This window comes from Centroberyx affinis, unplaced genomic scaffold, assembly GCF_046629955.1.
Source record: "Centroberyx affinis isolate AG114_WGS23_722 - 3 ecotype Tasmania unplaced genomic scaffold, CSIRO-AGI_Caff_v1 ptg002870l_1, whole genome shotgun sequence".
In the NCBI taxonomy this organism is placed as follows: domain Eukaryota; kingdom Metazoa; phylum Chordata; class Actinopteri; order Beryciformes; family Berycidae; genus Centroberyx; species Centroberyx affinis.
The window spans coordinates 228,539-371,267 of NW_027281003.1; the positions used below are offsets into that span (position 1 = coordinate 228,539).

The following is a 142,729-nucleotide window of genomic DNA, read 5'->3' on the forward strand; positions in this document are numbered from 1 at the left end:
AATCAATCACAGTATTTGAAATTTAATTTAGCATACTTCCCTGTGATAGGCAACTTGCCCAACACTATCTGAACTGTGTTAATGTAGTAAACCCCACCCATCTGGTATTCTATATAGGTTATTTGCAAATAATATTGGACTCAGGTCTGTTCTAAAAATATAAAATCTCAGACAAATAATAGTGTTTTTTATATATTTTCCTCAGGCCCCTTCATGATGCAGTGGCGAGTGATAACCTCCCAATAGTCTGGTTGCTGCTCAATCATGGTGCAGACCCGACTCTGGCCACATACTCCGGACACACACCAGTCAAGCTGGCCCACAGCCAAAGCATGAAGACCTTCCTCACAGGTAAAGTATCCGGCTTGTTTATATTGGCCACCTTGTCCATCAGTTGAACTAGTCATCAATAAATGGATAAATTACCAAATTGATATTTTACCCCAGGGTGAACTTCAGGTGTCACAGCATCAACAAATACATAAACAACATACCAAAATAAACAATGTAGCAAGAGGCTATAATAAAGTTAATAAAAACAATACATGAAAGTAAATACTAAAAATCTATATTTGCCCCCTTTGCATTCACCTATCCTACAATGTGTCAGCACATGAGTAAACACTGTGTCCCCATACATATCAACATTGCACAGTGAGCAATAAACAATACAAGTTCTGTGTCCTCCCCCAATATGCAACGTATACAAGAGAGATATTGCAAAAATATTTATCCACATTTGTTGACATCCATATCCCATAGTGTAGGTCTACTAATGATGATGCTTCGTACTGATCAGATGTCACTTCTTTCTTTCCTACCTTCTGAATTCTTTTGTTCCAGAATATTTCACAGACCTGGAAGGGCGCAACGAACAGGATCCCAGTTTACCCTGGGATTTCTACAGCAGCTCCCTGTTTGGTAAGATGCATTCATCTATCTATCTATCTATCTATCTGTCTAGACAGGAGCAACATTAGGTGCAAGCAGGGGAAGGTGGGGGAGGCGTGAAGTGTTTCTTGAAGAGATGAGTTTTCAATTTGTAATGGAATATATTGGGTGACTCTGCAGTCCTTCATGGGGTGGGAAGGTCATTCAACCACTGGCCAGGAGGGAGAAGAGTCGCGGCTTGTTGGCGCAGCAGTCGGGTGGCTGCAGGGAAGGGGGAACTGAGCACCCAGTCGTAGCAGAGCACAGGGCAAAGGCCGGAATGTGAGGCTGGGCCAGGGCTCGGCCACTGGGGTGGGGGGGGGTAGGTTAGCCCTTTACACCAGCACCGGGGGTTTAAATTTGATACAAGCAGCCACAGGGGGCCGGTTATCCAGTGGAGGAACAGCAGGATGGGGCTGGCATGGGAGAATTTAAGGAGGTTGAAGAGAGGGCAGACTGCAACACTCCGGATGAGCTGTAGAGACTGAAGAGAACACGTTGGGTAATTTATGACGACAGCAACAGACTGCCCAATATTGTCCCAATATGTAGATAATCTGTTACTTTATCTACAATATCTTTCCTTTTTTTTGTGAACCTTGCGTGTATTTCTGCAAAATGTGTAGCACAGTTGCAACAGAAATTTGATTTAATACTTACTTTTGATTATGAATTATAATTACTAGTGACAAATGGAGTGCACTGCAGCAAACTGTGTGATGATGACAGAAGATTTAAACGGCTTTCATTTTCTGATTCAGAGGATACTGAGTATCAGAGGAGGCTGATTTCCACTAAGTTTGTTGCCACTCTTAAAGGGTAATGCCAGTGTTTTGTTTTTTTAAGTTTGTGTCAATCGTCTGGGCTGCCCCTCTCCTTTACATTATTCCTGCTGGTGTCTGCACACAGTCAGCATAGCTGGAGATATCAAGGATCATTTTCCTGCCTTCAGAAGAAGCCATTTGCTTTCATTCATTTTTGTTCAGTATGAAAAACAACTTCCACAGACCTAGATAATCCATCATGGTAAACGTGAAGCTTTAATTTGGTCTTGGGTTTCTGTTTTATGGTTGTTCTGTTGTGCCCAGGTTGAGCTTTTTCATATCAATGGACGCATTGCGTTACACTCTGCTTACTGTCAATCACCCGACATCAACAGACATTATTGTCTTATCCATTACTTTTTATTTAGGGTGTCGTTGTTACTCGGGACAGCAGTTCATTTCAAGCTAGGTTTGACACTGTAAAGTTTGTATTTTAAAAAACAATGAAAAAAACCAAGTAAATGTTAAAACATTAATTACATACAACATGCATAGAAAAATGATTTGGGAGATGTAAACCTGATGTAGACACTGGTAAATGGGCCATAACACTAAATTTCTCTGGTATTGTCCTTCAACCGATCGGAGCATCCCTAGCACTGAATGTGAGTCATGTATTGTGGTTTCTGTGAACACACTGCCCACTAGAGGGCGTCCTAACCCTGTGCTGAGAAGCAGCTCATTGGCAGTTCAGATATACAGCGAGTCTCTCCGATCCTGTGCTCACCTCACTGAACCTCTCTTTGCAGAGACTGACCAGGAGCCGTGCTGGGACTTCTTGCTGTCTGAGCAGAATCAAGAGCAGGAGGAGAAGGGAAGGGGGAACACCGAGAGAGACTCCGACAAAGATTGCCTTCTGTTTGAGTTCTCCTCCGAGCCCCTCTTACCCTGCTATCATGTTCAGGTGTCATTAACCCAGGGGTGAGTTGGCAAAGATGAGACAGTGTTGGCAAGAATTATTAGAAAATGAACAATCGCACACAGTCTAAAGCCTCAGACACACCAGACACTGAAGGGATGGGCAGTGGACGCTGATGTTAATGGATAGTTAACACACCAGCCGCAGCATGTGGACATGTAGCGATAGGTTTGTCCATTTTCTCCACGCCCAGCCATTTGACGATTAACCTACTAATGCCTTTACTGTTGTTGTTGATTAGTAAATATGCACTGGTGTGAATTTTAAAAGCAACAGAGTCATTATGGGATGATGAACATCAAATCAGGCTTTGTTTGTATTGTTTTTGTTTGTATTTGTTTTAGGCATTGTTTCTACAAAGACAACATTTAAAAACAAGGCTTGGGATGCTGTTGTCTTGCCTGTTGGAGCATAATGTTTATCCTATTTTCATTCATTGGAATGAGGGGGCATTTCACTTCTGTGAGTTCTCTGAGTATTTTTTTTTACTCATGGAAGGTTAACGTAAAAAAACGCTCCCGGTGTGTTGCCCTGCAGCAAATCCCACACATTGCTACGTGCGTGTTCCGCATCTGGTGTGAAGCAGAGTTAAAGTCAGTGGTTCCCAAAGTGGGTGTGGGGACCACTAGGGTTCCTTGATGTCACTCCTTGGAAGTTAGCACAGGGAGAGAATGAATATGGATGACTGTTCTGATTGTAGGTTACAGTATAGACAGTTATATAAGCCAGATCGAACAATAAAAATGGGGTGTATTTCCTTCAGGAAACGGGGGTCCATAGTCTAATGTGCATCTGTTTGTGGATCCTTGACATGAAAACCTTTGGGAACCACTGGTCTACCTAATGTGTCTTTCTTTATGCATACTTCAGGTCAAAATTGGTAATCTACAGTAAAAAATAAGATTTTTTCTCACCCTAACCTATGGCTAATATCAGACATGTTCCTCTCTGGCAGCTTTTGCAACTGGTTCTTGCTGACGGACGTCCTGAAGCGTCTGAAGATGTCGGCGAGGATCTTCCGGGCGCGTTACCCGCACCTGGAGGTGGTGACCCTGTCCCGGGCCGAGCTCTGGAGGCAGGTGTCGATCAGCCAGGTGAGCTCAGCTTTGGCGGCGCCGCACAGAGGCAAGCATAAGGAGGTGGAAGACAAGGACGAGGATGAAGAGGGGCTTGTGGATCTGGTGCGCTGTGTGCCAGAGCTACAGAGACTACTGGGCTCCTCCATTCACATCCTCCAGGAAGAGGAAGAGGAGGAGGAGGAGGAGATGCTGCTGAACACAGGGAAGACACGTGGCCGATAGCCTCTGTCCCGCCACTCTTCTCTAACCTGTAGACATTCAAACTGTTGTCATTTTCAAATCCCCAGTGTGTCAACCTAGTCCTCCCTGCAAGCAGCAGCTCGAAGAAAACCTCTCCGTCCATTGTAACGAGGGTTATGGGTTTAAGCGTCTAAACTCCAGCTATGGTACTGACTTGACACTCCACCTCTGACCTTTTGACCTCAGCAGCAAGATGATTACGTGGTCACGGCAACACCACCTCAAGGACCGGCACATCGGAGTGGTCAGTGCTGGAAAGCAGCTTTCAGGTTCCTATCTATAGGTATATTTGATTACCTGAGAACTATTGAGAAAACTTTTTTAATGATTATGTATGTACATGGTAGTGTATATGTATATCTTGCCATCAGGGTTAACACATTTGGTTATATAAATGTATTCTTGTGGCAAGGGATGGATTATGTTTAAGACTTTTTGTTGAGTTTGTTCCTGAGGGAAAGCGATATTTTTCGATGGGAGATAATCCAAGGCTTTTATCTTGGTGAACTCTTGCGTAAAGCTAAGAGGCTTACGGCCAGCTAACAGAGTCAGGGAGGCCATTGGCCCAGATGGTTTCTATGTCAACCTGGGAGACCTGGAGACCTGCAGAGAAGAGACCATGGCACATAGATTCACCCACAAAACACACACACACACACCCCCGCCCAGCTCACAGCCTCAAGTCCAGTTTGTTCCTCTTGTTTTATTTTTCACCTCTCATACTCGGCAGATCATTACTGGATGGACATGTAGCTTACGATGTTGCTTTGCTTTTCATTTCGTGTGCACATTTCACAAAGTATACCTTGGGTGGCACTCGGCTGCCCCGCTCCCCCGCTCAGACTATGACATGTTGTTTTTTGGACCTTGAGAATGAGAACTTGTTTACAGAACTGCACAGATGGAACGTTTCTGCAGTAGTGTTCTCCACTCCCCAGGTTGCACTCCTCCTGAACTGATACAGAATCCTGTGGATCACTCTCAGAGGAAAAGTAGCACCATCTCTGGAGTCCAGAGCCTCTCAGAGAGCTAGATGCCCTCTCACTGCAGCCACGACTGTCCCTGTGTCCTTATGGTGTTCCCGGATCCCACCGTGCTTTGTGTTGCGAGTGTTTTATTTACACTGTTTGTTGTGCTTAATTTAATAGTCATTAATATATTTGACCTCTTATGTATCTGACAAAACTATCTATGAAAATTGCTTTGTATGGTTGGTGCTTCATTTTGAAATGTACTTATTAGGATCCCTTTATTCTGAGATTTTTCTCCTTCATTGCAAAACAGTATTTCAAAAAGCAAAAGTACAGTTTTATTGTACTGGTGCTAAGATAGATTTTGTGTTGACAATCAATGAAGTTTTGGTTTGAAGTCACAAACTAATGAAAGATATTTAAGACGAAGAGACTGAAATGTAAAGAAAGTATAGTTTAGTTAAAGAAAATGGGATACAGCAAGACTTTGAGCAGTGTGTGAGACCTGCAAAGAACCTTTTATTTGATTCTTTTATAAGAAATCAACAAGAATAAAGCATGATTGTGAATCATAGTTTTTACCTCTTCATTTTGTCTATTAGGTTATCATAATTTCACTGAATGAATACTTATATTAAATGTTCAAGTGAAAATTCACCCTAAGACTCATTTCACATCTTATCTCTTTGTCCTTGAACATTTAAATGAATGAATATTTGTGATATATAACTCATCCTGCAAAGACGGAATCCAAGGAACCATGATATTAATCTCTGGTGTTACTAAGAGACACTTTCACATTTTTACTCTTAAACCCAATTAAGTTTTATTTCATAGTAGTGATGACAGTTGTGAACCAGCAGGAGATGCAGTTATATGCTTGGAAAATCAAACCCTGAATGCAATCACAGCTTTAGAAACTCCAGGAATTGGTACTTGGTGACGTTACAGATTAGACAATTGGCTCTCTGTTTCTAACATTTGCAAAGATTATTCATGCGCTCAGCTCTCCGCTCAACAGATAATAGGAATTGACATGGAGAGTGTGTTTGTAGATGGGTGATCATTTAAATGAAAAGTACTTTCTCATTATAGTTAGTGTGATTGGGAGATTTGAAGAGTCATAACGTGAGACTTCATTCTGTCAATAAGATATGGTCTGGCTTTGATTATGTCCACTAGAGGGAACCAATGACAGAGACTCAGTAAACGGTGAAACTGAAAGGAGCGATCTGTTGCCTGCTTCTTTTTTTTTTCTTTTTTGTATCTGTTACCCATGTGCATAAATTCATGAGTTACTGGTGACTTCTCTGACACTGGCATTCCACTTCACATTGGATTACTGTTTTGTTACTTGAAAATAAAAAAATGGAGGCATATTACATACAGTAGATTACCCAGATTTGTTTTGTATGTATAAGATTATATTGGTTAAAGACAGTACCACAAAAGCACAAAAATACATAGCAAAAACCTAGATATAACTGCTTTTCTATAGCTTTTTCTGTTAAGCTACTGCTGTTCCACACATTTTGGAGCCTCACTGAGTGAAGTAACTGAGCCAAATTATTTGAGCACTGTACCAGGAGGTGGCATCATGTGAGAAACTTTATGACTTCTGTTGAGCTGCAAGCCAAGGCCCCTGGTAGTCTTGGGTTGGGCGAGTCTGCCCTCGGCGAGCAAATGCACGTACAGATATGCTATCCACATAAAAGTTGTCCTGTGAACTTAATTGAACTTTATGATATGCCCATACCTGGAAAGTAAAGTGCCTCTACTTCAGTGATATTTAGTTGCTATGAATTATCTATTAAGGTGGAGCCTAGAATGACATTGAATGTGGCAGTATATAACGCTTAGAATGGATAGAAATGCTGAAAAATCACATTTAGCGATGCACTTTTGACTTGCTTCATTTCCCTTATTTTTATCCTCTGGGTAAAGGCTGTGAGAAATTGATTCTGGCAAAGTTGCCTCTCAGTATTTTCCATCTAAAAGCCTGGATACAATTAAGGAATGCAAATCAAAGATCAGCCTACTATAAGGTGGGAAATATTTCCATTACTAAAGCTGGAGTTGCTTGAGTGCAGCTGAAATATCTAAGCTAAAGTAATAGAATTCAACATTTCCCTGAGAAGACATGGGCCTCTATGATTTAACCGTGTACATGTAGAACACTGAGGTGCTGCATTGTACTGGGACGTGACATACCCCACAGAGCCCCTCGCAGGGCCTCATGGTACAGATGGTCCCAACACTGTAACCTGTGCAGTCCCCATGAGGTTACTAGAGTTCAGTCTCTGCGCTGCAGCCAGGTTTATCTCTCAACAGATAGCATGTGGCTGCTCCCAGTTTCAAGCCTGTTTCATCTAGGTTTTTAATTGATGAATGTTTTATGTAACCTACTTACAATTGTACATGAAGTATGCATTTTAAAATACATTAAGTATGAGTTCAGTAGCTGCTTTCAAGATTTAAAGTCCACAGTGGTTTTATTCTCTGTCAGATATTGCCTGTTCTTAGTGATGATTATCCAGACAGTCGCAGCCATTGCAAGGAAGTAATCATATTTCTCTGAGGGTTTAGCAGTCTTGGGAAGCCTGACTGCTGCCCCTGTAAATCATAAGCTTCATTACATCATACATGAAGTTCAGCTGTCAGGTCCGCCCCCTCACCAAGCCCCTGCCGTGCCGCGCTGCTCATTGGCCTTCTGTTGTGGGGCAGCGGATTCTGATTGGTTCAAAATGAGGGCAAGTCTCTACAAGACCTACTGACAGACTGACATGAAAAGAGGAAGAGAGGGGAGCTGGGCGAAGTTGTGTATTGTTCGTATATGGAGGCCCTGTTGACTCAAAAGAACCAGAGGAAAAGTAAAGATTTGTACAACAGATTATGAATATTTATGTGACCTCATTATTAACTTCTACTTCAAATATTACAGAATGAATGGTACCGGACATTATATATCCATTTGCAAAGGCAAAGAAAATGTTGTAGAAAATGTTTCACCAAATCTTAGTTGTTATGTCCTTTTAATATAATCTAAGCAAGATATGTCAACATGCTATTGGAGAGGCTTTTCAGAATACTGTTATTGATGCTTTTGCTTTTGATTTCTGTTATATTATGATAAATTAGTTCTTCCAAATATCCCCCACATTCCCTCCGGTTCAACGAGGGCGTCTGTCTTGTCTTTGTACAAACCCTTGGGTTTGGCTTATGTAACAGTCCTCTTTGAAAAAAGCCACAAGGGGGAAGTCCTGTTCACTTAGCTTGCATCTGAAGCTCAGCCTAGATACTTCCTTTTCTCTCCTCTCCTATTGAAAACAACTCACCATATCACTCTGTCAAGTGTTGACCAGAATCTTAAACGCGCTCAAGTAGACGGTGCAATCCGTCTGAACTGTTCGTCGGACTTTGTGGACGCTTTTAGTGCTTGAGAGAGAATTTAATTTCATCCCATGAGAGTGTAGTTCCTTTTGTTTTGATCAGCAACATTTAGATGAATGTGTTCTCCCCGCAGTGAGGAATGTCTGCAGGAGTCTGTTGTATGTCTTTGTCAATGGCACTGTAGAAAATAGACAAATCATACATCCCATGGCACTGCTTTGAAATATACTGTGACTGTAAGCATGAGTGTACAGTGTCTGCGCTAGCTGCCAAAGGTTCCTTGGCCAGTATTAATATCCAGACCTCTAACGGCGTCTAATCTGTTGCTATCTCTGACTTGTTGGTTCATGCACCAGTTCTAAATATAAACCAGGGGGGGGAAAACACACTGTCATGTATTGCCCCGCTTTATGTTGCAATGAACTGACCTTGGCCAGACACTTCAGTTCACTCCAGTATCTAGTCAGCACTCAGTCCGTCTGCATGTGCCCAACAGACTCCTGTCATCCAGACCTATTTATGAAATCTGGTTAATATTGAGACACTTTGCCCTTTGTATTCCTAACTACATAAAGGTTGAGCAAATCCAAATACTGCCTGAAAGTCTAAAATAATGTGGGGTGCTTGTTTGTTGTCATGTTGGGTTCTTGCCAGGTTACAAAAGTACTTGATAACCCCAAGAGCCTCACTTTGAAAGATAAAGATTCTGCTACAAGAGGCAAATCAACGTTCTGTTTTCTGTAGATTGTATAGTTTTCCAGTGGCTCCACTGACAATACAAGCCTTGTGTAAGTCACTGTGGAATCGCTGACTTGCCCACTGAACACACACACACACACGAACAAATGCACAAACTCAGGCAGACAAGCACACATGCCCACACCCACACACACAGTCGTGCCATTGTCTCCTGCTTGCCTTGCAGATTAGATTCAATGAAATAGCCGGCCAGGGATGGACAGAGGCATTGACCTGCGGAGAGCTCACCTCTTTATCTGGCCGTGTTTCCCACAGAGAACAGAGGGTTTCGGCATCAAGGAGCGAGGCTGATTGTTATCACGTCCCTACCTGACAATTAGGGTAAACCGATTCCTAGAGGGACACAGTGGCATTTCAGTATCGGTGTACAGTTTACAGAGATAGCCTTTGGGAAATGGTAAGAGACATCCACTCTCAAAAGTCACACGATACAAACACAATAGTAACATCCAGGGCATCTTTAAAAAACAACGTCCTGGTTTTGTGTGAGTGAGCAAAATTTGCATGGATTGTCCTTGTGTTGTTTTTAACAGACTCTCCAGGATTAAGATGGGGGAACAACCGTGGGTGCACGGCTGCAGTGACAGGCGGAAGGTTGTACTGACCTATATAATCGGCACAGAATGGGATAGGGTTAGACGTTAGGCGGAGACAATGCAAGCAGCGGGTGTAAGCAGCGGACGAGGCCCGGGCCAGGCAGAGGGGATTGTACGCTCTGAGAGACAGTGTGTGTCAGGCAGTAAGCAGCTCCAGCTGGACTCCACGCCCACTTGCCTCTTGCATAACCTTATACATTCCACCTCTATATGCTCTGCATAGTTTTCAGCGGTGACTGCCAAGCTGTCCTGACTTGTCCTATGGGGCTGTGTGAGTAAAACAGTAGGGAGTTTTTACAAAGATCTGCCTTAAACTCTGAATGGATTCAGCAGATTCAACTATGTAAGAAGACAATGGTTTACCTAACCCAAGGAAGACCTTTGATGCTGTTTTTTTAAGCCAAAACAGCAGACAGTTGGATTCCTTTACCAATTACATAAACACTGATATACTGTAAATGCCCTTACAAGAGGATTTTATAGTCCAGCTCAGGTCAGTCCTGTTGAAAACTAGGGGGGGGGAAGGAGGGAGCAGGGGGGGGCTGGCTCTGCGTTGAAGGGGCTCAGTGGGAAAGCATCTGTCTAAAAAGAGAACATGGTGTTCCCGGCTTCACAGCTGCGTCCAAAGCTGCCAAGACAAAAGAGTTATGGCTAATCTACGGCTAAATGAGGAGATAGCCACTTTCACTCTGATGGAGCTAATGACAACACTGTAGCTGCCAGGTTGTCGTATTATGAAACTAGAAAATGAAAAAAAAAAACAAAAAAAAAAAACAGACGTTAGATAACATGTTACTATCTTCATTGATCACTATTCAAAGTTCACATAGAATTCAATGTAAACACTCACTTCAGAGTGTACATGATAATCTGTAATCTGGGAGAAAACTGGCTGTTGGTAAACAGTATCACTTTATTCATATTTGGGGAGATTTTTAGCAGTCATCCATCATTAAATAACACCATTATATTATTTGGAAAGCATTTCATATTGAAAACACAAAATTATAACTGTTTTCATTAACTTCATTTCAATCACTTGTTAATAAACAAAAACAATTGCTTCTACAGCAGGTCAACAGGAAACATTTGCTCAAGTCGTCTATAGAGTGCAGATGGGAATCTGACTATTGATATTTATTTATCTTGTTTAGCTCATGTCAATGAGATGGATACAAGCGAGATATCAAAAATGAATTCTCTAAGTTATATAGATGTTACAAAATAGAAACTTGTTCTAGCAAAAAGAAAAAAAGAAATTGTGAAGGTTGATTGGCCTGCAGTGATGAAGTGGCTGTGCGATAGTAGACAGCCAAAGTACAGCATTCACCAGCCCTTCCTGAAGTGTGTATATATTACCAGACAATACAGAAAAATAAATACCTTTAAATTGAGAAATTATATTCTACTATATTCTTGTAAATGTTTGCATGAATTTGCTGATAATATTACTTTATTGTCTTACATCGTGCATGTCTTGAGGACAGACTCCTTGAGCTATGGGGATAAAACTCCCAGAGATTACTTACTGAAAAAGACTCTGTTCTCTTCATGGGAATACCCAGCAGCAATTTCTCGGCTTTCTTTCTGCAGCCTTGCTGCTCTTCAATTCACAGAAATACTAATGACTTGATAGAGCATGCTGGTTCTTATTACGTCTGCAGCACAGAGCAGCATATTGTAAGTCTAAGTCATGCACAGTGATGGAGGCTTCACCCGCTCTCACACCAGATTTTACGTCATGGCAATTCCTAGCAGCGCTAACTCCATGCTGCATGTAAACATTATATAACAAAACACTAAACTTCCTCCAATTAAAAAACAATCTCAGTTTAGAATGACGTGTTTTCATGTTCTCTCACATCTATTCGAAAGGCCCCTTGATATGGTCACTTAAGTTTAGCAAAAAGTCCTTTTAGTACTATCCACATTCTCAAGCAATGACAGTCAGAGGCCTGCTTGCTTCTTTTGTCTGCTCCACAGCTTGCTAACTCAGAGGTTTATTCAAACGTGCCAGGACTTAAAAGCAAACAACATAGTCAATAGATCCTGGTGTTTACTCTGGGAGCAGTGCTGTTGCCATAGTAAAGTGCAGACTAAACAGGGTGGGCAACTGATAACGGAAAATAGGGTGTAGGTGTGCCAACCAGGAATATCAAATAGTAGATACAGTTGCACTGCTAAAAAGATATGGGCCTTTATTTAGAATCACATGCATCAGCTCTTATATATCGCCCTTCTGCACGTGTCCAGGCTGTTTTGACCTACCTCATAAAGATAATGATCTGTGCCCTGTCTGTGTGGCAGTCTGTCAGGTAAGAGTATTACAGCCGTGAAGCAACACCTCAGCAGACAGTGCTGTTGAGGACAGGGCAGCTGGCTGAGAGGGGATGGCAGACTCTACTGCTGTCTGGCAAAGTCTTGTCTGTGTGATCACGCAGTCTGGTGCTGGCTGACCCATGGGGCGAGGGGAGGGGAGGAGGGGAGGAGGGGGGTGGGGGGTGGGTGGGGGCACAGACCTGCCAACCACACAGACCCATGAGAGGCCATTCAACGCCAAATGTCTCCGATGTCCCAAGCTCTGTGCCCCAACTCCCTCTTGGTCACATTGCACTGCATCTGTAACCCCTTACAACACACTCACCACAGCTCCCTACCACAAACCCAATGGCATTATCACACACATCTAAACACATTGGAGGCTTGATTTTTATACTACAGTCGGAGTTGACGCAATCATGATCAATCAAATTAAAGTAGGTTTCCATAGTCCATAAATTGCCCATGAAATGCCATCTAGTGTTTTAGAGTGTAACCCAGCCAGTGGACTTTGATGCGTCACACACCCTCTAAACAACTGCTGAGCGCGGTGAAACTGAGCACATCCTTACAACTGGAGCCGTCTCAAACCTGAAATACAGGCGATTGGTTGCAGCCTTTCGCTCTCAGGTTTCCTCAAGACATTAACGTGACTTGGGAGACTCGTGAATGCTACAAAGAAGGGGCTCAGTAGTTGTCTAGTCATATCTGATTTACAGAGAATATCAATGTCATGGGTCAGGCCCTTTGATATTTGGTTGGTTAGAACGTGCAACGGAGCAATTTATTCCCAGGAAAATTCTAGGCAATTTCTAAAGCAAAAATGAAATGGATGAAAATGAAATCAACAGATCAACAGATTAAAACAGATCAGTCTAGAATCTTTAAATAATAATAAAAACCCATTTCAATTCATATAAACCGTGTGGCCAGCTGTCGCCAGTGTGCGGTTGACCCAGTTCACTTGAGTGGGCTGAAGGATTGACCAACACAGCCATTTTGATTTGCAGCCATTTCTATGGTCCATTGTGAGTGAAAAAAGAGGAGGACTGCAGCCTCGCACCACAAGAATCGGGCAATTCTTGATCCTTTTATGCAAACTCCCAGTCCCATCATGCTCTCTGTCTGGTCAGGGGATCACCGGTAGTCTGGTCCTTTCTCCCTGCACAACCATCACTGCCCTCCACTCTCTTTCTGGATGCCCTTCACCACACTACAATCTCTTAATCACTGCTGTGCCTTTGAGAGAGAGGGAAAAAAACCTTTGTTACCGGATTGGCTACTCTTGGTGGAGCTGTTGCTAAGGGGAGGGTTTCAGAGAGTGATGGATAGATGTGGTAGCTGGTGAGGGCAACCACTTTGAGCAAAATATATAGCAATTTAATGGTTTGTTCATTCATACAGAACCGCTAACATGTTCAATTTGACGTAAAATTGCAGGAAATGTTTGTGTCATTGAAATCTGTGATTGATACTCTACTACTCCAGAGGTTTTAGAGGTTGTGTCTCTCTGCCACCACAGAGCCATTTTTTTTTTATCAAGTTTGTCTCACCAAAATAAACTCTTATCTATCATGTCTGATGAGTCAGTGTTCCCTATGCCTTTTATAGCCTTCTTTAACCCATTATTTCTACCCTTTGAGATTAATAGCCTGCTGTTAAAATATCAACCGAATTATTATATTATGAAGGGAAATAACCACCAAAAAGGTTGTGAACTGCAGGTGTTTGTGCCAGTCTGTTATTTTATGATCATATGGCATACAACAGTGTCAACATGGTTATCATCATACAGCTACAACTTTCACAAGATGGGTTAACAACTCTGCTGCCCTATGAGAACTAATATAAACAAAATACACTGTTACCGCTCATTTGTCAGGACAGGTTAATATGACTGTCTTGAGTTTAAGTTATTTGTATTTCCCAAAATTCATTAGACACATAAGGCAAGTAATGGTCTAATGTTACCTAGTACAGAGATTAAAGAACCTTAAAATAATCTAAAAGTCTAATCCACAGGACAATCAGACTTTGGAAAACCTCTTCACTGTGGCATCAGTAATGTGAATTTCTGTAAAACTAAGCACAGTCCACCTCACCATTGGGGATGGGGGAAACACGACAGTATAATATATAATGCAAATGTTTTTATTTGAATATCAAAGGCTGCAAATGAAAAACCACAATGATGTTTGTCAAAAGGCCATTCATTTACAGCATGTACTGCAGCTGGTGAAAACCAAATAAGTGACAAATATTTGAATACTTAGAATATTGCAGATCAAGAGTAAGAAAATGACAGATGCCGTCATTTTGAGTTCTTTAAAGTCAATCATAATCATTGCTTTTAAACTCCAAAGTAAGGGAAAATTTCCCCAGGGTTTTTAGCTTTTACTTCCATAAAGGCAAACTGAATAAACTGCAGGATATCCAAATGCTGCAGAAGAGTAATTGCAATATTATTGTATTCCGACAACTCCTGCAGCATAAGCTCTCTAGTAACTTCCTCTCCTTATCAGCGCGAGCAGTCATTTGCACAAATGGAAATGAATGAGCTAAAACGATAGAGAGTCTCAAGTTAACAAATATCCTTCGAGTACAGCATGATCCTTTTGCATTTTCTCCCTCAGGTAAATCCTTACCAGTTAAGGCACTACTTAAACCCTTGAAATCCAACATTGCATAACAGTTGTTAGACTTGCCCTGCATTTCAAACAGTAAAAAGGATCATGTACTGAGCGAAGTAAACTGACTCTATGCAATGTGATTCATGTTGTGGCGTGTCAAAATGAATCACCCCACAGTCGAGCCCATGTTTTAACCTGAAAGAAAAAAAAAAAGAAAAAAAAAAAGGAAGAGGGCAATCCACTTCTGTAAACCCTTCTTGTGTAAGTGACAAAGTCAAAGTAAGCCAGTAACTTAGTTTTTCTAATTCTTTATTTATCAGTTGTACTGCATTTCTGCTCAATATAAAAATTTTTGCAATATGCAAGGACAAACAAATGAGTCGTTTCATTACAACACCTTGATTACCATTGAAGCATTCAGACAGTGGGGGGGGGCAGATGGGAGGCAACTGAACAGGGCATGAAGGTATATAAAAAAGTCAAGGCACGCCATGTTACAGAAACACCGAGTGGCAAGATGTCTAAAAAGCTCTTCTGATAAAGGCTCTTCAGCCCAGCGTCAAATAGCAGTTTATGCATTTTAAGGAGGGACAGAATAACCAGCATTCCAAATTCTCCTACAGTCAGAAACCTTGGCTTTCATTGACAACCACACCTGTTTTTTGGGACAAATTTGAAATGAAAGACTGGGGGGGAAGTTCCTGCATATCTACCAGAGCTGTGAATCATCTGGACTTGGGTGCAAATACAAACTCGGTAAGCCACCAATAAGCACAAACCATCAACCCTTTGAAATGACAGTGAACGAAAGCACCTTGTTACAGTCCGAATTCATTTTTCCTACAGGCTCAGGGACTCATGTGGGCGTCATTGGTTTTCAGTTATGTTTAGTGGAGCTGGGGGGGGGGGGGACACAGGGGATGAGAAGAAGGGGGGGGGGGGGTTGGAGTGTCACTACTCAGACAGGAGTGAGAGAAGTCACAAGGTGTTTGCCCTAGTCAGTTCACTGTCCATTCAGATCTTTTTTCGGAGAGATGCGGCCTTCTCACACATCCTGCTGTTGCAAGTCAAGCAGTCCAGGGGGTTTTAAAAAAAAATAAACTGGGTGTGACTTCTATCTCATGAAGTTCCCCCCACCAATTTCCCTCTTGTAGCGGTTGGTGAGGTGGTCGGCCTGCACCGTGAGTTTGGACAGGACGCCGAACAGTCCTCTGAGGTGGTAGTGGAACTGGTCCTCCAGGTCCGAGTTGTCGTCCAGAGGAAGCTCCCCGGTCACTGGCTGCTGCTCCTCCTGCTTGACGGCCATCTCCAGGAAGCTGGCGCCGCTGCTTATCTCCCTCTTCAGCAGGCCCCACTCCATGTCGTTCTTGATGGACTTGAGCAGGAGGTAGTGCTCGTACATGTCCCTCTGCTTGTTGGGGCAGGGCGGCTCGTTGTTGTTGGTCTCCACCTGGCTGGCGGCCTGCTCCTCCAGCGGCACGTCCCGCAGCAGGCTGGGCACCATGATGGTTTCGTCCATGTTGTTGGCCGCCGCGATAAAGCGGTGCATGACGTTGATGAGGGAGTGCTTGTTGCTGGCCGAGTCGCTGCTGATCTGCATCATGGTGAAGGCTTTTAGGTGAGTTTGGTTACTGTGTCAGGCAGGTGGAGTTAAGGCAGAGTGGCTTGGTGTTGAGTGGTGGTTGATCTGCAAGGAAACGAGATGAAAACGTGAGAATGCGTGTCAGGTGCTGCAGCTTGATCTGATGTTTCCACTGTCTGCAGGCCTGCCAACAGTGTAACATGAGGAAAACTAGGCCTTCCTGCCAAACACACCGGAACAAACAAGGTTTAACATTTAGCACTGGCAAAAAACTACTTTCTAGGTTACTGTGCAAACAACAGAGTGCATCAAGGTTGCAGGCCGCATCATAAGAAGAGGAGCTAACCTTCCGTAGTTCAGACTTTATCTAGAGGGCTTAACCTGACTACAAGCAGTCATATACGGAGGCAGAAAAACCACAATGCATTTCGAGTCCGGGACTAGATGAATAGGTGACCAACCGACACAAATTTGCCGCATTGTAACGTCCATCATGCTCAAATCATATTAATATGACCTTGACTGCCTACAATTAAAAAAACAATTTATATAACTAATAATTTATTTTAGAGACCGATAAATAAAACGTCGACTGACCTGAACCACGAGGTATCCTGAGGAAATGCTTTCTTGATGGTGGTGCGTTGGTTGTAGAAACCAAGTCAAGATCTTCTCAGCCTCTGCACACCACCCGCCGGGAAGAAAAGTGAAAATTTCCCCAGCTCGCTGACGGCGGAAGCTGCTTTTATAGGCGACACGCCGGGCTGGAAAAAACAGACACCCTCCCTGGTTTTAACCGCATCTCCGCGCCGATTGGGCAACACCGAGGAGAGAGGCGGACACTCACAGCATCTGACCCAAAACCGACCAATGACAAACCGCATCATCAGTGCCGTCAAATATATTGTTGTAGGCTCGTTGGCAATTAGCTGCACCCTACTTGCTTCCCCCTTTTTTTTTTCCAGGCCGCCTGTAGCCTGTAGGCAACACTAATGCAAGGCTGCATAGTTGTAAGGTTCCATCAAGCGTTTTTACCGTCATGCATCAGGTTTTAGGTGCAGGTTTGCGCATCTGACGTCATTTAGCTTCATGTCAAGACACAAACACATTTCTTAAGTATCAGTGCACCAATCCATCAGCAGCATCCTCTGTGAGTCACATTACACAGCCCCGTTTGAACTTGTTCAGTATTATCTCGCCAGCATCATATCCTCATACTCTGGTCTCTGTAACCAGCCTGCAGCCCTGAATCATTATGTTACACAACACTGCCGCCTGGTGTTTGGACTAAGCCATTTCCCCAAAGCCACATCAGGCCCTAAAAAGGTTTATGTAGTAGCCTACCTCAGCCTCTTCTGACCAGAAACATGCACTTGCCATCACACTGACACCATTTAATGTTTTGCACTTGTGGAAGTTAACCTGTAATGCCGTCTATCACAAGACACACAAGTCGCTTAATATGATACTGGTTGATTCAGATGATTGTCTTACCGCAGATGAAATATCTTATTTTATTGTGAGACTGTTCCATTGTGAAAACCTCTGACAACAGAAAAAACAAACTTGTCACAGTAACCTATAACACAGAGGTAACGGGCCGACCCTTGATATTTTGCTCCATAAATAAAAATGTCAACAGATGATAAAAACGGGGGCCTACTAAACAAATGAGGATGATTATATGTCATATTCCCCTATTTTCACTCAGTTTAAGAATTTGCTTTGACCAATGTCAATGAGCCCATTAGCCCAATGCAGTTCAACCAACATTTATACACATAAGAACTTTCTCTCCAAACGGTATTAACCAAATAACTGTAACTCTAATGTCTGATGTCGTTAGGATGTGCAGCCTGGAGCTGGTGAAAAGGGAGTTATAGTACGAGAAATTTTTTTGAAAAGATTGAAAATGAACCAATAAAATCACATTTCTAGATTTCAAGGCCCCCAAAACACCTATCTTGAGAATATATGGTCCATTTACTATGTAATGTGAGACGTTAGGCTCCTAGAAGTATCCAAGCACTGGAATTTTCTGTCTGTATTATTCCTAGCAGTCACAGTAAACTTATAAATACCATATTCAGGCCAGAAAAGTAAAAAAATATGGGGACAGGATCCGTTTATAGAACTCCAGAAACATGTATCTCCAAATTATACTGTAATAGTTTGTCTTTCCAATAATACCAAGTACATGCATAATGGAGGTTCATGCAAAAAGTTTGAGAGAAATACTTCAGAAATTGCTCATAAAGTTCTAAAACCAAAGTGCTGGTCCCTATTAGTAATATAAAAGTCTGGTGGGAATTATTTGTGTACATGTAGAGAGGCCATTGTCAAAACAATTTTGCAACCCACTGATTAAGAAATACACTTCGAGATCGGATCAGCGGTGTAATCAAAACTTGCAACATTCAGGATGGCTTGTCAGGCTGTTATGTGCAATTGCATCTAACAAATCATGTCTCATCTTGAACCCCGGGCAGAGGTTGCTGGGTGAACTCAGCCTGGACTCTGTTGCGGTTTACTGTGCCACCAACATGGTGGACAGAGACACACTGCACTGTGTCCAAGCCAAACTCCTATTACTTGTTGGTATGAGAGGGAAATACTATCCAATTCAAGACTATACACATGCTAATTGGCCTTGGAGAGTCCAATCAGTATACAAACTAGTGTATCCAAAACTTGAAATCAGAGAACTAAACATGAATGAGAAACTGACTTTATAGACTCATATTTGTCAGAATTTCTACATGCAAAAGCGCTTTATAAAAGTTAATAACCTCTGAATCAAAAAAATGCACTCTGATCTACAGACAACTACCTTATTAGTCACCTTTTCTATCTTTAGATATTCATCCTATATCATGCTGTACGTTGGTGTGACTTTGCAGAATAGGGACAGGACAAGCTCCCTCCCTTCTCTCTGCCTATAGGGAACAGTCAGTGTTAATTAATACCAACACACTTCCCTAAGGTATAGAAATGACATATTTGAAACTTGAATTTTTGTTATAGTGTCCTTCAACATTATGTGGTGTCAAGGTGAATGTTTTCCTGCATAATGGAAAACTAAAGGGCTTTCACATCTTTTACATAGGAAATGGATCGGTGTAAATAATTTCTATCTGTCATAATATGTCCTCCTGCCTAGAAGAGGGATTTTTCTGCAACTTTTTAGATGAAAGCAGAGGAAAACAACTGTAGGACAGGCAAATTCTTGTGCCACACACAAACATACACTGTAAAAAATACTGGATTTCAGCTTTATTTTTCAAGTATTTCACATGCATCCACAAATGAATAACAATTTAACACTGACAACTGTAATATGAGGACGATTAGTGTTGGAGCGCAAGCTTTCCAAGAAGCTGACCATAGCGTAAATCACATGTTCAATTTCAGGGTGGCTACTTCTTAGGCTCCATGTGTTTCACGTACACAGAAATTCACTTAGTGTTGTGGAGAATTTGAACATTTATTAGCTTATTCTTCTTCTATTCCAGCTACAGAATTTAGCAAAATTACAAAATAAGGCAGCCACAATATCTAAAGACACTTTTTTTGAGAACTGGAAATGTTAACAAACTGGTAGAGTTAACGGTCAACTGAAATGAAAAAATAACAACATCTATGTATGTAATAACATCTACGCTTCATGGAAATCCTTAATGAAATCCCAGGAGCAACAGAAATGAACTACAAAATATATAGGAGCCTTTTTTTATTTTATTTTTTTTGACAACCTACACTGCAAATACTGTCCCTTATGATTTCCTTAAACATATTCCCTTCTGCTTGGTTGCCATCAGTGAGATCAAATAAAAGAAGCAGCGAGTTTTTTTTTTCCCCTTTTCTAAAACGATATTAACTAACACACACACACACACACACACAATATTAAAATTATGAGAGATTCCATTAACTCAGTTTGCATCGGGAGCTGCCCATCAGTAACCTATGAAGAGACAGAAAACATGTTACACTGTTAGACTCTGGCATCTTATCGAGTAAAACAACAAATTTATATTTACATTTCGACATTAGATGAAATTAGTGATTCAGCTTCTGTTTATTGGTACCAGAAGTTCACAATCTGTTCTTTTGCCTCATATTGATCTTTTGATATAAAACACAAATTAGATTAGTCTCCTGCCAATAGCTATTATAGTTCGCTTTCCCAGTATGTAACGTCTTTGACAGCATCCCATAAAAAATGGTCCCACCTGTGGAAGGAGACTGCTAGACCATCTCATACTGGTTGTTGGTTATGTATCGAGACAAGCAGCAGGCCAGGAATATTCCAATGAGCTGAGCGGAAGGAAATAAAAAAAAAAAGAAAGAAAAATTTGACTTGTGAGAAAATATACACAATAGCAGGATACACCAAATGAATGTCTGTTCTTCCGGTAGTAAACCAGCAGCAGAACAACATTTTTTCGTGCCATTTGCTCTAAGACAAAAACATCCAAAAGGGCGATATGGGATCTACCTGGAAGAAGGCGATTCCGAAAGAGATTCCTGCGATGATTCCCAGGTTGGACTCCATCGTGCTGGTCACCAGTGAGAAGCAACCCTGCGTAAGCAGAAAGATAAAGATTTACAGAGTGCCTTTCAAGCTTTTTACAACAAACACAGTCGGATAATTTTGGAACAAAACAACAATCACCTTGCTTGTTGCCAGCACACACTTAACTTAACCTAAAGTCTTTGATTTAGCTGAATAATTTAAATTGACGAAGACCGATGAAGATCTTTATGAGATCGAAACGTTGCCTTGACAGTAAAATTATTGGGAGATATCAATACAGTGTGTGGATTTTTACCTCTTTGTCTTTTTCTCAATTTTTTGATCAAGCACTTGTAGTGAGTTTTTTGGATGTGCTCACTTTTTTCCTCCTTAATTCGACCCATTTAAATGACATAAATATCCAGCGATCTCACCGTTCTGTACACCTCATTCCCAGCCTTCTCGGGGTCTTTGAGAGTGTCTGGTGTGCAGTTAGCGTCGTCTTTACAGCAGCTGGGAGGGATGCCTTTCTCTTTAAAGTAGGCGGTCTCCATCCAGTCGGTGTAATTTGTCCTCCCGCAGCACTTCAGCTACATGTTAAAGCGCAGACAAAACAAATAAGACAATGCAGTAACAAATGTCATTATGCAACACAAAAGTGGGTCAGCATTTTTAATGACAGACAACAAAGGGCCGTGTTGAACATCTGGGACAGGCCACGCACTATCCGTATTCAACAAATGACTGAAACTCCAGGGCGCAAGTCTCTGGTTAGCGGTGTTACTGGTTTTTAAAAATGAGGCTTATATAACCAAAGAGATTCTTTTACTTTACACAGAAAGAGAGACAGATAATCTAAAGTCAGATGAGTGCAACACCATTAATACGACGGCAAGCCTCCCACTTACAGTGCTTTGAATGGTGTCAACTGCAGTGCTTGGTTTGTCGGTGCCATTGTAGTTCTCCACAGCATTTGAATAGGCATCTGATAATATGGCCTTGATCTGGGCAATGTGAAACAAAGAAGGTTAGATTCTGGCTGGCTGTTCTGTGTTTGTGTGTGTTTGTATGTGTGTGTGTGTGTGTTTTCTGCAGTAACTCACCTCATGCCTGAAGAGGAAGCCTGAGATTCCAGCCACAAGCTCAGCCAGGAACACCAAGGTCAGGAACATGGCATACTGCAAGGAACAAACGGTAAACAAAGCACTATCAAGACAAGGAGACGTTTGACTTGTACTGCGGAATACTGAACGCCGCACTGACCAGTTTGAGCATCCATGGGCTTCCGCGGCATGTAGCGAAGCAGCCGAACAGTCCGAAAATAACGATGGTGGCTCCGGTCCCAATGAGGACATATGGCGCGTTGGTGCTCTTGTCAGACGGCAGGGAGAAATAGGCCTCCAGGCTCACCTTCCCCCACACGCCGACCGCCAGCAGGATCACTCCTGTGAACTGGGAGACAGCGGGACGAGTCAGCTCCAGTATCAAGACACTGATCAAGAGGTTGTTAGGCTGCTTCTGAGACGCAAACCTGAGATTTAAGGCTCACAAACCCAACCCGCTTAATTACACACCGGCTAACCTCTTCCATCACGTTCAGAGAAAAAGCTGTCAGGAGGCCTCGCAAAAACAGCTGTGAAAATATGGAGCTTTGCAGCGTACGAACGAACCAGGGTTCATAAGAAGAGTTTCATTCCAAAATTACATCCAGCGTTTAAAAAAAAAAGTAAAATAAAATGACACCCACCATCTCATAATGACTGCTGACTTGAAAGTTAACCACATTAAGGGTTAGTTAGGAGTTGGGAGTCATCTTGAGACATTTGCTTATGAAATAGTAAATTTCTTGAGGGCAAAATCATTTACATTTTTCAAATATTGCCTGATGAATTTCAGGTAGCAAAAGGTTTCCAAAAATGTATATATATTTATAGTATTTGGGAATGAAACCCTTCATATGCATGCAGCTACTCAGAGGGAACACTGATCTACAGTTAATCTACAACATATTAAGGACACATCCTCTTTTCATTGAGTACACTGATGAGGTGAATCTAGGAAACAGCCATTATTGATTTCCCTTATTGACTCTATACCGATCACAAAGGAGATGTAGATCAAGAGAAGTAGCTTTGGGGCAACTGAGATGTGGATTGTGCAAAAGGGGCTGCAACTTAAAATCAGGAATATGTAACTAACATTTAGTATCTTCAGTGTATAAACAAGTTATTTAGATTATATGGCCACATAAACTCCACTTTGGCTTGAGGCAAACTAGTGTCAGTCAGGAAAAGGGACTCCAGTTGTCAGATATTTTATGCATGCGGATATTTTATGAGATTTACCCGTAAACATTTTATTAAAAACACACCTGGGGCCAGCAGCAGCCTGTGGTTTCCTCGGCTCAGCATCTTTCTCTTTAACGTTACCCACACAAGTCATTAGTCTGACGGGAGGCATCAGCTCATCCAACCAAGAGCAATAAATGGCCAGATAAAAGCATCGACGTGAACTTTGTGTTAGCAGCCTGATGTGGCTGTTTGCTCGGTGCAAAGATTAATGGCTGCGAGGGGAAAACACGTCAGCAACTGATTTCTTCAACATAAACTTAGATTTTCTCCCAAATATGTCGCACTTACATTGTAGAGAAAAAGCACGAATGGCGGGTGTTTAATCTAGACTTTCCTGCACAGTACAGCAGCTATTAACGTCACACAGCTGGTAACATTACACGGTAGGAGTCTTATCATTAGATACAGTGTTTACAGTCCAAATCAGTGGCACAAAGTAACACTGCTGCTTGTTTTTTTGCGCACACTGAAACGTTGTAACGATTTGCGCCGCCGAGTGGCTGCACAACACAAAACATCTGCTTCAGCCTCTCCTAGCGTCGGTGAAATTTCAACAAGTGGTTCTTTATTATTTATAACGCAAAACCCCAGTCTACTTTGCATTATGACCATTTTTTCCAGCACATTTTCTTCACATGTGAGCAGCAGCGACGAGCCCAGACCCTGATTTGAGAAAATGATGTCACGTAGCGCTGGCATCGCCGCTTAGCCCATTGTTGCCTTAGCTTGTTGTCCCCCATTATATGTCAGGCAACTTACCCAAAATATGAGACTGTACGAGATGAGGAAAGTCTTCAGACAGGTAATCACGGGCTTCGTCTGAAGCCGTCGAGACGGCGGAGACATGGTGGCTTTTTCACTTGTGGGTGAAAAAGAGAAAACTTCACTGCGCCCTGTTAGGGGAAAAAAACTTTGGGTGATAAATCCAAGGAGAGGGGGAAGTGTCGTCACTAACCCAGATTCACTTTCCTGAGGGGAGAAAAAAGCTTTCCCGACCAGCGTCAAGTCAGCCAGGATGAAAAAAAAAAAAAAAAAAAGGGATTCTCGGTTACAACTTTCAAAATAAAACTCTCTGAGACGAACATGCGTTGCAGTGTTTTTAAGTGAAAACACAGAACACATTTAAGGAGGAATCTGTGGTAAGTGAAAAACTATTGTTGCTGTCCGAAATGTCCTTTTCACAGCACATATGTATATGACTTTATATATCTATGCAAGATCCCACGGGCTTGCCAAAAATAACGGGCTACACAAAGACTCAAACACAAAACACATACCAGACAACTTAGAAGGATGACCAAGACCTTGACAAAGTCAAGTTTAACCAATAACTGTAATAAAGTTGTTCCTAAGAGATCCGATGGCAATGCAAGATAGATCTTTTTATTTCACTTAACAACATTTCCGCTTTTATTTTGAAGGCAGCCGCATTACTTCCGGTCTTATTCTGACTGACTTTACTCCTTCACTGATACTGGTGGATGGCACAGCAGCTCATTGTAGGCGAAGTTAGACCAGTTGGGACCAGTAGGACATAAAGTCATAAAATTGCGTGCATTGAAAAAATGTACATGAAGATTGGAAATGACTTATTCAATTAGTTCAAGTAATCTATTTTCCAGTCTAGCGAACTGCACGTAGCCTAATCACCCTTACAAAAAACCCAACAGCAGTATCATTAAAAATATAGGCCTAAAAGGACACTATAGGAATATTACATAAAAACTGTTGACCCTATAAGAATATTATAATGATACTGTGGGAGATAAAAACAAACAAACCACAAACCGCGATAAAGTCCCTATAATTCACGAATGAGAACCACAGACCCGCTATAAATCTCCATATGATTATTATATGAATATTATAGTAATACTATAGGAGATTAAAATATTATAAGGTCACCATAACTCACTACTGAGTACAGCAGACACACAATAAATCCATATTGGAATATTACAGATTATTATTATTATTTTTAAAAAGTTTTATTCTTGCCTTGCTTGTTTGTTTTTGCTGTTTAGTTTTTCTTTTTCTTTTTTTCCCCTTTGTATAGCACTTTGTAACAGTGTTTTGAAAAGTGCTACATAAATAAATGTATTATATTATCATTATTAGACCTGTTATTATTGTTGTTGTTTCCTATTCTTTCGGTACGGGAATCAAGCTTTTATCTTATTCTCATCATTTATATTTTCACTGTCGGGATAATCATTACTTTCTGTGTGTTTATTTGGAGGGGTGGAGTTTTATAAAATAGCTTAATGTTTCATGCAGTTGGGGAGGAATTGTGGGAGGAAACAGAAGACAAACTTGAGAAGTCCGACAGTGCCACCATGCGGCATTTTCCCTGTTTCTGCTGAACTAGAACTAGGAGGATCTGGTTTACAAAAAAAAAACCCGAAGACACTGGTGTGACTGGAGCGTCTGTTCTCCTCAGTGGGCCTAAAAAGTATGGATTAAAAAAGTCGTTTGATCATCATTTGTAAACTATCTCTGGATTAACTTCTTTTATTTTATTTCAAGTCTGCGATCTCAACCACAGCCTGCGCAAAAGCATTTTCTTCTATCCGCACAGCAGGCGGTAGTATCATCTTTGCGCTTCACGACAAAAGTTTCACCATGTCACTCAGCCGCATCGTCGCCGTGTTCATTTTCTACTTTACAGGTGAGTTGCTGAGCCTGAACAGTGAAGGTAAGAAAACCCCAGCAAGGCCTTTCTGCAGTTATGTTTCTGAGTTTGCGCCTTGAGTTTATGTTTCTAAGTTTCTGAGTTTAGGCGTACAGCAAAAAAGCAAAAAGATGTCAAAATGTCACTATACTTTTTAAATCTATAAATTTATAAGATTGGTTGAGACAGTCAGATGTCTGTCATTCACTCACTCATAACCCATGCCTGCAGCTGGGAAATACCTTCATCTCTTCAGTAATAACTCTTGTATTAGATGCAGATGTGCTGGTATGAGGAGAGTGAATGAATACAAATGGAGCCCATCCGTCCCGTAAGGAATGAGGAGCTCGATGAAACTCTTCCACAACACAAAACCTGGTAGAATCCAGGGAAGTTATTAAATAAAAATGTTTTAGTTGGAACAGTGCAGGTGAATTGGCTTCCTCTTCTCGGTGTGTGTTTTGTGTTTCCAGGTGCTTCTCTGCTGCTGTTAAGTGTGCAATTACAGCTCCAATCACTACGAGCTAATTACTGAGTCCCCACGGGCCAAGCCTTCATTTGGTCCCACAAGATAGCGAGTGACTGACGTGACCTCAGATCCACCCATGCACTCAGATGAATGATTAAAAGGACGTCAGTTATCATCTCGTCTTTGTTATTAGTCCCAGATTGCCTCCTGTCCAAGTCTAACGGGATTGATTGGCATCGGCAATGGCATTTTTTTTTTTTTAAATTAAACCCTTCTACACAATAACTCAAACAAGCAACTTTTGTCAGCCAGCCATCAGTAGGGGAGCTGTCAAGTACGTCAAATGTGACTCATCCGTCCTGTTTGGATGCTTTCCCTATGCATGACTCCCTCAGTACTATGAGCGTTGGTGAGGATTTGCGTCTGGTTTGACTGATGCGTGTGTCAGTGTCTGGGCATCCTGCACTCTTTCCAACAGGACTACCTCAGCAGTTTCACCCATGTATAATTAAAAATAGGCTGCCACTATGAGCTGTGAGACCGCTAATGCACTGCTTCTGGTGGTCAGATAGATGATAATTCATGTCAAGGTAATATCAAGAGAGGAAATGCTTATGTAGGCTGGTTGTCTGTCACATTAACATTTACTCTAGTCCTGTGGTGCAGACCTTCAAATACCAGGCACAAAAATCTGATGAGCTCAGCTTGTTTATTTCCTCCGTGACTAATTTTCTGTAAGGGGGACTTGGGAAATATTAGTCTGAGGAAGTGTTACCGAGTGGAACGTTGAACTCATTAAAAGCTGATGATAGGAGTAATAGAAACATCACTGGAACAGTCTGGAACAATTTCCAGAGCGGGAATAGCTGTTTAAATGTGATGAAACTGCCATTATTAGGGATTTCATTGAGTGCTGAACTTAATTTGGGTGTCATTGTGCCAAAATACTCAAAATACAGCAGGCGAGGTTGAGCTGAAACTATAGGGAAGCAGTTCTTTTAGTGCAGGAACTGACTTGAGGGGGGTGGGGTGGGCTGAGGTGGGGTGGGGGTGGGGGGTTTACGGACTGGAAACTCTCAAGTTTGGCACTCCGCTCTCTAAACATGGAGTCATTTTCAGGATCTTAAAAGGGAAAAAGGGATAATGTGCACAAACCACAAATGCTGAGAAAGGAGAACAGGAGTGAGGGAGATTTACTGTACGGAAAGTTGTATTCAGGAATAAAATTCAGAATAAAAGGCTATAGTACATGGGCAATACCGCTTTGAGCATGGAAGTGGATGAGTAATAGACGAGTAGATAATGAAAACATGCTGTTCATCATAATTGGTAGTGAAGCAGTTCATCTACATTACCTCAAATTCCTCATTTAAAAGTTTTAACAATGCCGTGAGAGGGCCAGAAGACAGGAGACAGACAAAGGCAGGAGGTAAACATAAAATCTACTTTAACTCCACATCTTTTATGAAGCGTGCTTTATCTGTACTCATGGCTGTATTAATTCCTGTTGATTTATTTGCAGCCCTTCTCAAGAAAACAAGATAATCTCTACGTGCTTTTGTAAAGACTTGTACACTTTCCAGCATGCTTCAGGATCAAAAGTGCAAAAGAGTTTATGCGGGCTTGTTGTTAGCTTCACTGATTGCAAATCCAGGTGTCTGTGGACTGGAATGTTATTGAGCCGCTGTTAAAGGAAACCTGAAAGGAGGTTATGGAAATGAGACTTTGTGGGGAGAATCATTTGCATGCCCACCTGCCTCTGTATGACCTATATTTTACTCTTGACGCAGAAGCTCAAAGTCATTTCGTAGTAAGTCATAATGTCTCGCTGACAGAGAGCCACACGTTTGATGTGTGACATTTTGGCCACATGAAATCCGTTATAGGTTTGTTGTTTGCTGTTTTTACACGTCTGATTGGCTTTTATTGTTGCAGCTGGCTCTGGGACCACAGAGCACAACGGCTACAACGAGCTGGTGTCAGAGGAAGACTACACTCCTCGACTAGACTACAGCAGTGCGTATGGGAGGAGACACACACACACACACACACACATAAAGTACACACACACAGTCACACACACACACACACACACACATATAAAGTACACACACACAGTCAGAACACTCCTCTGATCAAATGGATGTGTATTCTTTAGCCTGAATGTGCTAAACTGGCTCTCATTTGCTTGGAATTTCTTTATATATTATTGCAAAAAGTTTTATATTCTGTGCTTTGCTCTGATAGATTTCTGTTTATTTTTCCTTGAACGCAGACCCACAGTGGTGTCATTCTCCAGGCCTGACCAATGGGGAGGTGACCTGCGTCTCCCCTCGAGGAGGAGGCCACCGCAGCACCCTGGGCACCCGCTGCGAAATGAGCTGCGACCGCGGATACAAACTGCTGGGGAAGAGCTCCATCCAGTGCCTCGCCAGCCGCCGCTGGTCTGGGACAGCTTACTGCCGCCGTACGTGGAAGCTGAACACTCAGGACGAAATAACTTAAGAGTGTAACTCAACACCAAACCCAAATCTGTATAAAGCCTGACATTTAAAGGTGCAAAGTCTGCTATTGAAATCTGCTATTGGCTGATCTTTGGTGCCAGGTGATGTCACCTTCTGGAGAGTACAACAGATGGTGACATCACCTGACACCAATAGCAGATAGCAAGTTCAATAGCATACTTTGCACCTTTAAATGTCAGACTTTATACAGATTTGGGTTTGGTGTTGAGTTACTCTTTAAGATTCAGAAGATTCAGTGTAGGGTTTCCATATCACTAAATTGTCAATAACACTTCAGATTTACTGATTATGTGATTGTTTTAACCCTTTAGATTTAGATCAGATTCTTTATTGTAATTTTAACAAGTACAACAAAATTGTATTATTATTTATGATTTTATTTAACAGCAATCCATAAATGCAGCTAGTATAATAAATAATAAACATGTGTTGTTGTGTTGTTTCTACAGAGATGCGTTGCCGTGTTCTGCCCCTCATCATACACGGCAGGTACACCTGCACCCAGGGCTTTGTGGTGGACTCCAGGTGCGACTACAGCTGCGACCCTGGCTACCGCATCGAGGGGCAGCACGCACGCATCTGTCAGCATGGGGGGTCGTGGAGCGGGGCTGAACCCCTTTGTTCAGGTACTTGTCACGGTCTTAAGTGTGCAGATCCAAGTAAAGCTAGCTTGATGTTCAAATTCAAAAATCTGGTACTGGAATTGGATTTTCCTCAGTAGTAGTAGTTGTACTTTTACCTCCCTGCCATAAGATGGACTTAAATTCAATCCTTCTGCATTGCTGTCTGGTTTTCCGTTAGTCTTTCATAAGCCCTGCTCCCCATGTGTCCTGTCTCCCACCCACACAAATACAACAAGCATATTTCCTGCCCCTCTGTTCTCTGGACTGGATCCAACATCATGGTCTATTGTCTTCCAGTCTTCAAATTCCACTCTTTCTAAAAAGGAATTGCTGCAAATAAACCATGCCAAAAATGTGCAAACTATCAAACCATGTTATTTTCTGTTCTGTATGATCACCCCTGTTGTTGAAAAGTAGGTTAATTTCCCACTGATTTCAGATTATGATCCTCCCAAGATCAAGTGTCCTCTGTCCCGAGTCAAGGTTGCCGATCCTGGAAAGCTGACTGCCAGGGTGTCCTGGGACCCCCCTGTTGCCACGGATACTGCTGATAAAACACTCGAGTATGTCGCTCCTTTCAGTGTTTTCTTTCCCTGTTCACTTTAATGGGAATGAAACATTTGTCCCCTTTTTTTTGCAGTGTAATATTAGTTGGCCCGGGGCCAGGCACCGAGTTTAAAGAGGGACCAAACATCATCCGATACAAAGTGTACGATCAGGCCAGGAACAGAGCCGCCTGCAAGTTCATTGTCCGTGTGGAGGGTAAGGTGCCAAAATAGTCAATGGCAAAAAGAGAATGTGAATTAACCTGAGGTTTGAATTTATCAAATTAATTTAAATACACCAACAAGCATGATACCTGCCAGGATGACACTGTTATAAGATTTTATTTTAGTTTCCAATATAAACACAAACCATGACAACTCATACATTTATCACAAACAAAACAACCAAACATAAATTAAAAACAACAAAGACAAAGTCGATATCTACTCGCCTGCCAACAGAACATACAAGCAAGACACCAACATTTCTAAGCGTCCATCAGAACAAATCAACATACTTGCTCAGCCCTACATACCTCATATGTTCCCACCTATTCATATTAACACCCAAGCCATCCTGTACCTTTTCACGAAGGTGTTAGTTAGCATATTATCTATTCATTGTTATCACTTTTTATGATATCCACCTGATTATTACTCTTTATTTCTTCTATTAATTCTCATCCCTTGAACAATCCTCTGCACAAACCCCCCCACCTAAACGGTTATCAGTTATGACTATGAGTGCCCAGTAGTTACTGCCTTCATTATTCCATCCCATATGGCTTCAAATTGTGCTATTTTATCGTTTTCTAAGGCTAATATCCTTTCTATATTTAAATAATAAAGCATTTGATTCTTACAATATTGCAGTGTTGTTCTTATTTCCGTTGCGTTCTCCTCCTAGTGAGAAGATGTTCGGATCTGCCGCCCCCTCTGCACGGCTACCTCACCTGCTCCTCGGATGGGAACAACTATGGTGCAGTGTGTGAGTATCACTGTGACGGAGGATATGAGAGGAGGGGGACGTCTAGCCGCGTCTGCCAGTTCAACCGCAACTGGGGTGGAGGCCCTGCTGAGTGCGTTCGTGAGTATTGACAGTCTGTATGAAGATAATTATCTATGTCTATGAAGTTGCTGTATATAAATAGCAGCATATAATGGGGTATAAATGCAGGGTATGGCTGTGTGACCTTTTGTGTATGTGCAGCAATGGAGTTTAAATCAGATGTGAAGACAGCATCCGCCCTCCTGGATCAATTCTATGAAAAGAGGAGGCTGCTGATCGTGTCCGCACCTGACATCACTGACCCGGACTACAAGCTGCAGAACGTTATGGTACAGGTGAGGAAAAGACACATGAAAACCACAAAAAATTGGCTGTTTCCAGAGGGAATGTTATAAATACTGAGTGCTGTAAAATTCTTTGGAGTCTTATAGCCCCCATGCATCTTTGTGTTCCCACTAGAAATCAGACTGTGGCTTAGACCTACGACATGTGACTGTGATTGAGCTGCTGAGTTCCCCGCCTCGGGAGACGGGCCGCATCAAGGAAAGTCAACTAGGCTCTGAAGTCATCGAGGGTTTGAGGTAACAGGCGGGGGGTTTCCTTCCTGTTGTTTGGCAATCAAAATTATCCAAGAGTTCATTGTAAGAAAAACAGTGGCGACGTGACTTGCATTTCTGGGCTTGTTATGGTGTATTTTTCTTATCCCCCTGGATAATGGACCAAATATAGACAATGCAATGTCACAACATTTCCAGTGCAATTACAATGGAGTTTGATAACAGAAAATGTTTCAGCTATCTAAAATATCAACGGTAAATGTCAGGTTTTGGCGTCAGTCCCTCAGAATCAAAGAGCAAGGGCATCTTTCTTCTAGACTCACCATTTTGCACCGATGTTCAACAATCATACAGGGAGAAATCTATTGTAGAACAGGAAGCGATACCAATTTCTCCACCAACAATAGCCTCAATAGACCAGAATGCAATGCAACCACAAGACATGATGTTGCATTTTGCGGAGCAAAAGTCAGCATGACTCACTTTTTCCTCAACTGGAAAAACTTTTGCTCCACTATCGGCCTCTCTACTTACAACAATGCAACAAGTTGGCATTCTGGGAAATGTAGAAAAAAAAAAAATCACTAATCACTAATTAAATTTGAGGAGAAAGTGGGTACAACAAAATAGTAAATTACAACACTTACATTACGAAATAATCCCTGGAATGCATCGAACATCAGATTGATTATATAACAGCATGAGAGTATCAGAGGATGGATTTTTTACTTTAAGGATCTAATTTCTGTTTTGTGTTTTTTGTGTAGGCAAGCATTCAGAATCTCCAGATCCTACTTCAGCATGGTGCTGCTGGACGAGTACGGAGTGGACCGGGAGAGGTTCATCACCCCCGTGGCCTCGGACGAGCTCTTCTCCTACATCGATAACTTCCTGCTGGACGAGGAGGAGCGAGAGAGGCTGGAGCTCCACAGAGACTTCTGTGACTAATCCAATCAGGCGCTCTGGTTGCCACAGGGATAAACTGATCAACGATACCAACAGAACACAAACGACCAGCAAGCGAGTCGAGAGGACGTTATAAAGGGAAACAAGGACAAGAGTAATGCAGTTCCTTCTGTTCAAATGTGATCACTACACACTATGAGACAACACTGAAGTGATAGCACTGTTTCCTCTATGCTAATTCAGCAGTGGAGAGGCATGACGGCCAGAAAACAGCGATCTCAGCTACAGAAATGTGGAGGGTCAAAATCAGAATTTAACCCATGAGGTGAATTAATATTTTCATCATAAAATATTCAAACAAAGCTGATAATTATACACAATACAATACACAGTTAAGACCAATGGAGGATGTTTTGGGGTTTAGTAGTTTCATTTTTATTAGGTGAATGGAATATTTAACCTTCATGTAAACTTGGCTCTGATCGCACTCTTAGGCATCAGGAGTTAAAATCTACCTATAGATCTACAGACAGACAAATTAAATAATTTCAAATAGGGCTTTTTATATAACTGTTATATAAACATTCATTTTACATAAAGATGTCGGGTAGTAATATGAACTACGACGGATCACGTGATGGTATGGATTGAAGGAAGCACAATTTGTCAGATGCAACACCAGAAATTCTGTTTAACACCACAGTTTATAATGAATGGTTTGCAGAGTATGGCAGTTATAATGCAACTATACACAACTTTAGAGAAAAGAGTGATACGATATAACACCATTTCTTTTGTTAAGTGCTGCGTGCGATTCTGAATTGCACAAAATATGTACAGCCTGAATTTTAAAAACATAAAATGACAGCATGTCAATACTCTTAAAATAAAGCAAGAGCGTAGTGTTGTGATGCTTTGGTACACTTTGGAAAGAAACACCGGCCTGCAGTCAGAGTAAGCTGTGACAATAATGAACCCCACCAAAGAGACTTGTGCTTTGAAAAGAGGCTCAAAAGGGAAAGCCATGCCATTAACAGACTTTAAATATTTGTGTCATATAGGGAGGCAGGTATTAACAGACATTTAGTGTTCAACAGGCCACAAAAACTGTGTCTCTACTTACAGCCAAATCATCTGTGAGCCTGTTCATGCCGACAAGCTTCTGGTGTGATAAACTTGCCAGAGGAATTAAGTCAACAATCTCACATTTGTCTCACAGCTTCTCCCCATTTCAGCGTCCATGGCTTTTCTCCCAAGTTTCAGGCTCTGAGCGGCGTCCTCATTTGTCCTTAGTCTTCCCCATGGAGGAGCGCAGGGGGAGAGTGCCCTCTGCCCACGAGTCGGGGTACTGCATCACCTTCTGCCACAGACTCACCTCCTCTCCCACAGAGTCCATCATCACCTCCTCCTTTCCGATTTTTACAGTGCCTGGAAAGGTAAAGATCAGATTAGTTCAGTTCCATTTCCCGCCAGTTTGATAACCATCTAGGGTGATTCACAAAACTACATAGCTGAGTCCTGAAAGAGCAGATAAAATCTTTGTGTCACCAGGTTTCATTGAATTCTGTCAGTCTTTTACCTGTCCCGGAGCTGAGGCGGACCCCTCCCAGGAACTCGTTGCTGGACATGGCCTCTCTGTCCCAGACCGTCAGCTCCAGACACATCCCCTGCAGCTGCTCCAGGCTCAGCTCCTTGTATACAAATGTGTGGTCGTAGTGCGGGTTGAGACTCTTCTTCACGACTGGAGTCTTTCTCTTTGTGGACTTGGCCTTAGTTGGTAACAAGTACCTGCGGAGCCACAAACAATTCGCTTAGAAGAAAAATAATTTGCTTATTATGGCAATGCAATGAGTGAGGTGTTAAGAGTGGACACTAACCCTTTTACAAACGAATCTGTCGTGCCTCCTGATTTCATTGCCATCAAATTCTTCGCCTCTTTAATTAGGACGTGCAATTCTCCCCCTTCCTCAGTCTTTCCCTTCTTGCCTAGGGGGAAGAGAGGCACACTCGACATTCAGAAACATGAAGCGAAGTGTATCAAAAACACAGGTAGAGCTGATTGCGCTTTTCTTACAGCAGTCTTACCTTTGATTTTGTCAGTTGTTGGCTTTGTAGGTGTGACATACTTCAAGGACACCACCAGGTCTCCTTTGTACTGAGCAAAAGCAGAGGCAACAGGAGAGGCTGCCTGTTTATGAGGGAAATGTATTACTACTAGATCACAAAAAAAAAAGAAAACTCAACAAACAAGGCAACAATAAACATTCCTTCCCCACAAATGATGCAGTCTCCTTATGGCCAATCATAACAAATATACCACCTTGTTTTGACCTGTAATGGTGGCGCCACCATTGGGCCAATCAGTGTAATATTGAAAATGCTGGGGTGTTTTTCAAGTTTCGTCAAAACCCAATCAGCAGTGTCAGATATCGAACGTGATGGACTAACAAGTGAATGAACGACAACCCCTGCCATTCATCATGGGGGACACAAAAAACATATTTCTCTGCTGTACCTTCCCCATGAGTGAGACTCGTTCCTCCTGAGGGGAGTCCAGGTCCCGGCAGTCCAGGGGAATCTCCACCTCTCCCAGGAAGGCGTTGCGGCTGATCCGTCCATGGTGCCAGACTGATAACAGCAGGGACCGGGTGATCAGCTGGGAGCGGCTGACTGAGTACTGGTGGAAGAGGAGGAGGAGGATGCGTCTTAATACTGATACACTAATGGAGAGGTCTTATTGAATTTTAATGCTGAGGTGCTGTGGGAGTTTTTAATTAATCATGGAACTTCTATGAAAGTAGAAGATGAACTGTGCTTTTATTGGAAGTTTTATTCCTTAATCTAAAAATCTCAAATATAATTTGCCTCTTTCCTAAGCTAAATTGCTTCAGACTTTAAAGAGCAAATCGAAAACTACAGAGCCATTATGTTACAAATTGATTTATCAAGCTAATTTCCTATTCCTCAACCTTGTTTGGCCACTGTATTTAAACTGCCTCTGTACATTCAGAAGGAGGCCAGCCACAAAATCAATATTTGTCACTAGCTATTCTTATCTTCAATGTCAATATCAATCTTAAAAGTCTCTGTAGGTGGGGTCATTATCTGCAACAGGCATGGCGCAAGGTCGGTAATCAGGGAGTGTCATTAAATCAACAGCCTAAGGCCAACAGAGTTTCTGTCTAATTCTTGAAGGGCCATTAATAAAGCATCACCTTTAAAGTCTCTTTGTAGGTGGGGCTCACTGTGTTCCTCTTGATGCTGGTCTTCCTTTTGCTCTGGCGAGATTTGTCTGGGAGAAGGTAACATTTGACATAACTGAAAAACAAAACAGAAAAAAACCAAAACATGTCAAGCTGAATGGCTTCCCATCTGGCGCAGCAAACCATCCAGACACTTCCACAGTCCATCCATTTCTCAACTAAATGCCGTGAAAAATGTCTGTTGACATTCAATTTCCTGTGAAGCTCAAGTAATCACCTCCGGGACGTCGTTTGCAAGACTTCGTAAACACAGAGCCACCTCTTATCTAAGCTGATCAAAGTCGTGTTAACATCACTGAAGGGTGTGTGTGCGGTAAACAAAGAATTTATATCAGAGTCACATCTAACACTGCTGCTCATGTGCTTTCAGTAGAAGTGGTTGCACGATGAGGGGAGTGAACAATATAAATTCACATCTTGTGTTTTACAGCCAGTGTTAAAGAGGGAAAGAAAAGGAAAGTTCAACACTGACATTTTCCCACTACGCTGCAAACCATAATTCTTTTTTTTTGCTTTAATTTTTCTGACACTGGCAGATCTCTACAGTACAGCTAAGCTCAGAAAAAGGTAAAGTCCTTTTCTTCCTTACGGGTTGGAGCGCTGCCGAGAGGCGTCGCCGTAGGCCAGCCCGTGGCACTCCTTGACGAAGACATGGAGGCTCTGGGTGTGTTCCTCATAGCTGACAGTGAAGACGATGTCTCCGCTCACCTCCACGCTGTCATAGTCCCCGGCCTCACTGTAAATACTCATCAGACTGCCCAATGTGCTCTGGAGAAATACACACACATCAAACCTGGGTCAAAAATCATTTACAAATAATTCTCAGTGTTTGTTTCAGTCTGGTTGGATTGGGTTGGGCGTGTGTTTGCCACATAGGGAAATACACCGAGTGCCAGAAATTTTAGACAATCACAGGAAAATATTTCAATTGTCAATTACTAATTACTAATTGTCAATTTAGTTTACTTTTCTGTGATTGACACAAACCTGACACTATCTGGATTCTCCTGATGGGGCAAACCCCATTCATCTGGTCTTCAACCAACACGCAAATTAAAAAAAACACGTTTCAACAATAGCAAATATTGACATTTAGATAATATTTGGATAGACGTGACCTTAGGGGTAAACACTGCAGGTCAGAGTTTAGAAACATTATCATATAGACTTTGCTTACAGCTACAAAAGACATTAAGTACAAACCAAATAAATGACAGGAGAAGTTGCTGGCAGGTAAGATAAAGTGACTCAAGGACAAACAATAATATTAACAGGAGCTCAAGAAATGTCCCTCAGTATCTATACAGATGGAGAATGACAGCATGAAAGCCATATTATCCTCAGATTCTCATTCCCAGAGGCTTTGTTTTGCACTGGTAACTTTAGAAACATTAAACTTCACACTTCCTAACTTGAAGGAGGATATCCCGAGGTGATAGCTGCTTGTTAAAAGTTATGTACCATCAATTCCGCTTTGAGAAGCATAATAGAAACTGTTTTTAGAGCACTAACTAAAAGGCAAGAAGTGAAAAATATGATCAAAGAGACAGAAAAGTTAAGTTTACCTTTGAGCTGTGCAGACTGGAGGAACTTGAAGCCGCTGTCTTTTTATGGATGTTAACCAAGTTATCAATATCCTCGTCTTCCTCTTCATCTTCCTGTAGTACCATGGAAAACATTTAGAGGCCTGATCATACACACGTAAGTCTAGAAGTGGATCCATTCATACAATGGAGAGATACCATAATTGGGATATATGAAGTAGGAAGAGAGGTTAAAGGAAAAATCCATCTGTAAACACTGTCAAAACAGCTATGGGCAATGCACCTTGCATTTCTGCTCCCATTTTGTTCTTTGGTGGTGTATTTTTCTTATTCCTGCCGATAACTAGCCAAATGAAGACAACGCAACATCAGAACTAGATATTTCCAGCACAACTACAATGGAGTTTAGCAGAAAAATTTGCAGCTATCTAAAACATCAGCAATAAACAATTTGGTGTCAGTCCCTCAGCATTAAAGTGCAATGGACTTCTTTCTAGACTCAACATTTTGCACCGACGTTCAACAATCATGCAGGGAGAAATCCATTTACAAGAGGCAGAGGTACCAATTTCTCCACTGACAGCAGCCTCAATAGACCAGAATGCAACGCAGCCACAAGACATGTTGCGTTTTGTGTAAGAGGCGAGACTCTTACTGTTTCTTGACTGGAAAAACTCTCGGCCTCTTTCTCTTGCTACGCTATCATTATCTCTCTCTCTACCTACACATATTACTCAGAGCTGAATGCAACAAGTTCACGCTCCTTCTCTGGAGGGCTGTCCAGGGGCATTCTTGGAAATGTAGGAAATCACAAGCTTAAGTACAAGTAGACGAGGCAAGTTAAGGGAAAGTGGGTACGCCAAAAAAGTAAATTACAACACTTCATCACAAAATAACCCCAGGAGTGTGTTGAACATTGTAGATTAACAATGTAAAACAGTGTAAGAGTATCAGAGGGAGGATTTCTCCTGCTTACCTGCACATCAAGTCCTGGTACAGATTTGCTCCTGGTGCCCATAGAAGCCCCTGATGCATTACCTCCATTTTCACGGAGGTCCTGCACTGACGTATGCTCTGTTACAAACATGCACAAATGAAATTAGGCTAGATTACATTGCAGAAATCACTTCATCGCTTGGGAAAAAGAGACAACTGCAGTACAAGACGCTAACCTTGAGGCTTCGTAGAACGTCGAATGCTCTTCTTGAAAATCCCATCAGCATCATCCAGGGAATTTGCCTCCGACCTCAGGCCGGCCCGCTTCACTTCCGGGGCCTAGAGAGACAGTAAGTTAAAACAGAAAGGCAAACTTGTCTACTGGCAATGGGAAAGGAGTCAATCACCTGTTTTTTTTTCATATACGCGTTAATTTTGGTGTAAAAAGGGTATTACAGTCAGACAGTAGAAGGACTTCTGATGGTGGAAACAGGCCATCACTGACTAAGCTGAAATGAGCAGGCCAATAGAAAGCCTCTTACAGTTTTCGCTTCCGAGTTAGCCCGACTGGAAACACTGGATCCTGCTGGACTCGACGCGACTGTGGTCTTCTCTCTCCTAGATGATATGAACATTGGTTGAAGCTTGAACTTTTTTGACATTTTTTGACAATAATATATATATATATAACAAATCTTACCACTGGTGCTCATAGGAAGGAAGGGGAGTTTCAATAATTTGGCCAATATACTTATTTTTGTTGAGCGATAATATGGTCCATCTGGGCCCCTTACTGTCACGCCTTGGAAGATTTTACTGACTTTGCTTGATGACGCATTGTATGATATAATCTCCCCTTCCTATAATTTGGTTGACATGCCTATTCTGCTGAGGTATAAATGATCCATCAAGGCCCCTTACCGTTATGCCTTGGGAGTTTTAACTATCTTTAATGCTGGATGATTTACTGAATGATGTAATTAGTAATGTCATGCTGCTGTTTTTACTTTCTTAAGTGGCAGGCGAGTATGCAATTAACTCATTAGTCAGTTGTTTTGCCACACCTATAAATATGTGTTATGAAGGCTTCTTGCAGTCGTTCTTAAAAATGTTCTAGCCCAGTCAAAGGCTTTTTACTTTACATCCACATGATAGCCTTGGAATTCTTTTTCATCAAGAAATATTACACTTAATCGTGTTTGTGTCTGTCTGTGACCCTGTGTGTATGCAGTATATACAGGACAGTCCTAGTCATAACAGTGAGGCTTAACGTAGAGCAGATAAGACACGTTCAAAAACACGAGGGATCAGCTTTGCTTTTTTTTTTTTTTTTTTTACTGCAGATTGCCTGTGTTCATCGTGTGCTTCTTCAACGCCTGTGGTGGCTTTATGGATGCCAGTTACCTCAGCCTCGGACCAGATGCTGTTTTATGGTAGACGAGAGATGAGTGACAAGTGCTGGAGCTTAACTTGAACCACTGTTGGGGAAGAGGGCGGGACTAACGATGCACTTCCTGCCTCAAGGCGAAAGGTTGCACATTGTAGCTTTAAGTTTAGCAGAACCACTTCTGCAATTCATCCTTTTAGCATGAATTTACCTTGGTGGGTCGGGAGTCCCGCGGCCGGACTCTGTCTCAGTTTTACTACTACACAGGCTGGATTTCTCTGCGGACTCTGTGTCGCTGCGCTGTTGCAGGTCCTTTGACCCGACATCCTCCTTCGCTTCATACGACTCCCTCGAACCGATAGATCCTGAAGCCTCACTGGATGGACTGTCAACAGAGAACGTGTCAAAAATGCTGAGGCATTCTGAATGTGTGTTCAGCCCAAATCCTTATATCAATGCAAAGAAAGGAATGGTGATTACGCCTTACCCCGTCTTGGTAGTTGCCTGATCTTTCTGTCTGGGCCGAGGCACAGGAGCAGGAGCGGGAGCGGGAGAGTCGGAGTTCACCTCTGTACTTTTCAACAGCACTTCTCCCATCGTCTCACGCTTCTTCACTTTAACACAGAACAAAGGCTTAATCACACTGCTTTACTTGTTGAAACAAATGGAAACGGTATCATGTTATTTTAACTTTGTTTTCGTGTTTTTTTTTACATTTTCCTCTTTTCCTCATTTAATTGGGTCGACATTCCAGTGACTGCGGGCATTTCATTCTGCCCAGGCTGAGATATGTTTACATTCCCAATTGAACTGCGCTTGCCCACATCCTCTTCCTGTACTCACATGGCGGCCTCTTTTTCAGGGAGCTTCTCACCAGGTCGTGTCCAGGGTTAGTGGAGAAACGGTTCACCCTTTGATCGTAGAACCAGTCACCTGTGCATTTCTTTAGATCCCTGGAAACCAATATAAAAATCACTGTTTTTATTGTGAAAGGCCTAAACTGAACAAAACTGACATAGATTTAGTAGTAGCAGTAGATTAAGTATTACACAAAATGGAGCTGGTACTATGAGCTCATGACTCATATATTTAACTGATTAGACTCATTTAAAAAAAAACCCAAAGGTCTGGGTTTCCTGAGACAAATCTACTGATGCCACAGATAGATACCACAGTTAGTCTTTGTGAACAAAGGAAGGAGGAGGGGCTAAACGCAGAGTTAGACCGATATATTGGTCTTATTCAATATCTGACATCTTCCTGTCATGTCGTCCACCGCTAATATAGAGGTTCCTCCCTGACCACAGCTACATAAAACCAGTCTGTAAAACCAGCAATGAGATTTCTTCTTTGCACACTTTATATATTTATTTAATTGCTCAATAAATTAATTATTCATTTAAAAGGCAGTAATGTATCCCAAAGTTTCCTGGACCACTGAATAGGTTGCGGTGAATCACCCTGCCTTAAGGAGCTGCTAACTCAACCTAAAAGACTTTCATTAGTCTGGGTTTCAGTGGAGAGTTTTAGTGTCCCGTGATGGACTATATGCTGTTTCCTAGGCTTTTCTTTGCAGCCAAGAATAAAATACTTGAGAAGGCACTGAATCCTTGTAGTGTTTTTTTGGCTTGAAAATGGTCAAATTCAAAGATCAGCGACTTAATTCTAAACATTGGTATTGGCCTTCAAAATCACATCAGTCGAACCCTAGTGCCCACTTTAAGGGAGTGACAATATACAGAAAACAGAGTCTCTTACCCCTCTTTGGCGCACACGCTGCACAGCCAGGATCCGTTGGGCCGCACCGTTCGGCAGCTACGGCACACATGGTGTTTACATGCTTTACACTGGCTGGAGACGACCGACAGTCGACTCAGAGGCTCCTGGCATCGGCCGCAGCTGCGCTGGCTGTACCTTCCACTGCCGCGCTTCGCCCCCTTCCTCTTGATGTCCACCAACTCTGCCTTCAGCTTCCTAAAACAAGAAAGGGTTCAAAACACAAATGTTGTCCTTTGACAAACTCCATCGCTGGTCCAGTGTCTTAAAGGAAAAATCCACCATTGGATACTCTTACACTGTTATATACCAAACTTTGATGTTAAATACATTCCAGTAGTTATTTTGTGATGAAGTGTTGTAATTAACTTTTTTTGCTGTACCCACTTTCTCTCAATGTGCCTCATCTACTGCAACTTCAGTTTGTGATTTTCTACATTTCCCAGAATGACTTTCAACAGACCCCAGAGAACGAGTATGAACCTGTTGCATTTAGCTGTGGGTTTCACATGATTTCATGTGGGTTTCAAGATTTTAAGCGTGGGTTTTTCCTTTAATGAAAGGTCCGAAACGAAGTAATGTACATCCTTACACATAAATCCGTCTGCTCTGTGTCTATGGATCATTGGTCATCAGTGAGGCTAAAGTAACAAGGTATGTAGGGCGATGAAGATGAAGTGCTGTCTCCTCACCGTATGCGCTGCTCCTCTGCCTGCCTCAGCTCCTCGTCCCGACGCAGCACCTCCAGGATCAGCTCCTGCTCAGAGTCCGTCAGGAAGGCCAGGTTGATCATGTCAGCAGCCTGCGGCATCGTAGCTCTTTTTTTATGGGTCCTCAGCACAGGTTAACTAGCCCAACTCAGGGGCTGTCCCATTTAGGAAGGCTCTTGAAGACAAAATAGTGGACCAGAAATTGGTTGAGATGGGAAAGTAGTCGACTGTCTATACCTTGTAACTGCTGGAAAACAGTTTGACTAAATACTTATAACTCTTTGAGGAATACTTAAAAAAATGAATGAGCAGATTGACAAAAATGTAAAAATAAATATCACATAACACAATAAACATGGAAAAAAGCCTACAGAGGGAACAGCACCTCAGACCCCAACAGAGAGCCTGTCTCAACACTGAGCTCATACATGCTGCAAGAGGAGGAACTTGGTGACTGGATTCCCTGCAGTGAGGAAGACACACATGGGCAGGGACAGTTGTGCTGTCCTGATAAAGTGACTGGTAGACAGCAGAGTGACCTTTCTCCCTTCCTGTTAGCCTCCATGCAGCGAGGCCTCTGCTGCCAGCATGCCAGCGTCCCATCACTCTCCCTGCTGGAGACGCTTCATTAAGGAAATGACAAGGCAGCCACTGCCTGATATAAAATCATTAGATGACCTAAAAGTCACCACAGACAATCCATGGCAACTCTACATAATGATATAAACTCCCAACAGCTTTGGGTTACTTTCAGAATTTGAAAAAAGTAGCCTACTACTTGAAATCCATTTACATATTTGACATTTGCATATTTAAAAGTCCAAATATTTTTTTCACACCAGTCAAGTTACCATCAAAAGACTGGCCATGGGAACAAGTCAACAGACTGGTCTTTAGACTGGTGGTTCTCAACCTGGGGGTCAGGACCCCCCAAGGGGTCACAAGATAGCTTTTGGGAGTTGTGAGATGATTTATGGGATAGGAAAAAAACATTTCTCCAATACAAATGTATTATCATGTCTAGTTTCTCTTGTGAAATACTGAATAGTTTTCAGCCTCTAGGCCTCCTCGGAAAATTAATCAAAAACAAACAACCTGAAAAGGGAAAAGAATATGCAGCCTGTGACTGGGGGTTGTCAATATGTCATATGAGAGGATTTATAGCCTAACATGGGAAACATTTGGCCAAAACTATTTTTTCTAAATGATAAATGACTACAAGGAACCAGGAGGCTGGAGGATTAAAAATCCCACATACAGTCAAACAGGGTGAAAGGTTGTTTAGAGTGGGAAAGGCAGAAACAACATGAGCTCAGCATATCATGAAGGGTTCCCACCCTCTAAGGATACAGAGAGCGGGTGGAGTTCTCCGGTATAAGCCATTTGTTTAATCTTAACATCAAGCTTGTCATCTGCCACGTTCCCATTTGAACAGCCTCAAGTCCAAGCAAGTGTTTAAGAAGCTGGGAGAAATGTGCGTGCTAAATATCAGGGGAAGGAAGGTTAACATCCTATACTTTAAAGTAAAACTTTTTCCTCATTGTTTGAACACTTCAGGCCAATTGACTCATGGTTCAGCTGAATAATACCGGCAAGGCAACTTAACTAGAGATTAATCTTCAAGGAAATGGCGCATGCGTCTGTCACAGATACTGCAGGGAGATAGGATACTGCACTAACTGGAATAATCCTTAAAAAAAAACACAGGACACAGGGTTTGAGACAGGGACTCTGTCAGGTGGTCAATAGTTTTTCCAAGAGATTTGTAGCAGCGTTAGTGTCTGTGATACGAATTATATATATCAAGTTGCTATGAAAATGTGTATAAACGTTACTATTGCATACAAACTCCAATGTCCCGACTGACTGTCTTCTCCTAACTCATGACATTCATTTGAATTGAACAAACATGAAACTAGTGCAAGTCGGCAGATTTCAAATCATGCTTTAAGAACACGCCAATCGGCTATAATAAACTGTATCGAAACGCATACTTTCATAAAGTAAGTAGGCTAAGATGCAAAGATCAAAACGGGATTACAACAGCCTACTCACGGGAAATTAGATAATTCAAACGCAAACCCCCGATATTCACTTCATAAACCAATAATCTTAGACAAGAGCTGCGCTAATCCAAGTGTACGGGCTGCAGATTTGGGAAGCAGAGCCAATGTTTTGTGTAAGCATACAACCTGAACCAAGATAACAGATAAGTAAGCAGCAAAGCACGAAACAAGTGGGCTAATTAAGAGAAAATTACAAACACCTGCTGTTTAAAGTTGACTTCACCCCCTCCTCCGCTATTAGGCTACGGCTTGCGTCACTACGGGCGGCGGCGAGGTATTTCTCACAAAAACACAACAAAAAAAAAGGGTTTAAAGTCGTAGATTCACGGTAGATTCACACCGCGTTTAAAATAATAACAGTGTCGTGCCTGTAAATAGGCTAACTTACCTTCCTCGGAGGCAACACCCAGCTACAATCCAGCCTTCCCCTCTTTTTGCCTCCCGTCTCTAAAAACTGTTGACTTTCTGGTCCAAGTCCCGGAAGATAAGGAAAGTTTGCCGGAGCAGATCAGGAGCGCCTCTGAACATTTTCCATGACAGGTGCATTTCCTTTGCTCTACTTAACCGCAGTCGCACTGGATGTGGAAAATTTCATCCGCATTATTATTAAAACTCTGCAGCAGTTTGCGCTCTTCCATTACCCAAATTATACAGTTGTTGTTTTTTTTTTTTTTTTTTTACATTTCTGCAGAGGCGGCGTAGTAAAATGTGGAATCATTTACAGGGAGGGGAGTGGAGGGTTTTAACAGAGAATATTGTTAGTTTGGGAGATGTGCAATGCAATATATATAAATGAAGAAAACGAGCCATGTGCATGTTTTGCAAAAATAGTGTGCGAATTTTGAGAGTTTGGTAAAAATTAAAAATAAAAATATAGTGGATGCCAGAAAATAAATCTTGTCACTATAGAGGGAAGGGGTGTGTCTGTGTAGCCTACACTAGGATGGACGTAATCTCATATTATGATCTGTAATACGGTAAATATTACCTGCTACTATTGAACATTATGGCATTATGCAAAGTAATGGTAAAACACTCACACATCTGGAAGATAAACATGTAGTCACTTTAAAACTGCCTGCAAGAAAGGCAGCAAAAGAGTAATTTTGAAAGAAAAATATATTCTTCACAACCCTTAAGATGAATTTTGGGTAACATCTGATTGAGCAGTTCTTTGCAGGTAAAGCAATTTGACCTAAATGAAATAGCACATTTACCATTTACTTGAAATTTGCACCCTCAGAAAATAAGTCAGCTCTGATTTTGAGGGATTGAATATAGCACTTTGCATAAATCTAAAACAAAGTAATGCATTTTGAAATCACTTTAGTACAACAAAATATGTAAAGTTAAGGGGAGGGAATGAATACTCCTGAGCGACCATCTACACTAATCTATTATCAGAATACTCCTGCTCAAGCCTTTAGAGAATTTGTAACAATATATTTTGTGTTTGAACATTGAATGACTTGCACTTTTTGTCTGAAATGACACAGACTACAAGTACTCAAGATCCAGAAGTGGCTCTCAGCTTTATTTACAGGGTAATTTAATCCATATGAGATGAATGGTAAAGGTATTCATTTTTAGGATCTAGTATGGTCTTACTGCTTTTAAGTGTGATCCTAGAAGTCTCCTACTGTGGGATTGTTTTGTCTGCAACCTTCCTAAAAGGCCAGAGTAAATTCAGAAACAGCACAGTTGAGGTGATATATGGTTTACATGACGGAAAAGAGGAGTTCAAACTAGTTCCAAAGATCTCTATTCATGTGTTCAAAAGGCAGAGCTGCATGTTCACCTTAAATATCAGAAGTTTACCTTTCCAGCAATACCAAATACAGGAATATTGTCGGTCAATATGTCCTCATATTGCAGTTACAGTTAGTTTGGGCGTTGGTGCACATTAAAGCACACAGAGGTGAGAAACCGACCGCTTGGAGTCAGGAGCTGTGGTTCTCAGCTGATTTCACTGATTAGCACACCTTCAGCCAGAGAGGAGGAACGAATCAGTGAGCTCAGATGGTGTGTTTGGCTAGAATTAAATCCTTTTTGGCCTCTGTGGCACATGGTGGAGAACCACTGGTCTAGCAGGTAATTTCACTGATTAGTTCCTCCTCGCTGGTTGAGGTTATGCTAAACAGTGAAATCAGACGGTGTGTAGTGTGGTTAGAATGAAAACGTGCAAACTCTTGGCACTCCAAGGCATGTGGTTGACTATTCCTGCTCTGGAGTATGGCAATTGCTATACATTGAAGTGTACTATTAAGCTTTTTGTTATGTGGTTTGGATTGTGCGTATTGTGGATTTAAATAAGAACATAATAAAAAAAAAAAAATCTGTGTCTGTGTTAGTCTGTTCAGTTCAGAGCGGTCTGCACTCCAAGTCCAGCACAACATGGTGAACATGAGGTGCGTATGATTTAACACGCTCTATGTGCTGGATGTTCGTTATCCACGGTGCACCGGTGATGTCCTCTAACAGAGAGGCGATGCGGCCGGCCGTGTCATCGGCCCAGTCCTGCCAAACCTCTCTGTCAGTCTTCTTTCCAGAAGCCCTCTGGGCTGCTTCATTCGTAGCTGGAATGAGCGCCGTGTCCCGTAGCGGTGAGGTCACATTCTGGTGAATGTGTAAAATGCCTCCGTTTGTTTTCTTAAGCAGGCGACAGGCGACGGGCCAGCCGTCCTCTGAGCTCGGTATGAGGCCCAGGTTCACTCTGTCAGCGAGATCACACAGTGGGAGCTGGGAAAAAATCAACCAACCATTATATTGGCTAGAGTTTCTGTGTATAAAATGCTTAAGTATTGGTATAAATGGCAGGCTATTTGAGTTTGTATTTGAAAAAAAAGGGGGCAGGCAGTCTGTATGTATACTGTATATGTATATAAATGACAGAGTTTAATATTTCGTGTTTTTAATGTATATGTACATAGGTTGTTATGCATGAGTTGGGTTGCTCCTGTCTAAAAAAATCAACTAGTAGTTCTTTAAAGAGCAAATCAACACTAAATCACATCGGGTAGAAAACCGTTGCTGCACTGCTCTCTATGGGTGGAAAAGCCTGTTGGAGGTGTTTTGTATCAGCTGTCAAAGGCAAAACACCAGCTTTGACATCACTTTTCTGCCCCGTGTGATTTAGTATTGATTTGCTCTTTAACATTGTCTAATTCCTTAGTCTAAAACCCTAATAAAATACATCCCACATCCATGTTTTTATTTCTTCTGTTGCTATTTTATTACTTTCTCTTATTACTATTATCTGTAATACTTTTCTGTGAAGCACATTGAGCTGCTTCTGCATGAAAAGCACTTTGAATTGCCCCAGTGTATGAAATGTGCTATACAAATAAAGCTGCCTTGCCTTGCCTTGCTACATAAATACATTTTGACTTGACTTCTGTAGTTCCTGTAATAAAGCAAAAAGATTTTTAGAACTACAATGGGTTTACAAAATATTAGGATCGTCTGCTCGTTCCATGAAATAGACTGCGTGACTCCGGGTGAAAGCTAGGATTCCTTATTGATTTCATCTATTAAATTCACTGCAATTATAAAATTTTTCATTATTCAGGACACTGGTTGAGGATTTTTTAAGATTTGAGGCAGTAGAGACTTGGGTTGCAAAATGAGGTACAAGGAACATTAAGCTGCTGCTACTGTTTTGTACTCAGAGTAACTTAGAAAAGATCGATGCTTATTTTTCACTACAGCTGTGATTCCAGAGAAGTGCTTGTAATTACCTAGAAGGCACTTGGAGAACGTAAACCTCAGCTAACGCTGAACAATTCTCCAACTTGCTGTTACATCTAAAGACATAAGTCCTAACACTTAAATTTTATTTTAATTTTTTTAATTTTAGTCAAATTAATTTTTGACCCTGCAAACATACCCTTATAGTATTTATCTCTGTCAATTTCATAGTTATGGCTAAAAAATGACTATCATGGTGTAAATCCCAGATCCCAATCAGCCCCAAAATATCAATTGTTGCTTGGCCCAAAGCCTATCTGCCCATCAAAGTTCATGGAAATCCATTTAAAAGTTTTTGAGATATCCTGCTGACAGACAGAAAAACAAACTAATTAAAAGGGGAGAAAACACAATGTCCTTGGCGGAAGTATAATATAGTACCAATATTATAAATCAATGATAAATGCTCAGTCAACTGAAACCCTCCTGACTGAATAGTGAACTAATCAGTTAAAACGGAGGCAGAGCTAATACTGTCATTGTGTATCGACATAGAATAAGTTTGCTCCTTACTTGTCGATTGTCTCCCTGGTGAACAGTGCAGCGATCAGACACTCGGTTTCCCTCCAGGTTTTTCTTTAGCGCTTCGACGGCATCTGGGTTCCACTCACAAGCGTGAACATGGCTGGCTCCCGCATGCACCAAATATGGGAGAGTAAAGTATCCAATACCTGAGAATAAATACAGTTGTACATAACAAAAATGGCATCATATCAAAGTCAATACCACAATAAGGATTTTTCCCCGATATCGATATATATCACAGTATGGTTTACTTTTGCAAAATCACATGTTAAATAATCAAAGTGTGATGTCAAACAAAACTCATAATATTCCTTAAAATGTTTCATAAAGTTTTCAGAGAAAATGTGCTTGTTATCATCAATTTAGAGAAGGGAATTGTGTATCATAGTATCACAATGTCATCACATCATCGTGATATAATCCCACAGAAAGGCGATAGACTATAATATTGAATTGTTGCCCATCCCAATCATTCAAATTAAGTTTCATTACTACAGAACCGCAAATAATTGATGTGACGTTCAAGTAAAAAGGAATCATATCTTCTAATGTGTAAATATTGTTATAGCTTGAATGATTTAGCACCTGCGTACAAATCCACCACAGTCTCCCCTCTGCAGTCAAAAGCAGCTATCCGGAGTTTCTCTGTGATGTTTCCAGCTGAGAACATGGATTTGGTGACATCGAACTCATACCTGAAACAACGTTGGAGACTTTTGACACAGGCAACTTGATATGTGACACCTTCACAAGTTGTAGCAGTTTCCAATGCATGTACTCATGGCTTATCCAGTATAATTACTAGCTGCATATAACAGTTCCCCCCAGTGCTAAATCAACAGTACTGATTGATTAGGGCTGTGAGTTACCTGATCCCGTTGTCTGTATGCGTCACCCAGCTGTGTTCTCCCAGCAGCATCGTCACCACAGGAGATCTGAATCCGTCCCTGGAGATTCGACTCGTCTTTGCCAGGCGCTTTGCTCCCAAACCTTTGGCCACTGCACTCCAGAGCTCTTGACCTAGAAAAAAAAATCAATTAAATAAAGCATTATCCATGTTACTGTCCGTTTTATTGTTTTGTCCCAGGCTCAGCTGTCCTGGTGGGAGATCCCTCTTTGAATTTGCCTGCCAAAGGTTTTTTTTTCCTAATAAGGTTTTCTTGGTGCTTCGTTTTGTTTCCCTGTGTTTTACTTTGTTGCATCCTGTACTGCATCATTTTGTTTTGTGACTGATTGTTGATTAGTCAGATCTAGGCAGTGGTGGAAGTATTTAGATCTTTGACTTAAGTAAGAGTAGCAATACCACAGTGTAAAAATACTTTGTTAAGTAAAAGTCCTGCATTCAAAATCTTACTTAAGTCAAAGTACAAAAGTATTCGCATCAAAATATACTTATAGTAGCAAAAGTAAAAGTAGTCATTATGCAGAATGGCCCATTTCAGAATCATATATATCATGTTATTGGACTATAATTATTGATGCATTAATGTGTACATCACTTTAATATTGCAGCTGGTAAAGGTGGAGCTAATTTTAATTACTTTATATACCGCTGGGTAGCTTAACCTATAGAAATATATCATAATTTATTAGTTGATTTATCATTTGTATTAATAATTTAAATCTGCAAAGTAACTAGTAACTAAAGCTGTCAAATAAATGTAGTGGAGTAAAAAGTACAATATTTCTATCTGAAATGTAGTGGAGTAGAAGTATAAAGTAGCATGAAATGGAAATACTCAAGTAAAGTACAAGTACCTCTAAATTGTACTTAAGTACAGTACTTGAGTAAATGTACTTAGTTACTTTCCACCACTGGATCTAGGTAGGCTCATTCTCTGTAAAGTCCTTGGATGAATGTCTATATAAATAAACACAATTACTTTGCACACCTCTTGACCAAACAAAAGCACAATAGGATAAATTTTATGTCAATACCAATTTTCCTCCATACTGGCAGGGAGAAACAGTTGTCTCCCAGCAGGACTAAGTCTCCATGCCGCTGGCAGCTGTGAGGAATGTCCCCGCTCAGGTCCTCCGTCCATCTTTCTCCATGAGACTCCAACACCTCCTGTAGGATTTTCACTAGTTTACTCCCACTTGTCCTCCCCCTCTCCCTCTTTGACTGCTGAGGAGCCTGTTGTGACAGCAGGACAAAAACAGCAGCTGCATAAAAGACTGTCAAGGTGCAAATTATTGTCTGATGCTAATATTTAAGTGAAACAAAGCCCCCATTACCTGACTCCAGACAATTTCACAAATACTATTTGAAGCCACTCTGTCTTTGAGGGATTGTAGATCAAGCTGTGACAGACAGGATGGTAGGAGGGGCAGAAGTACAGTCCCATCACAGTCTTTATGTAAGCAGAAACTCAGGTCCAGAGCACCTCGGGACTGCAAATGTTTCCTTTGAAGAAAAAAATACATTTAAAGAGTAACGCTGCAACCAGTACAAAAAGCTACAGAAAACGTATTCAGCCGTTTTATCAATCAACCTGTTTGTTCCTACTGCCTACAAACTAGTGGTTCCCATGCTAACTGCTAGCTAACTTAGCATAGGCTGCTATTAACTGTCAAGCTGATTACCTGAACTGCTGTGCTTGACACTGCGACACACGAAGACATGGGGCCCCGTCCATTTACATCCAACAAACCTACACTAATAATATCTGACATAAAATAACTGGGAGAAAATTAACGCTAGTTCACAAGATGGGCAAGCGAAGTGGCTCAACAAAAACACCGGAGCATGTTTCTAGTCGGATTATTATCTAGGACGGACGATTTAAAACATAAAACTTTATTGTTAAAACAGAGTTTAACCCTCTCAAACCTTTCTGACTCCGGATAAGAACCCACGAAAAAGCTAGTTCGTGTTTGTCTTATAGACTCTGGTTAGCGATTGAAGAGTACACAACATACTTTTTTGCAAAATCTAAATAAATTGCAAGTGAGCATGAGGCCATGGCACTTTGGGCAAGTTGCCGCCTTGTGCCAATAGGTGGAGACAAACAGCCAGAAGCTCATGAAGGTCAATCTAGTTGGCAGTCTGGGTGTCTTTTAATAGAAAAAATATATTATCCTGGGTCTATTATAAAACCTCCTCGGTCCTGTTCAGTTGCACTCTTCAATAAAGAAGAAATGATTTTCAATCTTTTAAAATAAGTTGTGTCATATTTTACTATGTCATATTATCATTATCATGTGTTATATATGTCCCATTGGCCTATTACTGTAGCCAATATACAGTATAAGACTGCAATATCTTGTGATCTGCGGTTTTGTCCAGTTCCACAAATTCTTGTGCAAATAAGATAAGAGGACATAAAGTATTTGAAAAAAACAAGAGCGAGACAAAGAAATAGCTCAAGAAATAGCCTATATCTTTATGGATACTCTCATGAAAGAAAAGTATTCATTTTAATTATTTATTTATTTAAGTAAAAGTATTTCAGGATTGGCTGGAACTTAACGATTATATCAAAAGTAAAAGTGTTTTTCATATTTCAGAGATAGAGGGTATTTCTTCTCCAAAGCACTAACCTCTTTGGGGGATTTTCTTTGATTAACTTCCTTTCAAAGTTATCTGCTTTTAATGTTTTCATGCCAAATTGGTTTCATCAAATTGCAACCACAAGTATATGAAAGATTTAGGGGGTAAAAAGTAGAACGATTACTTTAAAATGCAATGAAATATACATATAAAGTTGAGCATGATTAGAATACTCAAATGAATGTATTTAAATATAGTCCTTGAGTAAAAATACTTAGTTACTGTTTACCACTGTAGGAACCATTCACACTGAATCTTCTGCCCTGTCAAGGTGTCAGATTTTGACGGTCTCATGGAGAACAGTTGTAAGTTATTAAAATTTCTCTTTCAAATAGCACAGATACATCATTGGATTTGTCATGCTACCCTTAAGCTCTCGGCTTCCTTTCACTTCAGAGCGCCTCGAGATGAAACTGCCCCTCCCTCCGCATTTAATCCACTCCTCATGTAATGAAAAGTGCCATCAGAATTATAATTCTGACTTTTAGCTGCCTGTAGTCATTAGTAGCCTACATTTGATATGCAGTTTGGCCAAGGCAACATCTGACAGGTCATGTATTACTAATGTCCTCCTCTGGTGCAGATGTAAATAGCAGGAATCCTGACTGATGAGATGTAGACTACAGTAGCTGCGACTCGAGCGGTTCACTGCCTCCGGTCCTGCAGCTTCCGCCGGGACGGAGGGTGAAGGATGTCTGGTCTCCTCTCTGGGTCATTTATGGCCGCAGCCTCCCCCGCTGCTCCTGATAAAGTGCCATTTCCCTGCATCTGTGTAGCAACAGTAAGGCCATTATGGCTGTGTGACTAAGTTGAGCCAATATTTAACCATCATAATATCACTTTTTATTGTAATACTTTCAAACAGAGTGTGACTGTTATTATTCCCTCACAAGAAGGTAAAACATAGCAAACGTCTGATCCCAGTTGGACTTTAACTGAGGAAGAATTAAGAGCTGTGATTCAGTTCGTATGGAGTTAAACAGTTAGAAAAATGGATCAGGGCTAAACCATGTCTTGAGATAAATAATAAAAGATGCTTCAATTTTGTGAATTCAATTTGAATCTAAGGGGAAGAGGATGAGAAGTGAGTAGCATGACCTCTGAAAGGAAATATATCTGTTGCCCTGAACCAGCTGCTAACAAAAGGGATTTACTATTGAAGAGGAATAGAGTTATAGTCAATACAAGATTAAATAATGGCATTAAAACCTTCTGTGGACTCAATATAGAAACATAATTCAAGCTAGAATCAAAATCCCCAGATTTCTGGTAGAGGGCTTTGCATTAATTTTAGGCCTAAGGCTCTAAGTTGTAACCCAAATTTTATGAACTGGGCTTGTTTTGAATGCAACATATGACAATTTCACATTCACTGATAATATGAAAACGTTTGTGATCACAGAGGTTTGAGAAAGTAAATATTTACTATATGGGTCCTTGCCTTGGTAGGGGTTGTTTGGCATCTTTTTCCATTAGCTGATCATTTGGTTTGCCATTTTATTCATCATAGGCTTCCATCTGTAAATTGATCTTAAACACCTTGAAAACCCACAAAGATTTCCACTATTTAATGAAACTGTTCCCTAAAGCCTCACACACTTGTTTTCCTCCACTGTGCCTTGGTGCAAACAGCTTGACCACATCTGATATTCAAAGAGCAAACGGTAACTCAGTAAAAGCAATCTGCAATCTGTATTAAATATTAAAATAAAATTAACTTTTATTTCTTCTCATGAAATAATTACTTCTAAATATTTATGAAGAGATGAGCTTATGAGATTTCTTTCTCTAATACCTAGAATAAAAAAGGATGAATGGTTGGATATATCTTTATATAATGCCCAAGGCCTGTAGAGAAGGGGGACTAATTCAAGTTTAAAGGAAAATTGAGCAGAAACAACATGAAAGATGCAAAGAGCAGAGTCAGAATTAATTCTAATATTATAAGGGAAATAAGGAACATTTTGGAATTCAATCTCCAAAAGCATTTCTGTTGATGTCGATGCAAAGAATGCCTCACTTGATTGAAAACAGTTAATTTACATTCATCATGGCCTCTCATCTTTTCAAATGTTATTAGTGAAAGGTAATTAACGTGAATCTCATCCTGCTCAGTGTCCACCTCTGATCACTGGAGCATTTAGGCTACAAATGGAGCAACAACACTTCAGGGATTATAACCTCAAGACCAGAAAAAAATGCATCAAGTGTCTAAACAATTACCTTCATTAATGAAAATCCCCTGGGTGATACTACAGGCTGGCTATTTTAGCATATAAATGTGGCTTGAATGGGACCTTGATGTCTCTCCTTTGTTCCTTTTTGTTTTACCTGTTCTGCCCCTTTAAGAATAGACATTTCAATCTAGGCGTGTTTCCTGCTGCCATTGACTAAACCAAGAGCTCGCATCCTGCGGGAAAAAAAGCACAGCAAATACACCTTATCATCCAGGCTGCGATTATTTTTATTTCCCCACACGCTTCGAAGGAATCCTGCTTTTTTTAATTTTTTTGAGTAAGGCTTATTTATCATTTCCAGTCGCATGGTAACAGTCGCATGTATGTGAACACTGAGCAGCGCGCCTGTGTGATCATTTATGATTTATCGAGATGATATGAATGTCAACCGGTCAAGGTCCGCTCTCCCAATGCAAGAACCAAGACTGGATTTTTTCGCTTCTTGTGGAAAAGATCTGCCGCAAGCTTTTGGATGAATTTCAGCTACTAAATTACAATATTCACTGGACAGCAAGGGATTCTGATTGGGTTCTTTTTTCCAGCAGTGTGGGAGTCCAGCCACTGGGTTGACATGGTGCAGTAAGAGGAGAAGCACTTAACTAGAAATATGGATTAAATGATTTTTGATGATGTGACTGCGACACTTAAAATGAAAAGAAAAATGTTTCAAAGTCGTCGCCCTGTAGAGAAATCACTAATATTGTTGAATCAGTCGTTTCTTTGTTGCCAATGGATTGTGTGACACTTTGATTCAACAGTATTTGAGGGTGTATGATCAGCTATCAGCTCCATCATCAGCAGTTTATTGTCTCAGTTACATCATTTGCAGTATATACCACCTATTAGGCTTACTGTAACTGCTGCAAATTAGACTACAGCCGTAAATATACAAGACTTACACCACATCATTTCCGTTTTGAAGCAATTTTCGCATTTACCAAAGAAGGACTATACTGACAAGTGGCACCATGTCGGCGGTAATGATAACACGAAAGGTGCGAAAATGGGAAAAGCTGCCGGGTAAAAACACTTTCTGCTGCGACGGACGGGTGATGATGGCCCGGCAGAAAGGCGTCTTCTATCTCACCCTCTTCCTCATCGTCGGGACCTGCGCCCTCTTCTTTGCATTCGAGTAAGTAATGGCCTTTAAAACCTCACTTCTTACTGCAGTGTTAATGAGCAGTGGACTAAACCTGTCAAAAAAACAAACAAACCTGGCCCTAAAAGTGTGGACAGGCCACTTTAGGGCCCATGTGCCTCCTCCCATAATGAGAAATCACTATAATGTTGCTGTAGTGACTTGCAGTTTGTCTGTGGCACTCATTACTGAGTTTATAGTGACCCTTATCCTACTTTATGGTATTTCTTTTAATCTCCTGTTACTATTTCTGTGGTAGTTCATATTTTCTGACCTACAGCTGCCTGATTCTGGTGTAATAATTTTGGATATTTATGTGCTTCTATAATTTATCATAAGATTCCTATAATTCTTTCTCCTAAGGGTTTTCTTGGATGATAACTCTAGACTAACATGCACTGTTATCTGACCTGTAACCTACTGTCCTGTACGGCCTCCATGTGCAATAAACAAGAATTTTCTGTTTTGATAAGCTCCCAAACACACCATGCTTCCCTGTTTCGCTGCTCAAAATCGAACTCCTGCGAGGGCAAAGGTTTACGATTGACCACATACTGTAGTGTTTAATATTTAATAACCGCTGCTGTCCAGTGAAAGAGCCTCTTGCTTAAGAGGCAGAGCTGCCTTTTGTTGTCTCAGCAGTTCTGTCTCAACCCACTAGCACAACCCAATGGACCCATTAGCTCAGCACACACACACACACACGACCATGTGGGCCCGATTCCTGCCTATCAGTGTGTACCTGGGTGTGAAGAGAAGCATGTTTTAAATGATAGAACATGACTTTGAATCATTTTAATACAGATCAGCCTTACTGCTTCTCTTCAAGGCCCCACCTTATCGCTCTCTCTCTCTCTCTCTTTCCTCCTCTCTCTCTCTCACACTTTTTTTTTATTCAACCCACAAATCAGGCACCACGAGTTAGCACAAGGTCTCACCCTGTAACACTGTAACTCCTCTTGACTGTGGTCGTGTATACAGTGACCAGGCCAAATGGATTCAAACAGCTGAGAGGAGAGAAGACTAGTAGCTGCTCTCTCTTAGTGCCAAGCCCTTCCCATCTCTATCCGCTCTGCACTGTAATGGCAGCCCGCTCTCCTGTGGGTCCGGACAGAAGGAGCTGTTGTCCGGCTCGGGGCAGAGAGAGAGACTGATACTGCTGGAGGAGGCCCTGCGGTGACTAATGGCCGGAGGGTCGTTAGCAGGCTACATTCATATTACGGTTGAGTGTAATTATCTCTCATGGGGGGGAATGGATATTAACATGGAGACTGAGCCGGACGGGGGGGGGGGGGGGTAATTCCAAACTCACCATTACAGGGCAATTTGAGACATATCTGATTTAAACCTCTGACATGCTGACAGAGTAATAGTCTTCTGTAGAAAGGCTCTGAGCTTTTGATGCATCTGCAAACTGGCATCATGCAACTATGTCTAACAGCAACATAGCACATAAGGTTTATGTGGTATAGTAATGCATGCAATTTGGTTTTATCCAAAGCACCGTACAGTGGCCTTCATTTATCAATATTTCTGTATGTGTAAAAGGTTGAAAATTGATAAAATACAGTGTTAATATCTATTTAATGCACAAAACATGCATGCCAACCTTTTCCAAAGACTCATAATCTAATTTTGTGAAGAAATGAGTTTGATAGTGTATATTTAAAACGGTCTTTGTGTTAATGCATGTGTATTTTGCTTGATAAATGAGGCCCAATGAGTGTATGCATATATACTGTATATGGGATATAAACCCTTATCCCATGCAGTGCATCCCCATTAAGATGCACAGGACCAAAACACAGGACCTGCGATGTTCTGCTGTACCATTCTGTTATTAGGAAAACCATGTTACACGCCAAATAATCCACCACACATTTTCCTTGTGGCTGTAGTTTTCTTGGATTGGACGCTCCGTTCCTTTCATGTGGGCTTGAGGGTGAGCTGTGAGCACCGTGGCGTCAATGTGAGAACAGAGAGGGCAGTGTCTTGGAGCAAGGGCTGGCTCATGTCCAACAACAGCCAAGTAGACATCTCATTTTTATCATTAGCCATCAGCAGCCCGTGCAGGGAGGCTTCTCTGTGCTAGAATTTGTGCTAAATTGCGGAAATGAGCAGCAAATACACAATCGGAAAGCCCAATTAGGAAGAGCCAAACAAATTACTCACTGAAGAGGTGGGCCCGGCCTGTCTTTTTCTTTCTCAGCTGAATGAATTCAAGGATTGTTTGTCCTTAGCTTGTTGGTTTTTTGCCTATCTAGTATCCACTGATCCAATTTTTTAATGGGATTTTACATATGCATTACACTGGGTATTATATGCTGTGAATGGGAGCTTACCTATGATAGCAAGAAGGCTTTGATAGTCTCTTGGCTGATATGCTACAGTGCATGTCCCCGAAGGCTTGCTCACACAGCCTGGGATGTTCACTGGGCCAGCTCCCGTTTGTGTGTATATGTGTGTGTGTGTGTGTGTGTGTGTGTGTGTGTGTCTGGTGTGTGCACGCATATGTGCATGTGGATAGCCACCTATGGAGCTTGGATGAAGGAGCGGGAGTCTGGCACACAAGGACAGTGTGTCATCTGTGCGTCTACCCCAGGATGCTGAGCTCTGGGGCCAGGAAGGCGTATGTGCATGTAATGAGAGTGATCCTTTCTGTGTGTCTGCGTAAGTGTGTGTGTGTGTGTGTGTGCTTTATGTACATGTATATTGTCACTGTTGGATGAAAACCTTGTATCTCCAAAACGTCACCTTTTCATAAGCTAAGAAAAGCAGCCTTGTTTTTAGCTTGACCACAACACATTTTGAGTTTATCCAGTGGGTATTGCTGAAACAATTAGTTTAATTGATTAGTCGATCGAACAGAAAATTAGTCGTTTATAATTTGTATAATCGATTTAATCGTTTTAGTCATTTATCAAGTAAAAATACCAAACATTTGCTGGTTACAGCTTCACAAATGCTAAGATTTGCTGCTTTTCTCCATTTCATATCATTCTAAAATGAATACTTTAGGGTTTTTTTGGCTGCTGGTCAGACTAAGTAAGCAATTTTAAGACATTACTTTGGGCTCTGGTAACTTGTGACATTTTGTAGACTAAGTGATTAATCAATTCATCAAAAAATGAATCAATAGATTAATCGATAGTGGGTTGGGGTTTGAAAGGGTTTATAAGTCCAAGGATGGTAAAATCTTCTCAACACATAGAGGAGCGTGTAATCCTTCAGTTCTAGTGAAAACATGAAAATCACCAAAATTGGGTTACATGGTTTTTCACATGACACCAGGAGGGCAGGAGGGTGCTCAGTGCGTCCGGCCGGTCACCCGTCTTCTTGTCAGCTTCCTCAAACTAGAGGCTGTAACGAGAGCAGAGGAGGAGGAGGAGGAGGAGGAGTGCAGTGCTGACCGAGCAGAGTGACTGCGGTTGGAGCAGATCTAGTAACAGACCCCTGAGCTTCCCTAGGCATCTATCCCCCACCCCGTCTCCCCGTCAGCCAATCAAAACCGTGGCTCCTGGCCCTGGCTAACCAGCCAATAACATGATTTACGCCCGGCTCGGAGAACATGCTCCCATTTACAATGACGATGATCTACAGGCTTTTGTCCTGTGAAAGCTTCCCTGCCAGGAGGAGCGTGCTGGTTTTCTGTGGAGGGTGAAATGATTTTGCCCGTATCATGCACCATACTGGGAAGGAAATTTAATACATTTCCTCAGTTCATCTAGTTTGTTTCTAATAGATGCTGCCACTCTCCTAGGAGATTTGTGTCAAGATGATGCCATCATCTTTTTTTTGGGGCCTAATCTCTTAGTCTGTACTCAATTTGCAGATAATTATGGTATTGTGGGGACTTGTTAGGCATGCATTGATTTTCTTTTTCCTCCCTCTGTAAGTATAGGTGCCTCTTTCCCCTTGCTGTCAGGTCACTAGTATTGTATTTCATGTGCCTGAAATGAAACCATTATCAGATTTATCATTATTCTCCATTCCACTTTCTATTTAGATTGTTATTGAAGGTTTTTGATCCTATGATGTAACATCGTTAATCCCACGTTTTTTTTTTTTTTTTTTTTTTTTTTTAACGACCCCTGCATCTCCTGGTTCATCTGTCAGTCGTTTGGTATTTAGCTGTTGCATAATAAAGGAGAGGGATTTAAAACTATCAGATTTTAGCCTTTAGTGTAACCTCTCCCAAATGCATCCACACATTGGATTAGGTTTTCTCAGAGATTAAAAGTGTATGTTTCTGGGCAGATCTTTGCAGTCCGGTGTTCATAGCAAGATGTCTGGGCATGAATCTGACTATATATATATCCTGCTGCAGAGGGATGAAAAAACCTTCTAATCAGAATATTTACCACGGTTGGTAATGGAGTGATTTTCTGTCTGTGTCTGGACGGGGGAGAGAGGGCAAACAGAGTTTGTGAGCTTTTGTTTTTTTCAGCAGTGCCCTAGAAACGGAGAGAGCCTACAGTTTACAGATGTTTGCATGACAGAGGGAAGTTACACAGGCCCTCTGTGGATCTGCCAGTAGAGCAAGTGCATTATTCATTTATATTGTGATTCATGCCGGTTTCCAACGGATTACACCTATGTTAAGTATTAATAAAGGCAGGGCATGAAATGTTTCGGCAAAGGTAAAACGTCAGGAGGCATGACGGCATGACGTTTAACTGTGACATGATCTTGGGTTCAGTGGTATTATTGCTTAGCAGTTGAGGTGATTTTAATACGGCAAGATCCCTACTTTAGAAGCTTCTCGTCTCTGAGCTTGTATCATCCTGTGTTGAGAGGGAAATCCCACGGATCAAAGACTATAGTAGACACTCCTAATGCATCTAATGTACCCTAACCCCCACCCACCCCCGCCCATATCACACACACATACACACACACTCCAGAGTATGTGCTGAACTTCACACCCTGCATCAGTTACCTATTATTGCCCTGCTGTGGTAGAGATACTGGAGCTACTGCAAGAGCGCTGGTGGCTTTGCATACAGCAGAAGTGTTTCTTACCTTATCTCTTCTCTGTATTCAAAGTCTTGTATTTCAGGACAGGGTTTGATGTGTTGGAAATGATATAAGTCCACTTCTAAATGATTTTGTGACGGTTGCTGTGGCAGCCCATTAAGTGTGAGCTAAAGATAGCTCATGAGGTAAACACTTAATTTGCAAGGTAAGGTCAGGGAACGAGAATGGCAAAGAATATGTTGGAAGATTACTGAGCACACTCCATATTTTCTAAAGCAGGTGGTGCTGAATTCAAGCTCTGATCAAGGCAACAGTAAACATGTCCCTCATGAAGGATGCAGTCCCACGCTGGGCCAATCAGTAACAGATCTGTCATCTTGTTCTGACCTGTAATTATAGTGGTAGGCCTAGGGCTAATCAGTGTAATTTCAAAAATGCTGGAAGGCAGTGGTGAGATACATAATTTCCAGAACTTTTACCAAAATCAAATCAGGGAGATTTGCACCAGATGGACAGAGGGATGGAGACCGATCCTTAGTTCTGGCACAAAAAGAGAAAGAGCGAGGGAGTCAAGTAAGGGAGAGAGGAAGTCTGTGAGTGTGTGTGGCGTGTGTGTGTGTGTTTGTCTTTTTGCAGTCTGACCGATAGCCTTGTTGATGAAAACAGATTTCACCAAATGGATAAAGGACCCGCTTAAGTTTAGGTTTTCTGTTGCATGTGCAGTGATAGATAAACACAGTGTCAGTACCACCCTGCTCTTACAAAGCATGGGAAATGGTAACATCCTGGAAGGGTGGGGGGTCTTGATGGGAAGCGATGATCGAGTGTGCCTTGAACGCTGACCAGTCATCATTACCGCAATTACACATCATCGACAGACTGCTGGCCCGGGCTGCGTCCTCCTGCCTGCTCACTTTGAATTCACCGGCTGTCCTCTGCTGTCTCCGCACTAACAAATGGAGCAAACACACTTCTCAGGCTCGGACCAGTGGAAATTTCTATTGATTTGATCTCTGCTCTCTTTTTCCATTAGTGTGAAAAAGGCACTACAGGAAAACTAATCGGACCAGTCTGGCAGGTGTAGTGTGCCATTGTCTTGCCAGTGCTCAGGTATGCTGACTTACCTGGCTCATCTACATAGTGGGGCTGAACAGGTGGACTTTGTTCTTTGCCGTGACTCGCACTTGTTTACTCTGCTACATCCCTTTCCTTTTGCATTTCCTCTCAACTGTGTGTGTTGTGAGAGAATGAAATGCCAAACAGACAAGACAAGGGAAAATCATGGATGGCACTGGAAATAACCAATCAAATCAAGCTAAACCAGCAGCGATTATTTCAGAATGAAAGTATTAACATGCATTAGTACTGCTTTCAAGCAGATTTTGTCACCCAAAGGGATTGATAGGTTATATCATTAGTTATATTAGTTTATGTAACAAGGCTGTTGCGTTAAGTGATACAGATAAATGGGTGTTGTCCATAATATGTTCTATATAGTATGTATCTTGTAACTTTTTTGAAAAATGCTTTACAAATACATTCTCACTATTGTTATAACAGATGTAGAATAAGTAATTTCTGCTCCAACAAAATGTATTATGATAACTGTTATGATACAGGTAATGGACAATATAATGTAGCCTGATTTTGCTTTTATATTGATAAACATCTATCTTTTGATAATGTTTTCACTCCACATAGCATTGCAGTGGTTCAAATCTCCATTTTCCATGTTATACAGCTTAGCCTATTCATCTGGTGATGTCAGCTGTGTGGGCAGACTTACGCATGACATGCAATACCCAGTTAGTCTTGTACAGGATATTGTGCATCCAGATCCTATATAGTGCATCCAGATCCTATAGTACAATATTAGTGTTGCATTATGAATATATGATCTCTGCCACATGGGAAGGAGATGAGGCTGTGCAGTTTATCTATTAATAACTGCATGCGGAAGCCTTTTGCTGCTGCTCGCCGCTCTGTCGCAGCACTTTGCACTGCAGCTCACATCTGTTCTCCCAGTGAAGACCGGGCCTTTTGGACTGTCCTGCTGGCTGCAGTATCACTGGCCTGGCAATTGGACTTATGCTAATGTTTCTCCACTCCTCCAGAAGGTGAGGGGAGTGTGGCATAATGTTGTTTATTCACCACCATGACTTCAGTGCGGTCCAGAGAAAGGGCAGCTCTTACAGGCTTCGGTTCATGACCTTATGCTGAGTACACCGCTTCAGAATATGTATGATCTTGTCCTGTCGCGCCCCGTCGGCACATGCTGCCCTGTGGGGTGAAAATTAGGAAAAGCTAATGGTCTCTCGTGAGTTATCTGAGAGGGCTCTGCTGTTTCTGTTGTGCTTGTTATCTCTGCAGTCTTACTTTGTGTAGACGTGAAGCAAAAAATGATCTTTGCTCCATGTAAAAATAGATTTATTTTAAATCAGAGAGTATTTGTTTTGGTATGAAATCAAGACGAAGCAAGACTTTAATTTCATGTTTCATGTAATTTTCCACCTGCAATTCTGTCATATACTGAGATAAGGCCAAGCAGAGTAACTGCATTTAATAATTGTGGCTAGAATGCTTATGTCAATGTTTATCACTAAATAAGGGAAAACCAATTTCCTCCTCTCACCGTATCTAAATAAACTCGACCCTTTTCCACTGGATCTTCATTCTCAACCACGATCCTTTTGTTCTTCTACAGATGTCCATACCTGACTGAACACCTGTCTCCTGCCATCCCAGTTTTTGCTGCTCTGCTCTTCCTCTTCGTCATGGCGATGCTGCTGAGGACCAGCTTCAGTGACCCGGGGGTGCTGCCGCGGGCGCTCCCCGAGGAAGCTACCTTCATCGAGATGGAGATTGGTGAGTTACAGGGACAGTTGACACAAGTTTTAAAACATTTATCCCTGTAGGTGTAATGGACTTGTTTTGATGATAGTCAGATGATAGTTGAAAAGAATAAAGCCAACTTACTAGCATCCCCATTCATACACCTTTTAGTGATGTGCTGATCCAGTGCAGTTCTTCGTCGGGTTCGAACTTGTGTGTGGGCTTTACCTCTTTTCTAATGTGACTTACAGCCCAGCACTTCACCTTGATGTGTGCATAACTATTAGGCAAAATCAGTACTGATAATGCCACCAGGCACCAGCCCCTTATCTTCATCCATTCAAACACTATGTCAACAGGACAAAGGATTATTACAGTTCGTGTGCCTGTTCCACCATCATGCAGATAGGCGTATTCATTCTTCTTTTCCTCATAAAATGCCATCCAGGGATGTGGACTGCAAATGAAGAGGGAGTCTATTCAAGTGAAAGCGTTTTGGAGGCGTGAATACTTCAGCAGGAGACGGCCTCGGCCCTGTTGGTTTATTCATTCATTTGTTATGCTTTATGTGGCTAAAGGTTGGGGCTGCTCATCCGAGGATGTAGAGGTCCGTCTCGCCCCTCTTTGCTCTGAAGTTTTTCTCTCCATCTGAAGTAGAAGCAGACAAATCCACACACACACATTTTTCCTAGCAAAAGATCTGGTTACCAAGACAAGCCATATGTTTTAATAATGACAACAAAACCTGGAGATTCCAAACAAAAAGAAGCATGTGTTGTTCTCCTCATATGTAAGGTTTTGTTTTTTATGACCACTTTCTGGGCTGTCCAGACTCTCTCCTCATATCTGGGGGGATAAGCCTGTCCGCAATATCTCTGCAACAGCCCCACTCCCTCCTCCCTCCTCCCTCCATCCTCATCCCTTCCTCCCTGTGTGGCTGTTCAGCATTCACAGATTCACAGTGTCCTTCAGCCATCACCCGTCCTCTCTCGTTTCAGACCAGAGGCGCGGGTGGAGACCGCTCTCTGCGTTTGACAGAGGAGGGCTGTAAAAGCAAGGCTGAGGCATTTGGTCCTCTGAGAACGGCCGGCCGGTCAGCAGCTCGCGCTTTCCTCCGTCGTGGCGTGGCAGTGACTCATACCGCTCGCCGGATGATAATGGGCTTGGTGTTTTAACTGTCTAGCTACGGCTGCGATGACCCTGGTGGAGGATGTATTGCTGCTGTATGTAGCCTACATGAGGAAATCTCAGTGGAAGCATCTATCCGATAGAGCAGTGCTTCTCAACCACACATTAGCAACACACACACACACACACACACACACACACATTAACACACAAATCGACTGAGCCTTATTTGTGTTACTGAGTACCGCATGGATTTCTCATTTGCCTTGACCTTGATCAGCATGTAGCCTAACTCACCCTTCAGCCTACTTTCAGTCTTACACCTTCCCTTTTTTGGCTTCCCTTTTCACACGCCACCTTGCAAGTTCAGGCAAATTTCCCCAAAATAGCAAAACATTCATCACTCAGATGCTAAAATGGGCGGCGACTGTGTGAAGAATATCCACTGCAACAGCTAAAACAAACAGTTGAACATCCCACACATATAGCTATTCAACAGTATGTTTTTAATATGCTAGGCTAGCTGTTTGCCTGTGCTGTTATGATGGAGCGTGGGCGTGCCAAAGGAAAACAGGCAGCGAGGCAGGCAGGTATGGACACTGAGACCCAGAGCTCGGTCTGAGGCAGAGGCAGGCGCGGTGATGAAGCCTCCCCGGCCTCGCTGCTCTGTCACTTCAGCCTGTTAGTGACTGGTCCCCGGGGGGAATGCTAATACAACGAGAGGCATCCTCTTGGAATATATAATGGCATTGGCAGACCGAGCCTCGCTGCCCGAGGGAGCGGCATCATCCCCCATGAGTGATGACTCATTAATTTATTCTCCGCTGTTTTTACCCTGAAAGCTACATTCTGTAGATTTATAATGCCCGGTACTTTGTCTTGTGCTAGATTTTGTGCAGTCAGATAAGATAATTTTCACCGCTTTCGGATATTGATCTGTGCATTTCTTATTGATGGTTATTGCGCAAGTTTTTAAGGGCGCTAGGTTCACTGCTGTATGAAGGCAGGAAAAACAGTTTTGCTTTATAACACAGCTAAGAATGTTGAATTGAGAGCCTTATACAAATATTAAATGTGTGATTTAGTTAATAAAGAAATATTGAACTGAAACTCTACTCACCTCAGAACACTTCCCACAACCCAGATAAATGCCTATTTTTTTTGGTTTTTGTTGGGGTTTTTTTTACCTCAAATGAGCATGCTTGCTCTTTTCCAGCAGCTCCCTGCTTCATGTTCACCCAGTTACCCACATTCACACCTGGGAGCTGCCCAGTACAACCACAGTCTTCTGCTGTTGGCCACTGAGCAGCTGCACTGAGCAGCTGGGGGTTAGGTGCCTTGCTCAAGGGCACGTTGATGGCAGTGGCTGAGGGTTGGGAAAACATTACTCATTCACATTTCCCAAACACAGTCTCCCAGCCTTCCAGTCACTAGCCTGCTTCTCTAACCTCTAGGTAATTGCCACCCAAAATTATCAGTGACTTTAAGCCAAGAGCAGTGAATGTAGGAAAATTTGACTTGGTCACTATGGTGCAGAAGCAGGACATTCTCATGTAACAGGTATTCCTGTAAAAATATGTTTGTTTCAGCGGTAGCAGGTGACTTTATGTCCTAACATAGCAAGACACATTGCATTATGGTCTTGCTGATAAATAATATTAACAGCTCAGCGATGCTAACAGACCGTCGTAAATACCAGGTTCAGCCAATACTGTCATTCAGTGACATTCTCAAGGTTCAGTTTTTCTGATTTATGACTTATTTCTTTCTCGCCTCTGTCGCCTCAATCTTACATTTCTCACTGCCTGCTAAAGGAAAGGTCTTACAGCTGGTGTGTGGCCACCAAATGGAGGCAGACAGCAGCCTGCAATGAGATGGTGATAGATCAGATCCGATGGAGAGATTATGCAGCTGCACAATGTGAAATGCAATTTCGGAGTAATGGATTTACATGAGCATTAACTAAACAATACTTCCACGCCTCCTGCTGCATGCAAAACCGGCTCTTCTGTGTGTCGCTTATGTGTGGACATAGTTTATTGTGTGGCCAAGACTGCCAACATCTCTTGATGTGTTGTTTTGTGTTTCCACAGAGGCTGCCAACGGGAACGTCCCCGCAGGGCAGCGACCGCCACCTCGAATCCGCAATGTCCAGATCAACAACCAGATTGTCAAGCTCAAATACTGCTACACCTGCAAGATCTTCCGACCGCCTCGTGCGTCTCACTGCAGTATCTGTGACAACTGTGTCGGTAAGAAATAACTTCTCTAATCCTCTCTCTCTGCCGGTTAATATATTTTACAGACAAAGGCTTTTACAAAGTGTGAAAACAACTCATTGAAACAGGTTTATTTCAGAAATAGAACGGTGAGTAATGTTTCTGTGAGTGGGAGACTGAAGAATAACTTGAGAGACGACAATGATTACTGAAGCCTTGACCTCATTCTCCTCTCTGCATTGATTTGTCACGGTGATGAAATTATTTTAAAAACTGACATTTATAAATAAATGTTGGGCTAAGCAGACAGAGTATAAAAGTTTTGAAAAAGACAAAAACAAACTGTCTAAGGGCTGGCAACTTCACAGACAGTAGTTTTTTGGGAATGTGCTTTGAGTTTTGAATGCTGTTTTAAGTGTGTGTGTGTGTGTGTGTGTGTGTGTGTGTATAGCCATGCCATCTTAACTCTGCAGAATAACATTTGGCTGCTGCTGATTCAGGAATGCTTTTGAAGGGAGCGTAGACTCATAGGTGATATGAGAGGAAACAGTGGAGGCTCAGTGGAGGGAGTGTACGCTCAGTCACTGTGAACACTGGGCCGTCTGTGTGGGGCGAGTCCACCTGCTGTAGGAACACACACACACACACACACACACACACACACACACACACACACACACACACACACACACACAGACTGAACATGACACAGCAGCATGCCTCAGTCCTTCTCTTACTGCAGTTTCCTCCTCAACTTAACATTGTTTATAGCAGTGAAAATCTGTCACAGAATATTTAGTATAATAAAAACTAACCCAACACATATCACATATTAGATTTTGCTGTTGTCCTGTGAAAACCCTGTAATTCCAATTTTGGTGATTTTCATGTTTTCACTTCAGTTGAGGGATTACATGTTCCTCAGAGGGTTGAGAAAATTCATCGACCTCTTGGGGTTATGAAAGCAAATGAAAATCCACAGGATAAAGACAAAAATGCATTGTGATCAAGCTAAAGCAAGGCTGTTTTTCCTAGCTTCTGAAAAGTTGACATTTTGGAGATACAGCCCCGATTTGTTTATGGCCGGTGATTGTAAGCATCAGAATTAGTCATATATATTTTAACCTCACATCAACCCCAAGTTGCTGCACGTGTGTGTGTTTGCGTCTCCATGTGTATGTTGTTGTGAAACTCCATCCCGGGTGTACAGCGTTGTCTGCAACAGGGAAAAGTGTAAAGCAAGATGTTTACCTCTGTTGTCCATCTGACCCTGGCCCGCTCTCACCTGGCTGTGCTCCAAATGAAAGAAGAGGAGTGGAGGAGCGAGGAGACAGTGATCACTATATTTAGACTAGAGGAATAGGGAAATTGGATCCAGTAGCATGTGCAAGGCCACCTGCGTCTTTGAGAAAATGACCGCAAACGACTGACATTGGTGTATTTTTATCTTTGATTTTTTTTTTTCCTCTCAAAAGGTGTAATGTGTGTTTTCTAGTAATATTGGTGTGACCAGAGCTTAAGGTACATATTACATATTATTATTTTTTTTACCCCCCTCCTCCTCTCTCATCCCCAGACCGTTTTGACCACCACTGTCCCTGGGTGGGCAACTGTGTGGGCAAGAGGAACTACCGGTACTTCTACCTGTTCACCCTGTCGCTCTCCCTGCTCACCATTTACATCTTCACCTTTGACATCGTCCACGTCGTCATGCGTAAGTATCCTGCACTGAGCCAGGTTAAAGTCCCCATGGAATGAACTCACTTCCTGGAAAACACAGCATCTTTCATGGTGACCTCATGCTGTATGTAGGCGTAAATATAAATTTTTAACCAACAAAACCATCAGATTTTTGAACAATCCCGCCCCTCCGAACTCCTCCCATCAAATGAAATTGCCTTTCTCTCTCTGACTCATATTCCATTAGTTTAGACTTTTGAATGATCCCTCACTGCATTATGTCCCGCCCCAACGTCCTGTTTCAACTGGAAATACATACAATCAAGGAAGTAAAGATGTCTTTTCATGGGGTCTTTAAGTAGAAATATATCATTTTTTTCCCCCCAGGACTGACTGAATAGGAGAGTAAGCTCATATTCAGTAATGGACTTGGTAACGCTTTATTTTCCGGGTCCGCAATTTCCTAATAATTTCCTAGAAAGGACCTGCTAATTTCTTAGCAAGTTTCCTGAAAAGAACCATGAAATTATGTACTAATTATAGGGAAAATAGAGAAAGAGTTCAATGGTAGTTGGTAAATCCCTCCAATTTCTTCTGTTGTTTCCAAGACAGAACCATGAAATTATGTAGAAATTATATAGAAATTAGAAATTAACTAAAATTAATTAAGAATCCAACAATTACGATCATATAATTATATGAATAATGAATTCTGATAAGTGACCTCTGCCTATTATTTTTCCAATAAATAGTTTATAGGTTTGCAGATCTTTTCAGGAAATTCTTTTAGAAATGTACAGTATTTTATCGACTCCAACAGACTGCTGACATTTTCTGTATAGCTACTACATAATTTCATGGTTCTTTCCAGGAAATTTCCTAAGAAATTAACAGTTCCTTTCTAGGAAATTATTAGGAAACTGTGGACCCGGAAAATGAAGCGTTACCATGGAGTTGTAGGAGTAAGAGAAAAAAAAAGGAATGTACACGTGCGTCATGTTGGAGAATGACACACTGATAGCTGAGAGAATGTGACAAAACAGGAAGGATGACCTGTGATGTAAGAAAACTACCACCTAAACATACGGGCACACACACACACACACACACACACACACACACACACACACCGAAACTGAGACCTGTTTCGGACTAGGCTTTCCCCCCGGAGCGTGACGTGACATGCAACAGCAACCGACTGCTTGACATGCTTTTCTCTTTCATCATCCTCCCGCTTCACTATTCCACCCTGCGCAGACAGATGATGAGGAGACGACTGGAGCCCGGGGAACGCTTCCACAGTCAGGATAATTAGCTCTGGGCATGTGATCTTAATGCAGCCGCCCCATCACTCTTTGAACGTCATGTGTAATATTGAAGAATCGGGCATTTTTAATAGCGCAGAATGAGTGAGGAGACTGAGAAGTACGGCCTGTCGTGTTAGATGGAGCCTGAGGTTGTTGGAGAATCTATATCTGTGTTTTTGTGTGTGTCTTTCTTTTTAACTTCTCCCTGTGTTGTTCTGTTCGCAGGCTCAGTGGATTCTGGCTTTTTGAGCACTTTGAAGCAAACACCTGGAACATATCCTTTTAATCTCTGACCGCTGCATACCTCAAAACCAGCTGCCGTGTGCGCTATATTTACCCGCTTTCTCAGGATAGAAATTCAAAGACATCAAAGAATCCCTTCGGCCATGACACCGCAGTTAAAGCAATATCACATTTTATGGTTTGAATTTAAGTAAAACGCCCAGCTGGCCATTTTATTCCTCCCTTTGCTCTGTAAATGCCAGTATGATGGTACTTAAGGAGTGTATTGACCTCCTGCTTTTGTCTCCATACTCTTATTTCCTTTGGTTGAAGGTCACTGGCTTTTGTTAGGTTGTATAATTGTCTGCCTTTTTTTTTTTTTTTTTTGCTGTCACCTGTTGTTCACTGTTTGATCAGCGTCCATGCAGGAAGCCAGATAACATCTGTTGTTTTCCTTAACTCAAGTTCACTGTGCTGGAGGTGTTGGTGTGTTTCTTTACCCTGTGGTCAGTGGTGGGACTGACTGGCTTCCACACCTACCTGATCTCCCTCAACCAGACCACGAATGAGGATGTAAGTATATTGTATGACTATTAAAACAGGTTATGTACCATTAAGGTTATTTGTCCATGAATCTGTTCAACCTGCAAAGATTAAAAATCAGGCTAAAGCAAAACCCAACCCCAGTAAGCTGTCCAAGGATAGAAAGATGAGAAAATTCTCACCATGTCATCGGGTCACACCGGTGGGACCATCATTACAAATGCATGTTGTGTGGCCAAGCTTTGTTCAAACCCACAGAACTTTATTTAAATTCTAGTCAAGATCCCAAGGTTCCCAAAGATACCAAATATGTCATGCTAAATGACATAGAAATGTGTATATATGATGTGCAACACATCTAGATTTTTTCCATTTGATGTAATGGGGCATCTATAAAAGTGGTGTTTTGGGTTTGAATATTTCACACAATATAAGCAGCTATGGCTTCAATCAAGCAGGTACAGAATATGTATGTGACATTGTTGTACATGCATATTCTACATTTTCTAACTTTGAAGCTACTTAAGGGGAAAATCAGAGTTCAAGGGGGTAAAGGGTTAGTTTAAGGTTAGAACTTGAGTTTAGGGTTAATCTTAGAATTAGAATTAGGGTCAGGATTAGGTTTAGTTTAGGGTTAAGGTTAGGCATGTAGTAAAGAGTGTTAAGGTTGAGGGTTAGGGAATGAATGTAGTCAATGAAAGTCCCCACAAGTATAGTATTACAAACATGTATGTGTGTGTGTGTGTGTGTCTGTGTGTGTGTGTGTGTGTGTCTACATGTGATCAGCCAGCATGGCCTTCATGTGGCTGGAAAGATAAACATAGATGCTCAGGTGCCGCTGGAAACACGCCAAATTTCCAAGAGCACAGAGCTGTTTCCGTGACAACCACACTGCCTCGGTCCAGACTGAGAGACAAGGGTTAATAAAACATTATCATAAACTGACATACAAATAAAAACAACTGTCTTGCCTACTTGTAAAACTTTAAATACGTCAAATACATCAAATGTTTCTAGTCTCCATCTTTTGTTTATGTGCAGGGTAGGGTAGGGTATTTTGCGATGGGAATTTTTGGCTATTTTTTACTGAAAGCTTTTTGAAAGATTCAGGTAAAGACATTTTTAAAGTGATTTCTGATTTATTATTTATAGACTATTGCACAATACCTGTTCTGAGCTTCCAAAAACACTAAAACTAGAACCAAAACTAATGAAACACTAGACTAAAAGTAAACACTTGTAAAAAACAATAAAAACTAAACTTAAAAGTACCAAAAGCACACATAACTAACTGAAATTGAAATAAAAATATAAAACTATATAACAATAAAACAAACAAATAAAAGCAATAATAACCCTGCTGCTCGCCAGACCTCCCTTGAAGCAAAGCTGACCACAGGGGGGTTTTGCTCTTTCATTTCGCCCATTTTTTTTTTTAGTTTATTTATCATTTTATCATTTATTTATCCAGTTCAGCCCCGTTGAGACCGAGGATCTCTTACAAGGCAGACGCGGCCAAGACAGCAGCAGCAGTCGCATTCTGCTCAAAGTTTGAGCTCTATGACAAATTGGTCGGTAAATATTTTGAATGCGAACAGCGGCAGTTGGTGCTCTGTCTGCTCACCAGCGGGGCGACGCTGCCTAATGATATAAAAAATATGCACAAATGGCAGCTGCTCAGCTGTAAAATGGGTAGCTGGAATCAGAACAAAATGGGACCAGCTGATTACTGACATCAAAGAAGTTTCACAGGCTCTATGGGAAAAGAGTATTGATTGCTTCAGTATTACCATTGAGTCATTATCTAGTTCATTGTTAGGCCAGTAATTCTATCAGACTCCACACACACATATACACACTAACACACACACAGAAACACACTGATGAAAAGTAGATGATGACTAGTGGTGATGCAGTTGGATGAACCCACAGAGGGAGTAATTTATATTGTGTCTGTGTACAGTACCGTAACAGTGTGTATACTTTATTTGAGGCTTTGTCAGCCCAGATCTGACTGCAGCGGCTCTGGCAGGGAGCGCAGAGCGACAGCAGTGGTGGGAGGTTCTAGATGGCTGAAAGCTAGAGAGTGCTCTCATACTTTATTGTGATGATTAATTTATAATTCCCTTTTTTCTTTCCTCATGGGCTGGCTGGCCTCATTTTTTTTTTTGTATCAGTAATGAGCGATGCAATATGCACCTATAATGTTGCTCCAGGAGCGGGAACAATGGCTGTCATCCTGGCCGTTTCAATATCTGTGATTGGCCTAATAATAGATGCATCGATACCTGCAGGGGCTTGGACAGCAGCCAGAAATACTGGTGTGGCAGCGAGGGAGAGAGAGAGAGGCAGAGGCAGAGGCAGAGGCAGAGGCAGAGAGAGAAATGAGAAAAAGATAGTCAGGGAGAAAGGGAGGAACAGCGGTGAAAGAGAGAAGGCACCTTGAGTGCTATGGCTGGCATGGTTTCTCATGGGATGGCACATGCTCTGTCAGCTGTGTCTGCAATACACACACACACACACTCACACACACACTCCCATGCATGCATGCCGAAGGAACTTGTCATTATATATACCATATGGGCAGGCTGTTACCTTTATCTGTAGTGTCTAATATTTTATACATGGGCCTGAATATACATTGTAGGAAGAATAATTTATCACCGGAGGAATCCTGTATATGATTTCTCAGATTTATTCAATGAATTATTTAGGTGGTTTTAATCTCTGGCTGCCGTGCTTTTTCGCACCCGTAGCTCCTGGTGTTCCTGTTTAAACCAGGAATCATTAAATCCCTGACAAGATCCCTTTTGTAGGTCAAGCCCAAGCCTGTGGGAACAACATCTAAAAATGGAACCGTGCTTTTGAATAAGGTATAAGCACAAGGAAATTCTTTTAGAAAGGCGGCCGATCAATTCGCTCTGTTTCGCGGAATTGTAAGCGGTCAGGGTGCGCAGGATCTTTTAAGGTTTAGACGCGGTTTGGAATTGGCTGATGGTTTGGTGAAACTATCAGGTTGTCTGCCCCAATAATGGACATTGTGTATATTTTTTTTCCCAGATCAAAGGCTCGTGGTCGGGGAAGAACAGAGTCCAGAACCCTTATAGCCACAAGAACATCATCAAGAACTGCTGCGAGGTGCTGTGTGGGCCGGCCTACCCGAGGTAAGACTGTTAGATTAAGTCTTGACTCATACAGTTGTGCCAGAGAACTGAAATATGCATGAAGAGGAGAAAAAACAAGAAGAGAAAACCATGTTAACAGGGTACACACCCATCGTCACATCTGCACACAGATTCCCATTTAAACCATTTATTTTTACATCATAAGTGAACCAAACCTAACATGTAATCTGTATTTTTGTTGTTTTCATGTTAGCTATGCTGACTTTGGCATTCAGACTGTGATAACTGCATGGTGTCATCAGTCAGTTAGCTGTGTATCTGTCCATGTAGCGTTTTTCCATTCTGGTGAATAAGGAACAGGACGTTGCTGGTGACTGATAGTCTTGTCTTACTCACCAGCGTCTTGGACAGAAGAGGACTGATGCAAGAGGATTCGCCTGCTCCTGCAACCCCTGGCGCACCCACTTCCGACAGCACCAACCCAGTGCCACAAACCACGGTGAGCCAAGGAACACACACACACTCTCACTGTCATACCCTCCCCCTGCACACACACACACACACACACACACTTCTGTGGCTCTGGCTCTAAAATGGTTCCAGCCTGCAAGACACCGAGTAGCGCACAGTGAGCAGGCATAAAACAGAGTCTAAACCAATTACAGAGCGCACTGGGGAGAGCAAAGCAGGTGTGTGAGGAAACAAAGTGCTGTGAGTGGAAAGCGTTTTTCCTATCGCACTGACATTGATAATACACCTTGTGACTCATGGATACGGAGCCATTTTGTGCCTCTCTTTACACAGTTGCCATTGTGTATCTGTCCTTCCAACTAATTTTATAGATTTTGCTTGGATCCATCCCCATGAATAGCTATATCATTAGATAACCTTGTGCTATGCCAACTTATTCATATTTAAACATGAATCTGGCATCTCTCTTCTCTGTGCAGCCAACAGATGATGTTGGCCTTAAAACATTTTATTGCCACATGCATACTGCAAGACCTCATATTGGTTCAGTTTTAGCTTATTTAACTAATTAGGGAAGATCCAGCCACTGTTAATTTAATTTGGAACACTGTTATTCTAACATGATTGAATTAGAGAATAGAAAGCTACCGCACTACAACAGGTGCTGGAGGCGACGGACTGACCATGAATTCAAAGAAAAAAGCTTCTGCACTGTCTCCAGTGAACGTTTCACATTTAACAATAAATGTGAAACTTCCATTGGAGACAGTGTGCAGAAGCTTTTTTCTTGGAAAGCATGATTGAATTAAAAATTAGTGTCTTTCCCCAATTTTAGCCAACTGAATAGGCCATATTGCGCCTTAGCCACAGCTACTGTTATTGTTTTTGTATCTATCTATTTGTTTTCATTTGTGTGATGGCTGCTGCGGTTCAGATAGTCATTAGTAGTTGCATTTGCCTCATTTCAACATGCAATTCTCTGCTTACAGAAAACCACAGCTCCACTCATCCCTAATGAGCACACACCTGACGATGCCAAGCCGAGCATCGACTCCTCAACAGAGAAGACCTCCTCCCCCGATGAGGAGGAATCGCCCGCTCCCAAGCTGCCGCCGCTGGCTTCGCCCGAGACCGACGTAGATACCTCCATCGTCAAGGACAAGGCCCACTAGCTGCGTGAAGGGGGCGGTCTTCCTCCTGGGCCCCTCCTCCAGTAGCCGCTCCTCCAGCCTCCTGCTCGGTCAGGAGGTGGAACATTAATAATCAATGTCTGATTACTGTGCGGGTGACTCAGTTATTCTTCGACTCCTGCCCTACATTCCACCTGAAAAGCGGAGTTACAGCTGCAGTCCCCGCCTCTTCCCTTTTCTCCCAACCAGAGGCTGCGGAGCTGTTTGATTGACAGTCGCTCCTGTGGGAAGGGGCGTGATCTAATGCAGCTTCCTCTGTCCCCTGAACATTGCATGGAAAGACACACAGGGGGAGAAACTGCTGGAAGAACTGCAAAAAAACACAGCATTCCCACAGGTCGCCCGTGGACCCGTTCTGATTGTCAGTGCTACTTTTACTTTATTTAATATAGCATAATGACATTTATTGTGAGAGGCCAGTTCAAATATACTCTTAGGATTGCAAGTGTCTGACAAAGACAATATTCCTTCTGGACATGTGTAAATGTTCGATCATGCATACGGTCAGTTTTCAGTTTATCCAGTGCACACATTACATGCCCTATGCAATTCATGGGAAGGCTGGCCAAGCAGCTTTTTTGACGAGTGTGGATACAAGGGTTACACCTACAGTAGTGAGCATAAGTCTGTCAGTACACAATGATGTCTTGGTAGGGGGGGAACATGCAAATCCTCAGCTGAGATAGAAAGGCAATATCTCAGAAGCTCCCTCCAGTCACGTCAAAATCTACCTTGTATTCTGATATTGCTGCATTCAGTACTGTTGTTATTTGATCTTTTTTTTTTTAATCGATTTGATCCAGATCAACGACTGTCCTTCCATTTTTATATCGTCGAAAATGCAGAGTGGCGTCGGTGCTCTGAAATAGTAGAAGTTGTTTCGGAGACTGTAAAGTTTGTACAGTACAGTCTTGTATCTAGGAGACACTTTGCCAGTGTCCCAGTGTGTATGAGGGAAAAGGCCTGATTGCTGTTGATAGTAGACACTATAGTAACAGTGCCTTATCATAAACAGTTGCACTATCATATGCAACTAAGGTCGACCAACAGAGAAGCCCTTCGACTCCGTTCAAACCAGAGATACATACAGTGTTTCATGAGAAATGTCACCGTTTATACACTACCAATTAGACTATGAGAAGCAAAAAAAATAAGCAAAGCCATTGTTGACTTGTACATAGTTTAAAGTAGGTATAGATGTGCTAAAAACCTCTCAGCTGATCGGTGAGGAGGACAGATGGCAGCCAGGTTTGTTGATTTTGAGAGAGAGAGTGTGTGTGTGTGTGTGGCCAGTGTTAATTATTCTGCCTGTGAGCTTGAACACCTCCTCCTGCAAAATCACGCCACAGCTCATCATCACCGGAGTCTGCTCTCTTCCTGCTGCCCTCTCCCCTCTCTTCTCTCACACAATAAAACCGCTGCTTTGAAACAAAATCTCTCTCATATTCAACACGCTCTGCGCTCTCTCTCTCCTCTCCTTGCACACTTGCTGTGAGAGTTATTCCTGTATTTCCAAAGCCAGGCGGCCGCTGCTGAAGGCTCATTATCACGCAGAGTAAGGCCGAGACAGAGACGTGTACGTTTATCCTCCTTTTTCACACATCTGCGTGTTTCGCGTCAAATGGATCACGGCATTTATCGAGGCTTGAGAATTTTAATTTGTTTGGGTCACACAGATTACTGAAGGGGATTCACGAAGACAACGAGAGACAGTCCAGATAATCCTAAGTGTTTTAAGTGATGCTAGTTGGTAGCAAGAGTTTGTATTAGTCATTGTGTTGTATGCAAGACAAGAGTTAATGTTTGTGAAATATACTTGTATAGAAATTCTAGTATATCAACAGTGTCATTATTGATTAGACCCTGAGATCTGCCCGAGACGATTTATTGAACACACAGCAGAGTCACAATTATTGTAACTCCTGAAGAATTCAATTCAACTCCAAAAATATTGGCTGCATTGCTACTATATAGTATAAATTAATCAAGCAGAAGTGCTGAAAATGTCAGTTGCCGGGAATGATGGCAGCTGTATTATTATTTCATTTTATCTTATTATAATTTGGGTGCAACACTGGAAACAATTTGTTGAGAATGAAGACTGATACTGGATGCTTTTAGACAATGAAAAATAATCCATATTATATCCATTATCCATATTTACTTTCACTATACTCGGATAGTTAAGAGGCTGGAGAGAAAACCGACATGTTTCCGTGGAAAGATACAGTAAAATGGCTGACAGTATTGTTTCTGTGAAGTGTAGAAGAGTAATTGCTAAATGTTTAATTTCCAGTGAGCAGTACTAACCCAAAATCAATCTTTAAAGCAGAATTTGGCGGTTTTTCATTCTGGAAAAGGTATTTGAAGACAGTTTTAGTCGACTTCATGGCTTTGCATTGCTGTCACCGAGAAGCAAGAATGTATGTGATCGATTGTCCATAAAAGATGGGATGTTTGTGTTGAATTCCAGTGTATGGTGGTGTTAAAGCGAATTTTACTGGGACTATTGGACCTTAGTTATCAGCACTGTGTGTTCACAGTTCTGACTGAGGTGACTGTAGCCTGCCAAGTTGAGCTCAAGAAAAACTCAACATTTGCTTAACATTTGTATTTATGATTTCTAATGTTAAAATGACATGACAGGGTCAGATCTGAATGCTCTGATCGATCTATTACATTGCATCATGTATACAGATACAGTACTATACCATTGATGGAACTTATTTATGTTCACTTTGTTTAGTAATAACACTGTGATTATATGTATTTCATTCAATTTACTTCACTTCTTTTTACATGATCGATGTGTCTGGTAAATAAACAATATTGTCTTATTATTATTTCATATCTCGTGCTTTAATTGGTTGAACTATCATCTTAATTGCATGTCCGTTCTGACATTTGTGACCTTATCAAGATGAGATGAAACTTACTGAATGATCTTTTATTCAAGTTCTATTTACAGCAAAGTCAACACCCTCACAACATCCTCATGCATGAAATGTAACATAAATCAAACTAATGTATTTCAAAACAGAAAGGAAAAAGTCAACTAAAACATAGCAGTTTGACAATTCTGCTGACAAACAAGGTATTTATATTTACAAATAGCCAAACCACCATTTTGTCAAAACGGGACATGAAAACATTTTACATTCATATTTCAAAGAGACAGTATAACATACATTTTGAAGATACACAGAGACATAATGAAGAGAAGGAAAACTTTTGACGCTTGAACATAATGATCACAAACAGTAAGACATCTTACATTGTCATACCTCAGCAGGAACTAATCACCAAGCAATATCTCATTTAATATTCCATCTTGTACATATGATATAACGACATAGAATTATTTCAAAACAAGGTACTCAGGTGTGAAAGATCAATAGAAATTGTGCTGCTTGAACAACCCAGGTTTTATTCCCAGCCATAACAGGCAAGTTACCACTCAGTCAGGATCACAGAGAATACAAGCCTACTGTTCTGCAAATGAGGAACCTGAGGCAACCGCAGTCGAAAAGAAACTCCATTTCACGTTCATGTTTGATCCTTACATTACGCTTCCATCGTCACTCTGCTCTCTTATAATGAAGAGCCGGAGCTCTTTGATTAACGGCATCACATATCCTGAGAAATCCTGAGGACCAGGAATGAATAAAGTTCCAGTGTTTCCCCCCCTCTCACTTCTCAAGAGCCTTCATCCACTGTCAGCTCTTGCAGCTGCTCCTGCACAGAGTCCAGCTGGTCTGTTTGGTTCTCCTCTTGCTCTCCTGAGTCCTGGTCTTGCTTCTCTGCCTCTTGGTTCTGCTCCTCTGGTTGCTCATGCTGGACCGCCTCCTCTGTCTTTGGTTCCTCACGTCCGTTCTCCAGGTTCTCTGAGCTCTCGAAACAGCCAGAATCCCTCGGCTCCTTGGTGTTTTCCCCAGATCTGCCCTCCTCATCTGGGTCTGACTCATCTTCAGCTGAATGGGGAAAAGAGAGACGCAGTTAAAAACAGAATAGCTTGACAATACATACGCAATTCATTAATCCATCCTAAACCCTAATAGGTCCTCTCATCCTGCTCAAATGTTTCAGAGAGAGAATTTAAGGTCAGGTTGTGTAAAGCTGTAAACAAACAGGCCACGACTAATCCTCTAATTCGCTCTGCTTAAATATGCTTATTAAAATCACATAAAGCACCGGTATTCTCCGTTCAGTGTCTTCAGTCTCGGGGTGATCTGAGTCATTTCTTGTGTAATTAACATAGGGAAGTGTGTTACTGCAGCTAACTGCAATGCTAATGGGCATCCATAAACTGTATTCAGAGTATAGCCATTGCTCCAGGAGAGGTGTTAGAACTGCACCTAATGATTTGTCTGGAGGGCAAACGAGCTCAGATATCAAAGCCTTTCTGAGGACAAAATAGGCTTTCCTACAGGCGACTGAGCATAACTGCAAACTGTGAGTGGAGTGTTGTACAAGTGAGCCATATAAAATGTACCTAATTAGCAAGCTGAGGCAGAAAAAATGTGATGTTACCATAAAGCATGCCCCAAAGACACATACACTGCTTGAACCTGACGCCCAAGTGTCACCAAGTGACTCTGAAATTAATACTTCAGTGGTAAGTTGTAACTAACAGACATTTATTGGGACATTTTCTTAAGCATTGAGATTTTAGATTAGAAGGCTATTATTCATTGCTTGCCTGGGGAACAGGATCATTATGATAGATTATGGGCAGTGCAGAGTTATATGATTATGTGAATGTGTGGTAGCTGGATGTGAACGTACAGTCCCTCATCAGTTCAGTGGCGTTCAGGATCTTGTTGCGCTGTTCTGGGTCGGTGATGTTCAGCTCGTTGAGGTGAGACTCCTTCAGCCCTCTGAAATCCTCCAGGCTCTGGAAACCATGCATGGACAGCAACGAGCTCAGCTCCTGAAACACAGAGGAAGATTACATTCACACAAATATTATTTAGATTGAGATGCATTTATAATATAACCCTTTTAAGATGTGGTCTTTAAAGGTGACTATGTGGACAATGGCAACCATCACAGCAGGTAGTATCAGGTGTTAGCTGACCTGCTGCAATGCAACACACAGTGACATCAGAAGGGAGTGTATCTTACGGTCAGGCCGATGCTCTCCAGCACTTCCTCCAGGGTTTTGGGTTTGTCTTTGGACCGGTGGCTCTTACTGTGGCAGCGTTTCCTCCGGACCGGGGGGCTCTCGTCAGGCAAAATGTTGACGTAGATGAACTTGAAGGAGCCCACCTTGTTGTTGAGCTTCCCTGTCCAGGTCCCCACTGGGGGCTTCTCAATGATGTAGATGATGTCACCTTTCTGTAAGAGAGGTGACGCATGAATACCTCAGCTTAGATGTTAGGATGATGTCACCAAAACCCTATGAGTCTTGAACCAGGCTGAATAAATAATTAAACGCATCCCGCCTAGCTAACTGTACACAGCAAAATCATCAGTGTTGATTTAGCTCCAAGTTAATTTAACACTTTTGATGTGTGTGTTTTGCCCTATCAGCTCTATGGAGCAACATCTCTCCAATTAACACTTGTCAACTCAAAATAAATTGTGACTGAAGAAATCACACTTATTACCATGAGGAAATATTCTGTGTAGAAGCATTGCTAAGGAAATGTGATTTTTTTCCTCCAGCAAACTACCGACTGACTAAACACTAAACATTTTCATCCTCATTAACAGAATTTTCATGGTCGATCATGGTATAGCGCTGTATAATTTGCGCTTCAGTGACTGAATCACTACAGAAATGATGTTATTTCTCAAACAAATAGTCAGTAATGGGCCATGTAGCTTAAGTTGTGCCTTCATGAATGATAATCAGAACGACCCTTTTTGTTTCACACTGTTACTAACAAGCTCCCCGGGGGACGGCTTGACAAGACAGCAGAAGAGGCCGAGGGCTGAAGCAGAGACGCAGAGGATTTCCCCCGGGACTCACTTGGAGTTTCAGCGACTCCACATCATATGGGCTGGGGGTGAAGTCAGTGTGGACCAGTGCGCGGCCACAGAAGGGTCCGCTGTATGAGAGGCCGTTCTCCTCCAGCCTCATGCTGTCTCTCTGGCAGTATCCACTGTCCAAGCTCTGTCTGTCACCACCTGAGACACACACACACACACACACACACACATTTGAAATGAAATGGAGCCACACACTCATTGAGTTGCATTCAGCACACTCAGATGCTTCACATTGCAGGACTGACCCATTTAATAATAACAACAATAATAATATTACTACTACTACTAGTACTAATAATAATAATTATAATACATTTTATTTGTATAGCATTTTTCAAGATACTCAAAGACGCTTTACATGAAATAGTATGAGCATAAATAAAAACAGTGTACAAATACATAGCAAGTAAGAAACTATACTAAAACTATATAAAAACAAACAAAAACAAGGGATAGGTAGGTCAATAAAGGCAGAAGTAGAAGCAGTAGTGTCAATAAAACAGAAGGGGAAAAGACAGAAATATGGTGGAGGAGGAAGAAAGAGAGTCAGATATTAAAAGCAACTTACTACTCATACTCATCAACTTATGTACTGTAAAATCAAGCTCATGATCATTTTTACTTTCAGAGGTTTTTGGACAGTCGGGGGGCGACTTACTGCCAGAGAGCTGGCGGGTGACGGGGCTGGGTGTGGTGTCCTCTGATCCTGTGGAGCACACAGACGTCCTCTGTCCCGCACTCAGGTCTGGGAGACAGTCACTGACAGGAGAAAGGGAGCTCTCCTCACCACTCTCCCCCTGGAAGCACAAAGGAAAATGATGCAGTTCAGCGTCGAAGTCCATTCACTTTCAGTTCACTCAATTAAAAATATTAATTGGAAGTGCAATTCACATAATGATACTGGTCTCTTTCTCCTGAGCCTGATTTATAATAATAATAATGTGATACTTTATTGATCCATGTAAGGAAATTCTCTTTTATCTTTTTGGACTCCCTACTTAACTACATTAATCCAAACTGCCCCTAAATGTCGCTGTACATGTAAGAACCTTTTTTATGGAATAGCATTTCCAGTTCTTCAATTTTAAATTAATTTAATCAAGAGTGAATTGTTCCAAACCCTGGTACAGGTAAGCACTTAAACATCAGACAGCTGAGACTCATCCTGCCTTTGTTTGGACAATACAATGCACAAGTCTGTCCACTAGGTGGAGGCAATTTCAATCTTTTGTGATAACTACACACCTTCCTATTTCAGGAGGTGTTTACAGTGCTGTAAGTTACTGTACTGTGCTGTAACTGTCTTCATAAAAGCTGGGGCATGTTTCTGTATTGGCAGTACTTTATAGTTCAACCATATATCATAGATAGCATTTTAGTGTATAAATGTATGAATTGTTATGAGTTGAACTGTAAAATATTACGATATTCATCCAGTAAAGTGTGTAAGGCTTTTTTTTAAAGGCTTTACCCCCTCCTCAGCCAGGGCCTTCTGCACCATCTTGGATGTTTTGCGGGTCATGGTACGTGAGATGACGTTGCGCCATTTCTTGCCAAGCTTGCTGCCACTTTTCACAGCTTCCTCTGCTGTTACACCCTCTGCCACCTGGGATCACAGTTATGGTCATCATGAAGAGTATTCTCTCATCAAGTTGTGTGAATTGTATTCAGTCACACACATGCAAACAGTCATGGATACACACACACACAAACAAATATACAAACAAATTTCAAAAAGGCTATTCGGCATAAATTAGAGAGACAATGCAGTGGTGAGGTTGTGAGACAGCTTCAGTAAATCATGATTATGCGTAAATTAGTGTGTTATTCATCAGCAGGTTTAGATAGAAAGCAGAGAGATGGGTACACACTACTTTTTTTGTCAGTTTTGTCATCTCTTGATCTGTGTTGTAAATACTTGTACAGCACCTTGTTGTTTTTGAGCGTTAACACAAGCCACAAAAGCTACAGGCCCTGTGGTAATTGAGTTTGCATACACACATGTTGCTTATGCCCACAAAGGCACACACACACACACACACACACACACACACACAGACACACTTGCACACTTTTGTGACCACACGCTCAGACTGAATACATAGTTTGTCAGTGTTACCAGATATAACTCATTCTATAACAATGACTTTGGACTCAGACGTGAAAGCTAATGATGCAATCAATTCTTTATGAGGCAGTTTATGAGGCAAATAGACTGCATGAGACTGTCAGCTATCGTGCATCTGTGACGGAGGCTCTCTGCTTGACTAGCTCGCACCGGAGGACATCCTGTCTGAGTGGCTCTGTCATCCGGCTTCAGCGTCGAGCTCAAACGCAACGCTCAGCATCATCCTCTTTCTTACTTCCCCTCTTCTTCTAAACCCCCTTCGCTTATTTGTCCTCCAATTTCCAGTCACGGCATGTACAATCTTGTTAGGAAGTTCAGTCTCTGTCAATTTCAATTTCAATATTTGCAAGCAACACCCAACAGTCTGTTTTTGGTGATTATTTCAGGAAGCAGTAACTGTGCACTTCTGTAATGGCCCGAAACTCATAAACTAATTTCTGCTTGCCCCTTGTGCCACTTTTGGCCACTTCTGGAAACAGTGTGATTTTGAGGCTGGGTGCAGAGGTCACACATTGGTCTGCACGGCCTCCACTGAGGAACAATGTGATAAAATCTCTGTAAAGGAACTCACATCTACAGGAACTCCAAACACAAAGAGAGATAAAATAGCTACTTCTACTTCTCAAAAAAAGGCACGTATGTCTAAGCATCTGTTTCTGTTTGTGTGTGTGTGTGTGTGTGTGTGTGTGTTCGTGTTTGAGAGGAACATCAAGTGACTAATGAATGAGTAAATACGTGAATAAGTGAGTGACAGTGCAACAATCCAACTTACTGCCTCATCCAAGGTGAACTCTTTATCTGCCACAACAGGAGAGGTGGGTTTGGGCTTCATGAAGTCCTTGAAGCTGCTGGACCTTTGCAGGCTGAGCTGTAAACACATTGCATTGTCAATTGCATTTTGTTTGAAATCATAAAGACAAGGCCCAGACAAGCATACACTTGCTATAGAGCGGAAATATGAGGGCACTAACAAAAGTAGAGGGTCAACAGTGCATCATAATAAATCATCTCCATACACAAGTCTTATCACAAGGCGACGAGTGTAAACATTTAAGCTGTTACTAGTAAAAACAGCCTCCAGAAATATGTCAGGCGGTTTTTTGATGCTTTTTAGTGGAACTTTTCATCTTAGATAATGCTGATCATAGATTGAATCTTCAGCTGGATTAGTCAGAAAGACTCACTGCCTGGGCTTTCCATCACACGGTTATCAAAAGATAAAGAGTCATGAATCTGGATCAGTGTAGGCCTGCAAGCTCCTGCTGCAGATGGTGGTTGTTTCTGAAAGTCCTGTGTATGTAGTTGTAGCAGCACAAAGGAAACGATGCACGGTGAAGCGCAAGACGATTCCCCTATCACGAATAGTTAGTGTTCAGAAGACAGAGTAAATGCTACCATGATGACAAGATTATATTTTAAGTGGCTTTCAGACGAGACGACACATGGGAACAGGGAAATGATAAAATATGAGTGATAAAAATGAGATGGCAAAATGACAGAAGTCACCATCTGCTGCTGTTTTTAGTCTGGATTTAAAAGAAGAAGAAGAAGAAGAAGGGAGATGAGGCTAATTGCAGAAACTTACTTTAAGACTGGTCTAAGCCTTTGACTGATCTAAAATGATCTATTTTAAGTTCTCAGTCTGATAAGTGTTACTTGCATACACTTAAATTAAGAATTACTTATTTTGAGCCAAAGCCAAAGTTTTGGTCTGTATTTATGCAACTGGCCTCTGGAGTCAAGACTGTCATACGTTGGCAAGGGAGCTATTTCATAGTTTGAACAAAACTATTAAGTAGAGTTTCTACTAACTTTAGTGGAAATTCTTAGGCATGATTTTCCATTTAACCACATGTCTCGGTATATCACCTTATCTCAACCAGTCCTTCTTGATTCTTGGTTGAAACCACAGGAAGCAGGCACAGCTTGAGCAACTGCTGCCAACCAATCATTGCAGACATCTAGTCAGCTTTGGTGTCTGACAGTCTGTGTCTGTGTCTCGGCTGAAGGATTAAACCACCAACACAGCCCAGGGAACAATTGCTATTATTATGAGGCAATCTTGCAGGAGAATGATTATTTTCCCTGTCACAATTCTCCTCCCTGAAAACCTATGAATCTTTCAAATAAATCAATTCTCTATTAATGCTTCACAATCGCAGACCATAGACTCATGTAATGGTACAATGATCTTCCTCAGCCCCGATTATTGCTGGTGACAATTATGTGTTGATGGGATGATGGTTGAGAACAAAGGTAATGAGATGTGTAATGATATGGCCTGAATTGGACCGCAGAAGAAGAGCTGTGGATGGAAAACAAGGGGCACTGGTGTCAGGCGTAGGAGGCTGTAGCGCTCATCCTGGCAGCCAGAGACGAAGGAGCCAGAAGCCACAAAACATATTCTGACTCAAACTACATCTGCAGCAGTGACTCACTCAACCATAGTAGAGGAACCTAACTTAGTGCATGTTTTAAATTGAAGCCTCTTTTTTGGGGAGGTAGTTGAAGCTGACACATATTTGTTTTATATGCTCCCATCAACTTCTTACACCTTGCAAAGCCTTAAGTTTCATTATAGGTTTTGTTGTTCAGCTTCACCGCAAAGGTTTGAGCGGCACATCCTGTGACAAAGAGCTGCACATACGTATGTGTGTTGTATAACAAGCATATTCACTTAAGTGTTCTAAGTGAGTGAGACAGTGTGTGTGAGACAAACTAAACAGCACTCAACACCAATCACAGTCCATAATGAACATCTTTATAAAGGCTCATCTTGTGCATGTTCACTTTACCCCCTTTAACCCCTTAAAACATTAACAACCCAAACACTTCTCACCTTCTTCTTCTGCACCTGCTCTTTCTCCGAGGCATTGGAAGGTCGTCGCCTCAACATCTTCTTCTTCTGTGGTCCTCGGATCTCTGTTGCCAAACGGTGATGAGACGGCTGCTGATGTAAATCAATAAGGGTTTCTGCCACTCCGGTGTCACAGCCGATGTACTCAGATAAAACAGAGGAAGACAGAACTCTCCTCCTTTGCAGCGAAGCGGAGCGCAGAGACTGAGAGGAAGTCACATGGCCACACAGGAACTAAAGAGGCAAACCCTGTTTTTGGAGCTCTGGTTTGGGTTTACACACCGTCTGCTCTTTCACAGGGTTTGTTATTTCTCAGTCTTGCGTGCCAAGCTCTGTGGCTCAATACTACACTGCCACTCACACGAGACAGTTCAGCAGAATGTTATTACCAACTGCTGTTTTCACAAACTCAATGTGAACAGTACAGATGAAAACCGACAATGTACATTTCAAATACTTAAGGCCAATACAGGCCAAAAAGTAATATAATTCTTTTTGTGATGCATACCCAACACTGGTCATTTTTTGGTATGGTGTGATAAAAAATCTGAACATGTGGTTTCTCATATTGTTCAGTCAGATAAAAACTGTGCTGCTATAGCCTAAGGAGAGAATCATCAAGTAAGAGCAGTTGTTTACAAAGCATATCATCCCCTACTGTGCTATCAAATCTGCATTGTATAGCATGAATAAACCCTGCAGCTACCGTATTAAAACATTTCTCTTTGCCTTCCACTCCTCCACAGCCATATGCTTTTGACTTCAGCAGAATGATGAACTGAATTTGCTGGCGGGCAACATTGCATCATGCCACGCTACAGCAGCTCTTGTTTTTGTCAACCAGCTTTGTGTGGTCATGGGTCATTCAGTTCGTCCGAACAAGAAGATGGTTTTTGATCTCTCAGATTGTTATTTAGTCATACTTCTCATATGAACACCTATTTCTTATTGGAACTGAGGTGCAGAAGTGAAAGGCATGTAATGATGACATATTTAGAAACTGAGCAACGGCTTTGTGGCAGCTGCAGTGGAGGCCTGCCCAAGCTATATACCAAAATCATAATCTGGCAGATGAATCAATGGTCAAACAGGCTAGCACATCCAACTGTGGATGTATATATAGGAAAAGTGGTTTCAGATACAGTAAAAATGAGATGCAGGGCGATTCAGAAACCCATGTTCACATTATAGTAACAACCAAAAATAGACAAATAAGCAGAAAACAACTTGAGTGACCCATAGAAATGTGCATATTTTTGCATATACATGTAGAGACAAGGCAAGCATTAGTAAGAAAAGCAAAGAGGGAAGTAGAAGGTAAGTTGAATTTAGCTTGTTATTTTGGTGTGGCAGAAAACCACATGATAAGAGGATGCCCTATTTTTGTTTCCTGTCGCTCTTTCTATCGAAGGGTGACAACAAGCAAATCTTTCTACAGATCTCAGAGGGACAAAATTATGAGGAAAAAAGTTTTGATTTCACTGGAGATTCGTTGAAGCCTATAGGGGGGCATTAATTACCGGAGATAACACACACACAGCTGTTAGGGACATGGATGGTACTCTACACATAAAGATGCAAATGTTTTACAGTAACTACCCAAACAATGTAATGTGGAAGAAGCTGTTTTGCTCACACAGAACAATGATCTCATATTTTCAACATCAAGAGTCATATTATTGTTCCTCTTTTTGAGGCCTCTTTACCTCAACGCCGACTACGCAAGCCGGATATGGGTGAATTTGCCATTTCTAAAAGGCTGTCTTGTCTTTATCTTTACTTTCCCCCGATATGACGCCATAAGTATTAAACACCATCTGACTATGTAAAAAACTTATTTTCAGCTGTATAGGCTTGTTAGACCAGAGCATGCAGATGCAGGGTGGGTCATGATGGGAACCATTCACACCTCCAAGCTGCTCTGACAGAATAGTTGCCAGGCAACCGGCCTTCTGCTAGCATGAGCTCTTCATATGTGGCACAACTGAACCACAAGATCTGTTCACACATGGCAAGCTGACTGCTGTTTGGTCTCAGCATGTAATGATGACCCCAATTATCTGCCATTGTCAGGCGTCATTTAGGTGATAAGAAATTACCAAGGCTGGGAAAGTGGAGGACTATTAATGTTCAATGTAGTTTTTGTGGGAATTAGGAATTGTTTTACATTACACAATTACATTACAATACATTCATGAATATCCGATACTATATTTACCCAAGTCATATGTAAACCATACTCTCTCTTTTCCGGTCAAGATATTCATGTTTATATTAATGTAATTGTCTCATGTTTGTGTGCCTCTGCTCTATGTGCTTCTTCCCATTTGTCACCAATAACTACAATCCCAATTAATATCAACATTTAATGTACACACTATGTTTTGTATATAACCCACTTTTATTTATGTCAGTTTTGTTATCACTTTTCACTAATAAAAACAAAAGAAAATGCAATAACTTTAAACTACTTAAAAAAAGGAATTGTATTGTTGTGGGGTTATGATTAATAAAAAGAAAGAGTCTGTAAATTGAGTCTATGGCTTTAAAAGAGCATTACTTTAATAAAATAGAAATTATATTGCATTGCCAACTGGCAAAAGCCCCTTTCAGCAGGTCATACAAATATCCAATTTAAAAACTAAAAAACTGAAACAAAAATCACAAAAAAAAATCATTTTGCAAATGTTCAACACAACAAAAGCAAACATTTCCTACCCAATTAAAAGATCAAACAAAAATATCCATTAAAACAAAAAAATAAATGGCTAAATGGTAAAAATCCAGTGCATCTCTCAACCTGGTTTAGCTGCATTGCATTGTTGTCAGTAGAGACTGCATAGGGTAACATTAGTGTGCAACTCTGCTGTGATAGAAACGGACTGAGAGAAATCGAGAGACGGGGGGGTGGGGGGTGGGGGCGTGTGGCTGTTCAGACGATGTTGTGGAGGAGAGCGGCGGCCAGAGCGGCGAGGGTCAGTGAGACGGAGCAGACGGACGCAGAGGATCCGTCCTGCAGGAAGGGCTCCGTGTTCCTGAGCATCCACTGCTTCTCCTCCTGCAGCCCCTGCCTGTCCAGCTCCACACCCATCACACTCCGGATGGTCGTATAGTATGAGTCCAGCCACTGCAGCTACAGGGAGAGAAGGGCACCAGTCAAAAGTTTGGACACACTACATTTTTCTTTATTTTTACTATTTCCCACATTTTAGAATAATAGTCAAGACATCAAAACTATGAAAAAACACAAATGAAATTATGCAGTGAAGTGTTAAACAAATCAAAACTATCTTATATTTTAGATTCTTTAAAGTAGCCATCCTTTGCCTTGATGGAAAGGCAAAGACTTTGGAAAGAAATTCATACATAGGCATCAACTTCACTATTTATATTTGTCTAAGAAACAAATTTCAAGCATTTAAGCATAAGCCTTTAGATCAAAATGGCTTTAATGAGAACAATGAGAAACATAGCGTGTTCAATCAGGTGTGTCCAAACTTTTGACTTGTAGTGGTAGTTCTGCTAGGATTCTCTTTAACTGAGCTGACAAAACATAGCAGCTACAGTCAATTTCACACGTGGTTTTGTTTTCTAAAAGAGCGTTTTGACCTCCGGAGTAGCAGAAAAAAACTTCAATCTGAAGAAAGTCGTGTAAAGGGGATTTTTTAAGAGGAAACCAACATTTGTGTGCCAGGAAGATGAAATAACCAGTTCGACGTCACGTTCTCTTAGACCTGCATGTATTTACAAATGAAAAAGGAAACTGAACGTCTCTTGGGGGGAGGCAACAGCTTATCTTACATATCTTACAGTCACGCTACCAGGCATTTACTCTCTTGGGGGCTTTTTAGTATCTCCATCAAATAAAGGTAATTCCAAGCCCATGAAAGTGAAACTGCTATTAACTTCTTTAATTATGCACCAAGATATTTCTTACCTGTTCAGCGCTAAGGAGAGAGGTGTCAATCAGCTTTCTGTCATATGGAACCAGTGACACCGTGTGAAAGGTCAGATAGTTTTCACCGTACTGAGGGGAAGAAAAACACATAGAGCCAGAAATCATTCACCATAACATGATGTTAAATGATTGATATCACGCTTCAAAAACAAGATCAGAAATTATCAATCATTTTCTGATTTGGTCAACCGGTCCATCGATTCATCCCGCTAATGGCTTATCTACCTTTGTCTGGGCAGGTGCGATCACAGCAACATCTTCAATCCGGATCCCAAATTCATTCTCCTTGTAATATCCTGGTTCTGAGAGAAAGATATCATCAGATTGTTATTTTTCACACTTTGCTAAAAACACGCTCACATCTGAAAGAGAAAGTACTAAATGTAATGTTCAATTCCCTTAAACAGGCTGAGCATAAAAAAGAGGATATGTGGGGTTTATCTGTTGGGATGTGAATTGTTCTAATGAAGCCTCACCTATAGAGGTGAACATGCCGGCTCTGAAAGGAATGTTGTTACTCTGAAAGCCAACCGGCCCTGGAAAAATCACAATATTACAATATTACAACAATACAAATTACAGAACATGGTTACATAAAGGTGAAATCTACCCTCAAACACATCTCATGTATATTTGATTTGATTTATGTGCATGAACAAGTATTTTTACACTCCAACAGTGCTATTATCCATTGCATGAATATTACAAACTGTGTCTTACGCCCACATTTATCCATATTTTCCAGCTAGGTAGCATGATGTGGCTTTGCAATTCCTGATAAAGAGTGTAAAGGATAACTATTGTATGTTCAATTAAAAAAAAAAAAAAAGATGGCATGGCTTGCTATGATTGTTCCTTTCAATTTCACTTCACCAATTCCTCCCATCTCCCTGAAGCTCATTCTCGTAAGCTGAGTCTGGGTTTTCTGCTCCTTTTTGTCAAGCAAGGTGAGTGCGAGGGGATCGCATTGAGAAATGAAATCTGTGCTCGCAAATCCAAATTGCTTGTCAGGTTATTCATTTTCTGGCTCTCAGCTATTAGTGCCACAGTGCAGTGAAGTTCAATTTGATGTAAAATCTCACACAGCCTCCCATGCATCATGTTTGGCTTCAGACTGTATTGCTTTTTGACATCACTGATTATTGAAGTCTGTGTTTGAATTGTTTTAGTAGGGTGGATTTTGACTTTGAATTGTGTTCATGTATGCAGATGAAGTGGTTGGTTTTTAAAAAGCAGAATAGAAAGTTAACTTTCGATATGAGATCATGCAATTCCTGAAACCTAGGAAAATTAAAAGTGGTCCTACATTCATGAACTCCGAAGTAGTTTCCTACACCATGACCCGTGCCGTGGCCGTAGTTCAAGCCCACCTGCCACAATGCTCTGCGACCCAGCATCTCTATGTTTACACCTGTTGATGAACAAAAGCCATATAGAGAGCTTTAACTCAAACATCCTGCTGCAGATGGTAAACATCCATCCCTGCTTCAATAAGAGCAGAAAATGATCATTCAGTCATGGTGAGTGGAGAAACAGGGCTCTCTAGTGGTGAAATGGAGAAGGTTTTAGGGTTAAATCAGAGTTTAAATCTGATTTTGAACTTTCATGGATGTATTTCATACCCACCTCGTGTCCCTATGGGAAATATGGTTTGAGATATCTCAATGTTTCCCATGAGCACTCGAGTGAAGGCCTCCTATGCAACGAGACATGTGGAAGAGGTATTTAAAGGAATATTTTGTATTGTGTGGCATTAAACTTGTTATGCAAAGAATACAATTTACAGCCAAAACAGCTGGATTTTCTGACTTGATGATGAATTCCAAGAACATGATATTTATTTTCCAAAAGTACAGAAAACAACTGCTATGCTAGATTATTGGCCATCATACTGTTTCAATGTTATAGAAAAAAAAAATCCCTTCAGATGGTAGCATTTTGAATAATATATCAAAAGTTGTACCCTTTCCATTGCTGTGGGGGTTCCCCAGTGAACTGTCCGAGTGATGTCAGTGGTGCCATCTCTAATAGTAGCGAGAGAGAGGTTTACTCATTTTAAATGCTCATGACTTAAGGCGAAACTACAGTTATTCTGTGACTAGAGTATATTTACTCACAGATACTGGCCACCAGAGTCCACCAGGTACATCTCTTTAACCGTCAGCTTCCGGTTGGTTTCATTTGTGGGGCTGCAACACAGAAATCATGACAAAACAGCAGCAGTACACCTCTGGGATGCTGGTAACTCACTAGGAGAAAACTGAATGACCTAGTTACACGTGATAAAAGCAAAAAAGGTGAAGTCAACAAGAAGTGGAAGGATTTTAATTCAGCTTACCTGTAATGGGCAAGAGCAGCATTGGGTCCACTTGCAGAGATCGTCTCAAAGCTCGGGCCTCTGCTGTAATTCTGTTTGCTACAATAACGTTTGTATTAGCTGGGAAACTCTACTATTTTATTTAAGTTTATTTGGCTCTCTATTTTTAGTAGTGAGTACAATGAGATCTGGCACTTACAGTCAAACAGCTATTCAGGATTTACCGTAATCCCCCCATAACTGATACATAAATCCAACTTATTTTTTACAGTAGTTGAGTCATTCTTTAAACGAGTATTGATTCTCTGACTTGTGTAATTTAATTGAGGCGCAGTAGCAGAACGTCTTCTTGAGCCAAATACGTCAGTACTCGTCCCTCGGGTGTGTCTGTGTGCGCGCTCACCTGCGACGCTCGTCGACGTAGCGCGCTGCCGACAGCTCCGTCTCCATCCCCACGGGCACGGCCGTCTCCAGCCACATCAGAAGCTGGATGACTGCCACCGCATCCCTCACCTGCACACAGCCAGAATGACGCACAGAGGTCTCAGGTAAACTCAGCATCAAACAAAACAACACAAAATATATCGGCAAGTATTGAAAATTCACATGTTACAAGGCTGTTTATAGAGCTGCAAGGATTAATCCATGAATCGATTAGTTGTCAACTATTAAATTAATCGCCAACTATTTTGATAATCGATTAATCGGTCCAAGTAATTTTTTAAGAAAAATAAGTTGAAATTCTCTGATTCCAGCTTCTTAAATGTGAATTTTTCCTGGTTTCTTTACTCCTCTATGACAGTAAACTGAATATCTTTGGGTTGTGGACAAAACAAGACATTTGAGGACGTCATCTTGGGCTTTGGGAAACACTGATCGACATTTTTCACCGTTTTCTGACATTTTATAGACCAAACAACTAATCGATTAATCGAGAAAATAATCGTCAGATTAATCGACAATGAAAATAATCGTTAGGTGCAGCCCTAGCTGTTTAGTTTAGTTTAGTTTATTAGGGTCCCCGTTAGCTGTCACCGAGGTAACAGTCTTCCTGGGATCTGTTGAATACAGAAAACACTGGGCAGGGTAATAAATGTATCAAGCTGTGTATTCATAGTTTTCCCATGATGTCACATGCATTTCCTGGGATTTCCTTCTTGGCTGTCCTTTGATTATAATCACCTGTTCATTTATAACAATCACCTGTTATTTTCCCACCAAGATGGCTGTGAGGTGATGGGACAGAATACTATGAATAGGACTCACTCAAGTGCTCTAGCTATTGTTTTGGTTAAATTTGATAGTGGTGGGACAGAAAACAAGTTTTTTTTTTTTGTCCAAAACAAGAAAAAAAAACCCCCCAAAATCCCAAAAAATTCCACAATTCTCTCTGCATAATCAAAAAGAATGTAAACATGATTATTATGGGGTAGTTTTACAACCATGTAAACAACCTAATCAGACTATTGCTTTAATCGCAGTATTGGCAATAGTCGCATTATTGTGCGCATGTAAAGTTAGCCAATGAAAACTTTGAAAATATGCCTCCACTCATAAAAGTCCCACCAGGATGGATGATCAATTAGTGAACCGCTGGGTGAGAAAGCTCTCAGACAGAGGAAGGCACTGGCAACTTTATAGCTTCATAAATGCGGCCACTGAAAGCATTTCCTTTAGAGTTGTTCCTAACTGTGTGGGTGTGTGTGTGCATGTGTATATTTGTGTGTGCGTGTGTGTGTGTGTGTGTGTGTGTGTGTGTGTGTGTGTGTGTGTGTGTGCGCGCGCGTGTGTGTGTGTGTGTGTGTGGATGACATACATGAGCTTCCCTCAGGATACGTTGCTCAGTCTCATCTTTCACCGCTTTAGTCGTCAACACAGGAGAGTAGGAGCTGGTGACAAGCTTATCCTGCATGAGGGGGAGAGAGAGAGAGAGAGAAGAGAGAGAGAGAGGCAATGAATAATAACAATAATAATAATAATGTAAAAAATAATTCTTCATTCTTTATCTATTCCTGGGGGGAAATTGTCTTTTTCCTTGCCCTCCGCAACAATAGAGAGGTCAGAGCACATTGTAATTCACAGAGGAGTTTCCCTGCAGCTGGTTGGGATTCAGTGTCTTGCTCAAGGACACTTCAGCAGGGCAGAAGTTTGCTGATGGTCTCTCTAATCACTGCACCCCCCCGGCACCCCTAATCTTGCCTTTTATGTGAACATGAATGTAATCTAATCATAGTTTTCCTTTTCCACTGCTTTTTATGTACAGAAAATGTCCTACTGCTGATTAAAATAACCCCTTTAATGGTAGAATACAGATTGAATATTAGATTTTGTCGATATATAAATATTTACATGTTAAAGACCAATGATTATAGTATGGTGGTCCCAGGTGAAAAGTGAAAAGTAAGTATATAATTTTTTTGATGCTGAATTTTCTTGCCTTGACCTTTTGACATAAGAACTGACAGCATGTGACAACTATAAAAGAGTTTTACATGTGTTTGGTGCTGTTAAAGCCTTTTTAGACTTGTAAACTTAACAGACCAGTATTTTGAATTCTAGAAAGCATAATTTTCATCTACAAATTAAGCTCTTCCAGATCATAATGTGAGTGAATATTGTATGAGTATATGAGTATAGCTTTGGTGAAATCTCTTTGTTCCACTGCTGTCATTACCTGTGGTGTGATCAGCTCATAAAGCGCGTAGTTGGTGTACTCTGTACCGATCCACACTTTTACCCCGGGCTTGGCCACATACTCCTGGAGGGAGGGTCGTACGCTGTCATAGCTTTTCAACTGGACACAGAGGGACTGGTTACAGGAGGCGTTCAGGTACACCTTAATATCCTCTGTCACTCTGTCAATGTGTAAAAAGAGCCTGGGAAAGGAAGGGGAAGAGATGTAGGTTAGATTAGATAAGATTAAATAAGATTAAATTGATATCAGTTAAAATACAACAAGTTGTTCATACAAATGCACCTAAGAAAAAGAAAAAACAGCCTGGAATGAAACCTTCAAGAATAAAAACACAGAAAAATCTGAATTATTTCCACTGTGGATCTTAAAGAATACTGAAAACAGTGAGCACTATTTAATTTAAGACTATCTAATTTAAAAGCATTAAACATGGGCTTGTGTTTAGGTTTTCAGGGGAGGTGAGAGAGACAGAAGCAGAGAAGTAAAGAAGACAGAGAGAAAGAAATCCCTTCGAATGTGACTGTAACATGACTGTCAACAACGTTCACATGAAATCTCTGTAAAAAATGGACTTGCCAGATCTCATCCATTGTCAGCAGTGTGTAGGAGTAGAAGAAGGGGTTGTATGGGATGTCGTTTCCACGCAGATTGAACAACCCTGAGAGAAAACACACAACCGGCTATCAGCAGCAGCTCACGCATCCATTTACATGATCTACGGGAACGGTCTGAGCCGAGACTCACTGCTGGTGTCTGATGCTTTAGTCTGCAATACGTGACTTTCTGTGGGCTCCTGTCATTGAAAAGAGATGCACTAATTCTGAAATCATAAGTCATAAGTCATAAGTCAGTGAGTGTATGTAGTTAGGATTGTGCTGTGTGACTCCAACAATACACCATGTGGGTTGTGTGGTTGTTTGCTTTTGAATAATTTGCTATTCATTTACAGAGTGGGAACTGATAATCCAATATACATTACTGATTGCCTGATTCAAGTTGCAATTGTAAAATGGTTTACTCAAACTCAGTTATGCAATCTGATTGCGTTTAATAAGTCTTGGGTTACTTTGCCTTCAAAACCCATAGACTATAAAGTTGAATGGACATGTAATTCCAGTTAAATAGTTTTAATAATGTTATTATCATCTTCTGAAACCACTATCAACTATTCTTTTTTTTTAAATTGGATTTTTTCAATATTTTATTAAATATTGAACAAATTCTGAATTAATCCTACAAGCAGTTACCTATTTTTCAAAAGCATGTGTAATCTCGTTCTTATATTTTTGTCATTAATCATGTTGGATTACAGTTACCATGTCTGTCAATCAGATTACTGTAATCCTATTATAACTCCCCAACCCTTCACATTAGACAGTAATTCTATAACCTGCAATTCTATCCTAAAACTCTTCTTACTTCTTGCGTTTTGAGGAGACAAAACTGAATGTCCTCCAAAGCACATATACAAGGAATTGTAATGAATAGATTTACATTTACCTATTAGGCATTTAACTGGTGCTTGTATCCAGCGCATCTTACAATGAATTCAACAGTAGAAGCTTAATTTCCTAAATCAGCAACATTACAAGCTACGTTAAAGTCATTTAGACATGCTTGTGATGAAGAGCTATATCGATAAATGAACGTGAACGTGAACCAATAGCTGATTTATTCAAATATGTTTTTACAGGTTCTTTGGCACCATGTATTAACTGCAAAGTTTGAGTTTCTTACAGGCAGTTTCATCCAGTGCTGATAGTAAAAGGGCAGTGGGCTGGTAAGGATTGTCCCTCATCTGACTCCGTATGTGCTCCACCTTCATCTGCCAGGTCCTTCCTGTGGACACACACACACACACACACACCATTAGCTTTATGATCCTCTCCATTTACCTACTCTCTGACAATGGTAAAAAGGCCTCTATAGCTAGGCTACAGACAACTTCCTTATCTGGTGCCTTTTCCATTTTATCCCTTGACTTGATTTGACAAGCAGCAATAAAAACATGAATCGGCTGTTTTTATGGCTGTGTTTGTGGTGTGCTTATTGCTTTCTGGCCAGTTTGCAGGTATTTATCAGCCTCACAGATAAAGGGCACCACACTGGCAGACCATCAGACTACTGTGTGTGAACAGACACACACTCATACACACACACACACACACAAGCAAACACACGTGTAAATCTGTCTGGCAGGCGGGTGAGGTTGTCAGGTGGGATGGAAGGTCTCTCCTTCCACACGCGGTCCACCAGATTATCAGGGATGGACTTGAGGGTGCAATTGCACGGTGCCAGGTTGGCGCTGTAGTCCTCCTGCGTTTCTAATGGAGGAAATTGCAGACGATTACACACACTGAACTGAATCAATCACAAGTAAACAGTCTGCATGGCGTCTGGAGGCCGCATCAATACTTTTCCATCTACTTGGGTGAGCACTTTATTGACGTTAAACCGGACTGACAGGATGGCGAATGGGGCCGGGCCGACTTACTGAGGGAGAAGAGGAAGGGATCAAAGCCGATCTTGCCGCCCCGTGGAACCTCAGACATTAGCCAGTCTGCCACGCTGCTGATGGACACTGGGGAACATCACACATGACAGACTGTATCAAGCCATTACTGAGTTTAAAGTATGTGACAGTACAGATTAAGAAGGCCTACCTGTGCTGCTACTATGAATATTATGGTGCATTGGAACAACATATAGAAATCATAATGTATCTGTCAAATCAGCAGGGATTGCTTTGTTACAAAATGTGGATTGTAAGACTGGGCTGATATACCGGTTTCACTATATACTGCAGTAAAAATCCCAGACAATGATGACAATTTCTATTAATTTGGCTATCATAATCCAGAAAACAACATGTACAAATTAATCCAAATGTGAAGGTATAAAGGTGCAATAAGTAAGATTTTTACTATCCCAGAGCACAGAATTTCCATAAATCATCTGCAGGGGTTTGATAGGGTTGTTGGTCAGTACCAGTGACTCAACAATTACTTTGCCAGGCTCTGAGATTTCTGGCTTTCAAAACTCACTTTTCGGCCCGTACTCTCTGCTTAGCAAGGACAACACCTCATCTTAACCCCCCCCTTCACATTTTCCACTGAATTGACGTAGGGCGGTGCTATGAGTAAGTGAACTGTCACAAGAAATTTGTTCTCAAGCCAAAAAAGCTAATGACAAAGCAGTATTATAATTACAGTGTTTTGCATTGTGATATATAGTCTCTCCACTAGACCTTTCTGATTGATCCTTGCTCCAATTAGCTTACTTGTCTCCATTGTGAAAATGTGACTTTATTATTTATGCCAATTACAGGTCACCATAAACTGTGCTAGAGATCTGGATGTCGATAAAATTCATAGATTACTTATTGCCCCTTTAAATAGAACAAACATGCACTGAAGTGACTTTACTTTGTTTTAGTGCAATGTTTATAAAGTAAATACCATGATAATAGGCTACCATTTATCAGGATGTTTTTGGGCAAGATCATCATACCATAAATATTTGATGCTGGCCCGTGTTTACCTCGTTGTCATAACTAGTAACATTATGAGCATCCCACCATCTCTTTCCAGATCCCAGTTGCAGTCCATCTGTCTCTCAGCTTGAACCCAGTAGCGGCTGTCTGTCCACAGCACGGCCTTGGTCGGAGTAACTACAGCAGTGCCTGGGGAGGGAGGACAACAGCTGCGTCATGGCGGGGCCAGTGTTGACACTGAATTACAAACGACTGTAAATGTCAGCGTTGACTTATTTCAGTGCGTGATGGGCCAGCTAATCGTGAAAAATGTGAAAAAAACACAGAGGAAGCGCAGGCAGCAGCCCAGCAATGCGCGGTGGATGTATAATATACGAGCTTGTCGTCCCGTACATTGTCATTCCACTGTTGTACCTTGTCCAGTAACGACAGCTGAATATCTGCTGGAATACAAAGCTGGCATGTCAGACTCTCAATAGAGGTTCACACAGTAATGATAAATGTGCTGTGTGTGGTTTTCTACAGTAGGCAGAAAATGTCTCCTTTCTTTATAGACTTTATTGTTCCTCCAGCACCTTTGGAAGTTTGGCCTGGTCTATGTATTCTCAATGGAAAAAAATGAGGCCTATGGAGAGTGATTGGTCCTGTTAATCCTTTCATCTACGCAACAGCTGAGTGTAGAAGTACAATAGCTATGATTATCTGTTCTGCTCTCCACTGTTGGTGTATGCCGTCTCATACAACACACCGCCGATTCACCAGTTACTCACCAGCGACTCGGCCAATGAGAATACTGATGAAAGACGGGACGCAATGACGCGGTGAATGAGAGCCGATGAAGCCAAATTAATGTGCAGCAGGTTGTAACCTACGATGAGGAGGAGGGATGAGGGCAGAGGAGCTGCATGCCCGCAGTACTCAGAGGTATAGGGAGTTGAGTCATGAGGAGGAGGAGGAAGACAAGGAGGAAGAGAAGGGAGAGGAGGAAGAGGAAGAAGAGGAGGAAGAGGAGGAAGAGGAGGCGGAACAAGCGAGAGGCAGATGTACCTGCTGAGCCTGTGAAGCCGGTCATGAAGGCCATCCTAGCATCGCGTGGTGCAATGTACTCACTCTGTCAGAGACACAGACTAGTTCAGCATCACACACACATGCACACGCACACTCAAATACTCCCATAAAGCTTGCTTGCCTTGGGGACCCTGGAAGAATAACCCAGGCATATGCACAAATACTCAAACAGACACACACATATACACACACCCATTCACACACACACACACACACACACACCCACACACACACACATACAAACATGCTTTAAACCCCACTGAATTAATTATGATGGACATGTAGGACAGCAGACATACCAGGTGAGCATCAGTGCCAGGAATGATGTAGGCAGAGATTTCTAGGCGACTCATTACCTCTCTGAGGTCCCGCAGACTGAGAGTTGTATTGACCGCTGTGCTGGGGAGGTACTGTGACACACACACACACACACACACACATTGGGAAGAGTCTTCAGATTTAATTAAAACCTGTAAAACTGCTGAATCATCCCTTTTGTGTATCTCCCATTGTAATCATTAACTGTAGCACATGTACAGTAATCATTAACTGTAGTAAAAAGTGTATTGAAACAACATGCAGCGTGTCTTGATAGACAAACATGGAATTTCTTGATAGGATTTTGTTGAAGTCATTTTTATGATAAAGCGCCACATAAAACAGTGGAGTACAAAGCTGACTTTTTCACTGTAACAAGTAAATAATTGTTGCATGTGAGGTATCATCCAGTGTCAAGGTCACAGTGATCCTACCGGTGGGACCGCTGAGCAGTTCCTCTCAGCTCTCCCTTCTGCAACAGCAGCAATACTGTTTCCTGAAATGTGGCATGAGGAAAGCATGAGGAAGAGACATTGGAAAATGACACATTGAAGTGGCAGAGCTGAGCTGTGTAAGCACATTCTCAGATCTGAGTAAAGTGCTGCTCTCATTTGGCAACTTATCTTGTGTTAATCTTTTTTGACATTGTGACTGGCAGAGCCAACTTTGGAATTTTCCCTTTAAAAAAAAAAAATCAATGCAGCTTAAAGCTTAGGATGTTTAAGGACAAATGTCAGTGGTCAATCAAACTGGAGGATGATGAACAACCTCTGTCTGCAGAGACTAGAGAGAGCAGCCATGCAAAAAAAACATCAAAGACACAATCAATCAAGATACTGTAATTCAATCATGTTCATGCTCATGGATGCTCCGTCCAACATAAAAACAGACACGGTTATTGAACAGAACTGTCAATCCCATAAGACTCAGTCACAGCCAAATTGTATGCAAAGAAATCCCAATGAATAAACCAAAAGGCATGGGAAGAGCAGATGGCAATTTCTTATGCCCCCTTTGCAAGCAACAGTATGAGTCTTGTTCATGAGGCAACATGCACACAGATTTGTATGGAGGGAGCATTTTAAATATATGCAGATTTATAAATATATATTAAATATATGCAGGGAGCATTTTAAATATATGCCGTTAGACTTCGGTCCTATCATAAATTCTCAGATATTATATTTTTTCTTTCTTTTTCTTTTCTTTCATTATTATAAACATGTGAAAATACTGATTTGCTGTAAGTCAATAAAAGTCCTTAAACAGAGAGCAGACACATGAGACTTACTAACAAAGACAGATCAACTATAGTGAGTGTAAAGAGGAACTTTTACCTGCCAGAGCTGTGAAGGACAGAGCCAACAGCCAGCCATAGGAGAGCATCTTGGCACCAGCAGCCTGTCGCGAGCGAATCCACAGACAGAATGGCAACAAAGCAGGTGCTCCAATGTTTATGCAGCGTATGTGAGAAAGAGTGTGTGGGTGTTCAGTGAGAAAATGTGTGTGGGTGTCTGGTAGAGTAAGTGTGTGACTGTGTCCGTCCTCTCTCTCTCTCTCTCTCTCTCTCTCTCTCTCTCTCTCTCTCTCTCACTCTCTCACTCTCTCACTATCTCCACTCACAGCGGCCCTCTGATAGGAATCATGTGCAGTGGCTTTGGGGGTGGATCTCCGGCTGAGAACAATTTCTTTGCTCCCTGCCATAAAATACAATGTGTCAAGCCACTTTGACCACCTAGCTGTTTTCCCCCCGGCATGTTGCCTGAGTTGCTCACCTGGCTTAGCAGCACAGCAACGCAACTGTGAAGAGGAGACGGGACTTCAACGGGTCTCCTGCTCAGCTGTTCAGTTCTTATGCAAATGTTCTCTTACTGTTCTCACTTTAATTATTATTATTATAATATGAGAGTTGCCAAGGCTCATTGTGTACAGCCAGTATATGCTGTAAAATATTGTTCCTCAGTATTTGTCTGTGGGCATGTGCTGTATTTTTTCATGTCTGTGTATTTGCCTGTATGCAAATGTATGCACACGTCTCCGTGCCTGAGTATATGCAGGAGTCTATGTGTGAAGATTCACACATTTTAGGCGAAACTCCTGGAAATCCCTCAGAGCTTTCCACAGAAAATGTTTGCTGCCTGTATTTTTACGTCCTTGTATGCAAGCCAAATATGATGCCGCTGGGTAAAGAGGAGGAGGACGAAGAGGACGAGGACGAGGAGGAGGAGAGGAGGAGGAGGAGAGGAGGAGGGAGAGTGTATGACCAGGAGACTTATTAGAGCAGAGATACGTCAGTGTGTGTTTAAACATATGAACAGACCGGATTCTGGGTAGTCATAAGATCCCCGGCCAATTACTGCATAGCAACCGCAAAACCTCCGTGGAGAACGAGAAGGATCTGTTACTGCTGGTTTATTGAAATGTGGTGAGGCAGAGAGATGCATAATGCAACATGTGATTTTATGAAGATTGCAATTGCCTGAGATAGGAAGAAATGTCTATTAGGTAACACCTTTATAAACACATTTCATCATGACTTCAAAACCCTTGGTTAACACAGCAGAGCCTCAGAATACAGTGCTGAAATAATAGACATAGACTGGGATACAACAGAAAAATTAGTGATTACAAAGTAGTTTCTTTTGCGTAATTTCATTTTAAATTAAGGTTATAGAAAGAGTGCAACAGCAACCATAGCTTAGCAAATTACAGAGGTGTCTGTGGGCCTTGAAGTCTATGAAGATGAAAAGAAATAACTGTAATAGTGGTCATATATCAAACCTCTATTAATTTTAAACCGACCCCCTTCATTTCACCTTGCATTGTAAGATTAGCTTGGCTCACCCGTTAATTAAAAATCCTTTAAGTTTTCCTTTTAGACGTAAACTCAAGGGTATTTCTGCATTTTATGAACATTCAGGGATAATCAGGTTAATTTTGTTATTTAGTAATGACCTTAAAATACCTGTTTTGTATTGCTTAAAAATGACTTGTACTATATGAAGATGTATAATCTCTGGTGTCTGTATTTGTTTAAAAGGGCAAGCTGTGGGTATCCTGTGTGTATAACAGGACTTCCTGAACATTGTCCATAGCTTCTGGAGGGGCTTGACATGAAGATTTACAGTAACAGAAAAGCATAAATCCATCTCACGGCGCTATCAGCACAGAAACACTGCTGTTACTGCTCACACATTGTATTACTAGAAAAAAGTGACCCAGACATTTAGTTGGACTTACATTGAACATTACATTATCAGCTTCAGTGATAGGCCATGGGATTGTACAAAAAAAATCATCTGATGAGTATTAGGCGAGTCGATATGTGACAGAAAGAGCAGATAAAAGACCAGATTTAGTAGCCAACATCCACATGATTTAGAAAAGCTATTGAAACCAAATGATATATAGCTCAACACAGGTCATATGTACTAGGAACATAGATACAAATTCATTTAAAAAACAATTAATCTCCTATATGAAGAAGATAAAGGGGAATAAGGCCTGGGGTGCAGCTTTGATGTACACAAGTTAACATGTGATCATGATCGACAGCTACATTCCTAAAATAAACTGTGCTGATGCTTCTATCCAGAACAACTCACAATCAGTCAGCACTTCAGCAGAATACACTTCACTAACCCTAGATTACCAGCATTAATAGTAACAAGTGAGGAAGTGAGAAGTGTTCTTAGAATTCAATGGAAAAAAAGGAAAAGAAAAGCTGAATAAATGAGGACTACACTCAGGACCAGCATGGTTTCGAGAGAACGCTTTAAGGTGCTGCTTCTTTTATTTATCATATTATCGAGTGACCACACTCTCTGAGCGATATGAAGAACAATGAGCCCAGTCAAGCCTGTCGTACTTTGACCTTGAACCAAAGTAGCCTGCATTACGTAAGGGACAGGCAGTTATGATACGCAGCTGTTAATGTTCGGCCACCAGCTGTTGTTGTGTATGGAATATGGGAAGTTCCATATGGGTCAATAAAACCCATCATAGGTCTTAAAACTGGTTTAGTTTGCATAATTCCTACATGGTAAAACACACAGAACAATGGAGCAGTAATAAAAAATATTATGTAACCTTGTAATCAGAACTTCCTCGGTTATAAACTGTTGATGTAGACAACTCTTTCAAAATGGTGAAGCATACGTTAGCAGTCAGTGACACCTTTTGACCAGGTGGGGGAGTATTTGCTCCATAGTCATTATTTCATGCAGCCTCTCTCTCTCTCTCTCTCTCTCTCAATTTCAATTGAATTCAATCCAATTTAATGTACTTTATTAGCATGACAGTTTACAAACAAACAATAATACTGTTGATTAATAATCAATTAATCAACAGTAATTGGTTACCAACAGTGATCTTCTCTTATTTGGTGCAAAACACCAAATAATTGAAGTTGGTGCAGTATTTTGTATCAGGATATCTTGTAATTTTCCTTAGTCTCTCTCTCTCTCTCTCTCTCTCTCTCTCTCTCTCTCTCTCTCTCTCCCTCTCTCTCTCTGGCTGTGTGTGTGTGTGTGTGTGTGTGTGTGTGTGTGTGTGTGTGTGAGTGAGCAACACGAGAAATAGTGTGCATGCAACATATTCCTGACACAGTTATTATATTTTCAACTTGCCGGAAGCATAAATTGCAAGCACATTACTTCCAAGTTCTCAGTATTAAAAATGTATTTTTAATTACACAGTAATAGTAAAGTAATAGTATTATGATGTAAGTGGTCTTCTCTGGCAGAGAGGCGTAATAAACATTGGTATTTGTTTATATATAAAGCCCTCGTTGGAAAGCTACCACCTTACATTTCAATGATGCTGGACTGGAACCTTGGACCCTATCAAACTCGCTCAAATGACTTGGAATGATCTTCAACACACACTAAAAATCAATACTCTACTAACCTATGGACAATTTAAAACCATGATCACAAACCTCCCTGTCTCAATGTGTAACTGTTTTAATTGATTTTCTTTATTCTCATCTATGTCTTGTCCTATTTATTTTAAACTTTTAACTTGTTTGTAACTCGACATCATTGTAAATGAGGGCAACCTCAATGGTTATTCGAGTTTAAATAAAGGTTTGAAATGAAAATGAAATGAAGTACAGTACTGTGGAAAAACACACTGTAGACCTTTAAGCAGGGCCAAAAAGTAGTGAACCGAAATGAATGAATCAATAAATAAAAACACAAGGAAGTCACTCTTATAACATATTACATCTTCAGCTCCTTGTTTCTTGTTCTGTCTTTGGGTCAGCTCACCTCACACACACACTGGTCACAGCCTTGCACTGTGTGATTCATTGATTGACAGTGGTGAACGTGGGCAGGGCGAAGTAAGAAACAGGAAGAGTGAACTACATGACCAGAAGGGGTCGCTAGTGACCAACTTATCCCGGTTCCGGTCCTTCCTCCAGCCTCAGTGAACACCCTGTTTCTCATTAAAACCCTCGCTCTTGTAGATGCACTCATCCACAGTCTGCATCTCTAGTGGACATAATGTGTGTGTGTGTGTGTGTGTGTGTGTGTGTGTGTGTGTGTTTGTGTGTGCCAGGGGATTCGGTGGCTGTGTCAGCCATCAGCCTCATTGTAGCTCGGTGGTGAGGCTCAAAGTTATGGACCAATATTAATAAATGGTAGCCCTGGCAACAGTGTTCGGTGTGTGAGTCAGAGAGGAGCTCAGGCAGAGGGGAGGGCAGGGCAGACAGGAGGCCTAACATGGACGCTCCCTGAAAACCACCACCACCAAGACCAGCTGATGACCAGCTTCACGTCCATGCTGCCGAATTAACATGGAAACAAGAGTGAGAGGAGTGAAAGGTGGAATTAGACTCAGATGAGCGTGAAATAATTGCGTCTGCGAATGCTTAGATGAATGATTTCTGGGGTTCAGAGATTGTTAGATTTCTTGCTTTGTGTTCTCCAAGTCAACGCATACCCAACATACTGTAAACCAAAGCAGTTAAGTTTAATGAAGAGAATGGTTTGAACATTAAGTATTAGGGTACAGTAAACCATCGAGGGCATTCAACTTGGGTGTTCCCTCCACTGCCTTGGGATCGTTGGTATATATTGTGGCTGTGATGCACATTCCTCTATATCTCTGCGGAGTGGATGATATTTTTAAAGTGACCATAATGGTGGCTGAGGATTTTTAGGGTTGTCAACTGGGTATAAATCACTTATATTACTACAGACAGCGGACGCCAACCACCAGATCCCTCCTAGTCCTTCCTAGAGACAATAGGTAGCAGCAGGAAACATGCCATATTTAAGAGAGAGAGAATGAGGGAAGTTGGAGACAAATTGGGATACAGAGAGCCCATAAATATACAGATGGAAAAAGCACTCCTGGTCTGAGCTGTTATGCAGTGGTACGGTGGTTTGGTGACCTCAGTCACGTATACACGCTGCAGTCTTGTACGCAGCCGTCAGTCTCTGTATAAAGTAAACAGCAACCGGCCACTTTGGGGTCACACACTTCCAATCTCTCAGCCGCCTTTGTTTGCTGTGCCACTCCAGCGGCCCGGGGAAGCAGATTACAAATCTGACTACTTCCCCTAGATTACAGCGACATAACTGTTCAGCATGTTGGCATGGCTTGATGCACATTTTCTTCCTTCCAAGATGATAACCACTCAGAAAGGTTGTGAGTGTGCTCTATTTTGAGACTAGACTACAAAACGGTGCAATTTTCAGCCAGCATTTGAAATTAACAGTGATGGCATTGTGCTCCATTTGGAAAAATACAACTTCTTTTCATCTGCACCATACAGCATCGACCCGATCCCAACATCTTGAAGGCATTAGGAGATTTCAGCACCAACTGTATAGAATAAGTCTTCCCTTTCTTTGCAACACAATACATAATTTTGGGCGCTTCAGCTGGGAGGGAATATCTCCTCCTCTCATTGTGTTGACAAAGTGCTCTTAAATAGAGCTGGGAGCCCAAGTGAAACCAGATTGCTCAGAGAGATAGGGGAAGCGGAGGATAACATGCAGTAAATCAGATGTGGCTGGGAGACAAAGGTTTGGAGCCAGAGATTCGCAGATAGAACAGGAGTAACACCTATCTGTGGTAGCAACCACCAGGAGAGTTATAGCTGCTGTAAAAAACTCTTCTGTGCAGTGTTGTGCTGACGTATTCACTGCACAGCCGTATACCGCTTTCAGGACGTGTTTCTGCACATGGTATACGGCCAAGCTAAAGAGATCTTGACATTGACAGTTGAAGAAAGGGAGATCATTGTTGAAATCCAACAAAAATAATTCATAGTGGAATGTCTCCTTTCCCAACCAATGAAAGCAAATTAAATTGCACATCGGTCACCAAATCTAGATGAGGAGACAATATGAGAGGGATTGAAGGACTTTGTGGTTGGAATGCAGATAGACTGGCACCAGACTTTAGCCAGTAGCGGCTGATGGAGTCCTGAGCGCTATTGCCTGTCAATTCAGCCGCAGATGAATGAGCCGCCTGGCTTTGATGCAGCGGTGGGTCACATGCCTGCTGTCCGTGTGTATGTGTATGTATGTGTGAGGTAATGTGGAGTGAGATAGTGAGAAATACAGGGATTAGGAGAAGGTCGGGAGCTGTCAGACGAGATAGATGCAAGACTTCTCCTTTGGCGCTCACTTTGCACACACACACACATACACACACACACACACACACACACACTGAAGAGGTGGAGGGGCTTGGGTCCCGAGGCGCCGACGCCTCACTTAGAATGCACAGACACACAGATGTGTTAAGATGTAAAAGTACATGCACACTTACTCATAACAACACAGCCAGATACACACACACACACACACACTTCAGCCATGCAGTCGGCCCTCAAACTGCATATCCTACTGGGCTGCGCTCCAATCAGCAGGATTAATGAAGAAGTATCACATTTTACAGTAAACCAGTGTGTGCGGCTCTGGGGGAACAAATGGAGAGACTCTGCCATTTCTCAAGTCTGTCTTCAATAATGTAATCGACTTTAGGTTATGAGATAGCATAGTTAAGGCAATTTGCAGAACTTTGTGGCATGGTTGAATTATTTTCCCTGACAGGCCCATCACATGCAATCTGTTACATTCAGTGAAGGCCATAGACCGTAGGCCCTCATAAATATCTACTGTATAAATACACTGTGGAGAAGGAGCTTGGTGTCGTAATACATCAGAAGGTATTTGGTGAAGGAATTCATGATCCTTTGAGAGGTTTTGCTATTAAGAATTCATAACTAAAAAGTGTTGCATTTGGTGAAAACATACTGTACCTTAAATCAGGGCAGCCTGAGATAACCTCCAAGAGCCAAAGCAACCTGGAATAACCCGAAAATCTCTGAAACACTCTCTGAAAATCACAGTAACAGCTCAGTGATGACATATCAATGGGATATTTACCACAGAAACCATTTCAGCTGTAGGATAGTCCTGTGGTAAATGCAATGGTTAGAAGAGGTTGAAAACACAGTATTTTGGGTTTGTTCGACCATAATACAAACCACAATATAAGACTGACTTTGGGAAATGAGATCTACTGTGGGTTTCAAAGAGAATGTGGCCAGTGTGCAATCACCACAGCCGTTTGAGAGGAAAAGGCAGTTTTGAGCAGCTTCTCCCCTGCAGGCTATCTTCAATACTTTTTAAACACAGCAAAAAATCTCCATCTTAACAAGTCATTTAGTCTATTATTGAGTCCTAAAATCATAATTTTCTTCAAGTAAGTGAAAAAATCTGCCAGTGGGGTGAGATAATTTAACTTGTTTCCAATGCAAATCAACTTGTTTCAAGAACTTTATAGAATCAAGTGTAATTTTCTTGATAGTAGTGCAGTGATCTGCCTTATTCTGACAAGATATTGACACGTGTTTCTAGACTGCATTGGAAACAAATGGAGTCAGAATTTTTGTCTTGTTTTAAGAAAAATAAGATTTGAAGGCTGAATATAAGACTAAATCACTTAAGATGGACATGGTTTGCAGTGTGTTTTGCTGTGCATACTTGATACCAGCATTTCCAACAAGCTATAGCTCAACCCCTGGCTCTGTCAAGGACGGGGGCCGTCATTCTAGCCGGTTGAGAGACGCCGGTTGAGAGACGCCGGTTGATCCAAGCGCAGCTAGTGAGGTGCTGGCATTGCTTGGCAGAGTACAGGGTGATAACAGTGAGCAGTGCATGCTTGGTGTGGGGTGACAGAGTCTCGTTCCAAAACCCCGGGGCTGGAGACGCTCACCGGGGGAGACTTGCTGCGCCTCCATTTGTTTCCCAGAGTGGCAAATTCCAAACCGCTGAGGGAATAACTCAACTTGTTGCGGGAGAGGGGAGCGAACATATCTGTCGAGAGTACAGTAGATGAGAGTTAGAGTGGCAAGTTTCAATCGATAAAGGGCTGATAAAGGGTTGGAGTGTGTGTGTATGTTAGGAGTCAGTGGCAGTCAGCAATTCTGCAGAGTTCTGCTGATTCCTCTCTAAACTGTTCCTTCTTTATCATTGAGTGTTTATCTTGGGTCTGGATGAAAGTGGAGCTTTGGGGTGTGTAAGCAAACACAGACGGAGGTTTGTGTATTTGTGTGTGTGTGTGCGTGTGTGTGTGTGTGTGGTGATAGTGTGTGCATGTGAATGTGCAGTCTGGGGTCTATTGTGTGTCTGATAACGCGTTAAAGCAAAGGTCACACTATAAAGGACCAATCAGTGACACAGATATTGAGTCTGAGCGCGCCACATCTGAGCAAGACCACAACCTGAGGTCAAGCGAGCCATCGGGAGACGGGCCAAGAAATGTCGGTGGATATCTGGAGGATTCGCTGCGCTCCCCCATCTGATAGGAGAGCGTTGCACTGAAGACAAAGAGCGGACATGCCAGAAAAACATTCAAGAGAAACTCAGGGCTCAGCTCCCGTTTGACAGTCTGCCATTCTGGCACGGATGACTTCATTGTTTAATATTATTTATTCGTTACCATCAATAATTCCGATACACCACCATTCACAACACAGTATTTATTTCTGACATGCATGAAATGTAGCTAGTCTGCACAGCAGTTATAACATTCCAGCATTTCAGTCAGTGAGAAGGTTGTCATTTCAGAGACAGGAAATTAATTTATAGTTAAAGGAAGTCCTTGGAAATGTCATTGTTTTATTTAGCGATGGAGGCGTAGGTGGAAAATAACTACTTCTTACTGTTGAATACAGTTGAATGCCGGAGGCGATCTGCGGCTCCAGAAATAGCAAAAGCCGAAAACCAGCATGGTTTCAAAACAATGCACCGCACACTGGACTCCATCAGACTTCCCTTGGTCGATATTCTGGGGCTTTTAATGACGTCCGGTGGCCAGAAAAGAGCGGTGAAGTCAGGCGAGAGGAAGGTATTGACTTTAGGGACCAAAGGAAAACATCCAAACAAGCAGGCGAGCGAGTCGGTAAACAGGAAAAATACATAGAGGAAGGCACCTGGTTCAAGTGCATGCTGCCCTCAGGGACAGGGGACACACTCCGGCTCAAGCTGTGTTGTTTCCTATTGATTCACAGTGTTTCCTCACTTCCGGATATCCTGTCTGTGTGTGTATGTATGTGTGTGTGTGAGTGTGTGTGTGTGTGAGCAAGTCAGTGAATCTGTCATTGTGTCAGCTTGTTTGTTCAAAGATATCTATAATTGGTATCATTAATTGGCCGTTGGAATTTGCTCCATTTTAATGATGTAGGATGTTACTCTGTGTGGAGGAATTCCGTTGCGTGAAAAGCCAACTGATCATACCCAAACACACTTGTATACTCCTGGAGCCCAGACATGATGCGGCTCAGTTCAGCTCACCAACTGGATCCTGCAGCTTGATTAGTATAGTGGATATTTCTAAATTCCCCCTTCTTTGCCACAAATCCCTAATCTTGGATAAGTGGTTCATTTTCAAATTAGGGACAGCATGTTGGAAGCAAATGAGGAAAAATCTAATGAGATAACAGAGCATTTGTTGACTGTCAGGTTATATGAGGAACAAATATTTTGATATATATATATATATATTTTTTTTTTTTTTTTTGCCTTATGATTAGCCTATACAAGACATTTTAGATAGGTCTAGTCTATTTAAAAGCCCAACTAGGGACTAGGGTTGGAAATTAGCAGTAGCTACAAAATTTATATTTCAATTGTGAAGTGTAATCATTTTAATTGCACTGCATTAATTACTAAATAAAATAAATGAATAATAAATATGTATAAATGTAGAGCATCAAATGTACAGCATAAATGAGCAAGGTCTAACTAAACAGGATTCTAGTCTACTCCAAGTTTCACATACAACTGCTGAAATGATGAGGACATATCTAGAGCTTTGGTTCGACTTATGACTTAAAGTACTGCACTGCTCATGTCCGCACATTCGGGAGCTCATAATAGGCTTGTGAAGGGATTAGCATGGTGCCTAACTTGACCTCTTGACCCCTGAGAATAAGGCCTCTGCGCTACTGGGAACAGACAGCCGCTGAAGAAAAGGCGCCCACTTCTCAGTTGTGGGGGGCTTTTGCCTTCTCTCCCCGCAAATTCTTCCCTCCTTCTGACACTTGTAAACTGCTGCACCATAGCTGGCTCTGACCCCATTACAAAGGGAGGACTGCATGTCAAGGCGTCCAGTCAAGTTGGCCCATTATATGCACTGGTTGGGGGTTAAGCTTTGCTCCGGCAAACAGTGAAACAGAGCCGAGGCTGGTGTCACAGGCAGCTTTAAGCCCATGAGCTGCTTTTTTGATGCAGATACGGCATATTTGGGATGGAAAGCAGGAGCAGAAACGAGGAGGAAAAAAAAAAAAATAGCCAGTTCGCTTGCTCTTGCTTGCTTGTTAGATGTAAAAGCTCATTATTACCCTCCGTGGAAACTGCCATGGAGCTTGTTACAAGACGAGAGAGCATTAACACCTCAGAGTGAGGAAGAAATCTTTGAATTAGTGAGGGTTTGCTGGCTTATCGGGGTAGAAAATGAGGGGGAAAATGGGGAGAGAAGAGAAAACAATATTGGTGCATTGAATGTTTTACATAAAATCGACACTACGAATAATTCCATCAATCAAAACACAAACATTGTAAAGGATACCTACTATTAAAGGATACAGTCAAAATAAACTCTTTCACCTTGCTAAGCTTATCTCTTAAATCTGTAGAAAGGATGTGATTTATGTGCAATTCAGCCCATATAATGGCTGGAGGCATTGATTTCACACCTCTCTTGGAAGGAGAAGAAAAACAAAACCCTGGGTGACGAGACCCTGCTGATGCAACCCTGTCATGTGCAGGACTTTTATGGGTGTCGGCGGTGACCAGTGGAAAAATGGAGGCTCTGCAGTCGGCACGCACACGCTGACCTCGGTCGACATATCAACCACAGTCTGCCTGTTAGCTCTGACCCGTCCAAACACCTTCCTCTCCAGGCTCTGATGACAAATGCTATTTATAGCTCATTTTAGCTGTGGCACCCTTTATTCTTGAGCTGTACCCTCACCTTTCACCATACCCTTATCTAACATTTAACGTGATTAAGTCAGCCCCTATTTCCAGGCTCTTTCACAGTGAACACATTTTTTTTTAGGCTTTAAAAAAAAGAGCTAACTTTTGACAGTCTGACAAGCCAAGCATATCATTGAATATATAATTGAAAATGAAAGCAATAGTGAACAGCATTGTGTCTCATGATTCATTTCCATAGTGCTGCATCAACATGATTTCAGACTGAAAAATAGTGGGCGAAATGGTGCACTGAACCAATGTTGTGTAGGCTTTAATTGTACTGTATTTTTCAAAGAGTCTGTGTATTTCTGATTATATGTGACTGAACCCCTCTATTTACATAGTGAATAGGACAGATGTTCTGCATTTGCCACAATACTAACATAATACTAAATTAACCATTGTGTGGTTTGTATGTTTACTGTCAGATAAACCTTTCAAGTGTATTTAGCTGTTTCAAAGACCTCAGCTGCTCATAGACGACCATTCGTTGTAAAAAACAAAACAAAACAAAACAAAAAATCAATTGAACAAATGGTCAAACCAGATGACCAGCCACAGACACGCTCTCTGTGGATCCATAACCTCAGTCCTGTCTGTTGATTCATTATCTCAACCTGTAGTCTCTTAAAGTGAAGCTAAAATAAGCAGGACGCCTTGGCTAAACAAAAGCATGGCGCATAAATCTAGCAGAAGCCCCTCTGAGGCTCTTCAGGCCGCCGTTACAGGGCAGCAGTGTGGTAGCTTGTGGGTTCGGGGCCACAGAGGAAAGGGAAAGGCAGGACACGGTGCATCAGTGGGGAATCCGAACTCCCGCTGGGGTGCTGCATCCATCGCGGAGAATTTCCTGATTGTACATCTAACCTTTCAGCAACTTTGGCGACGTCCCGCAGTGCGTAACACGTTTTTGTCCAGGGAGTGCATGTTTGCCATGTTACACAGTCAGACAGCACTTTGACTGTCAGTTTACAGTGAGGAAAAAATATGTTCTCATAGAAAGCGATAACATTTGGCAAAAGACAAGATTAGGTTTAGGAAGATGACACGGATGACTGATTGGCTTAACAGACGCTTAAATTCTGACCCATGACCTCACCAACTGATCCAAAGTTCATCTCATATACTTGGTGAAGAGATAGACTTCTGTCCATGGATTAGGATGAGTCCATTCAAGGGCAACATTTTCAGGTATTAGCTGAGTCCTGAACTTCTTGGAGCTGTCAAAGCGTTCATAAGAGTGGCTTATGAGCCTGTTTGGACTTGGAATTGAAACCGGCTACAGATACACAGAACCAGGTGTCTCAGGAGCTGTTACAGCCGCTTAAAACCCCATCGCTCATGTTTTTGATACGTACTAGGGGCAGCTCTTAAACAGGCAATGAGTCCTATGTGTTTGTCACATTGAATAACCCTTCTGACAGATTTATGGTGATATCTTCCCTCTTTTATCGGCCCATTACAGAAACCCGGGGTTTGATACTTCACATTACTTCAATGGAGAGCTATTGAATGCTTGATCTGTTTTTTTTTCCTACACTAGTTCCAGCAGGACAGAGCAGATCAGAAACACTGACGATCAGATGTAATAGCTTTAATAGCTAAGATAAAATGGGCAACAGTAGCTGTGATGTAGAGCTTAGGAAAGGTGCCATTGAACATCAAACTCAAATACAGTCGGGAATGATCTGGCACTCATCATCACAGATGCCCATGCACATAGTAACAGTGCCAAAGCAGAGTGCTGTACAGCTCTGTTTGAGGCAGAGGTGAGCCCTCTGATGGACTCAGTTACTGTTTGACTGTTTATCAGGAGCCAATCAAGCTGCCAGCCTCAGGGATCTTTCCCCTTTCCTCTGCCGTGTCTGTCCATCTGGCAGAGTTTTTACGCCATGTCCCCTTCAAATGCAGGAGCCACTCCAAAGTAAGATCCATGCACTCATTGACTCTTATCTGTTTTTTGTGAAATGAACACAAACTCTGAAACGCAATAATGTGAGGATCACGCTCCTCCACTACGAAAGGATTATGTGACACTAGCACCAGTCGGACACATAATTTTCAAGTGTTCGGCATATGAAAAGGTTAGCTAACAGTTAAGTTGAGGTAAAATAATGTCAGCTAAGTTTAGGGTTAAAGCTACACTAAGCGATTTTCTGACCACTAGACGGTGACAGAAACCGCAACACATTTTGTAAACACACACAGAAAAACTACTGGGCAACAGAAGCCCTTAAGGACAAACCTGCATAAAAAAAACTGCATAAAATATAATAAATGTACATACGGGGAAATATCGCCGGTTAACTCGCTTTGCCAGATTTTTCTCCTGCTGAAGGTTACATGTCCCACAATGACAACTGAAGAGGTAGGTAGCAAGTTTACTTGCTCGCTTCATCGATTCCGCCATTACCAGAATTTTTTTCAGGGATGGGACAGGGAGAGCGCCGCTTTCAAACAGTGAGGGAGGAGACAAGCTAGTTTTTTTAAAAATAGGAAAAGGTACAACTCTGGCCGAACCTGACAACAAACTTTAGGAAAGAGGCAAAAACAACAACACAGCTGGTCCGCATGTGTGGCTATTTGTTTATATCATTACATCTCACGGAAATCTCCACATAGCACACGTTAGTTTCAGGATTGGTTATAGGGTCTGAAAGCTAAACAACTTTGGTTAAGAGTTGGGTTGAGGTTAATGGTTAGGGTTAGCTATTTGGTTAAGTTTAGGGTAAGATTTTGGTCATGGTTAAATGGGTTAGGGTTAGAGTTCCAAACCCTAAAAAAAAAATCCACAAGTTGGGAATTGAATCCAGAGTTGAAGACAAACATAAACACTCATCTACCACCCTGAGCACCAAACCCTTATTTTCCACTGCATTATTTCAATGCCATACAACTTCTTGTTTCTAGCTGTGTCCTCCATGTTATCCTTTCCTGGAGGGGAAAATTTATTTCTCTCACTTTTCATGCACAGCACACAGCACACATTTTAAGAAATTGCGCTCATTTCATGAAATTTCGTGACACCAGGCTGTATTTTGTAAGTGCAGCCTGTCACAGGCCACAGATCAAATGCTTCCAGTGGCAAAACTTTACCAAGGCATCTCTCATTTTGTTAATAAACAACCGCAATTAATCACACTCCCGTCATTGCATAGCAACCTTTTGACCTTTGCCCCTGCATCCCAGTCAAAACAGAGGAGGAAAACAACAAGACAATGGAGCTTAAGAGTATATTAAGTCTACAGGTGCTCAATATCAGTGATGGAGAGTCTGTTTTCATTTAACAATGGCTGAATTCTTGGCTGTCTTGGTGGATGTGGAGGCGATGTCCAGGTTGACATTCTTCACCGTTTCCTCGACGCACGCTGCGCTACCTTCAGGGCCTTGTGCAGCCCGCATATTTTCCAGGCAGCACATCCTTAAACAGCGATCAAGCAGGGATTCCAGTGGCTTATAGGTAGCAGGTGTGAGGCCGAGGCGGACTTTCCAAGGATGTTAAGTCAATGGAAGACTCATTAATGTCCTTCCCCTAGCTCCGCAAACAAAAGGACTGGAATGCAGGAGGATGCCTGTCGACATGCCGCAGATGGGGGAGATAGCGTCTTCTGAATAGGATCCTGATCACTGGTCAAAGATAACGTATACACATGGGGCTCACTGGGGCTTTTTCAGCCATCTTAGGCCTGGATTTGAAAAAAAAAAAACACAAGACAAAACTGCAGCAATAACACTCCTCTACGAGGCTTTAGGGAGAAATGTCTGCCGAAAACCCACATAATTTAAAACCATCCAATTGTAACAGTTTGTCAATTTGATTCTGTGGTGGAGCAAAAGTCCTTTAAATCCGGGAAAGGGATTTGTTTGTTTGTAAATCGGCTGAAGTTCAGAGGAACAAAGAGTGGTCAGTAGAAAAAGGAACATATTACCACTTTCTGTGTCTGCCTCCTGATTCTAACCACATTTTAAATATCGCCATGGTGATTGCTGGAGATGGGCTTGAGAGCTGAAATTGCACATAATTGCTCTATCTCAGCTTGAGTGAGTTCTCCGAGGGCTTAAAGTACAGGGAACAAACAATAAAGCTCTTAAACAGCAATGAGGACAGAAAAAAAGCCATTTCTGCTAGCAACACATTTGATTTCTTAAAATACAATAATTTGATTTCTGCTTTTTCAATAATCATGTTCACTCTCATTTTTCTTTTGATGTGGTTTTTGATCACTATCTGCTAGGTTTATAAAGAATCTGAAATCCACACAATAATCTTGAACTATCTTGAGGCACAATGCTGATAGCTCACCATGCTTTAATGTATATTATTAGATAGGCTACAAGACCTGATATGCTCAAATAAAGAATTAGCCCAAATTAGCCCAATTATACATAATGGCCTGAACAAAATGTTTTTTCCCCCTTTTTTATCAGGACCATAGTGGAAGAAGTGTGCGAACAATTCCTTTATTAACATTTGTCTAAATTGGACAAAGATTACTTGACTGATTTGATTTGTAAATGATAAAGGGAAATCTACTTAAGATAAGGGAAATTTAGGCTATTTGAAATAAAATAGAGGTCTGCAATTAAATTGTTGCATTTATTCTTCTTTAGATACCTAGCCAACTCCCCTTTGTGAAATGTCAATTAGGGTTGCTAATAGATGGTTGGATGTTGAGTGCACTGCATACGGTTTACCTATAATTTTCCTGTATAATGAACGATCGTAAAACAATATTTCACTTTGGTAGAACTTTTTCACTTTTTAGTTCAACCTCCAGATGAATAGTCAACCACTAATATTGGCTGCTGTGGGTCATGTGACTTGTTTCATTTTGAAACATCGTGGGTATGGGATAGTTAGGCTAGCAAGCTACTGTAATAGAACTTGTTAAGCCAATTAGCAGCAAAAGTTTTTTTAGGCAACCTATGGCAGCGTTACACATCAGGAAGACCAACAATTTTCCAACTTTCCGCCCAAATGTGATTGGTTCCTTGCACCGCGACTGCTATGCTCATTTGCATATTAAACCTTTATATTCACATAACAGGCCTAGTTTGTCTTGCTACCAACAATGTGTCATGTGGTGGGCACCACTGTTCACTTCTCATACACATTGAATGGAGGCAAACTGTTCGCCTTGTAAAAGAATGTTAAAATGTTTGTACCCTAATGACTGTTGTTATAATCTCCAATAAACAATTTTGTAATTTTGCCTATTTTAATTTAACTGGTGGGGAACACAAATCCCAGAAGTGGCTCATGTTAAAAAGGTTAACTTTTCATTAAGTCATGCAAGCTAACCCTAACAGTGAAAATGTTTTAGTGAAATTAAATATTACTTTAATTAAGAAAGGTATCGGTGTCAGTGATACAGACACAGAACAAAGTCTGTTAGTCTACTAGCAGGGAGATCTGCATGTCTTATTAATCTTACCAGCTCACTTATCTCTCCCCCTAGTCGAGTCACAAGTCGTTGAACTGCTTCCATCATCAAGCATTGCTGTGCAAATGGCAGCTCGTGATGCACCAAAAGGTTCAAACAGAGAGCGAGGCTAGTCCAGTCTAGTCTGGATCAGTGACAGTGAAAGTATCTGCAAGCTTGTGGATGTGATTGAGGTTCACAAATAAAACACATGACTCTCCAGTAAAGTCAACATTTACTCTGTGGATTCCTTCATTCATAGTTACATTAGTAGATTATTCAAAGCACAAATTAAAAAATAGCATTTGCCTGGTCATTTCATTAGAAAATTTACCCTGCTCATGAACATTTGCACTTTTGACTTTGTGTCCAGAACTACACACACACACACGCACACACACTAAAACGCACACAGCTGAGCTAATTGATCATCTGCCCGGGTAAATCCCATAAACCGGTGAACACAGTGAGTTACATTTCAATGTTATTGCGTTTACATGAAGTATTCTTGTGGCTACTGTCTGAGAACAAAATGTCAACCTTTAGACTGGTCACCATGGCCACTGGAGTGGCCTCAGCTGGCTTGTCAAGGTGTTTTAATGGGGCCTGTTGATGGATGACTCCATTACTGTACCACAGCATGCTGTGTCACCTCCAGCTGCACACAGCACCGGCACGCTCCCCTCCCCGTCCAAGGATGTCGTCTGATTGTTTGTACTGGAGGAAATAAATACATTTTAAAAACAACACACAAACAAAAAATATCTCCCACGCAAATACTTCCTGATGATAAGATAAGTGCTTGATTACAGACTGGGCAGGAGATGAGGAGGCCCACATCCTGCTGGAGATTGCCTCTGCATGACGCTCGGTCCTGAGGATACAGACCGCCGCAGAACCAAAGAGGGCCATGCGCCTTTAGAGCAGCAGCCAGACTAAAAAGGGGTCAGACAGCTGTTCTTTCATTTGGCTGAATTGCTGAAGCAGAGCACCGGTGAGGGGGGATGTGAAGGGTGAAAAGGGAGGGTAGAATCGGCGGAGGTAAAGCCGCCACAACAAACAAGGTATGGCCCAGATCAAGGTGCTCCCCCATCATCATCCTGCACGCTATCTGAACCACATTAGTCAAGCTTGAAAAGACTCCCCCTTCCGCACCACGCCGCTGAAGATGGACGAGCAGCAGGGAGATAGATGAAACGCAGGTACAAAAAAGAAAATAGATATGAAGGTTGTGACTTTTGCCTGATGTGTCCTTTTTACATATGGAAATCAAGGCTAAGGCCAAGACTTTTTGTGTCTGTATGCGGCCACTTACGCACATTCAGTAATAAATCCCAGGTGTTGCTGTCTGTGAGGTGTTAAATCTGAAGGGCCCTGCTCCTTCTGCCCTCAGGGGCTGCACTGACCTGGGCTGGGTGTAGGACCCGAGGGACCTGCCCATACTGTCACACAAGATCACATGTTGCATTCATTCTACTACTTGGAATTCAAAGTATAGGGCTGATTTGTTCTGCTAGAGGGCTAAACCTGCTTTCAGCATAGTAGTCTATGTCTGGAAAGATTGTTGGTACATAAGATGCCCATCTGTAATTTCTTGAATCTTTCAAGGGAACAACAGTGTGTGTGTGTGTGTGTGTGTGTGTGTGTGTGTGTGTGTGTGTGTGTGTGTGTGTGCGCGCACGTGAAAATGCTAAAATGCTAAGGGTTATTCACTCTCAGATTGATACAGCCCCACAGCCTACCATCAGGGGTCCACTGAAATGGGGTGATAAAAAATTTACCACTTTACAATAAATTTTTCACCGACAAAAAAACTTGGACTGTTCCAGTTAGTAAGGCGCAGCAAAGGAGAAGATGGCAGAAACATGCCGCTCTACGTGTCACACCACATGAAACAAGTCCTCAGATTCTTACGTGCTTAACTGAATATTATATGCTACTAAATTGTTCTGCTCGTGTAAAAAGTTGTTTGACTTTTGTCTCAACTTGACTGATTAAAGACCTTAAAGGTATAGCTTGTATGCCTCACCATTTTTTTTTTTAGAAGAAGAACAAAATAGAACATGACCGGAGGGAGCAAATATCATTCAACTCCCTGATTAGATCTGCAGTAAATCAGGGTATGAAGCTTGAATGAATGTGGTCAGAAGACTCCTAAATTACCTTTCCGCTCAACTCTGAGGCTTATAATAATGCACTTTTAATTCATTCCTTTAGGCTAATTCAGCAACGCAAACATGTAAATTAAGATGGGAAGGTAATTTCCTTTTCCAATTATGCCTTTCAATTAGTTTTATTCCAGCTTGTTGCGCGTGCCAAAAAAATTTGCCTGGCAATTCAAACAGAAATCAAACAGAAATAAATCAGATCCATCTTGGCAACCGCAGCGCAGGAAATGCACATTTGCTCCGCAGACTTTTCAACACAGTCTAGAAACTGTTTAAATTTCAAGGCGATGGAATGTGCCGCTTATATTAACAGTTCGTTACACGCTGGTGAGAAACAAGGAAATGGTAGCCTTGCAGTTTTAATCATGTATGGGCATTTGTCACAGGCAGAAACGTGAGAAACTGAGCCCTACTAAACCCAGCTGAACCCTGCTGAGCTGCTGGGCACCTGTTTTCTGTAAACACCAGCAAGCTTTTGCACCTCACAGCACCCTCCGAGGTCCCGTCCCACCCCACCCCACCCCCAAAGCTGAAGTCTTGTCCTCAGGGGGATTCGGACTCCTCTTATCACAATTCCATGGATCCTCTTCCCTGGATTATTCCCATCCTGCACAGCGACTAGCGGGTGCCAGCAGGCCACGACCGCCGACACAGATGGGAGTCGAGGCCTGTGATGGCTTCCATATGTCACATCGCTCTTGTGAGTCGCCGCTTTTGTAATGTTTTTCTTTCCGTCTCTCATCTCTTTCTCTGTTTTCCTCTTTAAATGGACTGACCAGGGAGGGAGAGGTGAAGGCTCTCTAGGTTGGAGAGGGTCAACCGCCATGTCCATTAATACATTTCAGCGCAAAACAGGGATTCGGTCTCAGCTTGAAGTCTACCTTTTGGCTGAATGATTATCGTGAGGTTAAAGACTTTGAGGTTAAAACTACCACATTTTATTGCCAAAAAGCTGACACGAGATAATTTGTTCTTTTGGGGGTGCCCCCAGTGTCCATCAGGGCCTTGGAAATGGAGCCATGGTGAGATTTCCCACCATAACTCCTTCCTCCATTAACTGTCATAGGCCTGAGATGTCTTTAAGTTACCCTGGGGGCGCTGTGACATGGCTCTGTGTTGTTGTTGTATGGTAAATATGAACCAATCAGAAGCTGAAAGGCTCATTTTGACACTGCAACACTGGGAGGTTTTCCTGCTTTGACTGACACATGAGAACACTAATATTCCCTGTCTGATTGTAATCCCTGTAGTCGACCTCATTATCCAGGCATCCGCATTGAACCCTGGCTGAGTAGGGTCCAGGAGCTCAGCTGTCAGTCAACACCATTTTCTTCAAACAAAGGGCATCAGGGAGAAATAATCCAGCTCTCTCTCTCCGGAGCTTAAAAACAGGTTGTTTTGGGATTTGCACAGACTTATGCATGCAAGCATGCACGTACTTATACACATTGCCTTGAAGGTGTCTAAATATTTTGGGACAAAATCAAATAAAAAGCTTTATAGACACATGTGAAAGAAATAGAGGAAACCAATATAGGTCTCTGGAGTTGAAAATGCTCTTATTCATAATCAGGTAATAATACCTAAAACACCTACAACATGGCCCAGATCTTTATAGGAATGGCCCAAACCAAAACCCTCCATGATTTTCTTTCTAAAGCTCTCCCCTGAGCCTTCACACAAAGTAATTCATTGTATATACAAGCGCACATGTTAATGCAAGTTAGCACTTATACGCTCAGGTTCACATCCTACACACATCGCATGCAATAAAGCCTCCACTTTCCATACTAAAGGAATTAGCTGAATTCCATGAGGTTCAGACTCTGGACAAAGGTTGAATTGAGGTTCCCCGGTGAACTTTGGGTCGTCTTTTGGTGGCTTTCTGTACATGTCTCTCCATTCATCCCTGCTTTGATTCACCTCTTCGAGCAAACACATCAGCGTCAAAAGCGACGTGATTTCAGGACCCTTCTCCCTGCAACATGGAGTGAAATAACAACCTATAAAATGACACTGGCTATGGGCAGTCTGCCGCTTCAAAACACAGAGCTGCCAAGGTGATTTACGGCGTGCTCACTTTTCCGGAGGGTGACAGCGGAGACAGAGAGGGAGAGTGATTCGGGCCTTTGTGAGGTCTTCTCATAAAAGGTTGAGCGATGAGACCCCATTGCTCTCATAACATTCCTTTGCTGTTTGGGTAACATACTCAAACAGAAAATGATATGCCATTTACGGCATGTGCCGCGTCACCAAACACTGACGCCACTCACCATCCTGTTCATCTTCATAAAAGAGAAAGAGGTTTGCGAGTGGGCCTGAAATGGCTTTTCGTGGGAAATTCACACAGACCAATGGCCACAAGCTGAAATGCAGAGGGAAAACAAACAGTTGTACTTGCTCTAATTCAATAATCTCATCTTTCTGCATTCTCTTGTCTGCATTCTGTAACTTTATAGCTCAACAATGTGGAGGAAAGCTGTGACTGTGCCAAGCCTTTTTCTCCTCTGTTGAGTTGAGACGGTGCCACAGACATGAAAAACAGACAGACGGCCAGAGAGACAGACAGATGGGCAGTCTGAGTGTAAGAAGGCTTTATTATATATCACTGTGTAGCCTGTATCGAATCCATTTTGCCCTTAGAAAAAGGCATCTGAGGGAGGCACACACTATCACATGTACGCCATGACGGCAATTGTGTGGCATGGTGGGCTGCTACCTACACCCTCATGCCTGTGCGTTCAATATAGCACTGCTGGGCCGCCGCCTGGGAAACAGATGGCAGGGAATAACACTGTCACCCACCCTGAACACTGACATCCTGGGCCAGGCCTCCGCCATGCACTTTGCTATCTGTCTGTCTGTATCGCCTCTGAAATCCCCCCTTTATCCTCACAGAGCCATCATCAGATTAGGAGATATACATGAGTGAAACTGACTGGACAGCTGAGCCTCATTAGCCAAACATACGCTTGCATTTTACAATGAGTTGGTTTGCGCTTGGTTATTTAAGTGGCACAGCCCGGTCTGCTGGGCATTGTTGTGAATTCAGGACAACAGGACGGATCGACTACTGAGCCAAAACCCTTCAGGAGATGGAGTGGGAAGACCAAGGCCTTGTTATTCACTGACCAGATTTAAACAATTAGACAATTAACTAGTTAAGAGGGATCAATGGATCCTAGGATTAAGACCAATTGGAAATGCTGAAATAGCTTAAATTAGAAAAAGATTACAATGGGAACATAATGTACTAATACAGATTTAAAAAGCAATAAGCCCCCTCACACTCAACTCAAAGCCAACATTTAGAAAATAAAGCTGCAGTTCATAGTTAATCTAAGTTGCCTATACAGTAAATAGAACTTGCTTGTGCAGTAGCCTAACCGAAGGATATGGATTTTATTATACTGTAATAACAAGGCTATTTGAGATGCTTTTCTCATTCAACTAATAGTGACATTCTTGAGATTTCATCATTAATAGAAATCATTAATAGTAGGCTACCCAAACGAGTGGTAATCAGAGGCAGACACAGACGGTCAAATGATGCTGATGAGTAAGAAGACGCACAAGTTGTTATCATTCTGTCGGTATGATTTGGCTAATCTGACAAACCCAGGCTGTATACTGAAGATGGGCTAGAATATGTGAGTATTTCAGCAAACCCTTCAAATGAAGCTGACATTAAGTTAATGTCTATTCTTTCACTTGAAACTAATAGAAACACAGTTTACTGTGTAGCCTGCCTGGGAAATGAAACCAGCCAACAAGGCCAAAACATCAAAATCTGGCCAAATAGCAAAACTTGTGATATTGAATTACTTTGGATAATCGATGCCACTAAGATAACGCAACTAACCCAAATTCTGATAAACCTAATTAAAGGTGAAATAGATCTTAGAAATAATGTATAATCTCAAATCATTCAGATACAAATGGTGGGCAAAACATATGCGATTGCAAATGCAAACATACAGTATGCTTACAGTATGAGTAGCTGAAGCTGTGTAGCTGTGCTTAACGTTATAAAAAGCAGATGTTAAAAATCTGTTATGAGTAGCCAAAGTATTTATTTCAACAGAGCAACTGCATTCTGTAAACCAGTGATTCTCAACCTTTTTCATATCAAGGACCCCTCTCAGACCCAAATCTGAACGTCTATCTATTGTCAGATATGATTTTGTCTAGAATTCCATGACTATCTGTATTTTAGGTAGAGAGATAACAGAGAAACTATGATCAAAATAATCATTCTTCTACATTCTCAAATTATGTTAACTTCTTGTAAATTAAATAATGGTGAAGTTTAACAATTCATCAATTTGCTGGGGACCCCCTGGAACCCCCTCAAGGACCCCTTGTGGTCCCTGGACCCCATGTTGAGAACCACTGCTGTAAACCATTCCGGTTTGTTCTAATAAAGACAAGCTCTTTTTTAAAGTGGATGAGCAGGTCAAGTTCATCGTTCAGCTTTGGTAGGTGCAGGTATCCACCGGCAGTGCTGGTAATATGAGCAACCTTTCCTGTGTGTGGTATGTGACTGCAAACCTGGAAATTGAGTGCAAAAATGACCTCAGACAGGCCCTGACTACATACACCAATCAAATGACATGCAGAAAGAACACAGATGACTGCTGAAGGCACAAGGACAATTTCTCTGTCAGATTTTCTTGGTCAGTTTCGGAGCGGTTTTGGGGAACATTCTCTGCTGAATGTGTAGCACCCTCCCGTTCAAAGACTTGTCAGCAGCATGAGGCCTTTTTAATATAAGCCTGCTCGCCCTCTCCTCGCCCCCCCGCCAGCACTTCTAATCTGGTTGGCAGGAAGTGATTTGATCTCAGTGAAAAGCGGGGCATCTGAAAATCTAATAGATTGGGACATGAAGTGCAGCCCTGGCTGTTTGACCTTGTGTTTTCATGCTGGTTCAGAGAGACGGTTTGGAGAGGGGGAGATGGTGACAGCAGGTGGCTTGCCTCCTGGCCCTCTTGATGTCCTGTGGCAGCCCTCTCATCTACCTCCTCTGTGTGATGCCTATCTGAGGCCACAGAGGCAGCAGGCACACAGACCCCGACTCTAAGAAGAAAGTAAAGGGGTCTTTGGTTGGCAGGAAAGCCTTAGGTTACGGACCTATGGGTTCATTAAGTATGACGCAAAGGATGCCAACTATACTCAGGAGTTCTATTCTTAAGAGATGAATACATGCAAATACAATATAAGGCAATATGAGTCACACTATGAAGTGGTTTATGGGAAGGTTTTACTCTCAAGATTCAAAGGGATTACCAAATCAAGTTGAAACATATGAACTAGAAGGGGGAAAGGACTGTCATTCTTCTCATGAAGGTGACTAATATTCATATCTGCCTCATTCACTTCTCAGTTGGCTTTCTAACAACTTTTGAGCTTGCGTATATTGCAAAACATCAGAAAACCCCACTGACATTCTCCATTTTTCAATTTTCTCAGGTCCCTGCAGTGTTTTGAATCCCCTGCCTTCCTTGTTTCCATGTAAAGGATCACGCCACCGTTGAGGCCTTCCTTAGTCAAAAACCCCCTCCACCAATACCACCATGGGTGCCCTTAACTCCAATATCCAGTTCCTTGTACCTGCCACTGGGTCAGTGTCACTCCTTGGAGGAATACTCCGTCCGCTGGTTTTGTGTCGGCAGGAAACCAGTGGCCGTTTCTCCGCAGGTGGCTCCACATCTGGACTCTGAGCTCCAGCTGGAGGCATGTGGACCCGGAAGGGCAGATGGATGGATGCATTGTAGCTGGTGGAAGTCCTCATTACTCCTCCACATCCTTCTAGGAGCCTGCCTATTGGAGGCCATTAATCCTTGGCCATCTCAGGGGTCGCGTGTCACTTCTAGTCCATCACTCCCCTGTCTACCACACACCCCCCAACCCACGCACGCACACACACACACACACACACACACACACACACACACACACACACACACACACACACAGGCCTAGAGAGACAGAGTTGTTGTGATGGTACTGAGTTAGCCATGCGTGAAAAGCCCATAGGATGTTTTCATAACTGGGAGAGGTGCACTGAAAACAGACAGAGTGGTAACCTCAACAAGTCAGTCAGGCTGACCTGCTATACTTGCAGTGTCTCTTCAAATCAGTATCTTGAATTTGTGGGATGGGATGTTCTGGAGAGATGAAATATATGCCCGATGCACATTGGATTGTTGATTTATTGTTGCAAAAATGTCATTTACAAGCTGCAGATACACAGCAAAAATATTACAATATACAATATTTACTACTCCCCTTCACCTTATAAAAGCAGAACATCCAAAAAGCTACTCTTCACAAGTTATGATTCCTATGAAAACATAAAAATTGTAGACCTTCCTGCAACAGAAAAACTAAACATCAGTTTGAACCTTTTAAGGAGAGCATTACATATACTGCAAGATGACAAAAGATTAATCAAAATGTCACCAAATCATGTGGGAGTGAAAAACTATAGCTCTCGCACTGTGCAAAGTGCGGATGTGGACCAAGCAAAGATAAGCTACCAAGAATCCAGTCTGAACAAGAGAAAGTATGTCATCCTTCCCACAAATAGCTCAGGCCTGCAGTTGTTGTTGAGATAGCATTAGCCTAAGTGCTGTATAGTTGATTAATCAGCTGTATACAATACGCCAATAACACATGTAAATACTGACATTTCAATGTAGCATTTGGTACATTTTGCTAATGACTTACTAAATGAATTTGCAATAGACAAGCTACAAATTATGGTGTTAACACATGATTTCATTAAGCAAATGCAAAACTCAGTTCAACAACACAGGTACCAGCTTGATCTAAACAGGGTTCTCATTATGGTATTTGGCTGTTTACAGTCTGAGTTGCACATAATATAAATATACGCTTTCTTGAACAATATGATTATAATTACTGTGATAGCTGCATTCTATTCATTCATTCAGTCTTCATTCAGTTTTATTAGGCAGACTAGAAAAAAATAGAAAAAATCAACACCAGATCAACACCTTGAGTTAGGTTAGAATATATGCTGTTGTCCATTATGATTGCAGTGTGCGCATCAGTTGTCCAGGAGGAGCAATCTGTCCCTGGGGGTCTTAAAAGCCGAGGATACAGCAAAGTAGTGATGAGTGAACCAGCTGTCCTTTCTGCCTCTTAAGCCCCATGTGGAAGTGTACACACGCACAGCAACCTCTCATCTGCCTTTCTGCTTCCCTGGTCTCCCACTTGTTTAATGTCTGTCTGCTTGGAGGGAACGGTGTAATCTTGCTTCAATGTCAAATGTGGCACATCTACTCTTCCCCAGCCCCCCCTCTTCCCCTAACCGCCTCCCCCCCTCGGAGTACAAGCTCCTGTCTTGGGAAACACGATATCCCGTCAAAACAGTACAGGAACAGAAATAACCTATGGGTTGAAAGTGCCTGGGATCCCTTGAAAGTGCTCTGTGACACAAAAAAATATGACGGACCCGCTTTTCTCTTTTTGAAACAAGCAGCTGCTCTTGGCCCGTGAACCCCGAGATAATTGGTTTTGTTTGCAGGGGCTGAATCATAATTTGATCCCATTTTTCATCACAGCTGTGGTTTAACGCCTCGAAACCTCCTACATGTTGCGGTCGTATGAAGTGTTTCAAAGACGGGAAGACTTGTCTCGGCGACTCATCACTTTTGGCCCGACACCACTCCATGCACTCAGCCGCACGTACTCATAGAGAACTCAACTGCACGTACTCTATGACCGCACTGACTCACGTTAATACTTCTGACCAGAACTTCAGCCACAGGTGTATTACTCAACATGCTAACACAGTCCTCACTCGGGTGCCATCCGCAAAATTACATGCATTTTTGTTAGATGTTATTTTTTTTTCCAACGCCATGTGGTTTGTTTGTAGAGAAGGATTCTGTTCAGGAAGTTCAGTCAGCATGTTAATGCCGGCCATAAATCAGCCACTCAGTGGATTATCGAAGAATATCCTATGGAGCAGGCGGCTGGAGCGTGTCCAACTCATGAACAAAGAGTTGCCTATCTTCCCTTCTGTTAAAACATTGCACTTGTTAAACTCAGCTTGAGGTTTGTCTTCTTTGGTTTCCTGTAGCCCTATAGCACTGCAACCAAACTTTTGCGCTTGCCGTTTTAAATGCTTTTCCTCCCTCTCTCTCTTTTTCTAATTTGCTGGTCACAGTTAGAAGCCAGTCAAGTGGGACCTGGTCAGTAATTGGAGTCTCTGCAGTGACTGCCTACAGCACAGCTCCAAACGATGCACTGGGGAGGCTTCCTAGGGAAAACTCAATAAGCTCTTCACAGTTAAGTATAGTCATCATTAGGATTTTTTCCACTGTAGTGAACAGTACGCTACTTGTTGGCAACGTATTGAAATAGGTACTGGTAGGCACCATTACATCTCAGGAATAAAAGAAAATACTGGCGCTGCTCATTTTTTTGGCTCTTTTCCTTCATCTGACCTCCATCTTTCATTATCCATTGGTCATTTCCCATGGCTTTGTTGTTTAAAGTGGGTCAAGGTCCTTTCCATTCACACATTTTAAAACATTTTTTTTTTTTCAGTAGATCAGCACTTAACAGACACGGCACGGCACGGAAAATTACCGAGCACAATCAAACACAAAACACAACATTCCTGCTGCTCTGTTTGATTCCAGTGCTACTTGTCTTGGAAGCTGTAACCAGATAAGAAAGTTTTTGGCTGAAAGAAATGTGTATGTATATGTCATCAGCATATTTCATGAGTTTCTAACTAAATATAATCCTATGAGCAGTGGGAAGTGACTGTGAATAATAATAGCTGATAATAGCTATACATTGAACAACAATGTAAGTAGTCTGAAGTAGTGGAGATCTGATCTTTCAATGATCAGCATCCACAAAACACATTATTTTCTGCTTTAAATGAGGATGTTGATGACAGAAAATTAAGCCCCACAACAAGAACCAAAAATATATCAAATGAAAGAGAATAAATTAGCTAAATATCCTGATGGTTTCAGTGCCAATAGTCTATGGTGTTTTAGGCCCAGTTTGGACCCATCAACATATTTGTCTGACATCTTCTGCTGTGACAGAGATATTGACTGAGCTGCACTTGAGTAATAAAAGGCATTAAACAGTGATACCCCCCTCCCCCTTTAAGGATTATGTGCTTACTTCAGAGCCCACTGGGCACCAAAGTGAGAGCATAAAAAAGTGTTAATTGCAAAAATGGATTCGCTGCCAAGTCAGCGGTATAGTAGTACCGCTGCTGCTCCACAAAGGTCTAACCCCCCTTTGGCTGACATGGAAAACAGTCCGCAGGTTTCGTGTGAAGGAAAAAAGATGAAAAGGAATTCTGTCCAAACTGCTTTTTAAACATTTATATTGTTCTGCCTCCTGAGATTTGTCCAAACTCTGGAAAGTTAGATCAGGCATCCACTCTGAAAAGGAAACAGATCCCATCGGTGCAGGTATAGCTCTCTGGAGTGGGAGTATACATTTCGACCTTAAGACGCTGCTTCTGGAGCCGAACATATATATTATGACAACCAGACCACACCATGAATCATGGCGGGTTGCGATCATTTCCTGATTAAGAGCCCAAAAATTCAGGCCCCTCTCACACCTGGTAATGCGCGCTGGGAGCCCTGACATGCAGGCGCATGGTGACACCGTGATGAATGGCTGAGTGATGAAACACAGAGGCTCTGTGACCCCCCCAACAAACAGTGCCGCCACCCCTCAGGAGGACAGAATATATTACATTCACAGCCCCCGGCCTTGGAAGGATGTCAACATGATGTAGCAAAACTGCAGAGAGAGATGCACATAACTCGATTAAGCCTCCTTTTGCTCACCTTTGCTGACAGTTTCACTCTCATTATTTCGGATTAAATATGATACCGAAACACCCTGCAAGACGATGCAAGTCTACTCCCCAAAATTCAAGGCATTTTCACCATCGAAGCATCGCAGTGAACTAGCTCAACCTCCTTGTCTGTAATCATTGAAAGGGAAGGAAGCTGATGACATGATTGGCTGCTGAAGGGCTGTGCTTCCTAATTAAAACAGGAAGAGTGATGACTTGGCTCATCCTCAGTGAGTTATCGCTCTCTCTCTCTCTCACTACACCGTGACTCAGCTCTCTGTGTCTTCCTCTAGATAGCGAGGCCACGGCTCGTGGCTTCGTGACAGCACCGGACCTGGCATGTACAGCATGGCGTCACCCCTACAACACACACACACACCACCCCCCCCCCCACCCCCCACATCATCAAGACACTGTGGAGCACAACTTGTTATGAAACAACCATGATGCAACACTGAGAACAAAGCTGCTTTAAGGAGCGTAAACAAAACATTTGGCTGCGGAATGACAGATAACTCCCCTCTGCTTGAGATTTAGCGCTCTGTGATTGAATCTTAGCATGTAGGCTACAGGAAGAGGTGGGCGATTTTGGAGATTTTGGAGGTGTAAAGAGAATGTCGCTGGTACAAAATGCCCATAATTCACGGGCTATTTAAGGGTTCCTCTTGGCCTACATAATCTTTAATGAGTTAGGGTGTATTTAAACAAGAGGGTCAGCCCTAGTCACATTAATGCAGTCCACTGCTGTAGCATTGAACCGCGAAACCTGACATTAATCCTGAGGGTAATGTGGCCCTTCCTGTGGCTAATGAAATCTGAAGCTTTTAAATGGCTGCACCTAATGACACTCCCTGACAGTTTTTGAATTAAGCAGCCATGGCTGCTGGGACTGGTCTAAATAGCACACAGATGGCCCACACCAAAGTTTTGTCCACCCACCCCCGTCGCTTTTTGCCCTTGGGCTGTTGCATGCGATGCCGTACCTATTTGAGCATTAAAGCAACAGACGACTTTAAATGAGACTACAGGACCCTTATCTTCGCCTTGGCCAACAGTAATAGATGTGGGCTGGAATTTTACGGTCATTTACTGTTATTTATAAACACAATTTTAGGTATCATTTTCTATGAGGACCATATCTGGACTGCATTATAAAGGGATTTGTAAAGATTTGTAATGCTTGTAATGTTGTCATAATAATTTATGAACATACACACACACACACACACACACACACACACACACACACACACAAGATTCATCATGTCATTTAAGCTGCCTTTTGGGAACAAAATATTGCTAATAAACAGGTGAGACTTATCTCACTGTGACTGCAAGTAATATTGAAGATCTCAGCTGAAGTTTGTGAGATTCGATGAGTTACATACAAATTCCCAGGCTTCATGGACACCAGAACAGAAGGATCTTATTTCATCAATTCCAGCCTCAACAAGCTTTCCATGTCCAAATATATTTAAGGAAAGGCCGACCATGTTATACAGTAATGTAAATATACAGTACATGTCTTATATGTAATCTAATACAGAAGAAATTGCATCTCCTGCTATTTTGTTGATTTGCTCTTCATTGGCACGTCTGTGTTTTCCCCAAAGTGTACATTCTTTTCTCCAGCTGGAAGTCCATAGAAAGGGAGTTCAGGGAGTATCAGACATCTTTCCACTTAATTGCAAAACATGAACAGTAATGACACTATCATAGATAGATATCATAGATAAAACAAAATAGTCTCTAATACTGTAACCTTAACATACATGATGTTCCTCAATGTCATTATTACAAAAAAGTTGATTTTACCATATTTTAATGATAATAGTATGTGTGTCTATGGTGTGAATAAATTCTATTGTATTGTAATATCTTTAGTCATGCTGCCAGGCACTGAGCCATTTTCAATAGATAATAAATCCAGCCAAACTTCTCTCCTGACAGTTGGGCTTGTCACAGCTGGACATAAACATGAAATTTGAAGCCACATAATTGCTGATTTGATTGCTCCAAATATGTAATGTGTGCAATCTTCCCAAAACGAATAAATCAATTCACTTACAAACTGCAAACCACAGAGAGAGGGGTCTCTATTGGAAATTTCTGAAGCAGTGCCATGGTGAATCAACATCTGCAGAAAACGCTCAAACCCATTTCTTTCATGTGCAACAAACAAACCATTCCAGCAAACCACAGCGGCACACTGCAACCGCTGCCAAGGGAGACAGAGTGTGAAAATGGCTTGAGATGGAATTGAAAGCACGTCACAAAACAAGATGATACAGTTTATTTTATACACTTAAGAATGATATTTGAAAGGAACATTTTTCCAGAGAGCTGTCAAGAGAGCTGTTTCTCCATAATAATAAAATTTAACTCAAGATTCAAGATTCAAGATTCGATTTATTGGTCTCGGTAGAGAAATTTGTCTTAGACCACGAAGAAAGTTGCTGTCGTTCCATTTCATTGCACACTACTCATAAGTAGTGAATACACAATATGAGAACTTATCATCACTGTTGGATGAAATCCAAATCTCCAAAGTGTTTCAGGAACTAAGAAAAACAGCCTTGTTTTTAGCTTGAGGACTGTGCATTTTTCAGATTATCCAATGGATTTTTAAATGGTTTCATAAGAGGTTGGAGAATTTTCGCAACCCATAAAGGCACCATGCAATCCTTGAATTGAGGGGAAAACATAAAAATCAACAAGACTGTTGAGTTGCAAGGTTTTTACACAACAATGGCGTCATGTTCCTCACGCAGTATGATTTAAAGTAGCACCATACATACAGCATTCCAGTCTTATCTGAGCTGAAGAGCCTCCCACAGTGTAAAGTAGGCTCAGTATCCAGATAATGAGCGAGCACCGAGGGGCCTGGCCATTCATTTGATCACAGACACATCTCGCCAAGTAGGGCAAAACACTTCAGCAGCCTGCTCATTCAGTTATTTGAACCAGTTGGAGTGAAGATCAGAGAGGAGGAATGTGCTGCCGTGTTGAACGCCTCGGCCCATGCAGCACCTTGCTCTTGTTTTCCCAGGATAACTCAGAAGGGGATCGCGTCATCTCTCCTCCTGGTTCAGGCCGGGCTGTCAGAGAGCTCTGGGTGCTGGGGCTGAAATCCAGACATGCTGACACAGTCGCGCTCAGCTAGAGGCCTGAAGCCAAGGGAACCGCTCCCAATGACATTCAGTACAGAATGAGGGCATTACAGAACTGATAATAGAAGTGGAGGGGGGCCATGTTACGCTTATTTCAGTCATTTAAGATTGTTTTTGTTTTTTTTGTTTTTGAAAAAGGAAATTGTATGTTGGCTGAGAAATTCAATTCAATTCAATAAATCTTTAGTCCCTGAGGGGCAATTCAGGTGCAGCATAAGAACATAGGAAACACATACTGTACACACACAAAGGTAGAAAGACAATAAACATATACCCAGGCATGCCCCAACCCAATATGCACCCAGCCAAACATTTAATAGTAATAAAATAAAGTGTAAAGCCTAAGCAAGTGCAATAGCAGGGATATTCAGTGTGCATCAAAAAGAGAGTAGACTTAAGTTTGCAGCAAATGCAGCATCTACTGCAATTCTGAGCTTTTACTACTACTATTCTATTACTACAATATTCTCCACACAGTGCATACCCTCTAGCAAGATCTGGGTTTTACAGTGCAATAGTTCGATGTGAGAACTGACCCCATCTTTCATTTTTTTGGGGACAGGCCCACGTTGCGGTCGGTCATGTGGGCTGGGTGGGGTTCAGAGGCAGGTTTCCTACGGGTCGGTCTGCCAAGCTCATGGTGTGCTCTGATGGTGTGACTGGAATGCTAAACGACTCCGATGGCTGAAACCTGAGGCAGGCATCGATGTTACAGTACGGCCAGATCCACAACACCATGCAGAGAACTATGAATGCCAGTCTGGTCATCAATGCCACTCATAACTCTGAGGTCTGAGGTCTTATAATATCAAAGAGGTAGACGGCCGTCCTATAAGTGTGGAGACTATTGCAGTGTGCATAGTTTTTATTTAGGTCGCACTGATTTTCTACCAATTATGGCTAAACATCTTTTATGTGCTTTTGAAAATTGTGCTTTCCTCATACTTTTTCTCATCTATATTTTTTCGTATCCAACTTTTTCTTATTCAGATGTCGGAGTCAAAAAGTTGATTTGAAACTGGACTGGAGAGCTAGAGTAGATATTTTTGAATACAGTACAGCAAAACAACTGAACACAGGGAATCTTAAGCTGGCTGTCAGCGATTATAGAATCTATGGGGAGACTGAAATGTGCTGTACAATAACCATAAACATTTTCCCATAATTACTTTGAAAGGCCTGGAGCCATTGAATCAAAGTCACGGTTTTGAGTGCAATTCAAAAAACTGCCAATTCATCTGGAGACATTTATACACTTTTTAGATATCATCTCTCTTCTTTTCAACACAAAGCATCAACCAGTGTTTTGAAAATTCGCTATGGTGAAAATGTGCTAATTGTATGTGGCTGTGTGTTCACATCACATCAGCAAAGGCTTGGCTTTGGTGTGAAATACAACACTCGATCAGTCAGTAGATCCAAATTACCAGTGTTGATATGCTAGAGTGGTTGTGTGTGTACGTGTGTGTGTGCATGCATGCCTCTGCATGTGTGTGTGTGTGAGGGGGAGGAGGAGGGGGGGTGTATTGGGGTAAGTGTGGGGGGAAGCCATACTGAGGCATTAGCCATTTGTTCAGCTGTGTCAGATGTAATGCCAGAAAAACAATGTCTGGCAGCACTGAAACCAAATCACAGGAACTGTTCAATTGACCCCAAACATAACTTGAGGAGTTAAGTAAGAAAGACTTAAGAAAATGTTATCCTCTTTATTTAATGGAACACATGTCCCCCTTGGATTTATGGCCGTGTGCATTCGCAGATAAAAAAGACGTGAAATACAATTCCTACCATCAAAAGTGTAGTTGCTACGTAACTGAGAGAGGTCAGGGGACGGGGTTCCTCCAGAGACGTCCATTCATCAAGTGCTGCCAACATGCCAAACATACAAAGGACAGCATATCCTTTGCTGGCTCCATTTCCCTTTCTGTTTGTCTTTCTTGTCTCTTTTCTTCTTTCAAACTCCTTTCACAGTTGTATCTAACCTCTTTAAAATAGTCACACCGCAAAGAAACAACCATATTTCTTTTCTTTTTTTTTCTGAATAGCAAGTAGATTTTATTGTGGCAGGATAAGCACTAACTCTTAATTAAAGCACATTTGTTTTATTTTTCTGATATAAGTTTTGATGCCACCCATAAGTTTTGTATCCTGCTATTTCTCATAAACAATCCGAACTGGAAAAAAAAATTGAATTTAAGGAATATAGGCATTCGCTCGGCTGTCAGGTGCTCTCCATCTGCATTCCATTGTGGTAACATATAAAACCCTGTTTAATGGGTCCCTAAGCTCATGTCGAGAAATGCCCTTCATCTACCCCACCCGAGGCAGGTGGGGACCAGGGTGGCTCATATAAAAAAGAAACAAATTATGCTCGGGATACTTGAAGTTCCAAGTCCGCCATAAAACATTATATGTCATTAATGAAGTTGCCTTTTCTTGCCCTTTCCTCTTTTTGTTGATAACAATAGCAGCTGGGGAAATAAGTGTCGCCAGACCTGCTTTCACTTCATAGTGTATGTGACCATGAATAATTTACTTTGATTGCACATATCAGAGAAAATGGCAAATGTTGAAATGTGGATTGTGAAGTTATTCTTCCCGGAAAGAGCAAAGAGAATGCATAATGAAGAAGGTGACAAGACATCAAAGAGAAATTTCACAGATAGATAAGAGACAAAAGAACAGTGGCTTCAAAACATTGCCAGAATTTTTTTTTTTTTTCTCTTTTTCTTTTTCCTTTTAGTATTCTTGTTTCTCACTTGCTCAAGTTCAGCTGTAAGAGTTTGCTTTCCTCCCTCTGTTTACGGTTCTGTGCCAAACTCTTCGACTCACTGGCCATGACACAGAGGTTACAAGAAGCAGTAAGTTAGTAAGTAAGCAGCAAGGAAGTACAGTAATATCACAGTAGGAGTAAGATGCACTTGAGCTGCCATAACATGTGGTTGATATCAATATGAACTCTTATGAAATCTTACGTCATTAAGGAGTTATAGTAGTTTCAAGAAAAAAACGTTTTTTCCTCATTAATATGCAAATGTATGCAGCAAGGTGCTCCAAAATACAACCAGAGCATAAGGGGAACCTGTGGTGTAAATATGAAGTTTCTATCATGTATTGTTGTTATTGTGTTCAAAAGAGTGTGTCTATAGCCACATAAACAGTGCAGCAAGAATCCAACAGAAAGCTGCAGACATGAAACTAAACTTTTACAACAAGGGGGAGTTCAGGTTTCGCTGTTACAGGTAAAAAGACAAATTATGATTAGCGCTGTTTTCCAAGGTTCACTTTTCTTTGTCCTTGAACTTCCCAGAACTTGTACCAAAGAGGAAGAAATTAGTGAATATTAGTGAAAGGTTCAGTGGTGTTCAGCTCTTACACAGGGCGACAGCGGCTGAGGCTTTGTGGACTTTCAAAGACCCTTTCAGAGACACCTTACGCCTGTTTTCAGAGTCTGTCTTCTCCCTCAGAAAACACACTCTTATCTCTCATCTGTCAAGTCGCATTTCTCCGTCTCACTATATGTCAGCGAGACCAAGCCGGAGCATGCACAGTCCCCTTCCTCCTGAACCCCCAGCACTTAAAAAAACACAGCGTCCATAAGAAACAAGCAGGGCATTTCCAAACTGCGTGCCTCTGTGCAAACTGATTAAAATTCTGATAAGCGCAACAATATTGGAGGGGAAGACAGCAGATATCCGCTTTGGCTACTTCACCTCGACCGTTTAACTTGTTTTGACTCTTTCTGATCTTCTGCTACAATAAAGGACCTGCAGATGATCAACATATCTTCTGCATGCTGATCCAAAAAAGGAGAGAAAACACTCGTGAAGTAGATAGTGCACTCAGGGAGCAGAGGATTGGTATTTTTAAGTGCATGGGAGCGTGTGAAAAGCTGGCAGGCCGCCACTGATTCCCCTCTCTACAGCTCATACCCATACACATCAACAAGTAGAGCAAAGTTAGGGGCAAGGAGTCAGTCTTAAGATGGTTTCTTTGGCACTTAATATTGAACAGGCATTCAGCACTGCCAGTGAAACATACAGCTCTGTGGGTGATGTCAGAGGCAGGGCGAACATCACCTGCCACCTGGAGAAAACCCCACAGTAGATTTTACTTCTGATTAGATGGCGGGGAGAGCAAAAAAAGATTCAAAAGCCAAATCCCGTATTTGTTGTTTTACAATATCTACGGAAAATCTGTGTTTGACAGGATTATGAGGGCGTGGAGTATGTTTTGTACATTCCCTTTGAGTCTGATCACGCCCATGCTGCAAACCGCACCGACAAATGTACAGTAAAATACAAGACCATCTCTCAGCAAATGGAGACCTGCCTGTGCAAAACCTCTGTGATGTGAAAGATATTGAAAAAAAAAAAAAAAAAAAAGGCATGTCTTGCAGGTGCAACATCACAGGAGAAAATTTCTGCTCTCTGCGCCTGCAAATCAACTAAGATGGAAGTCACCTGACAGGAATATTATGATTTATAAAACGTCTGGCAAAAAAGAGTTCCCTGGAAATAAAGAGTTCCCTTTTTATCTGTAGGCGGTTACCCTGTGTTGTCATCTCACAGCACATCTCTCTGCTATCTGAGGGCCAGTTCGTTTCCAAGGACTGATGGGCCATATTGGATTGATTATAGAGACAACGGCCTGAGAGTCACGTAACACCGCAGCATGTGGTTCCAGGGGATAATTTGTCTGGTCATTTTAGAAAAATAGTACAAATTCCCCCCTTTGCAATGTGCTATCACTTATGTTTGATGAGATTATAGGAAAGTACTTCTTGTAAAGCCTGGTAAGATCTACATTTCTCTGGTTATTCAGGACTTTTTTTTTTAAAATACACTCATGAGGCATAATTTGTCACGAAGTAAAGGAAGAGGAGATGGAGGAGGAAGATGGGAAGTTGATTTGTATTTCTATAATTGTTGTGGAGCGGTTTGGATACAAGCTGGACCGGCAGCACTGTTTGTTAAGGGTTTGTGATTATTCTCTAACAGAGAGTCTGTGCATGACTGTGCTCAGAGCCTGTCCAACATTAGAGCAGACAAAACCCAAATAGATCGAGGAAAAAACAGACCCCCTGTCCATCATGTTTTATTCCCACAAAAGACTACAAAAGAATAAACACTCACTGTGATATCCACATGCTAAAAACGGTTTTAAATGAAGTGTTAGTTCATCTATTTATCCAAAATACTTGCTAAAAGCTGCACTTCAGGACTCCTCCCACCTTTTATAGCATTTTAATGATTTCTAGGAACTCTTTTCATGCAAGTGTGACATTACGGAAAATGTGTGTGTGTGTGTGTGTGGTCGCTCTGAGGCAATATGACAGAATGAGAATCACAGACTGGCAGAAAATTGCTGCCCTATCTTCCAGGGGCTTGGGGAGCCCAGAACATTTCTCAGTTGAATTGCAGTGCCGCTGATAATGTCACGATTAAAGGCAGATAAGTTAATCCACCAATCCTCTGATTCTTGACATTTTATGATATGAAGCACAGGCCGCCTGAGGGGAGGATCACATTTAAAGCATCGGAAAAGCAAAGAACTGTGCTCATATCCTCACATCTCTTTAAGAAAATATAGGCTTTGAAACGTCCTAATGAAGATGTCACAGTTTCTTTTCTCATTGCTGATCTCTCCAGAGAAGCTTATCTAATTAGCAACCATAAACCAATCTCACATTGACATCCCGCATTCACTCAAGCTGTTGACTGAGACTCTATCTCAGCAGAGTTTTGATTTGTTTTCCATTTTAGCATGTAGGTGCGCTGTGTTCGGTGGATGCTTTGGAAATGGAAGCGGATGCTGAAGTGTGTCGCTCACTTTTGCACAACAATAACAACATGAGCGGCCTGCCACTGTTCATTCAATCATCAAAACAACAATACAAACAAACATCCGCACACTTCATTAGCATTTCAGAAATCAGGCTCTCTATATAGAAGCGGATGATAAACAGGAAACACGGTAATTGTGAATACAGTAAATAATGCAGCAAATCTTCTCTGAGATCAGGGGACCGATTTAACCACAGCTGATAGGCCACCTGTTGACAATTCCTGCAGTATTAACTCGCTGATATTTGCCAAAAAAAAAAAAAAAAACATGTTTCAGAGGATATGAACGGATACCTTTTCCATCATTCTTATTACACTTATCTGTGGAATGTTAAGTTTGCCTGTTATTAAAAACTCAGGAATCAGGAAGAGCTCGTACACAGTTGTCGTCATCAGTGGCCGAATCCAGACATACTTAGAATTCCTTTATCAAACGCTTCCTGTAAACAGCCAAGTGCTTCCTGTGTTGAGGCAGATGTGGTTGTATTGCCGCCCTCTGACTGTTGCTCATGCCCACCGTGACTCACTCCACATCCCTAGAGGCATAGCTAAAGGACAGACCTCCGCTGGCTAACGCTCACGTCACGCCGCACAGTCCATCGAGCCCTCTGATGCACTCCGAGGAAAATACCATCTGTTACATTCTCATTACAGGCTTTGCTTCAAGCTAAGACAATTAAACCTAATAGAGTGCAAATGTTTGAGCCCTTATTGCCAACTTTACAATGTCTCACACATTCTTATTCCTTACACAGCACATTTTAATGACTAGCAAATCCAAAGTCATATATTGTCGCGGACAGATCCGGCACCTGGATTCGGCAGGTTCTGGATAGCTGTAATTTCGGTTCTGATACTCAGCTCGTGTAAATTAACAGTTAGTACAGGCAGTTATCCCAAAAGGCATGAAAATTATTCCTGAACGAAACAACCCAATGTTGGATTAGATTGAATTTTAAATTACTCCTAACTACCTCTAACTACTAAGTGGGCTGGTAATAGCGCTATATTCCCCAGTATCTCACATTATGCACATTTGGAAGGAATTGCCCAGCTTTCTGCCAGTGATCAGTGAGCACCTTTGAGAAAATGCTGTGAACAGATTCTTTTAAAACTACTTGGGCGAATTATCTTTGGTCTAAAAAAAGGACAGGCTCGGATAAGCATCTTTAGCCCCCGGGCTCGGCCACCCCCGAGGTGAGAGGATTACTTCACATGAAGTGAAGGTTTCAAGTGTTGCATGTAAAAATGGAAGGTGCTCTTGTTGCTGGATCTCAAGTGGGTGGCACAGACATGTTGCCCCCTGGGACACGGGGCCCTAGGGAGACAAAGGCTGGGCTGTGTGAAGCAGGATCTGGAGTCGAGGGTCAGAGGGCCCCTCTTCTCAGGTCTACACCAGTAAAGTGACTGTTTAGTGACAACACATAGAAAAGGAGCTGTATGGGAGCCTTTGCTGGGGGGGGGTTTGTGTCTAGAGGTTGTGACCAAAGGCAGTCCATTCATCATGTGTCACTGCACCCTCGGCTCTAAAGGCCTTCTGTGAACCAACACCATATCAACAGCATGTCACTAAAATGAGATTTGTGTGTGTGTGTATCTTTGATTTCCCTCCTTTTTGATCTTTGATATTAAAATATTAAAGGGAAAGCAACAACTGAACGGTATACACTACCAGCCAAAAGTTTGGACACACACATTTTTCTTTATTTTTACTATTTTTCACTTTTTTGAATAATAAAGATATGGAAAGGCATCAACTTCACCATCTACATTTGTCTAAAAAACAAATTTCAAGCATTTAAGCAGCCTTTAGATCAAAATGGCTTTAAGATAATGAAAAACAAAGTGCATTCAACCAGGTGTGTCCAAACTTTTCACTGGTAGTGTATGTTTTTTTTCATTTGCCTAAAAATTCCAACATTGTGGTGATTATAGCGTATATTATCGTAGCATTCATGGGTTCTACTGTTGAGCGTTGATGTAATGCAACAGGGTGGAGTACCAAATGTTTTTTTTTTTTTTTTTACAATGTATTTATCTATTAAATATTTTGTCCACTTGATTTTAAAACATGCTAAATTTATGGGCCTTCCAGCACGATTTTCTTTTCAAGAGGGGATGTAGAAACTTGACGCCTTGATGCTGGGCTATGGCTAAAAGCGATAAGAAAACTTGTTGTAGTTCTAGTGCTTGCCTATAGTTCTCACAATTCAGGACAAGAAATGCAACCTTTCCTGTTTATTGTCTGATATACAAATGAAAAAAATAAGTTGATTTATTTCATGGCCGTGCAGGGTGGTGGTTTTCTCGGGGCTTTGTTCGCTGAAAGAATAAAATCTCTGCAACAAAATAAAACAAATGACTCAGGGGCATTGAAACAAATAACACAAGCGATGGGATCAGGCAGAGTCTGATAAGTTTTTTCCTGCGGTTACTCCCAGTGCCACAGACACTAACTTCAAACGCCGCAAATGATTTACGCCATACCTTTTAGTCAGACGGGGCTGCCAGTGCCGTTTTGGCTAAAGAATAGTGCGCGGAAGAAAGGTCTCTACAGCTGGCTAAGACACAAAAGCAGGAAAATGTGAACCTCATCTCACACCTTCCCTTCTTTCATCTACTTCCCCTCATAAGCTGGTATTTTGATTCCTGGATTCCTGGCAAGCCGCCCCGTTTGCAATTCAAAGAGTTTTCAACAAGAGCATCTGTTTGGGTATTATCATAAACCTGGACACCCCCCACCCACCACCCCACCCCTGCCCCCCCTCCCCACATCCCTACTCCTCCTCCTTCACCCCATTCCTCCCTCCCTCTGCCACCCTCCACCCCTCCCTTGCTTCTCTCTCTCTCTCTCTCTCTCTCTTCAGCCGGAGAGGGAGTGTGTGCTTGCGTGCATGTGTGCATGTTCGTGTGTGAGTGAGTGTGTGAAGGGGGTGGGGTAGGAGATGGGTGGTGGGGGGGGCTTTTCCGTGACCCACAGAGTCAATGATACATAAGCCACATGACCAACTAGGCTCCTTATCCAAGGCAAACAGGACTCTCGCACACACACAGACAGACAGACCTGCAAGCTGACTCCCAGCACATTCACAGCTCCACTGAACTTGGCTCATGCTGCCGTTTCTCTGACAGAGGAAGGGGAAAAAAAAGAAACACACACACACACACACACACACCTCCGTGGGAGAGCTCAGATAAAGACGTGCCTTCAGTCTTGGAGTGGCGCTGTCACACACTGATATACAAATACGCATTTAGACTCACAAAACGGACAAATACACAGGCACAACCAGGGAGCCACCGCACATACACATACATTCCCAGGGACACACATTCACACAGGCACACACACTCACTCACTTCTCCCTCACACACACACATACACACACACATACACAGGGGAGCAAACAGTCTCTCTCTCTCTCTCCCTCTCTCTTTCTTGCTCGCTCAGCTGCTCTCCCTCTCTCTCTCTCTCTCTCTCCCCCTCTCCCTTTCTCTCCCTCTTTCTCCCTCTCCCTCCCATCCACACACACACACACACACACGCACACACACACACACACCACTACAGTATATCAGCGAGTGACTAGCGGAGAGCCAGAGGGGAGTGCAGAAATGAATGTGAAGATCCTGACGCTGGTGATTGTGCTCTTGGTGTCTCTGCTGTGTTCTGCCAGTGCTGGTGAGTACAGGAGCGGCCAGGCTTGTCGCTGGTTGTCTCCCTATGCTTTCTATTTCTCTCCTGTTCGCCTTGGGCTCGTGCAGGCAGCTGTAGTTGATCAGTTACCCGGCATGGTTAGCCTTGTGTGGGCTCTAAAAGGCAGGAATATCAGCACCTGGCTGTGTACAGTACTGCACTGCAGTGGTTATACTGTCTGCTATTGTATTGCCAAGGGTTTTATGTTGAACTTGAAAGGGACTACTGCTTATGCC

At 41.9% G+C, this 142,729-nt stretch overlaps 10 protein-coding genes across 12 annotated transcripts in view; 4 read left to right on the forward strand and 6 right to left on the reverse strand.

The window, feature by feature from the left end:
* The window catches only part of bcorl1 (BCL6 corepressor-like 1), a 12,265-nt gene extending 6,758 nt beyond the window's left edge, over positions 1-5,507 (forward strand). Inside the window, exons 8-11 of the mRNA XM_071536423.1 lie at positions 206-351; positions 844-921; positions 2,504-2,675; positions 3,629-5,507. Coding sequence (XP_071392524.1) covers positions 206-351; positions 844-921; positions 2,504-2,675; positions 3,629-3,974 — 742 coding nt within the window. The 3' untranslated portion in view covers positions 3,975-5,507. The remainder of the gene's footprint in view (positions 1-205; positions 352-843; positions 922-2,503; positions 2,676-3,628) is intronic.
* Positions 5,508-14,949: 9,442 nt separating this feature from the next.
* Positions 14,950-16,979, reverse strand: mid1ip1l (MID1 interacting protein 1, like). The gene is made up of 2 exons (XM_071536419.1): positions 16,837-16,979; positions 14,950-16,344 (listed from the first exon to the last, which is right to left on the reverse strand). The coding sequence occupies exon 2, from the start codon at positions 16,258-16,260 to the stop codon at positions 15,772-15,774; it is 489 nt and encodes a 162-aa protein (XP_071392520.1). The 5' UTR covers positions 16,261-16,344; positions 16,837-16,979; the 3' UTR covers positions 14,950-15,771.
* Positions 16,980-19,495: 2,516 nt separating this feature from the next.
* tspan6 (tetraspanin 6) lies at positions 19,496-24,080 on the reverse strand. The gene is made up of 8 exons (XM_071536416.1): positions 23,866-24,080; positions 22,019-22,207; positions 21,859-21,933; positions 21,664-21,759; positions 21,190-21,345; positions 20,738-20,821; positions 20,472-20,556; positions 19,496-20,203 (listed from the first exon to the last, which is right to left on the reverse strand). The coding sequence occupies exons 1-7, from the start codon at positions 23,950-23,952 to the stop codon at positions 20,488-20,490; spliced, it is 756 nt and encodes a 251-aa protein (XP_071392517.1). The 5' UTR covers positions 23,953-24,080; the 3' UTR covers positions 19,496-20,203; positions 20,472-20,487.
* A 1,397-nt stretch (positions 24,081-25,477) lies between these two features.
* On the forward strand, positions 25,478-32,460 carry srpx2 (sushi-repeat containing protein X-linked 2). Its single transcript, XM_071536402.1, has 10 exons — positions 25,478-25,774; positions 28,182-28,262; positions 28,522-28,713; positions 29,221-29,397; positions 29,834-29,957; positions 30,035-30,156; positions 30,847-31,026; positions 31,150-31,283; positions 31,408-31,529; positions 32,273-32,460. Exons 1-10 carry the CDS (start codon positions 25,729-25,731, stop codon positions 32,451-32,453), a joined length of 1,359 nt encoding a protein of 452 aa, XP_071392503.1. The 5' UTR covers positions 25,478-25,728; the 3' UTR covers positions 32,454-32,460.
* Positions 32,461-32,482: 22 nt separating this feature from the next.
* sytl4 (synaptotagmin-like 4) lies at positions 32,483-44,605 on the reverse strand. Of its 3 annotated transcripts, XM_071536401.1 has the most exons (18): positions 44,482-44,605; positions 44,294-44,373; positions 42,010-42,200; positions 41,300-41,515; positions 40,385-40,494; positions 40,029-40,155; positions 39,753-39,926; positions 38,697-38,772; positions 38,391-38,493; positions 38,195-38,292; positions 37,240-37,332; positions 36,264-36,442; positions 35,627-35,729; positions 34,927-35,088; positions 34,497-34,599; positions 34,289-34,397; positions 33,991-34,199; positions 32,483-33,839 (listed from the first exon to the last, which is right to left on the reverse strand). In XM_071536401.1, the coding sequence occupies exons 3-18, from the start codon at positions 42,126-42,128 to the stop codon at positions 33,691-33,693; spliced, it is 2,130 nt and encodes a 709-aa protein (XP_071392502.1). In that variant the 5' UTR covers positions 42,129-42,200; positions 44,294-44,373; positions 44,482-44,605; the 3' UTR covers positions 32,483-33,690. The 3 variants fall into 3 exon arrangements, with proteins under 3 accessions (XP_071392502.1, XP_071392501.1, XP_071392500.1); XM_071536400.1 differs by lacking the exon at positions 44,294-44,373 and having other exon boundaries at positions 42,010-42,202; positions 44,482-44,566; XM_071536399.1 differs by lacking the exon at positions 44,482-44,605 and having other exon boundaries at positions 42,010-42,202; positions 44,294-44,466.
* Positions 44,606-45,600: 995 nt separating this feature from the next.
* trmt12 (tRNA methyltransferase 12 homolog) lies at positions 45,601-51,035 on the reverse strand. Its single transcript, XM_071536403.1, has 7 exons — positions 50,952-51,035; positions 50,604-50,772; positions 50,304-50,502; positions 49,235-49,385; positions 48,951-49,060; positions 48,354-48,511; positions 45,601-46,832 (listed from the first exon to the last, which is right to left on the reverse strand). Exons 1-7 carry the CDS (start codon positions 51,002-51,004, stop codon positions 46,455-46,457), a joined length of 1,218 nt encoding a protein of 405 aa, XP_071392504.1. The 5' UTR covers positions 51,005-51,035; the 3' UTR covers positions 45,601-46,454.
* Positions 51,036-54,351: 3,316 nt separating this feature from the next.
* Positions 54,352-75,626, forward strand: zdhhc9 (zinc finger DHHC-type palmitoyltransferase 9). Its single transcript, XM_071536392.1, has 9 exons — positions 54,352-55,287; positions 62,975-63,135; positions 66,324-66,482; positions 68,026-68,163; positions 69,662-69,710; positions 70,129-70,231; positions 73,262-73,365; positions 73,726-73,825; positions 74,787-75,626. Exons 1-9 carry the CDS (start codon positions 55,124-55,126, stop codon positions 74,967-74,969), a joined length of 1,161 nt encoding a protein of 386 aa, XP_071392493.1. The 5' UTR covers positions 54,352-55,123; the 3' UTR covers positions 74,970-75,626.
* A 2,294-nt stretch (positions 75,627-77,920) lies between these two features.
* On the reverse strand, positions 77,921-86,139 carry sash3 (SAM and SH3 domain containing 3). Its single transcript, XM_071536391.1, has 8 exons — positions 85,949-86,139; positions 83,882-83,977; positions 82,453-82,587; positions 81,640-81,778; positions 80,962-81,119; positions 80,112-80,324; positions 79,773-79,917; positions 77,921-78,958 (listed from the first exon to the last, which is right to left on the reverse strand). The coding sequence occupies exons 1-8, from the start codon at positions 86,003-86,005 to the stop codon at positions 78,684-78,686; spliced, it is 1,218 nt and encodes a 405-aa protein (XP_071392492.1). The 5' UTR covers positions 86,006-86,139; the 3' UTR covers positions 77,921-78,683.
* Positions 86,140-88,513: 2,374 nt separating this feature from the next.
* Positions 88,514-101,644, reverse strand: xpnpep2 (X-prolyl aminopeptidase (aminopeptidase P) 2, membrane-bound). The gene is made up of 22 exons (XM_071536422.1): positions 101,591-101,644; positions 101,153-101,216; positions 100,250-100,311; positions 99,797-99,907; positions 99,477-99,540; positions 98,514-98,618; positions 97,431-97,517; positions 97,117-97,260; positions 96,674-96,775; positions 95,513-95,594; positions 94,916-95,117; positions 94,058-94,147; positions 92,645-92,754; positions 92,263-92,340; positions 92,042-92,113; positions 91,888-91,948; positions 91,551-91,620; positions 91,231-91,335; positions 90,401-90,460; positions 90,150-90,226; positions 89,904-89,993; positions 88,514-89,099 (listed from the first exon to the last, which is right to left on the reverse strand). Exons 2-22 carry the CDS (start codon positions 101,199-101,201, stop codon positions 88,899-88,901), a joined length of 2,022 nt encoding a protein of 673 aa, XP_071392523.1. The 5' UTR covers positions 101,202-101,216; positions 101,591-101,644; the 3' UTR covers positions 88,514-88,898.
* A 40,291-nt stretch (positions 101,645-141,935) lies between these two features.
* apln (apelin) overlaps positions 141,936-142,729 on the forward strand; it is a 21,158-nt gene continuing 20,364 nt past the window's right edge. Inside the window, exon 1 of the mRNA XM_071536412.1 lies at positions 141,936-142,478. Within this exon, the coding sequence (XP_071392513.1) occupies positions 142,412-142,478 (67 nt within the window). The 5' untranslated portion in view covers positions 141,936-142,411. The remainder of the gene's footprint in view (positions 142,479-142,729) is intronic.

Bases quoted from the DNA above. Each gene is read 5' to 3' on its own strand.
- mid1ip1l (XM_071536419.1), bottom strand. From the start codon at position 16,260: ATGATGCAGATCAGCAGCGACTCGGCCAGCAACAAGCACTCCCTCATC.
- tspan6 (XM_071536416.1), bottom strand. From the start codon at position 23,952: ATGTCTCCGCCGTCTCGACGGCTTCAGACGAAGCCCGTGATTACCTGT. The intron at 22,208-23,865 runs GTAAGTTGCCTG...GCTGTCTCCCAG, and splicing joins CGTACAGTCTCATATTTTGG to TTCACAGGAGTGATCCTGCT. The intron at 21,934-22,018 runs GTCAGTGCGGCG...TGTTCCTTGCAG, and splicing joins GCCCATGGATGCTCAAACTG to TATGCCATGTTCCTGACCTT.
- srpx2 (XM_071536402.1), top strand. From the start codon at position 25,729: ATGTCACTCAGCCGCATCGTCGCCGTGTTCATTTTCTACTTTACAG. The intron at 25,775-28,181 runs GTGAGTTGCTGA...TTATTGTTGCAG, and splicing joins GTTCATTTTCTACTTTACAG to CTGGCTCTGGGACCACAGAG. The intron at 29,398-29,833 runs GTACTTGTCACG...CACTGATTTCAG, and splicing joins GGCTGAACCCCTTTGTTCAG to ATTATGATCCTCCCAAGATC.
- sytl4 (XM_071536401.1), bottom strand. From the start codon at position 42,128: ATGCCGCAGGCTGCTGACATGATCAACCTGGCCTTCCTGACGGACTCT. The intron at 40,495-41,299 runs GTAAGAGACTCT...ATTGGTTTCCAG, and splicing joins AGCGTGTGCGCCAAAGAGGG to GGATCTAAAGAAATGCACAG. The intron at 40,156-40,384 runs GTGAGTACAGGA...TCTGTGTTAAAG, and splicing joins CCTGAAAAAGAGGCCGCCAT to TGAAGAAGCGTGAGACGATG.
- trmt12 (XM_071536403.1), bottom strand. From the start codon at position 51,004: ATGGACGGGGCCCCATGTCTTCGTGTGTCGCAGTGTCAAGCACAGCAG. The intron at 50,503-50,603 runs GTAATGGGGGCT...CTGTCACAACAG, and splicing joins GTGAAATTGTCTGGAGTCAG to GCTCCTCAGCAGTCAAAGAG. The intron at 48,512-48,950 runs GTGCTAAATCAT...ATTTATTCTCAG, and splicing joins TGTGGTGGATTTGTACGCAG to GTATTGGATACTTTACTCTC.
- zdhhc9 (XM_071536392.1), top strand. From the start codon at position 55,124: ATGTCGGCGGTAATGATAACACGAAAGGTGCGAAAATGGGAAAAGCTG. The intron at 68,164-69,661 runs GTAAGTATCCTG...TTCTGTTCGCAG, and splicing joins CATCGTCCACGTCGTCATGC to GCTCAGTGGATTCTGGCTTT. The intron at 73,366-73,725 runs GTAAGACTGTTA...CTTACTCACCAG, and splicing joins TGTGGGCCGGCCTACCCGAG to CGTCTTGGACAGAAGAGGAC.
- sash3 (XM_071536391.1), bottom strand. From the start codon at position 86,005: ATGTTGAGGCGACGACCTTCCAATGCCTCGGAGAAAGAGCAGGTGCAG. The intron at 82,588-83,881 runs GTAAGTTGGATT...CTGTGATCCCAG, and splicing joins AGTTCACCTTGGATGAGGCA to GTGGCAGAGGGTGTAACAGC. The intron at 80,325-80,961 runs GTGAGTCCCGGG...CCTCTCTTACAG, and splicing joins TGGAGTCGCTGAAACTCCAA to AAAGGTGACATCATCTACAT.
- xpnpep2 (XM_071536422.1), bottom strand. From the start codon at position 101,201: ATGCTCTCCTATGGCTGGCTGTTGGCTCTGTCCTTCACAGCTCTGGCA. The intron at 92,341-92,644 runs GTGAGCGCGCAC...ACGTTATTGTAG, and splicing joins TACGTCGACGAGCGTCGCAG to CAAACAGAATTACAGCAGAG. The intron at 92,114-92,262 runs GTAAGCTGAATT...TCTGTGTTGCAG, and splicing joins GCTGCTCTTGCCCATTACAG to CCCCACAAATGAAACCAACC.